At 43.5% G+C, this 121648-nt stretch overlaps 1 protein-coding gene and 1 long non-coding RNA gene across 2 annotated transcripts; one reads left to right on the plus strand and one right to left on the minus strand.

Annotated features, from left to right (window-relative positions):
* The first annotated feature begins 29464 nt into the window (after positions 1-29464).
* CASP6 (caspase 6) lies at positions 29465-98657 on the plus strand. The gene is made up of 9 exons (XM_089668518.1): positions 29465-29620; positions 74629-74667; positions 78001-78039; positions 83585-83621; positions 87349-87498; positions 89650-89726; positions 91049-91224; positions 94319-94478; positions 98091-98657. Exons 1-9 carry the CDS (start codon positions 29602-29604, stop codon positions 98321-98323), a joined length of 930 nt encoding a protein of 309 aa, XP_089524644.1. The 5' UTR covers positions 29465-29601; the 3' UTR covers positions 98324-98657.
* Positions 98658-102544: 3887 nt separating this feature from the next.
* LOC149469914 (uncharacterized) lies at positions 102545-112752 on the minus strand. The gene is made up of 2 exons (XR_016311483.1): positions 112685-112752; positions 102545-102896 (listed from the first exon to the last, which is right to left on the minus strand). It is a non-coding gene; the product is annotated as an uncharacterized LOC149469914 (long non-coding RNA).
* Positions 112753-121648: the final 8896 nt, after the last annotated feature.

Genomic DNA, 121648 nt, shown 5'->3' on the forward strand with positions numbered 1-121648 from the left:
CAACATTATTTTATATAAGAAACCAACAAATTATTATAGTTGTTGGAAACAAAACCATAAAAATTGCAGTGTTCCTTTTACTATATATATATATATATATATATATATATATATATATACCTTTTTGTGAAATATTACAATAAAATAAACTAAATTAAAACACAAAGTGTTCAAAAAATCACAAAAGTCCAAAAACCAAAAAATGTCCAAAAAAAAAGTCCAAACAATGTCCAAAAAATCCCAAATTTTCAAACTTTTTCATCAAATAAAAGGATTGACTCCTATTCCATCCAGTGAGAACCTCAAAATAAAAGATACAAAATCTAGTGCATTACCATAGTAAAATAAAGTAATCACCCAGTGCAACTCTCAATATCATGCAAAAATTATATAATAAATGAATTATTCAAATCAAAAACCCTTTCTTATAGTGCACTTAAACACAAATCAGCTGTGAACACTCAGTGATCACTACAACTCTGTGCACACCATCAACCAGCACACAATAGTACTAAATACTATTACCCTCTGTGAGTGTTGAAAAGCTTTGGCAATACTATGGATCAGAAATCCTCCATACTCTCTTCAAAGGCATTTTTCCAAAGTCCTCAGAAAGATAACAATGGTCTCAGGACTGATATTTCAAAGCATAGGGATAGATTTATTAATCACTTACATTTAAACATAGATATTTCAGCTCCAAACATGGCTCTAGGCGATTTCCACCAAACAATGTAAAAAAACCATATGTGGATAACCAACAAAATGGCCGCGGCGACACTTCCGGTCTGCGTGCGTGCGTCTTGACGGCACTCCCCTAACGCGTTTTGTCAGAAGTCCGGAAGTGACGAAACACGTTAGGGAGTGACGTCAAGACGCACGCAAGCACGCAGACCGGTAGTGTCACCGCGGCCATTTTGTTGGTTATCCACATATGGTTTTTTAAGCCATGTTTGGAGCTGAAATATCTATGTTTAAATGTAAGTGATTAATCTACCCCTATGCTTTGAAATATCAGTCCTGAGACCATTGTTATCTTTCTGAGGACTTTGGAAAAATGCCTTTGAAGAGAGTATGGAGGATTTCTGATCCATAGTATTGTCAAAGCTTTTCAATACTCACAGAGGGTAATAGTATTTAGTACTATTGTGTGCTGGTTGATGGTGTGCACAGAGTTGTAGTGATCACTGAGTGTTCACAGCTGATTTGTGTTTAAGTGCACTATAAGAAAGGGTTTTTGATTTGAATAATTCATTTATTATCTAATTTTTGCATGATATTGAGAGTTGCACTGGGTGATTACTTTATTTTACTATGGTAATGCACTAGATTTTGTATCTTTTATTTTGAGGTTCTCACTGGATGGAATAGGAGTCCATCCTTTTATTTGATGAAAAAGTTTGAAAATTTGGGATTTTTTGGACATTGTTTGGACTTTTTTTTTTTTTTTTGGACAATTTTTTGGACACTTTTTTTGGTTTTTGGACTTTTGTGATTTTTTTTGAACACTTTGTTTTAATTTTAGTTTATTTTATTGTAATATTTCACAAAAAGGTTTATATATAATATTGCACTTTCTAGGGAGAAAGTATGACTTTTTGAGGGGTGTAAAAGAGAAGGGTATACATTTATTCAGTTCCTTTTTCTTTAGTTCCCTGGTCTCCTCCCATGCCTGCCTCCAGGACTTCTCCAGGGTGTTACCCATCCTCTGGAACTCCCTGCCCCAACCCATCAGATTATCACCTACTCTCCTCTCCTTTAGGCGCACCCTGAAAACCCATCTCTTCAGGGAAGCCTACCTCACCCCCTGCTAACTTGCCGACCTTCTCCACTCTTCCTACCACTCCATCCCCCACAGCTATCTCCTCCTGTGCCACCATCCCCTCCCTCCTAGATTGTAAGCTCTAAAGAGCAGGGCCCTCAATCCCCTCATGTTTTGCATTGTATTGGTATTGTTCTGTCACATGTTCTGTCCCCCATTGTAATGTACAGCACTGAGCGAACTATTGGCGCTTTATAAATACTGTATAATAATAATACTTTGAGGGTTAGTGTAGAAGGGGCTCCTTATATTTGTGGTCAGAAGGACCACATTATATTGGTGGTAAGTGTGAAGAAGGCCGCCTTAAAGACAGCTAAAATGATCATTGGTGTCAGTGGTTATTTGCCTGAGACAAGTGGAAGCTGCACCACTCGTTTGAAGCCACTGGCTCTGTGTAGGTAGTAGAACTATGCAGACAGGATCAGGTGAGAAATCTGCCACTGCTCACTGATCGAAGAATCCCTAGAAACCTCAGAAGTAATCCTAGGGCTGCTCTATAATATGTAGAGGGTGAAGTAATGAAACCATAAAATAAAGTGTTGTGCAAAGTTATTTTCTGTTCAAGAGATTTTATTCTGATTTTGAAGTTGTACAGACATAAAATGGGATATATACACACAAAAAAAAAACCCGATACCATTGGCGGTGCTACACGTACATGAGCGACACGTGCAACATTATTTTCATGTTAAGAGTGCAGCATTTTCATGGCAATATTGGTTTCTATGCAGTTCTGCTTTAATGAAGGAAGTACATTTATGTAGGAAGGAAGCAGAATAGAATGGTTAATGGAAGTGATGTGTTCAGCAGAAGTTGCTACCACACTGCCCTCTAGTGCTAGATTTTCTAGTGACTCTTCCACTGTAGTGCTGCTAAAATTGAAAATAGATAGCTTTGAAAAAATGTTAGTCTATTTAATAGTGGTGGTTTAATAAAACATCTTGTATTCCTTTAGTGCCTTATGGTAAATTTAGCCCTGTAAAATCATTGACTTTCTCAAGCTGTTACTCTTGTATGACAGCTTAAAGCGGAACTTCCCCAACGGAAAGTTTCACTTTTCCACTGCCTTTCCCCCTCCTCTATCACTTTTGGATACTTTTTTTTTTGGGGGGGGGGGCAGGCACCTAGTTTTGACAGGTATCCTCTTGCACTTTGATCATGTAGGTGAACTGAAAGGAAGTTTGGCACCCCTTTCTTTTGCCCTCAGCCTTCTGAGGCATATCACAGGTCTCAGAAGGCTGTGGGACCATACACAGAGTTCGCAAAGTTCACAAAGCTCGCTCGTGCAGTGGGAAGCCAGTTTTAATGCTACTAGGAGTTACAGCTGGCTTCCTATAGTAAACTTGCTGGGGCCTCCAAGACCAGCGCAGATGAGGACAGTACTGGATCCCTGGACAGGTAATTTGTTTCTTTTATTAAAAGTCCGCAGCTGCAACATTTGTAGCTATAAAACAGAGGATCAGAGTGAGTGCACTAAAATCGAGTAAAAAAGCTGCTAGTATAAAGGAAAAACCCCTCAATCCTCAGAATAGATAACAAAACAAATATGCAGTGCTTATCATAAAAATTTAATACAAGGTATAACCTGTAAGTATAAAACTTAAAAATATGATGCATGAAATGATAAAGTGACAAGTAAATAGGGGAATGGATGAAAATATCTAAAAAGATAATATAGCCATTTATAACTAATTTATAATCCAAACATCATCAAAATAAAGGTATATACAAAAATCACTAATAAATGTAAGTCCGGTGAGATAGTAAATGAATGAAATCCATAAAATATTCAAGTAAGAATTCCGGTATTCACAGTGAAGGCAGGATACAGTGCAGGTGACTTGTGGAATATAAAGGAAGCGTGCTTGCACTTACCAGAAGCGCAAAACAAATGCGCATATAGTGAATATCACATCAGTAATCTGGACCCTGGTAGTTCTCAAGGATCTGGTCACAGGAAGGGGAGATGGGGGGCTCCATTTAGATTGTACACCCCTTGAGGGTTAGGGACTGATGTGAATGTACAATATATATGTAAAGCGCTGTGTAAATAGACAGCACTATATAAGTACCTGTAATAAATAAATGGCTCACACACATTGGACAGCACTCCAGACCACGCAGCAGACTGATCTCATACACAGGTAACCGTAAAGATGATTCCTTAGGCGATTTCAGCTACTTTGTATTGATTTGCACCAGAAGTACTACTCCAACCTTAAAATGGCTGACTGTGCGGAAGCTGGCTGGCAGGGGGCGGGAATAGAGCGGATCGCTGAAGAGACCTATTACATCATTTGTAGCTGCTGACTTATCCTTTTTTTTTTTTTTTTTTTGAGGGGGGGCTGAAGATCCTCTTTGAAGAATTCCAAATATGGATATTTTTACATTCAATTGCATTTGTCCTGCTTGGGCCAATACAACTATGCATATACCATACTTGTGGGATCCATCTAGATCAGTGATGGCGAACCTTTTTGAGCCCGAGTGCTCAATACTGCAACACAAAACCAACTTTTTTTATTTCAAAGTGCCAACACTGCAATTAACCACTTGCCTACCGAGCACTTCTACCCCCTTCCTGCCCAGACCAATTTTCAGCTTTCAGTGCTGTTGCACTTGACAATGACAATTGTGCGGTCATGCAACACTCATTTTTTCACACAAATAGAGCTTTTTTGGTGGTATTTAATCACCACTGGGTGTTTTATTTTTTGCACTATAAATGAAAAAAGAGCAAAAAATTTAAAACATAAAAGGTTTTCTTTGCTTCTATTATAAAATTTTGCAAACAGGTAATATTTCTTCTTTGATGTGCGTTGGTGAGGCTGCACTAATAGGCAGCACTGATGGGCATTGATGAGGCGGCACAGATAGGTAGCACTGATGAGGCGGCACTGGTGGGCATTGATGAGGCACTGATGATGCACTGATATGCAGCAATGATGGGCACTGATAAGCGGCACTGACTGATAGCACCAACTGGAGGCACTGACAGGCGGCACTGCTGGGCATCATTGATGGGTGGCACTGATGGGTGACACTGCTGGGCACTGACAGGTGGCACTGCTGGGCAGCACTGACAGGTGACACTGCTGGGCACTGATGGGTGACACTTCTGGGCACTGATGGATGACACTGCAAGCAGTTAATCTCACCTCTGGCAGTGTCGGTGTGGCTTCCAACCCAGCAGCTCATTCCCATCCACGCTGAACACATCGCCCCTGGCCCCGGAGCAGTGTGGAAGCCTCTTCCTCTCTTCCACGCCCATCCCCGGCTACATCACCCCTGGTGCCAGATCCGCATAGGAGCCGTTTCCTCTTGTCCACACCCACCCTGGCCCCAGAGACATGTGGGAGATGTAGTTTGATGGGGGTCCAGTGTGGACGAGATCTGGATGGCCGGTCAGTGTGCGTTCATCTTCCTCTTCTTCCTAGCGTGCCCACTGAGATGGCTCTGCGTGCCAGCTCTGGCATGCGTGCCATAGGTTCGCCATCACTGGCCTAGAATCTGAAAATCACTATTAGACATTGCTACTACAATGATTTCTTTTAACGTCTGAGTCCTGTGCCTAGGCGCACCATTCAGGGGAGGCTTTGCATTTTTTCAGTGAATGCAAATTAATCTCTGATTGCACAAGGTAATGTCACACTCTCCACCTTGTCCAATGCATGAGAAAATACAAAGCATTCACTGAATAGCACCCATGCAGATCAGATTGTTGGCACAGGACCCAGAAGCTAGTGAAGATCACATTATTAGCGAAGTTAACTGCAGTGTTTTCCAGGGGGATCCTACAGGTATGTTATTTGCATGGTTACATTGGTCCAAGCTGGACCAATGTAACTATGAAAGGAGAACTCTAGGAATGGTATATTTTTAAACAGACCAAGAAGGTTCAGTCCACCCAAAAGTTACATTTTATTTTCTAGGTGTCCTGAGATCTACACATTAGTAGATCTCTCTACTAATGTGAGATCATTTGACATAATTCCTCACTGTTCCTGTTCACCTAGGAGTTTTGCAATAACCTCTTGTTGCAGTCTTTTAATATAAAGTGATTAAAATCTTCCAGGCATAAATGAAATCCCCTCATAATTGCCGGAGCACACGTGCAGGCCTGTTCACCTTTTTTCAAAGAGATCATCGATAGAGTCCCTGAAAGACATAAGAAATACACAGATTAATAAATTATTAAGCATCCATCAAATCCCAAAATATCTTCTGTTTATTTTACAAGTCTGTATCCTCAGTATTCAATCATGGCATTTTTTTTTCTCAGATAGGCCCACATTAAAATCGTGTTTCTTATTTGTATATTAGGACACACGATGGGTCATGCATCTGGTTTTAAAAGACTGGATTGGCAAAGCTGTAAGGACAGCCCTATATAACCACTCCCACTCCCAACTCTCCTCAGCTTTTTGCTTAGGAGAACTGATGTCTTTGCACTGGGAAAAGCAAATCACTTTCCTTTTTCCTTTTGTTATTTTCTCAAGATTCTTCTAGCATGATTTTCAAATACTATTTTGCCACTGCAGTGTCCCTTTTTTTTTTTTAACAGTTTTCCACATTAGCTGTCTCTTTGCTTGAACCTTGACACCCTCACTATGATGGAGATGTGGGGGTCGGCCAGGAATGATACTTTAGGCATTGGATCCTGCATTAGGTGCAATGTGTTGAAATAGCCACGGGGTGCTGTTCAGAACTGTGGTCCATGTGCTAGTAGAGCCCTGTTCCTGAGGACCCCTTAAAGGGTATATCCACTGGGAGGGTAAAGATCTGGATGGGTCTTGGTCCCTAACACCCATCCTTGGCTTACTGGGAGGGCCATAAATGCTGTGGTAAGTCAGAGCTTTAGCCCTGTCTGAGAGCCTAGTGTGTTGCAGCTCCAGTCTCTTATGCATTACAGACACTGAATGAGTCCCAGTGACACAAGTAGTTTGGTCACTTCATATTTATTTTGAATTTGGTGCCCTTTTTCCATCGGTCACCAGGAATATCAGCATTTATATCCATATGGATGCAGTGCACGTGCCTTGCCTCAGAGCAGTCTGCATCAGCACACCAAAAGTCACCAGTCTACGCACCTTAAAAATGCCAAAGCCTACAAAAACCTTCCTTGTACACTCCATTCAACTGACCATCAAAGCCAGGCTTGCCTATGGATGTTGGATTTCCGACCCTGGCACTGGAATCGGGAAATCCTTTTTACCAATGACCTGGAAGGGCCTCAAAGGTGCAGGGGACTTGGTCTGTGGAGGAAGCTCAGCTTTCCGATTACTATCCTAAAACATAGGATAATTAAGCTGTTCCTTCTGGGCTGCAAGGTCACCTGACCAGGACTGAGTTGAACAATGCCACAGTAAAAGGAAGCAGGCCTCTCCCTAGCTTGGGCAGAATTCCATATTCTTGCTGTCACTGTTGTGTATATTCCAGGCATGAAAAATTGTCCGGTGAACTTCCTCAGCCATGTATGTCTGGATTCTTAAGAATGGTCTCTTCACCAAGGAGTGTTTAAAGCTTGATCCTCTGGTATTCCGGATTAACAAAGAGGTTCATTGAACTTATTCTACTCTTTTTTCCCTGTAAACTACTTTGCCTACTCTTCAGGATCATGAGAGAGTGCATTTCGATCATCCTTGTTCTGAACTTGCCCAGGAGGGCATGGTACTTGGACATAATCAGACTCCTAGCAGACTCTCCGTGAACTCTGGATCTTCTGTCACAGGGGCTGGTCCACCATTTTGCTGCTTGGCTGTTAAAGCCCAAGTCCTGAGGGACAGAGGCCAGATATCCCTATGCTCTTGAAAGCTAGGAAATTGTCTTCTTGCAAAGTTTACTTTCATACTTGGAAGGCGTACTTTGCATAGAGTGAAGCTAGGAAATTTCATTTCAGGAGTTAGTCTGTAGGACACATCCTGTTTTTTTCCAATCCCAGCAGGATCAGCAATTGACTGACCAGATGGGAATTCTCTACACTGTCAGGATTTGCTATACACTCTGCAAGTCTACTTTTCAGCTACAGCTTCTTTTAGACAGATTTACTGTTTGTCATTACTGAGGGTCCCTGTAGGGGGCATACTGCCTCTAGCTCCACTAATTCTAGGCAGATTGGACAAATATTATTTGTGCCTATAGTCTAAAGCAGGAGTCTCAAAACTTTCAGAAGAAAGGGCCAGTTTACAGTCCTTCAAACTTTAGGGGGGCCAGACTGTGCCCAGTGGGAATAAACAATGCTCACTTTTTTGACATTAGGGGGAAAAATAGTGCCCCATTTTTGTTGTCAGTGGAAGGAATTTTGCCCCATACTTGATGTCAGTGGAAGGAATTATTACCCATACTTGTGTGGATGGCAGGAATTATGCCCCATTGTTGGTGAAGGTGGCAGGAATTACACCTCAAGGGCCGGATAAAGGCAAACAAAGGGCCGCATCTGGCCCCAGGGCCACAGTTTGGAGACCGCTGGTCTAAAGGATAAGGTTCCACCTGTCCTTTTATAGGCATGCTCAACTGATATGCTAGTGCTGTATAGGCTTTTCAGCATCAGACATCTGTTTATGAGATTTGCAAGGCTACCTCCTGGTCTTTTGTTCACTTTTGCTACATTTTACCAAGTGGATGTTTGGGCTTCATTCAATGCAATTTACAGTGTTTCTTGCTGCTCTTTGTGTTCTATGAAGCTCTTCTCTAGATCTGTTTGTTGCATCGGCCTGTTAACATTTGTTTACTATGTTGCCAACTCCTCAGTTGGACCTCTTTTGGACATCCCATGATCTAAGACTAAGATTCTGTGTCTTGTAAAGTACAATTAAAAATAGTGCTTTTGTCTTACCGGTAACATACTTTTCTTACAGGTACATTATGGAATACAGGTCCCTCCCCTCTGATTCTTATGATCCACTCCTATAACTGCCTGCTAAGAACTGAGGATGGCTTGGAGTTGGTGGGCTTACGGAGGGCTGTCCTTACAGCTTTTCTTTGCCAGTGTGTCATCTCCTAAAGGAGCTATATTACCCATGGTCTTAAAGTGGTTGTAAAGGCTCAAGGTTGTTTATCTTTATGCATTCTAACCTTCTATGTGCAGCAGCCTTATCCTGCCTACTTATTTGAGCCCTATCTCAATCCAGCGATGTGCACGAGAGCCTCGGCTGTCCCGGGTCTCTGCCTCCTCACTGGCTGAGACAGCAGCAGGAGCCATTGAGCCAATGAGGAGATGGCGGGGGCAGGGCCAAGCCACGGTTGTGTGTGAATGGACACAGAGCAGCGGTTCAGAAGCGGCCCTGTTCGGGTGCCCTCATAGCAAGCTGTGAGGGCACTTGGCAGGAGGGAGGGAGTAGGAGCGCCGGCAGGAAACTCAAGAGGAGGATCGGAGCTGCTCTGTGCAAAACCATTGCACAGAGCAAGTAAGTTTAACATTTTTTTTACAGTCACTTTAAGATCCTGTAATGTACCCCAAGAAAACGATTTTACAAGTAAGACAATAATCCAATTTTTCAGTCTGTCAGAAACCTTTTATTCAAGCACTGCAAGATACTTTGTTTTCAGATGTACTTGAGAAGCACATACAGTATATACATAAAATCTGAAATGGAGTGTGATCAAATTAATGAGCTACCTAAAATGCTGGCTTTATTGCAGTTACATGGTCTGTTAGGCCCCTTACACACAGGGCTGACCGGTCAGTGGATCCACTTGCTCAGCGGGGGATCGGTCTGCTGATCCCTGCAGAGAAAGTGGATGAAAGAGGCTTTCCGCTTATGCAGAGCGAACACGGGCACAGCCCGCTCTCCTCTATGGGTGGTTGGATGGAAATGGACTGCCTGTATTTTCCATTCGACTGCCATCCGATCTGATCCGATAGACGGAAGTGGAACGGATCCCCATCCATCTCTTTTTGGTGGATCATATCGGATTGGATGTTGATGGGTGTAAATGGACACATATCCATATACACCCGCCATAGAGGAGAATGGAGGTTCTGATTGGGTCCTCCTGCCCGTTTATCATGTCAGTGTGAAAGGGGCCTTATGGCTTTAGTAATCTAATGGTAAATTAGACACTCAACAAAGCACATGGGAGGCTCCGACTGAACTCTCACTGTTGCAATAGGTTAGAAAGAATTTATCCATAGATGGTACATTCACAAATGAAGTCTGATTACTGTTCCATATCCTGTGAATGCACATACCAGCACTCCTGTTTTAAATGGTGCACGTCATCACGCTACACATGCAGCTGTTGGGGGACCTCTTCACAAAAACTGCTGGCTTGTCAATCCCTTTCTGTCCTGATTTTTGCAGGATGGGCTGGACATTTGAATTGTAAGCATAGCTAGAGAACTAGAGAGCGCAGTTTGAACAGCCCAAAGTGGCTACCACTGAGCTCAGGTGGAGCAGTTTGAATGGCCCAGAATGACTGCTAGGGGGCACACAATTCAAAGCTTCTCCTGCAAACGGCAGGATGCAGGAGGATCAAGGAGTCAGTAGGGTGGCAGCCCAATGTGAAGACACAAGATTAGTCAGACCAGCAGCAGGGAGATTACCATTAGCGGTTGCTGCTACTTCAAGAAGCGCCATGAAAGCAGATTGATGTACTTTTTTGCTTTTTTTTTATAGGATTTAAAAAATAAATATAATACAATTAACCTCTGCTCCTTTGGAAATAATGTGCAAAATAGAGTGTTGTAAGCTGCTGTACACTTCCTATTTCTAAATAGAATGTAATAAAGCAGTTCAAATATAGTTGGGTTGGTGCAGCGCTCTCAACAAAAACTCAACCGTACCAAAAATTAAAAAAAAAAAGTCTTAAGGTTGTTTCTGGTGGTTACCAGCTATTACCGTGTAAAATTGTGAAATATTAAAAATGTTACTAAACCCAGGCCCCTGCATTCACTATATCTGGTCTCCCACAGTACACATAACATGGAAAAGCAATTATTTTAGTAAATATAAACTGCTAAATACTTTTTCTCATCAGCAGTTAGAGCAGTCTTGTGACTTCTATCAGTGTCCAGCAGAGCACTGGTTAAAGCTTGTAGGAGGAGTTTTCTTTCTGTTCTAGAAGGATGTGAAACCTCTGACCCTCTGTCTGGACAGAGCTGATTGGCCCTGTGCTGATCACATGCACTCTCCAAACAGAAAAAAAAAAACCTCTAGCAATACACACCAAACTGAGCATGTACATGTGACTATGAATTCATTCTGTATCAGGTGGATATTTCAACAAGAGGAGGAGCAGAAAAGAAAGGATCAAACAGCCTTTTTACACAACACAGAAGATTAATCCCTTAGGTTCCACAGTGACTATAACAAGCATGCTTTACTGCATATACAGACTGATTTTACTGTTGTGGGTTTAGTAACACTTTAACTTAAGTGAAATGTGTGAAACAAAACCTAAAAAAAGTGCTATTAGCATACAATTAGTGATTTGTTGTTGGTACTGTTTGCATACAATTAGTGATCTGTTTTGCCAGCTAGTATCTTGTAAAAGTCAAGTTTCAACATTAACTCTAATGCAGGCCATAGATGGGTCGTTTATCGGCCGAATTTTTGTCAGAACGAAAAATCGTCCGATATTCACACCGTTAGTGGGGCAATGCCGTTGGCTGTTTTCCGCGAATCTTCTTGTTTCTTTTTATCGGTCATGCTGAAAAATCCACGAAAAATGGCCATTTTTTGTAAGCATTGGTGGCAGCATCCATGGCAGCAACGGCCGATTTTTCGTTTATCGGCCAACAATTCGGCTGATAAACGGCCTGTCTATGGCCAGCCTAAATGTATATTACCTTTAAATGACAATATACAGTATATATGAATCAATGCAGTGTTTATACCCCAACTACAAATCCTCTCTCACCAGTCCTTATTATAAAGTGCTTGTGTGGGTAAAACATCCAGTATAAAACCAGTCCATATAAAGTGCTTCAATAATAGTGCTCTTCCACCTTGCCAAAAAGTGCTCTCCATCTTTCCCTTTCAAAAAGCCACTCACCAGATCCTTATGACCTGTTATACTGTATAAACAGGTCCACAGCGCTTTATTAACACTCTTTATTTCTTCCAGATTGCCTCCATATGGCATCTTCTCCAGCTCTTCCCCACTCTGCGTCCAGATACAGTATCTCCCAGAAGTGAGTCCACCCCTCACATTTTTGTAAATATTTTATCTTTTCATGTGACAACAGTGAAGAAATGACACTTTGCTACAATGTAAAGTAGTGAGTGTACAGCTTGTATAACAGTGTAAATTTCCTGTCCCCTCAAAATAACTCAACACACAACCATTAATGTCTAAACCTCTGGCAACAAAAGGGAATACACCCCTAAGTGAAAATGTCCAAATTGGGCCCAATTAGCCATCTTCCCTCCCCGGTGTCATGTGACTCGTTAGTGTTACAAGGTCTCAGGTGTAAATGGGGAGCAGGTGTGTTAAATTTGGTGTTATCATTCTCATTCTCTCATACTGGTCACTGGAAGTTCAACATGGCACCTCATGGCAAAGAACTCTCTGAGGATCTGAAAAAAAAAATTGTTGCTCTATATAAAGATGGCCTAGGCTACAAGAAGATTGCCAAGACCCTGAAACTGAGCTGCAGCACGGTGGCCAAGACCATACAGCGGTTTAACAGGACAGGTTCCACTCAGAACAGTCCTCGCCATGGTCGACCAAAGCAGTTGAGTGCCCATGCTCAGCGTCATATCCAGAGGTTTCTTTGGGAAATAAACGTGTGATTGATGCCAGCATTGTTGCAGAGGTTGAAGGGGTGTGTGGGGGGGGGGGGGTCAGCCTGTCAGTGCTCAGACCATACGCTGCACACTGCATCAAATTGGTCTGCATGACTGTCGTCCCAGAAGGAAGCCTCTTCTAAAGATTATGTACAAGAAAGCCTGCAAACAGTTTGCTGAAGACAAGCAGACTAAGGACATGGATTACTGCAACCATGTCCTGTGGTATGATGACACCAAGATACACTTAGTTGCTTCAGATGGTGTCAAGCGTGTGTGGTGGCAACCAGCTGAGGGGTACAAAGACAAGTGTGTCTTGCCTACAGTTAAGCATGGTGGTGGGAGTGTCATGGTCTGGGGCTGCATGAGTGCTGATGGCACTGGGGAGCTACAATTCATTGAGGGAACCATGAATGCCAACATCTACTGTGACATACTGAAGCAGAGCATGATCCCCTCCCTTCGGAGACTGGGCCACAGGGCAGTATTCCAGCATGAAAACGACCCCAAACACACCTCCAAGATGACCACTGCCTTGCTAAAGAAGCTGAGGGTAAAGGTGATGGACTGGCCAAGCCTGTCTCCAGACCTAAACCCTATTGAGCATCTGTGGGGCATCCTCAAACGGAAGGTGGAGGAGCGCAAGGTCTCTAACATCCACCAGCTCCGTGATGTCGTCATGGAGGAGGGGAAGAGGACTCCAGTGGCAACCTGTGAAGCTCTGGTGAACTCCATGCCCAAGAGGGTTAAGCAAGTGCTGGAAAATAATGGTGGCCACACAAAATATTGACACTTTGGACTCAATTTGGACATTTTCACTTAGGGGTGTACTCACTTTTGTTGCCAGCGGTTTAGACATTAATGGCTGTGTGTTGAGTTATTTTAAGGGGACAGCAAATTTACACTGTTATACAAGCTGTACACTCACTACGTCATATTGTAGCAAAGTGTAATTTCTTCAGTGCTGTCACATGAAAAGATATAATAAAATATTTACAAAAATGTGAGGGGTGTACTCACTTCTGTGAGATACTGCATATGCAAAGGAATTACCAAGATAGACACCGCAATAGTGCAGTATGTTTTATTTAAAAAATCCCACACATTGAAATGCACTTACAGGCTGATATATTAGCAGTTAGTACTGAGAATCAATGGCACCTCCAGGTCCTAGGCAAAATGGCCGAGAAATCTAGTAGCTGGAATGATGTCTTCAGGGTACCCTGAGGACGTCATGCTGACAAAACTAGTTGGGCAGATCCACGATGACGTTACATCTGATTGCGTCATTTCCGGCTGCTGGAGAGCACAGCTACGTTTCCTGGCTGTAGTCTTATGACTGCCTCTTGCCACTCTGTCTGTCGCTGTCATTTATTCTGTTTTTGCCCCTCCTCATCGCTCATTAGGTAGGCCACTGATGTTGTAACTACTGCACAGCCTTGTGTCCCAGCAGACATGACTGGTCTGACTGAGTGCTCATTCACACACTGTGGTCTCAAAGAGGCCTTACGGATGCCAGGAATAGTTCAAAATGTACACCACAGTGTGAACGGCCATGGGTAGTGTAGACAGAATAAATTCCTAACAGCAAGAGGAAAGGGGTTTTTAGCAGAAGAGATATTCAAAGTGTATTTAGCTGAAAAACAGTATTATACAAGATTTATATGTCTCTAATAGTTTGAGTAAGATGAGAATTAAACATTCCTAGCAATATTTTTTAGAAGTAGAAATAAATACAAAACTTTTCTTTTGGCTTGAGAAAGGCCCCCCTTAAGCTGCAATGGTTCAGATGCTGCAGTCATGATGCTTCACTTGAGCCCGCAGCAAAAATTGCCCAACATGTTGCGATCAGCAGACTGCAAGCCTGCCAAACGTGACCCATGTCTAAACTTCACCTTAGGCCAGTCATACATGGGTCGATTTCCGAACAATTTTTCTTTCGAAAATCGGACCTAACAATAATCGGACGATTTTTGCTCTGTTAGTGGGGCAACAGCAACGGCTGATTTTTGTGGTTCCTCCCCATTTCGTTTATCGGGCATGTTGGAAAATTCATGAAAAACTACCGATTTTTGAAATCATTGGTGGTACCATCGAATTACAGAACAAACTTCAATCGAAAAATCGTTCAGAATTCGACCCATGTATGGCCTGCTTAAGAGGGGTTCTTGCCATCTGTGTCCCATTGCAGAAATTTCCCATCACTTCCTGTCTTATAGTCCAAAAAATAGGAAATAAAAAGAAGTACCCCCAAAGTGAGGGAATTCCTGTTGGTCACCAGAACTAGTGTCCCCGTTGGAAGATGTCTCCTGTCTCCTCTGTTCCTTTTCTTTCTGTTTTGTCCTTGCTGCACATTTCCCTGTGTGTAACTCGACATACAGCTAAACCCTCCTATTCTGCAATAAGCCACACTGAATGTAATCTTGAAGCTGTATTAACAAACCAGGGTGGGTGAAACTATTAGTAACAACAGAGGAGAAATACATACAATTAAAGTAAGAACATACAGAAAACACAATGAATAGTTTGGTTATAGATGGCAGAAAGTCCAAGCCTACCAGCGATGCTGCCTTTAGGGGATGCAAAGAGATGCAAGTTTCAGTCCAACAACTGCTCTGATGGCTGATTCCTTCTCTCCCAATCTCTAAGATGGAGTCTGAGCTCCCCAGATGCATCTCTTCCCTCTCAGAATTATGGTAATTTTTATTAACTCTTAGCTCTTGTCTAAACGGTTTCTAGTTTCTGTAAAACAATAAATTTATTACTGGCTCCATCTTGTGGTCAACTTTGATATTGCAGGCAGGACAGATGTAATACACTCACCAGCCACTTTATTAGGTACACCTTGCTAGTACCGGGTTGGACCCCCCTTTAGCCTCCAGAACTGCCTTAATTATTCATGGTATAGATTCAACAATGTGTTGAAAACATTCCTCAGAGATTTTGGTCCATATTGACGTGATAGCATCACGCAGTTGCTGCAGATTTGTCAGCTGCACATTCATGATGCAAATCTCCCGTTCCACATCCCAAAGGTGCTCTATTGGATTGAGATCTGGTGACTGGAGGCCATTGGAATACAGTGCAGTCATTGTCATGTTCAGGAAACCAGTTTGAGATGATTTGAGCTTTGTGACATGGTGGATTATCCTGCTGGAAGTAGCCATCAGAAGATGGAGACACTAGTCATAAAGGGGTGGACATGGTCAGCAACAATACTCAGGTAGGCCATGGCATTTAAATGATGCTCAGTTGGTACTAAGGGGCCCAAAGTATGCCAAGAAAATATCCCCAACACCATTATACCACCACCACCAGCCTGAATCGTAGATACATGGCAGGATGGATCCATGCTTTCATTTTGTTTACGCCAAATTTTGACCCTACCACCTGAATGTCGCAACTGAAATCGAGACTCATCAGACCAGGCAATGTCTTTCCAATCTTCTATGGTCCAATTATGGTGATCCTGTGCAAATTGGAGCCTCCATTTCTTGTTCTTAGCTGACAGGAGTGGCACCCGGTGTGGTTTTCTGCTGCTGTAGTCCATCTACTTCAAGCTTCAACGTGTTGTGTGTCAAAGATGGTATTATACATACCTTGGTTGTAACAAGTAGTTATTTGAGTTACTGCTGCCTTTCTATCATCTTGAACCAGTCTGCCCATTCTCCTCTGACTTCAACAATGCATTTTCATGCCACTCACTAAATATTTTCTCTTTTTCAGGCCATTCTCTGTAAACCCTAGAGATGGTTGTGCATGAAAATCCCAGTAGATCAGCAGTTTTTGAAATACTCAGATCAGCCTGTCTGGCACCAACAACCATGTCACTTTCAAAGTCCCTTAAATCCCCTTTCTTCCTCATTCTGATGCTCAGTTTGAACTTCAGCAAGTCATCTTCACCACTTCTAGATGTCTAAATGCATGTCTAAATGCATGCATGGACTTGCTGCCATGTGATTGGCTGATTAGCAATTTGTGTTACCAAACAATTGAACAGGTGTACCCAATAAAGTGGCTGGTGAGTTTATATTCCCCTGCTGGAGGTAGAACACTTTCACTCTCAGTGATAATGGTTAATGGAACGAATAGAGGAAGTGAATATCCCTTTATTGATGGCCATATACACTTCAATTTCATTATCCGATTAATGTGCAATTTGATTAAAACAATCGAATCAGTAGCCATTTTGTATCAATTGGCAGCACTGAGATACTTTTGCTCATGCATTTGACCATTTTGATTGACTGTACTAAGAAATTACATAGCGGAAATAGATATGCAATTGATAACTTAAAGTCATGATCGTATCTAATCTTGTTTGAAATCCACTTCCTCGTGTGGTATATTGATCACATGGGTAGTCAACTATATAATGACTATTCTTATAGGAAGAGATTGTTTGGTAAAGAAATTTTTCAAATGTGTTCAGACACAAGTCCAGCCAGAAAATTGTCACTATGGACAGCCAATCATAAGTGATGCAGGCATTCCTTGTCCTGCAGCTGCAGAGTGGGGAATTATGATTGGTTGTCTGCAGTGACAGCTTCCAGGCAGGACAGCTCAAACAGGTTCTGACTAATGTTTAAACATAGTTGAACTCAGGCCTGGTCTGGGACAAAAAAAAAGGCCCGGGCATTTTAGACTGAGCAGCCAATTTTCAGGGGGGTGCAAGGGCACTCGTGGGGGCAGTTGATGATAGAATATTTACGTCGGTCCTCCGCTCTGTAATATAAAGGTGACTGTCAGGACTCCAGGGTATGACCAGAGGTATGTGAATTGACACAGGGAAACACAGGCTTCAGATATGTTATAAACAATATAATTTATTAATACTAACAATACATAAACGCAGTGCAATACTAAAACATAACACAGTGCAAACGAACCAAACCAACCACAGATAACAATACATACAATGCAAGCGTCGTCAGGCAGGCCAGGTCAATAACAATCGGGCAGGTAGGAACAGGAGGAGCAGGCAGAGAGTAGTCAGGTCACAAGCCGGGTACAGCAACTAACGGGCAGGTAGGTACAGGGGGTCAGGCAGAGAATGGTCGGGTCACAAGCCAGGGATCAAACAGGAGAAGTCAGCAGAGGTCCGGATCAGGCAGGGTCAGCAACGAATCAGTCAGACAGGAACAAGAACAGGAATGCAGGTAACAAGATACAGGGGACCATAGAAAAACACACATCAAGGCACAGACTGCAGGTCTGGCCATCCCTTAAATACACCTGCAATCAGCCTCAGGTGTTTTGGCTGACTGCAGGGTTGAGTCTCTGATTGCTGAGAGCACCCGCTGGCCAGCCCTGGTACTGCAGCCCACAAGGCAGGTGAGTCCCACTATTACTGGCAAGTCCATTCCTGACAGTACCCCCCCCCCCCTCAAGGAGCGGCCTCAGGACGCTCCAAACAGTCCTAGCTGGGCAAAATGTTCCACCGCCCGGGTCTGGTAACTGGCGGGATATCAAAGACTGGCACATCGGGCTGGACTCCGGGCAGCGGCACATCGGGCTGGACTCCGGGCAGAGGCACATCGGGCTGGACTCCGGGCAGAGGCACATCGGGCTGGACTCCGGGCAGAGGCACATCGGGCTGGACTCCGGGCAGAGGCACAGGGCCCCCAGGCGGGGCGGCGGGCACAGGGCCCCCAGGCGGGGCGGCGGGCCCTCAGGCGGAGCGGCGGGCGCCGGGCCCTCAGGCGGAGTGGAAGGCATCGGGCCCCCAGGCGGAGCGGCGGGCCCTCAGGCGGAGCGGCGGGCGCCGGGCCCCCAGGCGGAGCGGCGGGCGCCGGGCCCCCAGGCGGAGCTGCGGGCGCCGGGCCCCCAGGCGGAGCTGCGGGCACCGGGCCCCCAGGCGGAGCGGCGGGCGCCCAGGAGGAGCTGCAGGCATCGGGCCCCCAGGCGGAGCGGCGGGCGCCGGGCCCCCAGGCGGAGCGGCGGGCGCCGGGCCCCCAGGCGGAGCGGCGGGCGCCGGGCCCCCAGGCGGAGCGGCGGGCATCGGGTCACCAGGCATCAGGTCATTTGGCTCGACAGCGGGCACCGCGTCATCTGGAAAGGCAGTGGGCACCGAGTCACCAGGCACGACAGTGGGCTCTGAGTCAATTGGCACGACAGCGGGCACCGGGTCATCAGGTACCGGATCGTCTGGCTCGACAGCAGGCACCGGGTCATCTGGCGCTGGATCGTCTGGCTCGACAGCGGGCATGGGGTCACCAGGCATGCAAGCGGGCACTGAGTCATCAGGCATTGGATCGTCTGGCTCGACAGTGGGCATCGGGTCACCAGGCATGACAGCGGGCACTGGGTCATCAGGCATTGGATTGTCTGGCTCGACAGCGGGCATCGGGTCACCAGGCATGACAGCGGGCACTGGGTCATCAGGCATTGGATTGTCTGGCTCGACAGCGGGCATCGAGTCACCAGGTATGACAGCGGGCATTGGGTCACCAGGCATCAGGTCATTTGGCTCGCCAGCGGGCACCGCGTCATCTGGCAAGGCAGTGGGCACCGAGTCACCAGGCACGACAGTGGGCTCTGAGTCAATTGGCACGACAGCAGGCACTGGGTCATCAGGTACCGGATCGCCTGGATCGACAGCGGGCACCGGGTCATCAGGCATTGGATCGTCTGGCTCGACAGCGGGCATCAGGTCACCAGGTATGACAGCGGGCATTGGGTCACCAGGCATCAGGTCATTTGGCTCGCCAGCGGGCACCGCGTCATCTGGCAAGGCAGTGGGCACCGAGTCACCAGGCACGACAGTGGGTTCCGAGTCAACTGGCATGACCGCGGGCACTGGGTCAGACATTGGATCGTCTGGCTCGACAGCGGGCATCGGGTCACCAGGCATCAGGTCATTTGGCTCGACAGCGGGCACCGCGTCATCTGGCAAGGCAGTGGGCACCGAGTCACCAGGCACGACAGTGGGCTCTGAGTCAATTGGCACGACAGCGGGCACCGGGTCATCAGGTACCGGATCGTCTGGCTCGACAGCAGGCACCGGGTCATCTGGCGCTGGATCGTCTGGCTCGACAGCGGGCATGGGGTCACCAGGCATGCAAGCGGGCACTGGGTCATCAGGCATTGGATCGTCTGGCTCGACAGCGGGCATCGGGTCACCAGGCATGACAGCAGGCACTGGGTCATCAGGCATTGGATTGTCTGGCTCGACAGCGGGCATCGGGTCACCAGGTATGACAGCGGGCACTGGGTCACCAGGCATCAGGTCATGTGGCTCGCCAGCGGGCACCACGTCATCTGGCAAGGCAGTGGGCACCGAGTCACCAGGCACGACAGTGGGCTCTGAGTCAATTGGCTCGACAGCGGGCATCGGGTCACCAGGCATGACAGCGAGCACCGGGTCATCAGGTACCGGATCGTCTGGATCGACAGCGGGCACCGGGTCATCTGGTGTTCGATCGTCTGGCTCGACAGCGGCATCGGGTCACCAGGCATCAGGTCATTTGGCTCGACAGCGGGCACCGCGTCATCTGGCAAGGCAGTGGGCAACGAGTCACCAGGCACGACAGTGGGCTCTGAGTCAATTGGCTCGACAGCGGGCACCGGGTCATCAGGTACCGGATCATCTGGCTCGACAGCAGGCACCGGGTCATCTGGCGCTGGATCGTCTGGCTCGACAGCGGGCATCGGGTCACCAGGCATGACAGCGGGCACTGGGTCATCAGGCATTGGATCGTCTGGCTCGACGGCGGGCATCGGGTCACCAGGTATGACAGCAGGCACCAGGTACCGGATCGTCTGGCTCGACAGGGGGCATCGGGTCACCAGGCATGACAGCGGGCACTGGGTCATCAGGCATTGGATCGTCTGGCTCGACAGCGGGCATGGGGTCACCAGGCATGACAGCGGCACTGGGTCATCAGGCATTGGATCGTCTGGCTCGACAGCGGGCATCGGGTCACCAGGTATGACAGCGGGCACTGGGTCATCAGGCGTGATAGGATCATCAGGCTGGATCAGTTCATCAGGCTGGGTAGGGACATCAGGCTGGGTAGGGACATCAGGCTGAAGTGCGGGTGCCGAGGCACCAGGCTGAACCAGGGAAGGCAGGTTCTCAGACAGCAGGCTCACCGGTTTGGATACTGGCAGGATGGTACTGGTTGGAAAGAATTTTTGCTTTTTTCTGGTTTTAACTACTGGAGCACTGCAAGTAAACGCAGGTCTGCAAACGAATGGAGCAGCTGAGGACAGAGAAGAGCTGGAAGATGGAACAGAGGAGGGAGCAGCCGCCACAGAGGACCTCTCCACAGGGCCAAAGAAAGGATAGGTGCAGCGAGTGGGAGCAGGGGACTGGTATGTGGTAGTTAGCAGAGTATACTGGGCCGTCACTGGGGGTGCTGTCGGGGATGCAGGAAGAGTGCCTCGAGCAGAGGAATGACGTTGCAAGCTGACTGAGGCTGGGTGCAACAAGTCTGACCATGTCTGCAGTATGGGTTGAACAAAGCTGAGCTTACACAAAGCCTGTCTGGTCAAAGACTGCACTGCATTTATACAATCCCTTAATACCTGTGGTGAACATGCAGCATAATGCTCCAAGAAGCAATCCACATCATCCTCTAATAACCATACCAGGGATTCTACCTGGTCTACACTAAATGGTGGCAAAAAGTCATTCCTGCTTTCAGGGGTACCCGATGAAGCCAACTCAGCACAAACCTGAATCAAAGGTTGCACCTCAGAGAACTCTGTGCCCTGATCTACTAGAACATGAGCGACCCGTATACATTCTAGCAGTTGATCCCGGGTATACTCCCTCAGAGTCTGATAAGCATATTCTCTGTCATCAAAAACCAGCAGCGACAAATACACAACCTCGTCAAGATCCATCCTTCCCAGCAACAAGCCAAGATGGCTTCCCTGTGCAGCCACTTCTGGTCAGGATTGGCCTTGGTGTAATGTCAGGGCTCCAGGGTATGACCAGACGTATGTGAACTGACGCAGGGAAACGCAGGCTTCAAATATGTTATAAACAATATAATTTATTAATACTAACAATACATAAACGCAGTGCAATACTAAAACATAACACAGTGCAAACAAACCAAACCACCCACAGATAGCAATACATACAATGCAAGCGTCGTCAGGCAGGCCAGGTCAATAACAATCGGGCAGGTAGGAACAGGAGGAGCAGGCAGAGAGTAGTCAGGTCACGAGCCGGGTACAGCAACTAACGGGCAGGTAGGTACAGGGGGTCAGGCAGAGAATGGTCGGGGTCACAAGCCAGGGATCAAACAGGAGAAGTCAGCAGAGGTCCGGATCAGGCAGGGTCAGCAACGAATCAGTCAGACAGGAACAGGAATGCAGGTAACAAGATACAGGAGCCCATAGAAAAACACACACCAAGGCACAGACTGAAGGTCTGGCCATCCCTTAAATACACCTGCAATCAGCCTCAGGTGTTTTGGCTGACTGCAGGGTTGAGTCTCTGATTGCTGAGAGCACCCGCTGGCCAGCCCTGGTACTGCAGCCCACAAGGCAGGTGAGTCCTACCATTACTGGCAAGTCCATTCCTGACAGGGACTGCACTGTAAAGAGGAACTGTTTGATTACAGTGCCTCTTTATAGCGCAGTCCCCTTTATATCTCAGTGCCCCTTTACATTACAGTGCCCCTAGAGATCTAATCACAGTGCCCCCTATATATTCAAAGAGATGGTCTAATCCAGCAACGAGACATCCCTATGTAGCAAAGACGGGATGTCCATTTGCTGGACAGGGATGTCTCTTTGCTGGATGGGGATGTCCCTTCTTGGAGTTGGCTGTCTCTTTGCTGGTTTGGGATGTCTCTTTGCTGGGTGGGGATGTCCCTTCTTGGACTGAGCTGTCTCTTTGCTGGATTGGGATGTCTCTTTGCTGGACCCAACTGGGCAGAGACAGCCCAGTCCAGCAAAGAGACAGACCGCCCAGCAAAGAGACAGCCCGTACAGCAAAGAGACAGCCCGTACAGCAAAGAGACAGCCCCATATAGCAAAGACGGGATGTCTTTTTGCTGGATGGGGATGTCCCTTCTTGGACTGAGCTGTCTCTTTGCTGGATTGGGATGTCTCTTTGCTGGACCCAACTGGGCAAAGAGACAGCCCAGTCCAGCAAAGAGACAGCCCATCCAGCAGAGACAGCCTATCCAGCAGAGACAGCCCATCCAGCAAAGAACCAGCCATCCAGCAAAGGGACAGCTCATCCAGCAAAGAGACAGCCCATCCAGCAAAGACACAGCTCATCCAGCAGAGACAGCTGTCCAGCAAAGAGACAGCCATCCAGCAAAGAGACAGCTCATCGAGCAAGAGACAGCCCCAGCAGCAAAGATACAGTCCATCCAGCAAATAGACAGCCCCTCCAGCAAAGAAACAGCCCCTCCAGCAAAGAGACAGCTCATCCAGCAAAGAGACAGCTCATCCAGCAAAGAGACAGCCCATCCAGCAAAGAGACAGCCCGTCCAACAAAGAGACAGCCCGTCCAGCAAAGAGACAGCCCCTCCAGCAAAGAGACAGCTCATCCAGCAAAGACACAGCCCCAGCAGCAAAGAGACAGCTCATCCAGCAAAGAGACAGCTCATCCAGCAAAGAGACAGCCCATCCAGCAAAGAGACAGCCCGTCCAACAAAGAGACAGCCTGTCCAGCAAAGAGACAGCCCCTCCAGCAAAGAGACAGCTCATCCAGCAAAGACACAGCCCCAGCAGCAAAGATACAGTCCGTCCAGCAAATAGACAGCCCCTACAGCAAAGAGACAGCCCCATCCAGCAAAGAGACAGCCCCGTCCAGCAAAGAGACAGCCTCTCCAGCAAAGCGACAGCTCATCCAGAAAAGAGACAGGCTGTCCAGCAAAGAGACAGCTCATCCAGCAAAGCGACAGCCAGCCCAGCAAAGAGACAGCCACTCAGCAAAGAGACAGCTCACCCAGTAAAGAGACAGCCCATCCAGCAGAGACAGCCCCATCTACCACCGCTACAGACCTGCCACAGTGTGCCGGTGGCCACAGATGAAGACGAGAGGCCGCCGTTCTCCCTTCAGTGCTAAATACCTTTTCTCATCAGCAGTTAGAGCAGTCTTGTGACTTCTATTAGTGTCCAGCTAAAGCTTGTAGGAGGGGTTTTCATTTTCTTCTTACTGTCCTATGAGACTGCAGGACCCCTGACCCTCTGTCTGAACAGTGCTGATTTGCTCTAATCACATGCACTCTCCCAAGATAAAAAAAAAAACCTGCTCTAGAAATACACACCAAACTGAGCATGTGCAGCTTGTCCCAAAGGCAAGAGATGAGTTGGGTACACTGGAAGAAGGGGAGGATCACAGAAGACAAGATCAAACATCCTTTTTACACAACCCAGAGAATTAACCCCTTAGGTTCCACAGTGAGTATAACAAGCATGCTTTACTGCATATACAGGCTGATTTTAGCGTTGTGGACTTAGTAACACTTTGGGGTTGATTTACTAAAAGGAAATAGGCTGTTCACTGCAAGCACAGTTGCTTTAGATCAGAGGGGAAGCTCTGAAATGAGGTGAAGCTCTGCTGATTTCTTTCATCCAATCAAGTGCAAGCAAAAAAGTTTTTATTATTTTCCTTGCATGTTCCCCTTAGATCTAGAGCAGTGGTTCTAATGCCGCGACCCCTTAATACAGTTCCTCATGTTGTGGTGACCCCCAACCATAAAATTATTTTCGTTGCTACTTCATAACTGTAATTTTGCAGTGGGAGGACTAGTGCCACATCATTGGTGTCAGTGGAAGGAGTAGTGCCCCATCACTGATGTCAGTGGGATGAATAGTGCCCCATCGTTGGTGTCGGTGGGATGAATAGTGCCCCATCGTTGGTGTCGGTGGGAGGAATAGTGCCCCATCGTTGGTGTCGGTGGGAGGAATAGTGCCCCATCGTTGGTGTCGGTGGGAGGAATAGTGCCCCATCGTTGGTGTCGGTGGGAGGAATAGTGCCCCATCGTTGGTGTCGGTGGGAGGAATAGTGCCCCATCGTTGGTGTCGGTGGGAGGAATAGTGCCCCATCGTTGGTGTCGGTGGGAGGAATAGTGCCCCATCGTTGGTGTCGGTGGGAGGAATAGTGCCCCATCGTTGGTGTCGGTGGGAGGAATAGTGCCCCATCGTTGGTGTCGGTGGGAGGAATAGTGCCCCATCGTTGGTGTCGGTGGGGGGAATAGTGCCCCATCGTTGGTGTCGGTGGGGGGAATAGTGCCCCATCGTTGGTGTCGGTGGGGGGAATAGTGCCCCATCGTTGGTGTCGGTGGGGGGAATAGTGCCCCATCGTTGGTGTCGGTGGGGGGAATAGTGCCCCATCGTTGGTGTCGGTGGGGGGAATAGTGCCCCATCGTTGGTGTCGGTGGGGGGAATAGTGCCCCATCGTTGGTGTCAGTGGGGGGAATAGTGCCCCATCGTTGGTGTCAGTGGGGGGAATAGTGCCCCATCGTTGGTGTCAGTGGGGGGAATAGTGCCCCATCGTTGGTGTCAGTGGGGGGAATAGTGCCCCATCGTTGGTGTCAGTGGGGGGAATAGTGCCCCATCGTTGGTGTCAGTGGGGGGAATAGTGCCCCATCGTTGGTGTCAGTGGGGGGAATAGTGCCCCATCGTTGGTGTCAGTGGGGGGAATAGTGCCCCATCGTTGGTGTCAGTGGGGGGAATAGTGCCCCATCGTTGGTGTCAGTGGGGGGAATAGTGCCCCATCGTTGGTGTCAGTGGGGGGAATAGTGCCCCATCGTTGGTGTCAGTGGGGGGAATAGTGCCCCATCGTTGGTGTCAGTGGGGGGAATAGTGCCCCATCGTTGGTGTCAGTGGGGGGAATAGTGCCCCATCGTTGGTGTCAGTGGGGGGAATAGTGCCCCATCGTTGGTGTCAGTGGGGGGAATAGTGCCCCATCGTTGGTGTCAGTGGGGGGAATAGTGCCCCATCGTTGGTGTCAGTGGGGGGAATAGTGCCCCATCGTTGGTGTCAGTGGGGGGAATAGTGCCCCATCGTTGGTGTCAGTGGGGGGAATAGTGCCCCATCGTTGGTGTCAGTGGAGGGAATAGTGCCCCATCGTTGGTGTCAGTGGGGGGAATAGTGCCCCATCGTTGGTGTCAGTGGGGGGAATAGTGCCCCATCGTTGGTGTCAGTGGGGGGAATAGTGCCCCATCGTTGGTGTCAGTGGGGGGAATAGTGCCCCATCGTTGGTGTCAGTGGGGGGAATAGTGCCCCATCGTTGGTGTCAGTGGGGGGAATAGTGCCCCATCGTTGGTGTCAGTGGGGGGAATAGTGCCCCATCGTTGGTGTCAGTGGGGGGAATAGTGCCCCATCGTTGGTGTCAGTGGGGGGAATAGTGCCCCATCGTTGGTGTCATTGGGAGGAATAGTGCCCCATCGTTGGTGTCATTGGGGGGAATAGTGCCCCATCGTTGGTGTCATTGGGGGGAATAGTGCCCCATCGTTGGTGTCAGTGGGGGGAATAGTGCCCCATCGTTGGTGTCAGTGGGAGGAATAGAGCCCCAACGTTGGTGTCAGTGGGGGGAATAGAGCCCCAACGTTGGTGTCAGTGGGGGGAATAGTGCCCCATCGTTGGTGTCAGTGGGGGAATAGTGCCCCATCGTTGGTGTCAGTGGGGGAATAGTGCCCCATCGTTGGTGTCAGTGGGGGGAATAGTGCCCCATCGTTGGTGTCAGTGGGAGGAATAGTGCCCCATCGTTGGTGTCAGTGGGAGGAATAGTGCCCCATCGTTGGTGTCAGTGGGAGGAATAGTGCCCCATCGTTGGTGTCAGTGGGAGGAATAGTGCCCCATCATTGGTGTCAGTGGGAGGAATAGTGCCCCATCATTGGTGTCAGTGGGGGGAATAGTGCCCCATCATTGGTGTCAGTGGGGGGAATAGTGCCCCATCATTGGTGTCAGTGGGAGGAATAGTGCCCCATCATTGGTGTCAGTGGGAGGAATAGTGCCCCATCATTGGTGTCAGTGGGAGGAATAGTGCCCCATCATTGGTGTCAGTGGGGGGAATAGTGCCCCATCATTGGTGTCAGTGGGGGGAATAGTGCCCCATCATTGGTGTCAGTGGGGGGAATAGTGCCCCATCATTGGTGTCAGTGGGAGGAATAGTGCCCCATCATTGGTGTCAGTGGGAGGAATAGTGCCCCATCATTGGTGTCAGTGGGAGGAATAGTGCCCCATCATTGGTGTCAGTGGGAGGAATAGTGCCCCATCATTGGTGTCAGTGGGGGGAATAGTGCCCCATCATTGGTGTCAGTGGGGGGAATAGTGCCCCATCATTGGTGTCAGTGGGGGGAATAGTGCCCCATCATTGGTGTCAGTGGGGGGAATAGTGCCCCATCATTGGTGTCAGTGGGGGGAATAGTGCCCCATCATTGGTGTCAGTGGGGGGAATAGTGCCCCATCATTGGTGTCAGTGGGGGGAATAGTGCCCCATCATTGGTGTCAGTGGGAGGAATAGTGCCCCATCATTGGTGTCAGTGGGGGGAATAGTGCCCCATCATTGGTGTCAGTGGGGGGAATAGTGCCCCATCATTGGTGTCAGTGGGGGGGAATAGTGCCCCATCATTGGTGTCAGTGGGGGGAATAGTGCCCCATCATTGGTGTCAGTGGGGGGAATAGTGCCCCATCATTGGTGTCAGTGGGGGGAATAGTGTCCCATCATTGGTGTCAGTGGGGGGAATAGTGCCCCATCATTGGTGTCAGTGGGGGGAATAGTGCCCCATCATTGGTGTCAGTGGGGGGAATAGTGCCCCATCATTGGTGTCAGTGGGGGGAATAGTGCCCCATCATTGGTGTCAGTGGGGGGAATAGTGCCCCATCATTGGTATCAGTGGGGGGAATAGTGCCCCATCATTGGTGTCAGTGGGGGGAATAGTGCCCCATCATTGGTGTCAGTGGGGGGAATAGTGCCCCATCATTGGTGTCAGTGGGAGGAATAGTGCCCCATCATTGGTGTCAGTGGGAGGAAGGGGAAATAGTGCCCCATCTTTGGGGTCAGGGGGGGGGATAGTGCCCCATCGTTGGTGTCGGTGGGGGGAGGAATAGTGCCCCATTCTTGGTGTCAGTGGGGGGAGGAATAGTGCCCCATCGTTGGTGTCTGTGGGGGGGAGGAATAGTGCCCCATCGTTGGTGTCTGTGGGGGGGAGGAATAGTGCCCCATCGTTGGTGTCTGTGGGGGGGAGGAATAGTGCCCCATCGTTGGTGTCAGTGCGGGGGGGGGAGGAAATAGTGCCCCATCATTGGTGTCAGTGGGAGAAATAGTGCCCCATTGTTGGTATTAGTCACACAAATGATGGGGCACTATTCCTCCCACTGACACCAATGATACTTACCTTGCTGACCCCTGCTCCAGCCTGGGCTCGCTCTCTCACTTACCTGTCAGCTGTCTTCCTTCTCTGGCCGCTCTCCTCTTCACTTACTCCGGCAGTTCCCTCGATCTTCTTAGATCTACGCGCGCTGCCGCTTTGCTCCTCCTCTCCAAGCTCCACCTCCTCGCCGGTGATTGGCCGCCTGTGTGCCTCTCCATAGCTACAGTTCCGGTGGCCAATCAGCGGCGAGGAGGCGGAGTTGTTGAGGGATCCCGGAGGTGTGGCCAGGTGACAGGGCAGCGTGTCATCCCGCCCACACATCGACTGAGTCAGAGGAGCGGTGTCTCGGTTCCTAAGACCATCGGAAATATGTGTTTTCCGATGGTCTTAGGCGACCCCTGGGAAATGGTCGTTCGACCCCCAAAGGGGTCGCGACCCCCAGGTTGAGAACCGCTGGTCTAGAGCAACTGCACTCTCAGTGCACATCCAAGTGCTCTTGGAGTGGATTTGTAGTGCACAGCCTATTTGCAGTACCTTTAGTAAATCAATCCCCTTAAGTCAGCAGCTATAGTATTTGTCTTTTCATTTTTTAAAAATGACTGGAGCTCCTCTATAGGTAACCTGAGTGTGCCCGCACTTCCTTCAGAAAATTATTTCATGAATGATTAGAAAAGAAGTGTTTACTCGATAAATATGCCTCGATGTTATTTATCTATTGTCAGTTTTCTAGAAAAGCCAGAATGATAGGTGAAGCCTTCCAGGCAAGTCACACTGTGAGGTTAGGTTCACACCTATGCAGTTTGCATTTGATCCATTTCTGCAGTGTGTTGCGTTTTTGCACTTTGCCACGTTTTTATGTGTTTTGCATTATTTTTTCTTGTTGCTAGGCAGATTCAAATCGCAAAACGCATCAAAATTGCACTACCTGCCTTTCTGCAGTGTTTCCATTGAAGACTATAGAAACAAAAATGCAACTTTTTGCGTACAAAAAAGTTCCTGACCCTTTCCAAAAAACACAGCGGGAGAAAATGCGGAGGTGTGAACCTATCCAATAGGAAATCACGTTAAATGGTCTGTAGTGCATTTCTGCAAAATGCTGCGGAAATCGCTTAGGTGTGAACCTAGGGTAAATCCAGACCTCTTTTATATAAAGTGAAAGTCAGATTACTTCTAGTGGTCATTTGCAACATAAAGGTCAAAGACCCTTTTATTTATATTTATTATATATATCAGGGGCGGACTGACCATTTGGAAACTCGGGCACTGTCCGAGGGCCCGGGGTGAGTAGGGGGCTCCATGAGATGCCCCTGGTACCTTTTTCATAGGCTTTTTTGGGTTTGGGCAAGGACACAGGGGCCCCATGATCCCCTATTGCCCGGGGGGCCCATGAGTTGTCAGTCCGCCCCTGATTATATATATATATATATATATATATATATATATATATATATATATATATAGACAGGGCTGTGTGAGTGGAAGGATGTCAGTTCAGGACAGCGGTGTCCAGTGCAAGCTGGCCGGGTGAGTACATGCATACATGGTGAAGACAGAACAGCCAGACTAGAAGGAGAGGGAGGAGAAAGCTGATCGGGGAGGAGAATGCTGTTTACAGGAAGTAACAAGAGACAAAGAAATGTTCAACCTGATACATATACATAGGAAGAATTGGACACAGACAGAAGACTGAGGCTGGGCTGTGACAAGACAGTGCAGCCACCTTCCTTCCGCAAGAAGGGTCTCATCACTGAGTGCTATGGCAAGCCAATCTACAGGTGGGTGACAGCTACTGCTACCTCTTTGTCTGCAAGCCTGAGGCTTCAGTCACGCTATCATCGCTAGGCTTGGAATATTTAAACACTGGAGAAAGTAACTGAGAAGTACAGGCTATATCCACACTAACCTCCTGTGCTCGGTTTATTTAACCACTTGCCCTCCTGAGGATTTACTCCCCTGCCTGACCAGACCATTGTTTGTGATACAGCGCTGCGTTACTTTAACTGACAATTGCGCGGTCATGCAATGCTGTACATAAATGAAATTTATATTCTTTTTTTCCCACAAATAGAGCTTCCTTTTACTGGTATTTGATCGCCTCTGCATTTTTTATTTTTTGTGCTATAAACAAAAAAAGACTGACAATTTTGAAAAAAAAAAACCTTTTTTACTTTTTGCTATAAAACATTTCCAATTAAAAAATGCAATAAATTTAGTCCAAAATGTATTCTGCTACGTGTCTGCTTAAAAAAAAAAATCCCAATAAGTGTATATTAATTAGTTTACATGAAAATTACAGCATCTACAAATAGCGGTATATATACTGGAATTTTTTTTTTTATACTAGTAATGGCGGTGATCAGCGACTTATAGCGGGACTGCGGAGGGCATTCTGACACTGGGTGGGTACTGACTAACTTCCACTGACATCCCAATGACACTAATACAGTGATCAGTGCTAATAAAAAGCACTGACACTGTACTAATGACACTGGGCAGGAAGGGGTTAACATCTGGGGCGATCAAAGGGTTACCTGTGTGCCGAGTGTGTGTGTGTTTTACTATGTGTGCTGCAGAGACATACTGCTTTGTATTTCTCTGCTGTCCTTGCTGGCAAGAGAGAGACTTGTGTTGTTTACACACAGGGCTCTCCCCTGTCAGCTTTACCCGATGATAGACGGGTGCCAGTGGGGAATCTCCAGCCAGGACCTGGTGATTGACATTTCTAGCTAGCAATGGTGGTGCAGGTAGGGCGGCACACGCACCCCCTACCTGGAAATGTGAATCAGGTATATATTTACGTGATTTTGCACAGTCCTGCTGTCCCGTAGCAGTACTTCTACTATAGGGTGGCAGGCAAGCGGTGAGAAATTATCTGGGAAGTATAAACCAGGGCTCATTCAAAGCTGTCCGGCATGCTGAGCTGCTGGCTGATGCCTGTGCATCCACCGCGGAGCTGCGTGCAGACAGCCCATAGAAGTAGATGCCCACACAGCAGCTACATGGACACAGTCACATGTCAAAGTTTGTTGCGATCGTGTCCGTGCAGCCATTGCATGTGCATCCATTTTATGGGCTGCCTGCACGCAGTTCCAGTGTGGATGCACAGGCATCTTCCAGCGGCTCTGCACAGAGAATGGGCTTAATCATCCATCTGAATGAGCCCTAAATGTATGTGCATTAAGCCCAGGTTCACACTGCAGGCATCACATCTCTTTCTACAACCACCGACAGCCGTATCATTCTGAATGTGCAATCTCAGCTCGCAGCATGGGTGCAGGCACTGCAGGGCAATCACATGATCAAAAAGACCATGCCATTTTCCTGCGGGTGTGTCTTTAAAAAGGTGTTTTTTTTGCAGAAAACGCAGGCATGGCAGTTCATTCAAATGAGTGGGCTTCCGTGCCCCCGCAAACGCAGGCCTCATGGTCCGCACCAGTGTGAACCAAGCCTTCTACTCCTTTGAGTCTAATCTACCTCTAGACACATAGGGGTTTATTTACTAAAGCTGGAGAGTCCAAAATCAGACTCCCTTCTGCATAGAAACCAATCAGCTTCTTACCTCAGCTTGTTCAATGAAGCTTTGGCAATGAAACCTGGAAGCTGATTGGTTTGTATGCAGAAGAGAGTCTGATTTTGGACTCTCCAGCTTTAGTAAATAAACCCCATAGAATTCTCTACAGGCAGCTAAACTGACCACACCTAAACACAAGTATGCTCCGTGTTAAAGCAGAATTAATCCAAAAGTAAACATTTACTAGTAAGTCTGTTGCTTTTCAACAGAATAAGATCTTCTGAAGATGTGTTTATTTTATTTATTTATTTCAGGAACTTATGCAGCACCAATTTATGCAGTGCTTTACATATAATGTACATTTACATCAGTTTCTAACCCTCAAGGAGCGTAAAATCTAAGGTTCCTAACTCACATTCATACATACACATACTGAACAGCACAGTGGCTAAATGGTTAGCACTTCCACCTGGCAGTACTAGAGTTCAAATCCCAATCACCTGCCTGGAGTTTGCATGTTCTCCCTGTGCCTGCATGGGTTTCCTCCCACACTCCGAAGACCTGCTGGTAGGTGAATTGGATCCTGTCTAAATTGTCCCTAGTAGGTGTATGTATGAATGTGAGTTAGGGACCTTAGATTGTGCACCCCTTGAGGGTTAGGGACTGATGTGAATGTACAATATATATATAAAGCGCTGCGTAAATTGACGGCACTATATAAGTACCTGAAAATAAAAAATATAAAATAAACACTAGGGCCAATTAACCTACCAGCATGTCTTTAGAGTGTGGGAGGAAACCCACGCACCACAGGGAGAACATGCAGACTCCAGGCAGGTAGCACTGTGGCTGGGATCAGTTAGAGTGTTTGTTGAGACAAACCAGTTATCACTGATATGGGTGCTCACAATGATCAGCTTTTATTCATGTAAAACCTTCCCCCCCCCCCAAAAAAAAAAAACTTGCTGTAACTGCAGTCTGAGCTGGAGTTTACCTTCAGTTTGTTAGTGTATCTAAATCTGCTAGTACATCTGACCCCCCCTCCCCATACTGACAATGCTGATGTCCAAAGGTGCCCCTTGTGCTCCTTCATCCAGAGTGGGGGACAACACTCTAATACAAGAGATGTGTTACTGGCCAGATCACCAGGTGAAAAAAAGAAGGAAAAAGCCAAAAAAATGAAAACAAATGCAGTCACCACAACTGATGATTGGTAGGCAGTAACATATTACAATTTTGTCCTTGGGTTTAATATCGCTTTGAAAACATCACATGCATTTACTGTAGATGTGTTTAGAAACGTCATATAAACGCTTGTATATGATTACCAGTGTAAATGAGGCATACACAGACTTTAGGCTTCCCATGTTATCCTGTGCACTTGGCTTTACCTGAGTATACTTCTATTGATGTGCATTTAGACACATTCAGGTGATCTATCTGCCCCTGGACCCACAGAGATCAATGTAAACGCAGCTCCACTGAACACACCTTACACATGCGTAATTATTACAAGCATTTATATGCATTTAGAAATGTCCTGTAAATGGATATAAATGCAGGTTTGTCAATGCCAGTGTGAATGAGACATCTGCTTATAATTTGCTTTGCAACTGCAGCCAGTGTGCAACCTTTGTGGCATAAAGTGGAACCTTCTTAACCTTGTTAACAGTGGAACCTTGTTAACAACACCCCGAAATCGGACCGCAAAATGCGGAGCGATGTGCAGAATCGGATCTCATAGGTGTGACTACTCATGCAATCCGATTCTAGTGCGGACCAAAAAAAGGGTCCTGTACGTTTTTGGTGCGGGTGCAGTGCGTCTAGAGCAGTGGTTCTCAACCTTTCTAATGCCGCGACCCCTTATTACAGTTCCTCATGTTGTGGTGACCCCCAACCATAAAATTATTTTCGTTGCTACTTCATAACTGTAATTTTGCAGTGGGAGGACTAGTGCCACATCATTGGTGTCAGTAGAAGGAGTAGTGCCCCATCACTGATGTCAGTGGGATGAATAGTGCCCCATCGTTGGTGTCAGTGGGAGGAATAGTACCCCATCGTTGGTGTCAGTGGGGGGAATAGTGCCCCATCGTTGGTGTCAGTGGGGGGAATAGTGCCCCATCGTTGGTGTCAGTGGGGGGAATAGTGCCCCATCGTTGGTGTCAGTGGGGGGAATAGTGCCCCATCGTTGGTGTCAGTGGGGGGAATAGTGCCCCATCGTTGGTGTCAGTGGGGGGAATAGTGCCCCATCGTTGGTGTCAGTGGGGGGAATAGTGCCCCATCGTTGGTGTCAGTGGGGGGAATAGTGCCCCATCCTTGGTGTCAGTGGGAGGAATAGTGCCCCATCATTGATGTCAGTGTGGTGGAGGAAGAAATAGTGCCCCATCTTTGGGGTCAGGGGGGGGAATAGTGCCCCATCATTGGTGTCAGTGGGGGGAATAGTGCCCCATCATTGGTGTCAGTGGGGGGAATAGTGCCCCATCATTGGTGTCAGTGGGGGGAATAGTGCCCCATCATTGGTGTCAGTGGGGGGAATAGTGCCCCATCATTGGTGTCACTGGGAGGAATAGTGCCCCATCATTGGTGTCAGTGGGAGGAATAGTGCCCCATCATTGATGTCAGTGTGGTGGAGGGGGAAATAGTGCCCCATCATTGGTGTCAGTGGGGGGAATAGTGCCCCATCATTGGTGTCAGTGGGAGGAATAGTGCCCCATCATTGGTATCAGTGGGAGGAATAGTGCCCCATCATTGATGTCAGTGTGGTGGAGGGGGAAATAGTGCCCCATCTTTGGGGTCAGGGGGGGGAATAGTGCCCCATCGTTGGTGTCGGTGGGGGGAGGAATAGTGCCCCATTCTTGGTGTCAGTGGAGGGAGGAATAGTGCCCCATCGTTGGTGTCAGTGGGGGGGAGGAATAGTGCCCCATCGTTGGTGTCAGCGGGGGGGAGGAATAGTGCCCCATCGTTGGTGTCAGTGGGGGGGAGGAATAGTGCCCCATCATTGGTGTCAGTGCGGGGGGGGGGAGGAAATAGTGCTCCATCATTGGTGTCAGTGGGAGAAATAGTGCCCCATTGTTGGTATTAGTCACACAAATGATGGGGCACTATTCCTCCCACTGACACCAATGATACTTACCTTGCTGACCCCTGCTCCAGCCTGGGCTCGCTCTCTCACTTACCTGTCAGCTGTCTTCCTTCTCTGGCCGCTCTCCTCTTCACTTACTCCGGCAGTTCCCTCGATCTTCTTAGATCTACGCGCGCTGCCGCTCGGCTCCTCCTCTCCAAGCTCCACCTCCTCGCCGGTGATTGGCCGCCTGTGTGCCTCTCCTGAGCTACAGTTCCGGTGGCCAATCAGCGGCGAGGAGGCGGAGTTGTTGAGGGATCCCGGAGGTGTGGCCAAGTGACAGGGCAGCGTGTCATCCCGCCCACACATCGACTGAGTCAGAGGAGCGGTGTCTCGGTTCCTAAGACCATCGGAAATATGTGTTTTCCGATGGTCTTAGGCGACCCCTGGGAAATGGTCGTTCGACCCCCAGGTTGAGAACCGCTGGTCTAGAGCCATACAAAATGTGTGGCTGTAATTGCACCGCACACAAATCGCATGTGATTTGTACAGGAATGTGATGCGGTTCCTGTGCGAATCACATGGGATTTACCACACCGCATATATGTGAACCCAGGCTAAAGGTTCCATGCACAATAGCATTTTTTTAAGCTCCTAGAAGCTGTTATTAGCATTTTTTCTGCTCCTAGAAGCTAAATTTAGTCTATTAGCATTTTATACGCTTCAGCGTCTAGGAGCAGAAAAAAAATTTTTTGGAGCGTTGTTCCAGCAAAAAAAAAAAATCTAAATACTAAAATGGTCCTAACAACTTTTTCTAGCTTTTTTTTTTTTTATTTCCTCTACATATACTGTAAAAATGCTACTGAAAAAAACCATTTTTTTATCCAGCGTTTTTTCCAGCATTTTTTTAATCTTAATAAAAACACTAGTGTGCATGGAACCAAAGGCTGAGTTTGTGTCATTTTTTTAGTCACCGGTTGCAATCGTGCGATTTGTGTGCAATTTTTTTCTGCTCCTAGAAGCTAAATTTAGTCTATTAGCATTTTTAAAGCTTCAGCGTTTAGGAGCAGAAAAAAAATGTTTTTGTTTTGAGTGTTTTGGAGCGTTGTTCCAGCAAAAAAAAACAAAATGCAATACGCTACTAAAATGCTCCTAACAACTTTTTCTAGCTTTTTTTTATTTCCTTTATATGCACTGTAAAAATTCTACTAAAAACTGTTTTTTTTCAGCATTTTTTTAGCTTAAAAACAAAAAGCATGTGCATGGAACCTAAGGCTGAGTTTGTGTATTTTGTTTAGTCACCGGTTACACCGCTGCGTTTTGTGTGCAATTTCTGAAGACTTTATTGTTGCTTGTGAAGATTTTCAACGATTTCTTGCAATTTGCAGTGCGATTTCCATTATATTCTGTGTATGTGAAATCGCAACAAAACTGCAGAAAAAGTAATGCAAGAACTATTTTAGAAATCGTGCTGCAGCAAATGACAAATGTTAAGACACTGACATTCACAATCATTAGATGTAACTTCAGGTGCGATTTCAATTCACAAATTGCAGCGGTATGACCGGGCACTTAGAGACATTACTTTGTAATAAAACTCAGGTTTAAACAGTTAATTACGCAATGAACCGAGCACAAAAAAAGAATATTGGGACGTGACATTTTTTTCTACATTGTACATGCCTTCAAGTCTGAGGAAGGCTAGCAACTCTTGTATGGACATGCTCTAACTAGCAGCTTTGTGTCCCTGCCCCTTCCCACTGAGCCTTCATAAAGGTGTCAATATCTTGCAGTTGGATCCTGAAAATACATATATTTTCAACACTGTGAAAAATACAGTTTCAAAACCTGTGAGTGCTTCTGAACCACTTTGAAACCGTATGAAGAGTGTCTTGATGAAGCACACCCGGACAATTGCTGTAAATTTTGAGTGGGGGGGGGGGTTTACCCTTGGGACTGCCACAGCTTTGAAGCATATCTAAACAAGAACAAAAATTGATAGTATTAGAGATTTCTGATCCCCACTGCATTCTGCATTAGTCTTCTTTTTTCACACTTTTTTTTCATTAATTGTTAATCTGGTAATCCTGCCATTAACATACTTCCTGTCCTACGATGACAACCATCCTGAGCAGTGTTGTCACCCTAGCACAGGGAGTGTGGGAGTGCGTTAGAGCTACAGGGGAGGTGTATTATAGTCCACAGAGATAACAGGGAACAATGCTAACTGATAACAGTCCAAAGGCTGAGAGTACAGAAAATTTTCAACTAACAAGATTTCTGACTTGATGCACTTTTACAGATATAATAAAAGGCTTTCAGTGGTATATTTAACAGACCAAAAGGGAGCAAATAAAAGAAATGTTTTGTAAGTGGTTACATATAGTTTAACCGCTTCTCCTCCACCATACAGCAGAAGTACTGCTACAGAGTGGCAGGGCTGTGCAAAATCAGGCATATATACGTGATTTGCATTTCCGAATAGGGGGCGCATGGTCGCTCCGCCCTACCTGTGCTGCCATTGGCGGCTACAGATGTCAATCACAGGGTCCCAACCGGAGATTCCCCGTAGGCACCCGACGATCGAGTAACACTGACAGGGGAGAGACTTGTGTGTAAACAACACAGGTCTCTCTCCTGCCAGAAAGAATATGCTGCTGTGTATTTCTCTATACAGCAGAGAAATACACAGCAGCACATTATGTAAAACAGCACCCAGTTAACATTTTGATCACCTCAGATGTTAACCCCTTCCTGCCCAGTGTCATTAGTACAGTGTCAGTGCTTTTTATTAGCACTGATCACTGTATTAGTGTCATTGGGATGTCAGTGGCAGTTACTCAGTTCCCACCCAGTGTCAGAATGCCCGCCCGTTGTACAGATATAATAAAAGGCTTTCAGTGGTATATTTAACAGACCAAAAGGGAGCAAATAAAAGAAATGTTTTGTAAGTGGTTACATACAGTTTAACCACTTCCCCTCCGCCCTATAGCAGAAGTACTGCTACAGAGCAGCAGGGCTGCGCAAAGTCACATGTATATATACGTGATTTGCATTTCCGGGTAGAGGGCGTTCCGCCCTACCAGCGCTACCATTGGCAGCTACAGATTTCAGTCACCGGGTCCCAGCTAGAGATTCCCCACCAGCACCCAGCGATCGCCGAGTAACAATGACAGGGGAGAGAACTATGTGTAAACAACACAGGTCTCTCTCCTGCCACCAGGGGCGGACTGACCACTGTGTCACTGGGGATGTCAGTTGCAGTTAGTCAGTTCCCCCCAGTGTCAGAATGCCTGCCGTAGTCCCGCTATAAGTCGCTGATCGCTACCATTACTAGTATAAAAAAAATGTAAATGCCATTTGTAGACGCTATAACGTTCATGTAAACCAATTAATTTACATGTATTGGGATTTGTTTTAGCAAAAACATGTAGCATAGTACATTTTGGCCTAAATTTGATTTTTTACTGTTTTATAGCAGAAAGTCAAAAATATTTTTTTTAACAAAATTGACGGTCTTTTATTGTTTAAAACGGAAAAAATAAAAACACACACAGGTAATCAAATGCCACTGAAAGAAAGCTCTATCTGTGGGGGAAAAAAAAGGACATAAATTTTATTTATGTACAGTGTTGCATGACCACGCAATTGTCAGTTAAAGTAACGCAGTGCCGTATCGTAACAAATGTCCTGGACTGGAAGGGGGGTAAATCCTCTGGAGGGCAAGTGGTTAAAGGAGAAGTATAGCCAAAGTTTTTTTGGCTGTACTCCTATGGATCACAGTGTAGTTCGTTCTGCACTCATGTGATCCATTTTCAGTTGGGAGCAGGCTGAAGCCTGCTGTCTGCCGATGTCACTCAGCCAATCCAGGCTCTGAAAAGATCCACCCAGAATCTTGAAGCAGAACCTGGCTCAGCCTCTCAGCGATCTGCCGAGAGCCTGAACCAACCTCTCCTGCCCCCTCCACAGCCCAGCACTCCAGTGAGCCAGAGACTGACAATCCCAGCTCTCTGCTCAGAACGGAAGGGGAGAGCTGAACGATTGTGGTCGATTGCTCATTTCTCTGTGCAGAGCTGGAAGGGGACAGATGCAGCATTGTATTGATACTGCACCCACCTAGTTGAATATAATTTTTTTTTTTTTTTTATATAGCCGTACTTCTCTTTTAGTCCTGATGCACACTAGACGTTTTGATAACGCCGGTAATGTTAGCTGTGTAAAGTCACGTTAAAACGTGAGTTTTTCAGCATTTTTTTGTGTTTTTGCATTAGCATTTAGTGGTGTTTTTTGCTGTGTTTAGCAGCGTTTTCCTACGTTTTTCCATGTTTGCTTTTTTAGCTCTTTTTTGATCCCCTCAAAAAAAGTCCAAAATGCCGGTTTGCATCGATTTACTGTGTTTTGCCATGTTTTTCAGCGTTAGAGCGTTTTTCCAGCTAAAAAGCTCCTCTAGAAACTCACTAGTCCTGGGGTTTTTTTCCAGCCAAAAAACGTTGATTACAATCTATGGTGTGCATGGATACATAGGATAACATGCTGGGGGGTTTACTGGCTGTAGAAAAAACCCTCAAAAGCCAAAACAGCAGCTGTAATAACGTCCAATGTGCATGAGGACTTAACAAGAAATACCCAAACAGTTGATATATTCAGAAACTCTTTTCTGTTGGTCACTCTCTGTGTGTTGCCTTTAGCAGAAAGAAAGTTATACCAATCTTGGACTAACTCATCAGACTGAAAATGAAAGCTTTTAAAAAAACGTTGAGATTCTTTGTCATGCCATACTAGAAACTTGCATTTTCAATTCCACAATTTTCACAACTCCTTTCCTGTTCCTGTAAAATCAACATCTACACATTCTATGACAGTTATATTAACCACTTCAGCTGCAGAAGAATTTACCCCTTCATGACCAGGCCATTTTTTGCTATTCAACTCTGTGCTACCTTAACTGGTAGTTGCACGGTCATGCAACTCTGTACCCGCATGAAATTTATACTTTTTTTTTTTTTTTTTACACAAGAGCTTTCTTTTGGTCGTATCTGATCACCACTAGGTTTTTTCCTTTTGTATTCTATAAACAAATACAGACCAAAAATTTTGAAAAAACAATATGTTTTACTTGCTGCTATAAAATATATCCAATAAAAAATTAAATTTCTTAACAAATTTAGGCCAAAATGTATTCTTCCACATGTCTTTGGCAAAACAAAATCCCAATAAGTGTATATTGATTGGTTTGTGCAAGAGTTATAGCATCTACAAATGATTGTGTGTGTATATGTTTGTGTCTGTATATATATGTGTATATATGTATGTATGTATATATATATATATATATATATATATATATATATATATATATATATATATAAATTTATATATATATGAATTTATTATTATTATTTTATTTACTAGTAATGGCGGCGATCAGCGACTTATATTGGTACTGTGATAGTGCAGTGGGCAATCTGACACTAACTGACGCTGGGTGGGGAACTCATTAAATGACACTGACATCTCCAGTGACACTACTACAGTGAGCAGTGCTAATACTATACACTGTCACTGTACTAATGACTCTGGCTGGGAAGGGGTTAACATCTAGGGCAATCAAAAGATTAACTGTGTGTCTAGCAATGTTTTCTGTGTATTCTGTGTGCTGGTTTACTAAGCAATGTGCTGGTTTTTACTGCAGGGAGAAAGAAACGGGCACATTGTTGCTGTCTGTAGAGAGCACTGTGTTGTTTACCAACACAAGGCGCTCTCCTGTTATTCACTCAACTGAATGACGGCACAGCCAGGGTGACGGCCTTGCATGCCCCCTACCCAGAAGAGCTGAATCACGTACATGTACTAAAGTCACCTATTCAAATGAATTCTCCATTCATTTTTTACGGAGAATCCATACTGGTGTAGCGCTACCCTCTTGAGAGCCACTGGTTTTGGGTCTCCTGTACTTCTTGTAGCCCATGGGCTTGTTTTTTTTTTTTTATTTTATTAGAGGATTAAACTTGGACAGGGTAAAGGGGTTATGGGATGCCCAATGTGATTGCAGAATAACAATTGGAGAACAACTTTGCTACAAAAATGGCAGATGAATGACTGTGATCCAGCTGGAATCCTGACAGTCTCTCTTTTAGCAAAATATAGTAACTTGCAGGACTCTGAGTTCCCTTGAATTGATTATAGCAACACCACAGCTTGTAGGAACTTCAAGTCACCTAAGTGTTCAAAAGACCAGCCCACCTCGGTAGGGTATATGATCCCAGGACAAAGGATTGGGTAAGCTATGGAGTCTCTCCTGAAGACTTGCCAGAACTTGCATCCAGCAGACTCCTCCCTTTTAGGCCCTGGGGGTGTAAATATACTCGCACTGTTCTTGCCCTGCAGCTGTGGATAGAACTGCTTTCAGGCCTTTGTTGCTGAGCTGGTTCCTTTCCAAGCTTGGCAAGCTGTCCTTCCCCAGTGGACTGCGGGCCAGTGCAGCTCCCGCTTTCAGCTTTCCAGCCTGGAAACAGAACCCCCTCCTCCGGGGCTCCCTCCAAGGCTACACTGCAGCACCTCTCAGTACACCATCTTCCACCCAACTACTATGCTGGCCAGGCTCTTTCATATTTATGGGCCAGTCTGCCACACTGCCAGACCTGCAGCGTGGGACTGGCCAGGCTCCCATACGTATGCAGATCAGCCCCTCCTCACCTCCACCTACTGACTTCTAGAGACCTCTCCAAGTTTTAGAGCAGGGGGAGATACCAGAGGACTGACCTGTAAAGCTCTCCAGCCCTGACCTGAAGAACCCTCTGAACCCAATCTTCTAGCAAGCCTCTGACTACTCTAAACAGCTATGTATACCCAAGGGTGCTACACTGGATTCTTCGTGAGAAATTCAAGGAGAATTCACTTCAACAGGTGACTTTAGGTGGATAGCTGAAGATCTCCCTCTCGATTATAATTGGATTCCATAGAACTCATTTGTGTGGTGGAGAAAACTAATTATCCACTTATAGACAGTTTTTGGTAGAGTTTCATATACATTGGGGAAAATAATTATTTGATCCCCTGCAGATTTTGTAAGTTTGCCCACTTACAAAGAAATGAAGGGTCTATAATTTTTTATCATAGGCGTGTTTTAAATGATACAGACAGAATATCAACCAAAAATCCAGAAAAAAAGTACATGATACAAATGTTTTAAGCTGAGTTGCAGTTCAGTGAGTAAAATAAATATTTGATCTCCAAGCAAAACATGACTTAGTACTTGGTGGAGAAATCCTTGTTGGCAAGCACAGAGGTAAGAGGTTTCTTGTAGTTGTTTAGCAGGTTTGAGCACATTTCAAGAGGGATCTCTTCTTTACAGATCTTTTCTAAATCCCTAAGGTTTCTTGGCTATCGCATGGCAACTCGAACTTTCAGCTCCCTCCATAAATTTTCTATAGGATTAAGGTCTGGAGATTGGCTAGGCCACTCCATTACCTAAATGTGCATCTTCCTGATCCACTCCTTTGTTACCTTGGCGGTATGTTTTGGGTCATTGCCATGCTGGAAGACCCATCCACGACCTATCTTCAGTGTTCTGGCTGAGGGAAGAAGGTTCTTATCCAAGATTTTACAATACATGGCCCTGTCCATTGGCCCCTCAATGCGGCAAAGTCTGCCTGTACCTCTAGCAGAGAAATAGTCCCAAAGCATATTGTTTCCATCACCATGCTTGACTGTAGGGATGGTGTTCTTAGGGTCATAGTCAGCATTTTTTTCCCTCAAAACATGGCAATTTGAGTTAATGCCAGATAGCTCAATTGTGATCTCATCTGACCACAACACTTTCTCCAAGTTTTTCTCTGAATCATTTAGATATTCATTGGAAAACTTCAGATGGGCCTGTACATGTGTGCCTTCTTGAGGAGAGGCACCTTGTGGGCGCTTCAAAATTTCAATCCATGGCAGCGTATTGTGTTACCAATAGTTTGTTTGGTGACTGTGGTCCCAGTTGCCTTGAAATCATTCACAAGCTCCTCCCTTGTAATTCTTGGCTGATCCCTCACTTTTCTCATGATCATCCTTACCCCATGAGGAGAAATCTTTCATGGAGCTCCCAACCTGAGGATGATTGATTGGTTATTTTGTATTTCTTCCATTTGTATATAATCGCTCCAACAGTTGTCTCCTTCTCACCAAGCTTCATGCTGATGGTCTTGTAGCACATTCCAGCTTTGTGAAGGTCTACAATAGTGTCCCTGATGCCCTTTGTCAGCTGTTTGGTTTTGCCCATGATGGTGAATGGAAGAGAGAGATACTGTGGACAGGTGTCTTTTATACACTTAACAAGTTGTCATTAGGAGCAGCTTCTTAAATTGAAAGGACTAATCTGTGTACCACATGATCACACAGCCAGTCTGTGGGAGCCAGAATTATTGTTGGTTGGTAGGGAATCAAATACTTATTTTACTCACTGAACTGCAACTCAATTTATAACATTTGTATCGTGTTTTTTGTGGGTTTTTGGTTGATATTCTGTCTCTATCATTTAACCCCTTCACGCTGACGCCTCCCAGAACTTTAAGGGGTTTCTGATGCCAGGAGGTGAGGTGGGGTTTAGGGTCATGTGATATTTGGTTGATATTCTGTCTCTATCATTTAAAACACGCCTATGATAAAAATTATAGACCCTTCATTTCTTTATAAGCAGGCAAACGTACAAAATCTGCAGGAGATCGAGTCATTATTTTCCGCACTGTAGAAAGCCCAACCCTGTTTCATTTTAGGCGGAATATGGGTAATGATATGCTGTTTTCTTATTTCTGTTAGGACTCCAAAATGCATATGCCTAGTTTATGCATAGGTCTACGAATCAGAAATCATTGAAACCACTGGAAAAGCATGATAGCCAGGCCAGAAGGAGATTTTAGAAATGGAAGCCTTCATACTTCCTCAATAGACGTTTTATTTTAATTACCCTTGTAACCCTAGCTTGATTCTGGGGCATCTACTGATAGCTCGGTTATCCATTTTGGAAGGACTGGCCCTTTTAAACATGCATGCCATTAGTGTGCAAATACCATGTTAGAGCAATACTGGAGCATAATTATACATTTTCCAGTAGGTGGTATTTGTGTTGCCTGGAGGGAAATAACTTTTTCAAGAGTATCCGGACAGTTGTAAACCGGAGTTACTGTTACAACACCTGAAATAATGCTGAGGTCACTGCTGAGTACTGTCTGTAAAGTTGCTTGAATTTCTGGTTTGTTCTGATTTTCAGGTGCTTGTATGCTTTCATTTGCATTATACTAATCACCGTTACAAACAAACCTACTTCTCTTTACATGTTAGTTCTTGTTACATGGTATTGCATAAAATATTTTGCTTCAGTTGTAAACTGTATTTCTTTTTAAATTCAATTCTCACCATACCTTGCACACCAGCTGGAATCAGAAGATTTGCTACAAAATCCTGTCCCAAACTCCCTTTTGCAGCTCTGACAGTGTCATATTTTAAGCAGTAGTGGTGGTAAGGCATGTGTAAACTGCATACAAATTGAATTGCAGATTTTAAGGCAAAGAAGCCCTATAGGTGGGGTTCACTGATTGAATGCTAGGGTGTTTAGTGGTATTTAGATCCTAAAGGGAACTGTAGTCTTTTCTAATTTTATTTTAATTCATCTTTTAATGTGTTAGATACTCATGTTTTGTTTTTCTTTTTTATGCGTTTTATTACAATTTAATGTGGTCCAAATACAATGGGTTGCATGACAGTATCCATTCAAAGTACATAGTTTGGAAGATGTGAAAGGGATATTCGTTGTGTATGTGTTCAATGTTTTCAAATTAAAGCTGAAATCGAGTCACAGTAAAACCAACCCTTCTCCCTATCTTTACTCTAGGCTGTAGTTGTAATCAACATTGCAAATGGGAAGAGGATCTCATTATACCTTGTTTTTAAAGCAAAGCTGAGATCCTTGCATTGGATTCCTATTCCCTTTATGTTTAAATTGGTGGAGGGATAAGCTCCTTTTCTTCTGACAAAATGCTCACTGCAATGGAGTAGTTGGGGTGAACCCTGGGGCAGAGGCTGGGTGGCACCTGCCATCAATTGGAATGAAATCTACAAGACTCTAGAGCGGGGGTGTCAAACTGGTGGTCCTCCAGTTGTTGCAAAACTATAAGTCCCATCATGCCTCTGCCTTTGGGAGTCATGCTTGTAACTGTCAATCTTGCAATGCCTCATGGGACTTGTAGTTTGGCAACAGCTGGAGGGCCGCCAGTTTGACAACTGTGCTCTAGAGCAGTGTTTCTCAATCCTTTTTTCAGTCAAGGCACGCTCTAAAATTATGGACAGCCCTGAGGCAACCCATTCTAAAATTTAAAAAACTATTCTAATAGTTTTATATAACGCAGCAACATCCACACATGTAGGACATCCAATGCTAGAGGTGATTTGTGCTTCCAAATCAAATATACTTTTGCACACTGGTCCTGACTAGTATTCTGGTGTTTCTCTTCTCCCTCAGTTTTTCTCCATCACTGAGTTAATGTGACCCTAGCAATAATAGAGAGGGGCAGGGAAGAGTCAAACAAGGATGCTGTGCAGGAAATTGATATCCTCCTTATCAACTGATGATGTCATTTGTTGTCATGACACCGGTAGCTAGCAGGTCATAATGGTGCACTGGTGCACTGTAACTGAAAGGCAGGCTTGTTCCACCCACTGGGTTGTATACAAGTTTTGGGCAACTTTTAGAAATTTTGCCAAGGCATCCTGAAGAGACCTCAAGGCACACCAGGGTGCCTGGGCATCCTGATTGAGAAAAGCTACTCTAGAGGGTATGTAGTTGTACATACTTTAGTGTTTCAGTGTCTGTCTTATATGCAGCCGTTTTAAACAGAATATATAGGGATTTCAGCAAAACAGTCTTCGAATCTCACCTCTACAGTAAAATATGTTTTACTAAGCTACTATCAGCCCACATGCCCTTCAATGTTGAGGAGGTCCCCCAAAAAACAGTGGACCCCCTCCCAACCCATTGGTACCTAGTGTGGACAGGCACCAGGAACTTCCATACCCCAGCAGAGATTACCCGTAAGATGGTGGCTTATGTACCACCTACCCCCCCTTCCTTTTCCTTTCCATGGGTACGGGTGGGGCAAGTAGGCGTGTTGAGTAGTTTTAGGTGTCCCTTGTGTGTTTGGTAAGAAAAGTAAACACCTACACCATGAAAAAATGTTAAATCTCCCTTTTCACTAATCATTATTATTTACTGTTCAGGTTTCAGAAAAGGTGTCCTACCCATAAGTGGAAGCTCACAGAAGGGAGGATCACAGGTCCCCCCTTCCTCACTGCTCAAACTCTGTTTGAGAATTGAATAAATTCCTCTTGCTGGCATAGTTTTAAGTGTCCAAGGCAGGCTGAGGAAGGAGTTCCCTGTGAGTTGGCTTGTCAAAATATGGGCAGTGATGTTACAGGGAACCCCTAGAAGTTAGGACCCCTGTTTTTATTGCCTTCTGTGCCCCTGTTGGGGAGTTTTTCCTATATTCCTGTCAGGACATGAAGTGATGTGAAATATGTCCAGGGGGACACAGACAAAAACAAACATGGAAAATTGATTACTATTGTTTACCCTAATTGTTCCTTCCTGAACTATCTCCATGGGGCAGAGTCAACCCAAGATGCCATCGAGATTTTTGGTAGAGTGGAGAAGGGTTGATTTCTTTGCATTCCTGGTCTAAACACACCCACAACTCCCACAGGGACAAAAAGTGAAGAGTCGTCTTCCTGGGAAGTGAAGTGTGAAGTGTAGAGTTATCGCTCACTGACTCTATCGAAAAAAGAAAGTTTTAGTTGGAGCTGGGCTTTATTGCTCAGTATCCATTTTAAATAAAAATTCCAAGCATGGATATTTTATACATAGTTACATTGGTCCAGCTGGGACCAATGTATATATGTATATACCATACCTAGGTGATACTCCTGGAAGCTAGACCCTGCTACTCCAGTGATATCCACTAGCTTCCAAGGCCCGTGCCAAGTGGCTGCACTTCTGCCTATTGAACACAGGAGGTTGGCTGCTTGGTGTGGACGCCATTCAGAGAATGCTTTGCATATTCTGAATGAATGCAAAGTATTCTCTGATTGGATGAGATGGAAAGGAGAGGTGGTGACGTCTCGCTCTCCACCTCATCCAATCAAAGAACGCTTTGCTGAATCTTTTGCTGATCATCCCTCTGGTGAATGGAGCTGGGAGCATCAAGCTTATCAAACTTCTGGTTTTAGCTCTGTCATTCCCCAGCAGTGCTGACCAGGGAGGAAGCTTACCATGTATGATATGTGCTTGATCAGCTTCAGTGGGGTACAGAAATGACAATTAGGGGTCTACTATTTCCCTGATGACTCTTAAAAGACGACCTGTCTCTCTCCTTTTAGGAGCCTTCTATGTGGCAAAAATAAAGTTAAGTAAAAAATAAAAAAGCTTTAGAAAATCATAGAAACAATCTAAGAAAAATTTTTAAGCCCCCTCATCTCCATGTATACGCCCATACATACCTAAACACATGCGTTGGGTGCACCTACTTACGAAAACAACAATTGCGCTACACATATTAGACATTGACCCGCACTTCGGAAAAACAACAGCAAAATTTCTAGGATGGATATCTCTAAACTGATGACCTGTAAAGGTGTCTAAAGTGTTGCCTATAGACAACTGAGATCTGCATGTTTTCAGGACTCTATCACCTCGAAGATGAATCATCTGCAAGCCAAAGTAGGCAGCAGCTTAGGGTGTGTGGGGGGGGGGGGGGGGGGGGGGGTTATGGGGCCAAACTACAAGATTCATGTTTCTACAGTAAACCAGGAAGATGATTTTGTGCAATTGGTCATCAAACCTGTGTGACTTTCTTTCTGTTCACAAGGGGTACTTGTAGGTAGTCCATGGCTAATGGTAAAGCACCATGTAAGCACAATGCAGATGAGATGGCTTTTCTGTGCCTATTGCAGTCCTTATCACTGACAGTCAAAGCAATTGGGCAGGGGGGCAAATCTGCTACCTTGCCTTGGGGCTCCATTCTGCCTTTATCTGTTTGTGACTGGCCTGCAGGGAAGAACAAGGAGTATAATATATTGAAATTCATAGCTGGTATCCGGCTTTCACACAAAACAACACAGTTTTATTTATTTCTTCTCATTTCCGCCACACCTTTTGTACATACTTTTATTTGGCATGTATTGTAGAAAAAGGATATTTTATAGCTTCTGGCATTGAATCAGTCAAGTATAAAGAGATTGTAAACTTTTTTTAACTACTCTAACTACTCTCCATCAAGATGAATAATATAACCATCAGTACCTCCCCTCATGCCAGGGTACTAGGTGTAATCCTGGACTCCCATCTGTCCTTTCATCCCCAAATCCAATCACTGTCCAAATCTTGTAGACTTCACCTCCGCAACATCTCCAAGATACGCCCGTTCCTAACCTCGGAAACCACTAAGCAACTTATTCACTCCCTGGTTATCTCTCGCCTTGACTACTGTAACTCCCTCCTCATTGGCCTACCTAATCGCAGGCTATCCCCTCTTCAGTCTGTCATAAATGCTGCTGCCAGACTCATCCACCTTACTAACCATTCCATATCTGCCATCCCTCTCTGCCAATCCCTCTACTGGCTTCCCATTGTCTAGTTAATAAAATTCAAAACAATAACATATAAAGCCATTTATAACTCTGCCCCAAATTACGTCACTAATCTTGTCTTCAAATAGCACCCAAACAGTCCTCTCTGCTCCTCACATGACCTCCTGCTTTCTAGCTCCCTTGTCTCCTCCTCCCATGCTCATCTCCAGGACTTCTCCAGAGCCTCTCCCATCCTCTGGAACTCTCTACCCCAATCTATCCGACTATCGCCTACTCTGCCCACTTTTAGGCTATCTCTGAAAACCTATCTCTTCGGGGAAGCCTATCCTGCCTTCAGCTAATAACGGAATCTTCTATTCCTCCTACCAGTCCATCCGCCACAGTTATTACCTTTTGTACCACCAGCCCCTCTCTTTTAGATTGTAAGCTCCAAGGAGCAGGGCCCTTCTAACCCTCTTGTATTGAACTGTATTGTTGCTGTATTGTCTCCCTTTATATTGTAGAGCTCAGAGCAAACTGTTGGCGCTATATAAATCCTGTATAATAAACTTTCCATCTAACTTTTACATTTATATATTTGTTATTTTGAAAAGCCAGTACTGGAATAGGAAAAGTAGAAGGGAAAAAGGACTTGCGGGTTTAACCGGTCATTTTTTAAATATTTTTATTGTGCTGTGTAACTGGAGAAGCGTGACGGGTGTGCTCTTTGCCTAGATTGCTATAAAGCTATTCTTTCTCAGAAACCTTGGAGGTATGACTTTTCAGATCACCTTCCCTGTATAAATTACCACATCTGGGTACAGAAATGCATGCAACATTCTCCTGTTAGGGGGGAAATTTCATCTTTTGCAAAAAAAAAATAATACATGCATTCATGTTGAAAAAAGGAAAAATATATTATTTGTTTACATTGGAGTCTGTAAAGTATTGCCACTGCAATCAGTGCATAACAGGTACAATGCACAGGCTCCTGCAGACTGTTGCTCCTGCCCCAGGTTCATACAAGGTACAGACCTTTTGGTTATGGATCAGGGGGAAGTAATGAATGAACTACCAGTATGGTGATGTCACCACATTTCTGCGCTCATTTGATCTGAGAGCCCCTCTTGCCATGGTGGTAAATGGGACTTGTATTCCATTCACAAATCCGTGAGAATAGATCTGTGAATGGATGAGGCTGCTGTGTGGATGTAGTTATACACAGCAGTATCAAATTAAAAAAATATAGGATGCTGTGGGAAGAGGAACCTTTTGATTCAAGTAAAGGAGGGGCAGTTTGAGGATAGCAGGGCTTTGGAATGTGACCATATTTCAGGTTACACTTGAAATATGGGTGTAACATGAATCCTGGTCATAAGTGGACTTATAATTTAACAGACTGTGTGCAAACCTGAACATGTAATGTACAGATTTCTGTTGAAATCCCATGATAATTGGCCAAGATTGGGCAGGATCTGTTTCCAAGTTACTTCTAAGTGGTTTTCATGATTAATACACATAGGAAAATAAAGTTTCCAGGAAAACAACAACTGCATGTAGCTGGTATTTTTGGAAACCCTTTTCAACTCCGAGTACAGAAAATTATTTATTATAGCTGCATTTGTTATGTCAATCAGCATTAAGTGGACCTAAACTCCAAACAATTGTTTTCAACGCTCCCTGTATACACCACATTGCTGGTGTAAAAAATGTCTGCATTTTTTCGCAGAACTGTGGATGGTACTGCATGCCACCGCGCAGCAGGAAATGCACTGCTCTTCAGTGCAAAGACATGGGAAACTTTAACCACTTCAAGTCCGAACAATTTCACCCCCTTCCTTTCCAGGCCATTTTTCAGCTTTCAGTGCTATCACACTTTGAATGACAATTGTGCGGTCATGCAACACTGTACCCATATGAATTTTTTAGCCACATAAAACGTTATTTTGGTAGTATTTATTCACCACTGGGATTTTTATATTTTTTTTGCTATATAAATGAAAAAGTCCAAAAAGTTTGAAAAAAATGTTTTTCTTATACAATTTTGCAAATAAATAATCTTTCTTCATAAATCTTGGCCAACATTTATTCAGTTATCTTTTTAGTTAAAGAAAAAACCCAAATTAGATTATAACCAACAATCATAATTTTTAAAAAAATGTTGTTTTACATTTTTATATTATTTGTTTTGTTTTTAAATATACTGTCACCCTAGCAGTACAGTGTCACCATAGTGACACTGTATTACTTGTGGGGGGTGAAGGTTTATTTTTTTGCTTTTACACCCATAAAGGCTGTAAAAACAATAATTTCTCCTTCTCTCTGGCTGAATTCTTGCAGCCATTGAGAATACTGTGAGAGTTGTGATTGGTCACAGCTTGTCACATGGTACAAGGCTGTTGTGAATAGCCTTGTACCATGTGACCTCTGTGGTCATTCACAGATTTCACACGTAGTAAGCAATGATGCAAGGAAGTGACATCTTGTTTACTACTATTCATGTGATCACTGATTGGCCAATCAGTGATCAAATGAATCGGGACCTCACACAGAGGTCCGTTACAGCGATCGGTGTTCCGCTGTGTCCTCCGCAGTTGTTCATCTGTAGTGTGAGATAATATTAGGCACTGCTGCCTGATTTGTCGCGTCACAAGATTTGGAGTGAGATGTAATGAGGTCATTGCAGTGTTGATTGAGAGGAATCTGCACTTCATTCATATCCCTGTTTCTGCTTCCTTCATTCTGTGGATTGGTGCTTTGTGGGAAAAAGTTTACTTATAGGGAGACACCTACAAGCAATAATGGGGAATAGTCCTTTACCCTCAGCTTGCCTTTTTTGGAGACCGTTTACAGATGTCCTCTTCAACTTCAGATCCTATTTAACTTGATACATTTTATTGACCAGTACATCATAACTTGGTATTTTAACAGAACATAAAACTGCAATGACAGTGGGCAGTACAGTGACTAAATGGTTAGCACTTCCGCCTGGCAGTACTAAGGTTGTTGGTTTGAATCCCAACCATGGCACCACCTGCCTGGAGTTTGCATGGTCTCTCTGTGCCTGCGTGGGTTTCCTCTGAGCATTCCGATTGCTATGGGGTCACTAAACAAGAATGGACCTCCTGCGCTGCCACTATATCCCAAACCAAAGAAATTAACAATCCCAGAACCAAAACTAGGAATGGCTGCTAACACCTGGCTATAATAACAGATAGTGAAAAGAAACAAAAAGGGAGAGTGGTGCAGTGCTAATCACTAAATACAAATGAAGCAAATAGAACTTGTGAGAAGGAAATAACAACTAATAAATAATCAAAAGAATACATAAACAAAAACACAATGTGCAAGGAATGTGAACTCCCTTATGGCAAGGTAGGGAACACTGAGGTGGACAGGGGTGCTACGTGTCTCCTGTATATGAAAAAAGTGAACAGGACCAACACTAGTGAACATATACGTGAAATCGTGACATCAAACACGTGATCATAGATCTAATACCATATAGAGGATATAATCCACAACATGATAGATAACAAGAGAATAAATCAAATGCATAAGTGAAAAAATGACATATATCATAAGGGTAAATGAAGCCAATGTGTCATAAAATGAGCAGAAAAAGTCAACAGTAACTCCATATATAATCAACCAATATGACTCCGTGCAAACAATGGTTGGTGACAGGTACAGTGATCCCCTTATCAAATGTATCCACCACCAGCTAGCATGCCCGCTCACCTTCACGCTGCGGCCCCTAGGGACACATCTCACATCAAGAGAGCTCAGCGAAGTTGTCAAGATCCCTTTAATGCCTATAGCTGTAATGCAGGAATAATCACAACAATAGTGGTATCCCCCTCCGATAATGAACCGGATCGCAAAAAAAATCACAGGGTCTGCAGACCCACAGGCATTAAAATCAGCATAGAACGCACAAAGTGTAATTGCATGGGTTTAGCAAGATAGTGGCTGCCGTTCCACGCCGGAAGTGACGTCGCCACTCCTCCGTCCTATGTGTTGCGCCACAGGTCACATGACTTCCTCAGGGCCCTGAGCCAGTAAGTCTGTTATTATTCAAAAGAACAAGCTCTGCAGGAGATGTATCAGTTACAGGGATGAGACAAATGATTTACGAACTGACTTGGGTGCTTACAAAGATCAGCTTTTATCAGCTCTTATTAAAAGAATGTTTGCTGTAACTTATTACTGTTAGCTGGAGTTTGGCTTCAAGTTGTTAATTTATTTTAATCTGCTAGTACATCTAACACTTCCCTCCTCCCTGACTGGCAATGCTGCTTTCCAAATGTGCCCCCTGTGCTCATTCATCCATAGTGGGGTCACTCTAATACAGGAGGTGTCTTACTGGTCAGAACATCAGGTGAAAACAGAGGGGAAAAATACTAAGAAAGGAAAAAGAATGCAGCCGCCACATCTGATTGGCAAGCTGAAATATACTGTATGGGATTTTTGGTTTAGGGTTTAATACCACTTTAAGGCAGACTGTTTAAGAATGAGCTGCCAAAGCTTGGAAACGGAAGGAAAACCAGATTTGCATGTGTGTTGTGGTTCACTGCAGTGAGGGTCCATCAAAACCTATTGTACTTGTTCATTGTGTTGCCATTATAAATGATTTGCACTGAACAGCATGCTGTTACAGTGTGTTACTGCAATGCATTGGTGTGAAGCCATCCTGAAGAAAAACATGAAAGAAAATGGCTCAAAGCCACTAGCGTTCCCCTTTTAACCGAGCATCTTTCTATAGCTTACAAATTGGCTTTTTGATAGAAAATAGATTAAAAGAATTAAATGTCTTGATTAAATGATGCTTCTTTTATAACTGCTTTATTGTCTGAACTCATTTGTAAATAGATACCTTGTTTCACTGATCTGCATCTGTGTGGACTCATCTTGTTTTAATTTCAGTTCTTTGATGTCTCCTGAACTTGTGCATTTACTGTAGTGTGTGATTGTTCAGTTATTTTCTTGATAAAGCTTTCTCCCATTCTCTAAAGCTTCCACTGAAAAATATATTCAGTTACACAACAAAATGTTTCTCTGCTTCTTGTTTCACTTTATTGTAACTAGCTTGTAAGTGGGTGCAGTGTGGAGCAGCAGCAGAAAACACTCCAGGTACGAGTAACAGAAATATACAGTTGTGTTCAAAATAATAGCCGTGTGTTGAAAAAAGTGAATAAAGCTCATAATCCTTCTAATAGCTTTTATTTCCATACACACAAATGCATTGGGAACACTACACATTCTATTCCAAATCAAAACATGAAGAAAAATAGATCAAATTTGTGTTGTTCCTCTAAAAAAAATTGAAGAAAAGTGAATATTAGACTGTTCAAAAAAATAGCAGTGTTTGTATTCTTCTTTACAAACTCAAACATTCACTATATAAACTGAAAAATGTTTGAAGATTTTGCTTTCCTTTGAATCACTTAATTAATATTTAGTTGTATAAGCACTGTTTCTGAGAACTGCTGTACATCTGTGTTGCATGGAGTCAACCAACTTCTGGCACCTGTGAACAGGTATTCCAGCCCAGGATGATTGGACTACATTCACAGTTCTTCTCTATTTCTTGGTTTTGCCTCAGAAACTGCATTTTTGATGTCACCCCACAAGTTTTCTATTGGATTAAGATCCGGGGATTGGGCTGGCCACTCCATAACGTCAATCTTGTTGCCTGGAACCAAGATGTTGCACGTTTACTGGTGTGTTTGGGGTCGTTGTCTTGTTGGAACACCCATTTCAAGGGCATTTCCTCTTCAGCATAAGGCAGCATGACCTCTTCAAGTATTCTGATGTATTCAAACTGATCCATGATCCCTGGTATGCGATAAATAGGCCCAAAACCGTAGTATGAGAAACATCCCCATATCATGATGCTTGCGCAACCATGCTTCACTGTCTTCACAGTGTACTGTGGCTTGAATTCAGTGTTTGGGGATCGTCTGACAAACTGTCTCCGGCCACTAGACCCAAAAAGAACAATCTTACTTTCATCAGTCCACAAAATGTTGCGCCATTTCTCTTTAGGCCAGTCAATGTGCTCTTTGGCAAATTGCAACCTCTTCAGCACATGTCTCTTTTTTCAACAGTGGGACTTTGCGGGGGCTTCTTGCAGATAGCTTGGCTTCACATAGGCATCTTCTAGTTGTAACAGTACTCACAGGTAACTTTACACCTTCTTTGATCTTCCTGGAGCTGATTGTTGGCTGAGTCCTTGCCATTTTGGCTATTCTATCCATTCGAATGGTAGTTTTTTGCTTTCTTCCATGTCTTTCAGGTTTTGGTTGCCATTTTAAAGCATTTGCAATCATTTTAGCTGAGCAGCCTATCATTTTCTGCACTTCTTTATATGTCTTCCCCTCTCCAATCAACTTTTTAATCAAGGTACGCTGTTCTTCTGAACAATGTCTGGAACGACCCATTTTCCTCAGAATTTCAGAGAGAAATGCACTGTAACCAGCATGTACAACATTTGCTGCCTTCCTTCCTTAAATAAGGGCAATAATTGCCACCTGTTTTTCAAAGAATGAATGACCTCACTAATAGAACTCCACACTGCTATTATTTTGAATATGCCCCTTTCAATTAGTGATTCAGTTACACAGAATCAGCAACATGCATGTCATGACTGTTGGGTCTGTTGGATTTCTATTACTCTACTACACCTGCTAGTAAATTATTTGCCATGTAGAAATATAATTTCTACCAAAAACAGTGATTGATCAGGTTAGTGATGTCTGACTGCTATTATTTTGAACACAACTGTATATTGCAACAAAGTTCAGCAGTACAACAAGTCCAGCAGAAAGGCACCCTGACCGGGAGCACTTGCAGTGTGTAACAGCGGAGTATCAGAGCAGTGGGTTTCAGTTGTGCCGACAGCGTCTGTCTCGAGTGGCGGAATGTGGCTTGGCTGGTCCATACCCAAGTGGGGAGGGTTCCAGGAAGGATGGTGTGTCCCTGCACTTCCCCTACTCCTCTGGAACATTTCCCTGATGCTAAGCACTACCCTGACAGATGGGAGCCCTGCCCTACTCTAGCCACACGCGAAATGCACACAAATCCTGGGAGTCAGGGTCCAAAGTAGACTCTGCTTGACCCAAGATGGCCACCAATACACATAGGGCACCAGCATCCTTTGTGGTCCTTGTGACCCTGGAATCCATAGAGAAGCTAGGTTTCTTTTGACTTCCTCTCCCTCTGTAGTGCCAATGCACTTAAGTGCCACCTGCAGTGGAAAAAATAGACTTCACCTACCTATACTCCCCCCGTTCTTTTAACAGAGGTCCTCGGCATCGTAGCACAGTAAATAACAATATGAAAACTGCAATAAACATAATTAAGACATACAGCAACAGGAAAAAATTCAAACCATGTAATCAGAATACTTTGCAGGGTGCTGACCATGGGTAGACCGCATGGGGTGGCGGATCTCAGTGTTTCCACTGGATGCATCTTTCAAGTAGTCATCTTCAGCATAAGGTTCTGGAGCCTTGGGCAAATGGCAGTCAACAGGGCCAGCCATACCCCTTTTTCCTGGGCTCAAGGCTGACTCTTCAGAACTGTTAAGACAGTCAACTGCCTATAGGGGTTGCTGGACTGTCGCTAAATGCTTTGCTGGGGCTTTCTCCTTTCACGTCTGTAGAAGCCAGAGGCTTTAGCATTTGAAGATTCAGGTATCATTTGTTGGGAGCCTTTTGTACTTGTGGAACACCCATATTCATGTTTCTCTCTATCCTTGTGCAGGTTTGAATCCTACACCAAGTGTGGGTGAGTGCGGCATGGTGCGATGGCAGAAAACACTCAGAGTACAGATATGAGTAACAGGAATATACTGTATGTTGCAATAAAGTTCGGCAATACAACAAGCCTGGCAGGAAGGCAACCCACTCTAGAGCATTCACAGGATGTGACAGCAGAGTATCAGAGCAGTGGGTCCCAGGTGTGCCGACAGCATCTGTCTCGAGGGATCGAATGTAGCCTGGCTTGTCCATCCCCAAGTGGGGAGGCTTCCAGGAAGAATGGTACTCTGTAAAGTCCAGGATGGAGGCTTCCTGAATTCCTTTCAGCTACAGCTATGCTGCTCTGTTAAAGTGGAAGTGAAGGCATTTTACAAAAACTTGTAACAGGCAGGTATTTATCACAGGAGAGACATGTCTCTTCTACAATAAAATACACCTACCTGCCTGCTCGTAGTCTTCTACGGCATGTAAACTGAGCTGTGCATGTGCAGCTCAGCTTACATTGCTGGCAGTGTCATTGTTTGCTGGGATGACTGACTCCTTCATGCCAGCCAATGAAAATGCCCCAAGACTGGCACCCTGGGAGAAGATGCCAGGTGAGGGACCCCTTTCCGACATCGGACCATTAAAGAGGAGATAAGTATATTTACTTTAGTTCTCATTTAAAAAGCAATCCACCCCAGATTGCTTTTCTCAGACCAGCAGAAATATAAAAAAGCCCTTGCAGTGCTGATATGGACAGTATAGAAGTTTAGTGATTTTCCATATTGGGGTTCAGTTCCCACCAGGAACATTATCTGCCTTTACTTGGAATGTTTATTCTGTGTTTGCATGGGTATCCATTGAGTGATCCAATTTCCCACAAGCCTTCAGCTTTTGCAAAACTACAAGTCCCATCATGCTTCTGGTTTGGAAGTCATGCTTGTAACTGTCAATCTTGCAATGCCTCATGGGACTTGTAGTTTGGCAACAGCTGGAGGGCCGCCAGTTTGATACTCATGGCCTAGGTGGTCAGGGCGGGAGTGGGAGCGGGTAATTGTCAAAGTCGGGTACACGTCCCCCCCACCCCCACCCCAAAAGCTCCATTTCACAGGGGAGCGGGGAAGAGGCCTTAAAGTGGAACTTCCCCTTTTGGGTGGAGCTCTGCTTTAAGCAACCCATAATGAGTCTTTTTTTTTTTTTTGATCAACTAGCAGGTTTTAAAAAAAAAAAATGACTCAGTTCCCCCACCCACACACTCAATGGGAATCTTCTCCACTGAGCCTTTGTATTCTGACAGTGGGTGACTTCCCTGCCGTCAGAATATGCTGATCAGCGCTGCTGGCTATTGGCACAGACAAGGCTGGAAAATACGACATGATGGTTGTACAGAAGTTGATTGATAGAACAGCTTTCCCATACCTGGATCAAAATTCAACCGGTCCCTGTTGAACCAGCTGAATTTTGACCCATGTATGTCCAGTTTTAGTTCCTGTCCCTTTGACAGTCTGTGGCAGTAGGACAAGAAATAAGGAATCAGATTTTACAGGACATTAAGATAAAGATAGTAATAAATTCCCTGATTGTTCTAACACTTTGCCATATTACTAAAAAAGAAGTGTTTTGTCGCAATCTGGGTTCTCAAAGGAGAGACTTCCCATCACTTCCTGCCCTGTCTGGAGGTGAGAGGAGATGTCTCCAGTGGGATAGCAGATGACCATGAAAAATTGACAAGGGTTCTATCCCTTGGCTGTATTTAGGCTGTAAAGGCACATATGCTATTGAATTTTAGGACACAATGTGCTTGCCTCAGTTGCACCCCCCCCCCCCCCCCCACTACCACACACACACACACATACAAACACACTACCTGGGCTCCGGCTGTCAGAATAAAATTGCCATCAGGGGAGATTCATATTCCTTGAAATGTGTCATAATGAATTTAAGGAACAATTCCCTGTCTCTTTTCCCTCTTTAGAGGTGACAAGGACAGATGTAGACAAGCAGACTGTGCCTCGTTCACCCCGCAAAAGACCCTTGGCCATGATAGATGTTACTGAGGCAGGTGGTCACAAGATGTCAGGTCTTGCAGATGAAGACTATAAAAGCACATCATCCAAGGAGGTACCAGGTGAGGCATACTCCACTCACTATTGGTTTCTGTTACCTGTCTAGTTTGGCCTCCGAAAAACATGATACTAAAGATAAAAGACTAACTTCCAGACCTTGGCGTTGTTTCATACAGGATGAATTAGTATACATTTGTATTGTTCTGTTAAATCTCTTCATCAAGCTTGGTCTAAAAACATAAGTAAAGTACAGACATTCAGTAGCTTATTATGTCTACTGTTCTGCCGTAGTACTTACCATTTCTATCTTTAAGTGTTCCTACTCCTCATCTGTGATTTCCATTAAAGATTCCACATGAAATATTAGTACACCCTTTTAAGGGCCGTGGCAGGTATGTACACCTGGGAACCTCCACCATTGAGTTTTCTGAATCCTCATTTGTGATCTCCATTAAAGATCCCACAGGAATATTTGGATCCCCTTTAAGGGCCATGACAGGTATGTAGACCTGGAACTTAAAGAAGAATTAAAATCTGCATTTTTTAAATGGGCCCCCCAAAGCTGTTAACACTAAAGTGCTAGTATGGACAGCATGGCGGATTTACCTGTCAAAATATCTTCCCAGTCTGCGCATCCACTAGTCATGGGAGCCTCCATCTTTTTACGGTCTTCCCTCTGGGGTCAGATTGTTCAGTCATTTGATTGCCCAGGCCGCACTCACATCACTTCTGTGCTTGCACTCAGAAGTCCCTCCATCACAGCATAGAGCTGCGCTGTAAATGTACTTTAATGGTGACAGGCAGGGAGAAGCACTTACAAAACCAATAGGGTCTCTTCTGTCATTAAAATCCTACCTGTCAGCATTTTTTCTGGTTCAGATCCACATTAGCACAGCAATTTCGCCAACACAGTTGATGGAAATAAAGGAAACTGTTAAATAGTTTAGGTTTCCACTATCCGTCATAAGCTGGAAAAACTGGACCTAATGTACCACCAATTAATTCCTGACAACTGGTCAAAGATCTAATCTAAGTATCTTTCCAGCTCCATAACTACACAGTACATCAATTATAATCCTTCCTGAAGAAATATATAAGACCAGCGTCCCAGTTATAATATTATGGGAATTTTTCAGAATAATAAAACCTTATTACAAAACAGCAAAATATAATTGAATTTGACGCCAGTGGAATCTATACCATTAAAACATCTCATGGATTACATCCACTAAAACTGCTATGTCATATTCACTAAAATCCTTTGTTATCTTATTGTTATAAATAATTTAACTGGGACCTTCCACTTAAATCTCATCTTGTGAGGAAGGCCATAGCAATCACTGAATATTCTGAATAATCTTATGTGTCATCTTGTAGACTTCACCTCCGCAACATCTCCAAGATACGCTCGTTCTTAACCTCTGAAACTACTAAGCAACTTATTCACTCCCTGGTTATCTCTCGCCTTGACCTCCTCATTGGCCTACCTCATCGCAGGCTATCCCCTCTTCAGTTTATCATGAATACTGCTGCCAGACTCATCCACCTTACTAAGCATTCCATATCTGCCATCCCTCTCTGACAATCCCTCCACTGTCTTCTGTGGGAACTCGCATCAAATGGTAGAGCTTTTTTAAAGCACACAGCAACTCGGTTTCTTTTTAAGGGCAGTTTTAGCCCACTTTATTTAAAGGAAAAGTTCCATAAAGCCAAAAAACAAACAATTTCCCTCACAGGGGTTTTCAGCATTTCATTCTTCCAAAAAACGACTTTTAGCCTCTTGGCTTATACATACAATCCTCCTCTGGCCTTCCACTTCAGGCTTACGTCTGTCTCCTGCAGACTCTTTTCTAAATGGCTGTTTTGCTCACAGCTAGCCACTAGCACACACCTACTCTGGCTTCCACCTCTCCTAGGTGAAGCCCTCCTGACTCCAAGGCAGTGACCTCCTGTCTGCTGGGGTGGAGCCCAGAATCATGGCTAGGCCTCTACGAAAAGGCCTGCACATACCTGTGCAATCAGTGTGCTGGGGGGGGTCTGAAAACACGGACCCCGGATTGGAGATTTCATCCCTCCCAGATCACTTAGAAATCTCCAGGCTCCAGATCCCAAAACGGTCTTTATGAATAAATGAGGAAACTGAAAAGCCAGTTTCCTCTGCATTAAATAAACCCTCTGGGGCCCCTCAACCTGCCTGGTTGAGAATCCAGGGTTATAAGCTTGATTTTGACCATGGCAGGATACCACGCTGCCACACTTCCCATTGCCCAACAAATAAAATTCAAAACATTATATATATATATATATATATATATATATATATATATATATATATATATATATATATAGCCATTTATAACTCTGCCACAAATTACATCACCAATCTTGTCTCCAAATATCACCCAAACCGTCCTCTCCACCCCTCCCATGACCTCCTGCTTTTTAGCTCCCTTGTCTCCTCCTCCCATGCTCGTCTCCAGGACTTCTCCAGAGCCAAAAAGCCGAAGTCTAAAGTTTAAGACCATCTTGAATAAATTAAAGGAGATCTATAGTCACAGCATACACTTTAATTTTATAATGTCAGTATTGTAATAGCAATATAAACCGTTATTGTTGACCATCCAGTATAAGCTTACTTGAAAAATCTTTCGTGTTGTGAATGATGCCTATCTTAGGGTGACAAAACATCCCTGATTCTGGGGACAGTTCCTCCATCTGTCTACCTGGGAGCTGCATGTATTCCCTGTACCTCCCAACTTTGTCCCTGTGTTCTGCACTCTCATCAACCTATGTGTGCATTATATACACACACAGCCTTCTACTGACTCACCCTCTATTACCCAGCACTGTGCAGTTGGGGGCAGGATTGTGCCTCCTTTAGGTGGCTGAGTTGAATCTCCTATTCTGAAGCCAGCACAAAGAGAAGAGATGGTAAGAAGATCTAAATAGATGGAGAGGGACAGTACAATGCTGTGTGTATGTGGGTGGGTGCAGCATGGTGCGGTGGCAATAAACACGCCGAGTACAGTTGCAGAAACAAAACTTGTATTAAAGATGTCAAGTTTAGTAAATCGCAACAAGCCCAGTCATAACAGGCCCAATGGGAAGGCACCCGACTGGGAACACTCACTCAATATGACAGCAATATGTAGTGGAGCAAGTCTCAGATGTACAGCGTCTGTTTTGAGGGGTGGAATGTGGCCTGGGCGGTCTGGACCCAAGCGGGGAGGCTTCCAGGAAGGATGGAGCATCCCTGTCCTTTTTATGTACTCATCTGGAACTTCTCCCTACAGCTGTTCACTGTCCCTGTCAAACAGATGACCTGTCCCTAAGTTGGCCTGACCTAAGTTGGTTGCCAGAGTCACATGGGCTGCCAGCATCCAACTGGATTGCTGCCCCAATGACCCAGGAAACCATAAAGGAACCGTGTTCTTCTCAACTTCCTCTCCCTCTGCAATGCCGCTGTGGATAAGCGCCACCTGCAATTGAGAAAGTAGACTGCAGCTACCTTCACGAGTATGAGTGCTCAAAGCATGCACTAACAGAGGATGACAGTAAAATGCAGTGTGTGTATATACAGGGTGTCAGGAATGGACTGGCCAGCAATAGTGGGACTCAGCTGCCTTATGAGCTGCAGTACCAGGGCTGGCCAGCGGGTGCTCCCAGCAATCAGAGACTCAACTTTGCAGCCAGCTAACACCTGGAACTGATTATGCTGGGGTATTTAAGGGATGGCCAGACCCACAGACTCTGCCTTGGTGTTGTGTTTGTCCTGGGCCCTGTATCTGTCCTGCATCCTGTTTCTGTTCCTTTGCTGACCCTGCCTGATCTGAACCGCTGCTGACTTCTCCTGCTCTGATCCCGGCTCGCTCCTGACCATCCCTCTGCCTGACCCTCTGTACCACGCTGCTTGCTACCTGTTCTGATCCCTGGCTTGTGACCCTGACCATCCCTCTGCCTGACCCTCTGTACTACGCTGCTAGCTACCTGCTGAACCTGGCCTCCGCTTGCTCCCCCTGTACCTACCTGCCCTATTGATATTGACCCGGCCTGCCTGACGACGCTTGCTTGTATGTACTGTTATCTGTGGGTGGTTGGTTTGGTTTGTTTGCACTGTATTATGTTTTAGTATTGCACTGCGTTTATGTTTGTATTGTTAGTGTTAATAAATTATATTGTTTATCACATATCTGAAGTCTGCGTTTCCCTGCGTCAGTCACACACCTCTGGTCACACCTGGGAGCCCTGACACAGGGATCCCATCAACATTACTACCTGTGTATCCAAGCTATTTACTACAAGAGTTTGGCACAACAGTGCTGTGTTCCCATCCACATTACTACCTATGTACCCAAACTATCCCCTATTGGAGGGGAACATTACAGTGATGGATGGATATACTCAAATGCCATCCACATTACTACCCATGTGCCAAACCATCTATTATAAGAGGGTAGCAGTACAGCACTGCGTATATACAAAGATCCCATCCACATTACTACCCATGTGCCAAACCATCTATTATAAGAGGGTAGCAGTACAGCACTGTGTATATACAAAGATCCCATCCACATTACTACCTGTGTACCCAAACCATCTACTTTAGGAGGGTGACCGTATAGTGCTTTGTGTATATACAAGGGTTCCATCTATATTACTACCTCTGTATCCAAACCATCTACTTTAGGAGGGTGACAGTATAGTGCTTTGTGTATATACAAGGGTTCCATCTATATTACTACCTCCTGTATTCAAACCATCTACTTTAGGAGGGTGACCTTATAGTGCTTTGTGTATATACAAGGGTTCCATCTATATTACTACCTCTGTGTCCAAACCATCTACTTTAGTAGGGTGACCGTATAGTGCTTTGTGTATATACAAGGGTTCCATCTATATTACTACCTCCTGTATTCAAACCATCTACTTTAGGAGGGTGACCTTATAGTGCTTTGTGTATATACAAGGGTTCCATCTTTATTACTACCTCTGTGTCCAAACCATCTACTGTAGGAGAGTGATAGAACAGTGCTGTGTGTTTATAAACAGGAATTCCATCCACATTATATTACTACATGTGTGACCAAACCATCGATACTCTATACATTGTGTTGTGTTCTACTTACTCCTGATTGCTGTTTGCTATAAACTGTTGTAGGTTACATAATCCTGACCAAAGTGTTCACTGTCTCACTGATTGCTGATTTTCATGAAGTTCTTCTTAAAAATAGGCATGTGTATGTTTTTGCGTTTATTCTTTGCTATGAGGTTTATGTGTGTCTGGGAGACTGTAACCTGTGGCAGAGTAATTATGAGTATTTTGTAAATTCAAGGGCTGCAGCATATATGTGCAGTGTATACAGTGAATAGGCACACGTTCTACTTATCTACTTCCCTACCAGACCAATTTTTTTTGCTAGAAAATTACTTGCAACTCCCAAACATTATATAATATTTTATGCAGAGGCCTTCAAGAATAAAATGGTGGGCGTTGCAATTTTATGTGACACGATATTTGCGCAGCGGGTTTCAAACACAAATTTCTGCAATAAATACACTTTAATGAATTTTATTGCACACAAACACAATATAATACCCTATTGTTCAGTAAAATATAAAAGATTATGTTACACCGAGTAAACAAAACACCTAACATGTCACACTTTAAAATTGCATACTCCCGTGGAATGGCGGCAAACTAAGGTACCTAAAAATCCCCATGGGGACCGGTTTAAAAACCTATACAGGTTACAGATACATAGGAGGTCTGGTGCTACAATTATTGCTCCCACTCTGATGTTTGTGGTGACACCTCACATGTGTGGTGCGGTCACCATTTACATATGCATGCAGGACTTTTGTATGCATTTGCATTTGTTCGTGAGCACAGGGGATTGGAGCACTTTAATTTAATTTATTTTTTATTTAAAACTTTTTTTCTATACTGTTTTTTTTTTTTCAACTTTATTGCTATCACAAGGGATAAACAACATCCCTTGAGATAACATGGGCTACAACAGGTCCTTTTTATGGAGAGATCTGGCATCTGTTAGAACTCAGATCTCTCCCTTTGGCTTCCAATGCAGCTGATCAGACACAGACTGGTCTGAGTGGCTGCTTTTCTGGCCAATAGCAGGCCAATAAAGAAAGAACTGAAACCAGAAATTACTAAATCCTCATTTCTTATGATTTCTGAAGTCACAGAGAGGGAGGAACAATGTCAGTTCCTCTCTCTCTCTGTGCAGTTCACTAGGAGCCACCGGTCAGAGTGATCCTGTGCTTCCCGATCAGATGGGAGAGCCCAGGAAAAAGTGGTGACTGCATGGGGTGGGGTGTTTAGACCCTGTTCCACTGCCTGTAGAAGTGATCGAGTAGCTGTATAGCCTCCCAAATCACTTTTACATGAAAGAGCATTGCCAGCTGCAAATTTTGATCCCAGTACAACCAGTTAAACCCAACGACATAATATAGTGTCCACCCAGCTCAAAGTGGTTACGCAATTCCCTCTGTAAGGCACAATCTGGCCATGTCTGCTATTTTCCATCTTGCTTCTTGATCCTTTCCTAGGGTACCCCAGGTCTATCACAATGCTAGTCATGCTCACATTTTATCACACTGGTTTGACTTTTTAACTGTAAAGCCAGGCAGACTACCCTTATGGGTATTGTTAATGTATGTTTATACTGTTCAAATATTGATAGAAACGGGGGGCATGATTTTCTGGGTGTGGTTAAAAGTCAGCGTGTTCAGTAGCAAGTCCCCGAATTTCATTTTCAAAATCTGGTTACCTTGCCCGCCTGCTAGTCATCGCTTTCCACAACTTCCTAGAGTTTCTGCATTGTTTGCAGCTTCTCCACTGCCTGTTTCTTTGGTTTACTTTCAGTTTGTAAGGACTACATATCCCTTGGTACCTCGCTACCTGTAAACAGTAATTCTTGTACTGACTCCACCTCCTGAAACTCCTTCTCTCAGCACCTCTGTAATTCAGAAGACAGGCTCTGTGAAATGTTTGACACAGCAATGCCTACTCACATAGTGAATATTTGTCAAAGAATTTAAGGTAGTAAGCGTATGGTGATCTTCACAAAGTAAGTTTCCAAACTTCGAGATCATTCAGATTAATTAAAGTAGGCTGGAAATAACTGAAATACAATGTGGAAATGAATATACGATGTAGTATTTTGACCATAGATACACGTTAATAGTTTTTTCTGTTTCTTCCTATGTCTCTGTTAACATCACTTCCTGCCCTGACAATAATTCAGAGGAACAATGACTAATAGAGGTTGTAATCCTTTCCCACTCTATCCTACAGAAGATTGAAGCTTTGATATAGCAATTTTTACATATACACGATACCTGTGGAATCCCCAGAAGCTGGAAATCACAGAAGTAGACACTGCTAATAAGTGATCAGCTGGGCCCCTTGCTGAATGGCTGCCACGCTGTTTAATGAACACCGGAGGTTGCTCGTTCAGTACAGGCACCGTTCAGAGGACACTTTGCATTTTGCATTTTCTCAGTGAATTTTCTCAGTTGTGACGCCACCGTTCTGCCTCTACACCTCGTTCGACCAGTGAATCCTTTGTATTCATTGAGAAAATGCAAAGTGCTCCTTGAATGGCGCCCATACCGATTGAGCGACCTCCTGTGCTTACAATGCAGCAAGGCAGCCGTCTGCACAAGACATGAAAGCTAGTGGAGATCACTGTAGAAACAGTCTCTAATTCAGTGATTTCCAGCTTCCAAGGTGATCCCACAGGTATGGCACATACATACTTCCTGTACATTGGTCCAAGCTGGATCAATGGAACTAAGGGAAAATTGCTATACTTCAACTTGAAATGTTTTGGCTGTGGTTGTGGTTTAAAGATTTCTGAAAAGTACAAGCTTATGTCATATACAAATTGCATTTTAGCTCATTTCAATCTCAGTGCAAGTTGTCATTGAGTATGTGTTTGATCACTTCTTCTGACCAAGTATATAATCTACGTGATCTGCATAGTTGGGAAGGTAAAAAACACGTGGATAAAAGCAGACATGTACCATCCCTACTGATTATAGGGCCTTCCTTACCTCACATGACTAGCTCTGAGTCAATTTATCATCTGATTTAGCATTTTGTAATCGGAAATCAGATTATATAACCATAAAACCCGTAAAACTGTCAGAATTCCAGTAATACTGTTACTTTGAAAAAGGCAATAAAAAATCTTTCCATCGTTTAATAGCAGAATGATTTAGATCTAACTATTGTCCTAATTTCTGAATCCATGATCCTGCTAATATGCAAATTAAATGAGAAGTATGGTCAAAGCTCTTTTGACCCTACATCTCCTGTAGGTCATTGGAGTGTAATCTACACTCCTGTGGCCCAGGTTCAGTCCGCTGTTGGCTGATGTCTCAGAGCCAGTCCAGGCTCTGCAAGGATCCCAACATTAATGTTGGGATTGACCCAGATTTTTGACCAACAGCTACCTCAGCCTCTCAATGTGCTGCTGAGAGCCTGGGCCAGCAGCTCCCACCCTACCCCCTCCACAGTCTGGAGGTGAAGAGCACAGAATGGTGAAAGTCGCCACTCTTTTCTCAGAGCAGAACCGTGAACTGATTGATTGGCAGTCTTTGAATGCTCCATTCTCTTTGTAGTATGAATGTTTGTTTTTCGTCTTTTCCAACACTTCTCTTATAGCGTATCTGCTAAACTATATTGTTCGTTCTCTATAATTCTTGTCAAAGAAGACCAGGGCTAGTGGCAGGGTTGGGGATGAAATTTGTTCCTTGGTCTAATACTAGTAAGCTACATATGGCTGGTGGATCTGAGTGGGGGTACCTCCCTATTCAGACCTCAATCAGAGTGGGACCTGTATTTAGTGACATATGTCATCACAGCATATAGCAAAATGAAGCTTTAGCATGGGCTATCTTTGCAGCTCTAAAATATGTGACTAAATGCCAAGAAGAGCTGCAAAGTTAGCTGTTGTTGAAAAATGTGAAATGGTGGTACACTAAATCCTGTGCTTTAGAAACACCCATATTTCACCATGTCCCCCAATCAACTGTCTAATGTTGAGGTGAATGAAAATCTGTGTTCTAGTGATCACCAATGTCTTTGGTTTTGTATTAAAATAAAAACTCATATACAAAAACAAAAGTTTTAGATTTCAAAAGGACACATTTTGCTGAAATGTGTGACTTTCTAAAAATGAGTTGAAAGGTTGGAGTAAAATGACAGGAGTAAGTAATCAGTGGGCACTGCTAAAGTCCACCATCCTGGAGGCAACTATGTTATATGTCAGGCAAGTTAGTAAGAATAAACGGAAGAAAAAAACAATATGGTTCACTGAAGAAATAAGTAGGATAGTAAAGGAAAAAAAATCAGCATATAGGAATTTCAAGGAAACAGGAGGTGTGGCTGACAGGGAAGAGTATAAGAATAGACAAAAGGAGGCCAAACACATTATCAGTGCTGCCAAAGCACAGAAAGAGGAGGAAATTGCAAAATATATTAAGAAAGAAGATAAAACCTTTTTTAGGTACATTAGTGATAGAAAAAATATGATGGGATCACTAAAATGAAAAGTGGGCACAACACTTATGTTAAGGGAAACCTGGATGTACTGAAAGAGTAGTTGATACTTGGAATACACTTCCAGCAGAGGTAGTGAGCCAGTCAACAGTAAATAGCTTCAAACATGCTTGGGACAAGCATATATCTACAGTCATGGCCGAAATTGTTGGCACCCTTGATATTTCTCCAGGAAATCATGTATTTCTCACGAAACGTATTGCATTAACACATGTTTTGCTATACACATGTTTATTCCCTTTGTGTGTATTGGGACAAAACAAAAAAAGGGAGGAAAGAAAGCAAATTCGACATAATGTCACACAAACCTCCAAAAATGGGCTGGACAAAAGTATTGGCACCCTTTCACAACTGCGGATAAATAAGAATGTTACAAGCATGTGATGCTCCTGTAAACTCACCTGGGGCAAGTAACAGGTGTGGGCAATATAGAAATCACACCTGAAAGCAGATAAAAAGGAGAGACGTTCACTTAACCTTTGCATTGTGTGTCTGTCTGTGCCACACTAAGCATGGACAACAGAAAGAGGAGACGAGAACTGTCTGAGGACCTGAGAACCAAAATTGTGGCAAAATATCAACAATCTCAAGGTTACAAGTCCATCTCCAGAGAACTAGATTTGCCTTTGTCCACAGTGCGCAACATTATCAAGAAGTTTGCAACCCATGGCACTGTAGCTAATCTCCCTGGTCGTGGACGGATGAGGAAAATTGATGAAAGATTGCAACGCAGAATAGTCCGGATGGTGGATAAGCAGCCCCAAACATGTTCCAAAGACATTCAAGCTGTCCTGCAGGCTCAGGGAGCATCAGTGTCAGCGCGAACTATCCGTCGACATTTAAATGAAATGAAACGCTATGGCAGGAGACCCAGGAGGACCCCACTGCTGACACAGAGACATAAAAAAGCAAGACTACAGTTTGCCAAAATGTACTTGAGTAAGCCAAAAGCCTTCTGGGAAAACGTCTTGTGGACAGATGAGACCAAGATAGAGCTTTTCGGTAAAGCACATCATTCTACTGTTTACCGAAAACGGAATGAGGCCTACAAAGAACAAAACACAGTACCTACGGTAAAATATGGTGGAGGTTCAATGATGTTTTGGGGTTGTTTTGCTGCCTCTGGCACTGGGTGCCTTGACTGTGTGCAAGGCATCATGAAATCTGAGGATTACCAAAGGATTTTGGGTCGCACTGTAGGGCCCAGTGTCAGAAAGCTGGGTTTGCGTCCAAGATCCTGGGTCTTCCAGCAGGACAATGACCCCAAACATACGTCAAAAAGCACTCAGAAATGGATGGCAAAGAAGCGCTGGAGAGTTCTGAAGTGGCCAGCAATGAGCCCAGATCTAAATCCCATTGAACACCTGTGGAGAGATCTTAAAATTGCTGTTGGGAAAAGGTGTCCTTCCAATAAGAGAGACCTGGAGCTGTTTGCAAAGGAAGAGTGGTCCAAAATTCCGGGTGAGAGGTGTCAGAAGCTTATTGATGGTTATAGGAAGCGACTGATTTCAGTTATGTTTTCCAAAGGGTGTGCAACCAAATATTAAGTTAAGGGTGCCAATACTTTTGTCCAGCCCATTTTTGGGGTTTTGTGTGACATTATGTCATATTTGCTTTTCTGCCTCTGTTTTATATTTGTTCCAATACATACAAAGGGAATAAACATGTGTATAGCAAAACATGTGTTAATGCAATACCTTTTTTGTGTGAAATACTTGATTTTCAGGAAAAATATCAAGGGTGCCAACAATTTCGGCCATGACTGTATATTCAGACAAAAAAAAACAACAAAAAAAGCATCCCCCCCTAAAAAGAAAAAAAAACACAAAAAAGAAAAAAAAAACGGGCAGACTCGATGGACCACTTAGTCTTTTTTTGCCGTCAGTTTTCTATGTTTCTAATCCTTGCAGCACAATTTGTGTGGTACATTTTTGCTTGCACACAGAAATCTGTACCTATAATTAAAGGGTTTCTTGGTTATAGTTGCCCCCTAGCAAAAGTTCCCCAATCCTCCTCTAATCTTTGGGTTTGTAGGAGCAGCACTATGTCCTTTACTCCTCCACACCAGGGCTGCCAGTACTTTAAATAGGCTGTGATATCGGAGGCTCGTAGGAGGGGCTCCTGATCATGCAGCACTGTGATTGGCAGCACAGTGCTGACTTCATCAGGAAACGTCCTATCAGCCCTCAATCATAGATGGTCTACCATAAGCATTAAGTGACAGCTCAGTCACAGTTCTGGGGGTGCCAATGGACAGTGCCCCAAAAAAAGACAAACAATGCATACCTGGGTTGGGTGTTACAGTCTACCTGCCCTGCTGCCGCATATTTTGCCTGTTGCTGTCGTAAAAGGTTTTATGCCCCTAGCACTGACGGCAGAGCAGAGGTTTTGGCTCTTTGGCTTTGGCTTTTTTATTTTGTTCACATAACATCATAATCCCATAAATAGTGTTTTTTTTCTTTTTGTTCACTTATAATTAGTTTATTGAGACCCTACCACCAGAGCATTCATGTCTACAACAATCTTCCCCTAAGATTAAATTGACATTTACTGTATTTCAGGACTGTTATTTACCTGTAAAAGCCTCCCCTCTGTAGACATTCAAATGTCCTGGGACTGTTATTGAGTGCCGCTATCTTGGTTGTGATGTCATCAGCTCAAACAGACTCAGAGCTGTCACTTAACCACTTGCCCTCCAGAGGATTTAATCCCTTCCTGATTTTAACTGACAATTGCATGGTCATGCAACTCTGTACCCAAATGAAACTTACGTCCTTTTTTCCCACAAATAGAGCTTTTTTTCTGTGGTATTTGATCACCTGTGCGGTTTTTATTTTTTACGCTATAAATAAAGAAGACCGGCGATTTTGAGAAAAAAAAACAATATTTTTGATTTTTTGCTATTAAACATGTCCAGTAAAAAAATTTTAAAAATCAAATTTCGTCATAAATTTAGGCCAAAATGTATTCTGCTACATGTCTAAAAAAAAATCCCAATACATGTAAATTAATTGGTTTACGTGAAAGTTATAGCATTTACAAATGGTGGTATATATTCTAGAATTTTTTTTTTTTTACTAGTAATGGCGCAATCAGCGGGACTGCGGTGGGCATTGTGACACTGGAGGGAACTGACTTGGTGTTACTGACATCCCCAGTGACACCAATACAGTGATCGGTACTAATAAAAAGCACTGACACTGTACAAATGGCACTGGGCAGGAAGGGGTTAACATCTGGGACGATTAAAGGGTTAACTGTGTGCTATTTCACTATGTTGGCTGTGTGTGTGCTTCGCTGTAAGCACACTGCTTTATATGGCTCTGCTACGCAGTGTGGCTCTGCTCAGCAGTGTGCAGGAGCTGACAGGGGAGAGATCCGTGTTGTTTATATACAGGTCTCTCCCCCGTCGGAGATACTCGGCGATCACTGGGTGCCCGGCGAGCAATCACTGGCTAGGACCCGGTGATTGACAGCCGAGGCCGCGAATGGTGGCGCGGGTAGTGCTCGCGTGTGCCCCCTACCCGGAACTGCAAAATCACATGTATATATACTGTACGTGATTTTGCGCAACTGTGCTTCCCTGTAGCAGTATTTTTGCTATAGGGTGAGGCAGAACCGGCTACAGAGTAACTCCACTTTTGTTGAGAAAAAAAACTCCCATCTGGGTGATCAATGCACATTGCAAGGATTTTAACAAAATGTGTTGCAGTTTCCTACCTTTTGTTATTCTGAAGAAATTGCAGTTTGTCTGTATTCATGTGCAGAATAAATCTGTATGGGAGTGATTTTATCATTATCAATCAGTTGCTGCACCTGCAGGGCTCTAATGAGGAAATTGGCAAAGTCTGCATCCCTTTTAGACGTGATTTACCCTTGGGAGTATTGCACCAAAATTGATATTTTTGTTGCAGTGGATGATCAAAATCTTTTTTGCATCTTAGTGCAGACTGCAATCACAATCACACAAGCAGGAAAAGATGTTTCTGAGGGGCGTTCTGTACACCATCTGTATATAGAACACCTCCAGGCAGCCATATTGCATTGCATTTTACAGAAACTTACAGGGCTGAAGATTGAAAGGGAAAGGTAATTTTGAATACTATTCAATTACAGTATGACTTCGTTGCAGGTGAATACCCTAAAATATTTTTTTTTGTTAGATTTTTTTTCCCACGAAAGTGAAGTTACCCTTTAAGTGACATTCTATAGTATTCTCATTTGCTCCTCGCTGCCAGCTACATAAAAGATTATGTAGGGGGGCGAAGAGGCACATCAGAGCTGGATCAAAAAAAAACCCAGTAACTTGACATTCCCAGAGGAGGAGAGGGCTATGACATGCAAGGAGGGAGGGGCTGTGCTATATAACCAGGCGAAAAATTGAAATGTTCAAAGACAAATTGCAAGTTAATAAACTGTTTAAAGAAAGCAAAAAAAACTAAAAGTAAGCTATTCAAATACCTGATATTCCTGTGCTTCTGCCTGCAGACAAGTTCTTCTTAACGACCTGTTCATAATATGTTGTTACAGTAATGCAATTCTTACCATAATGCGCGTTACAAACATTGGTGCAATGCGGTACCATTCATCTGAGTAGCACCCCAATGTACCTTGTCAACACAATATTGAGCACACACCATATTTCACAGTGGACTGCAATGCACTCCCCACAGGCCTATGGGAGAAGTGTGTTGCCTTGCTTTGTGCTGGTCTGCAGCACACATCTCTTGGTATGGTGCTTTGAGGTGCTATATAGAATTAATGGCATGGTACTGCACCAATGCTTCGTTTTATCCTGGACCTGAAGTTACAGTTTTTGAAGGATTGACTCATGCATTAGAAGAAAAATAAAATTTCTCCTGTACAGTCTATGTATCATTGGTTTTAGCTGACGATTCCTGCAGTTTGCAACCACAGTGGCATAAGGTACCCACAGCAGAAGGAAGGACTGAAGGTAAAATGATAACCTTGTCTTTACTACCACTAAAAGCCCCTGAGTTAAAGCTCTGATTGAGTCACAGAACTCTCTATGGCTCAGTGCTATCACAACTGTTGGGATAAAATATCAGCCACAAGGATTGCGTTGTTTGCACTAAGTGGAGAGACATATAGAATTGCATTGTGAGAGGGAGCAGTAAATTACAGATGTTGTTTAGCACTGCAAAGCTAAGAACAGGCCTGTATATGTAATCAACATACACTATATTGCCAAAAGTATTGGGACACTCCTCCAAATCATTGGATTCAGGTGTTCCAATCACCTCCATGACCACAGGTGTATACAATCAAGCACCTAGGCATGCAGACTGCTTCTACAAACAATTGTGAAAGAATGGGTCGCTCACAGAGGCTCAGTGAATTCAAGCGTGGTACCGTGATAGGTTGCCACCTGTGCAATAAGTCCATCCGTGAAATTTTCTTACAACAAAATATTCCACGGTCAATTGTTAGTGGCATTGTAACAAAGTGGAAGCAACTGGGAACAACAGCAACTCAACCACAACGTGGTAGGCTACATAAAATGACAGAGCGGCGTCAGCGCATGTTGAAGCGCACAGTGCACAGAAGTCGCCAACTGTCTACAGAGTCAATAGCTAAAGACCTCCAAACTTCAAGTGGCCTTCAGCTTAGCACAACAGTGCATGGGGAGAGCTTTATGGAATGGGTTTCCATGGCCAAGGAGCTGCAGCCAAGCCTTATGTGACCAAGTGCAATGCAAAGCGTCGCATGCAGTGGTGTAAAGCACGCCACCACTGGACTCTAGAGCAGTGGAGACATGTTCTCTGGAGTGACTAATCACGCTTCTCTGTCTGGCAATCCGATGGCCGTGTCTGGATTTGGCGGTTGCCAGGAGAACAGTACTTACCTGACTACATTGTGCCAAGTGTAAAGTTTGATGGAAGGGGGATTATGATGTGGGGTTGGTTTTCAGGGTTTGGGCTTGGCCTCATTTTGGACAATTTCATGCTCCCAACTTTGTGGGAACAGTTTGGGGATAGCCCCATCCTGTTCAAACATTACTGTGCACCAGTGCACAAAGTAAGGTCCATAGAGGCATGGATGTGGAGGAACTTGACTGGTCCTGACCTTGACCCGATAGAACACCTTTGGGATGAATTAGAGCGGAGACTGAGAGCCAGGCTTTTTCATCCAATATCAGTGCCTGACCTCACAAATGCGCTTCTGGAAGAATGGTCAAACAGTCCCATAAACACACTCCTAAACCTTGTTGACAGCCTTTCCAGAAGAGTTGAAGCTGTTATAGATGCAAAGGGTGGACCAACTCAATATTGAACCCTGACTAAGACTGGGGTGCCATTAAAGTTCATGTACATGTAAAGGCAGGCGTCCCAATACTTTTTGCCAATATAGTGTATATGGCTATCCCAATGAACATTACAAAATTGCATAAACAATTTTTTTTAAATATTAAGGCATACTGCTAAGATTTTCATAAGTGTGCTGTTTTTCAGATGTTTATATAGAAACATTGAAAACCTTTTACATTTTTTTTAAATCTATGCCTAAGAATGGCACCTTTTGGGCCAAACTAACTCTGCAATTTGCTAGAAGGTACCATATGGTGCCTGAAAATTGATATCAATAATATTAGAGTGGCACCAGTATGCACTGGAAGTCCTCAGGTTTTCACTATATGCCACAAACCACAGTGCAATTTTGGTGTTTTGCTGAACGGATGTTTGAAAATTTGAAACTTGCATAGGACTGACAGATTTGGTCTGTATGTATTAACAACTTCTACAATTGAAGGAATAATACCTTGGTACCTTGTTTGTAAAGATTTTACTGGCCATGAATGTCTGTGATTGTCTCTGTTGTTGAGACATCCATTCTTTAAGCTGGCTATACAGTGAGCAAATTTTGGTGAAATCGAAGGAGCCAAGCAGTAGAATATCAACCGAACAGTGACTGCATACAGTCAAATGCAGCTGCACTCTAGGTCCAGCTGTCAGAATACAATTGTTGGCACTGCAAATTTAGAGTGTTGATGCAGTAGTCTATTACAAAAAAAAGATCTATCATTATATGGACTGTGCTAATGTCTGTTATGCATATTGCCAATTGAAATTTGAGATGGTATATTCACTTTTAATATTTAATTTATTGTAGGATTATAAGAGGTGTGTGTGTAAATTAATTTATATGTTTTATAAGTTTGAGAAAAACCTCTTTGTATTTTATGGTCCATTGCAGATCAGCGGAAAGTTGGCAGCAAAATAGTGGAGAACAAAGGTAGAGTACTAAACATTATTTCTTTATACAAGACTATTAAATTGTGTGTAAACTGTCACAATAATCTATTTTTTTTTCTTTCTTCTATTTATTTATTTTTTCTTCTTCCTTTTTGTTTTGTTTTTCTGTAACATTATTTTTTCATATTTTTAGATTGTGCTATCCTTTGTTATGCATATTCCCATTTTAAATTTGAGGTGGTATATGGTTTATGATAGTTATGTAGATATACATACATACATACATACATATAAACACATGCGAAAAAAGTATTTGCCCCCTTCCTGATTTAATTTTTTGCATATTTGTTACACTTAAATGATTCAGATTAATATTATACAGGATTTATATAGCGCCAACAGTTTGCTCAGCGCTTTACAATATAACGGGAGACAATACAGCAACAATACAGTTCAATACAAGAGGGTTAGGAGGGCCCTGCTCCTTGGAGCTTACAATCTAAGAGGGAGGGGCTGGTGGTACAAAAGGTAATAACTGTGGGGATGGACTGGTAGGAAGAAGAGAAAATTCCATTATTAGCTGAAGGCAGGATAGGCTTCCCTGAAGAGATAGGTTTTCATAAATTGCATAAAAGTAGGCGATAGTCTGATAAATTGGGGTAGAGAGTTCCAGAGGATGGGGGAGGCTCTGGAGAAGTCCTGGAGATGAGCATGGGAGGAGGAGACAAGCGAGTGAGAGAGTAGGAGGTCGTGCGAGGAGCGGAGAGTACTGTTTGGGTGACATTTAGAGACAAGATTGGTGATGTAATTTGAGGCAGAGTTATAAATGGCTTTATATGTTATTGTTAATGTTTTGAATTTTATTCGTTGGGCAATGGGAAGTCACTGGAGGGCTTGGCAGAGAGGGATGGCAGATATGGAACGGTTAGTAAGGATCATCAAACAAATTCTAATTGTACATAAAGAGTAAACCAATTAAACACAAAATGCAGTTTTTAAATGATTATTTCATTTATTAAGGGAAAAAAGCTGTCTAAACCTGCCTGGCCCTATGTGAAAAAGTAATTGTCCCCTTGCTAAGTAACAAATGAACTGTGATTAACCACATTTTTTGGAAATCCATGTTAAATTTTACTTGCTACACCCAGGCCTGATTACTGCCAGACCTGCTGAATCAAGAAATGACTTAAATAAAAGCTGTCTGACAAAGCGAAGCACGCTGAAAGATCTCAAAAAGCAACACATCATGCTGTGATCTAAAGAAATGTAAGAAAGATGAGAAAAAAAGCATTTGACATGTATCAGTCTGGAAAGGGTTACAAAGCCATTTCTAAGGCTTTGGGACTCCAGAAAACCATGGTGAGAGCCATTATCCACAAATGGAGAACATTTGGAAAAGTAGTGAACCTTCCCAGGATTGGCCAGCCTACCAAAATGACTCCAAGAGCACAACAATGACTCATCCAGGAGGTCATAAAAGAACCCATAGCAATATCTAAAGAACTACAGACCTCACTTGCCTGAGTTAAGGTCAGTGTTCATGATTCAACAATAAGGAAGAGGTAAAAATGGCATCTATGGGAGAGTTCCCAGGTGAAAGCCACTGCTGACCAAAAAGAACACAAAGGCTCATCTCACATTTGCCAAAAATCAGCTTGATTATTTCCAAGACTCATGGGCAAATATTCTGTGGATTGATAAGACAAAGTTGAATTTTTTGGAATGTGTCCCGTAACATCTGGTGTAAAACTAACACAGCATTTCATAAAAAGGACATCACACCAACAGTCAAACATGGTGGTGGTAGTGTGATGGTCTGGGGCTGCTTTGGAGCTTCAGGACCTTGAGGACTTGCCATATTTGATGTAACCATGAATTCTGCACTCTACCAGAACATCCTGAAGGAAAATGTCCAGCTATCAGTCCGTGACCTAAAGCTCAAGCACACTTGGGTTATGCAGCTGGAAAATGATCTGAAACATACCAGCAAGTCCACCTCTGAATGGCTCAAAAAATACAACATTAAGGTTTTTGAGTGGCCTAGTCAAAGTCCGGACTTAAATCTGATTGAAATACTGTGGCATGACCTTAACCACTTGCCTACCAGGCACTTATACCCCCTTCCTGCCCAGGCAAGCTTTCAGCACTGTCGCACTTTGAGTGACAATTGCGTGGTCATGCAACACTGTACTCATATGAAATTTTTATAACTTTTTTCACATAAATTTTCTTTGTTTCTATTATAAAATCTTGCAAACAGGTAATTTTTCTCCTTCATTGATGTGCATTGATGAGGCTGCACTGATAGGCAGCACTGACGGGCACAGATAGGTGGCACTGATAGGCAGCACTGATGAGCTGGCACTGATATGCAACAATGATGGGCACTGATAGGCAGCACTGACGGGCACAGATAGGTGGCACTGATAGGCAGCACTGATATGCAACAATGATGGGTACTGATAGGTGGCACTGATGGGCACAGATAGGTGGCACTGATGAGCTGGCACTGATATGCAACAATGATGGGCACTGATGGGTGGCACTGACTGGCGACACTGATGGGTGGCACTGCTGGACACAGGTGGGTAGCACTGCTGGGCACTGATCATCAGGGCACTGATCAATGATCCCTCCTCTGACAATTGCCGGTTATCGGCAATACTTTCCTCATGCTGTGACAGTGTGAGGAAAGCGCAGCCGATAACCAGCAACTGCATTTACCGGTGATTTGCTGTATCATTGAACACGGCTGATCACATGGTAAAAGGCCATTGTGATTGGCCTTTTACCACATCACGTGATCAGCTGTGTCCATAGGAGGGCTTGTTCTGGGAGGACGTCATATGATGCCCTCCCAGAACTGGCCGGCCGCAATGAAGCCATCATTCGGCTATCTGCAGTCGGCAAGTGGCTAAACAGACAGTTCATGCTTGAAAACCCTCCAATGTGGCTAAATTAAAACAATTCTGCAAAGAGTGGGCCAAAATTTCTCCACAACGATGTAAAATACTCCTTGCCAGTTAACGCAAACGCTGGATTGCAGTTGTTGCCGCCAACGGTGGCACAATCAGTTATTCGGTTTAGGGGGCAATTATTTTTTTCACATAGGGCCAGGCAGGTTTAGACAGCTTTTTTTCCCCAAATAAATGAAATAATCATTTAAAAATGCATTTTGTATTTACTCGTGTGTAATATAAAAAATTGTTTGATGATCTGAATCATTAAATGTGACAAATATGAAAAAAAAAAATTAGGAAGGGGGCAAATACTTGTTCACAGCATTGTATATGTGTATATACACACAGAAGTATAACTAAGTGAATGTATTATTTTTTGTATTTTTTATGGTCTATTTTATGGTCTATTGCAGGTCAGCAGGAAGTTGACAGCAGAATAGTGAAGGATAACGGTAGAGTACTAAATATATTATTTTAAGTTTTTTTAATATTTGTTTAATAAGTACATACAATACCTTTTGATCTTGTGGCAAATTCAGAGCTGTCCTGTGTCCTCTGCATTCTTTCTGTGTGTTTAGGACTAAATAATTAGCTTTGATTTGATATAGATGTGAGTATGGTAGTGGTTGAGTAGCAGAAAACACATTAGGAGGGGTGACACCACTCGGTTGACAAAAAAAGTGTGTGTGGTCAGCTGATAATAGGGTATGAAACTGAACTCTACACAGGAATAAATGACAAAAAGTATTGCAAATCTGTAATCATTAAAACATCATTAAATTTTTTTTAATGCAAGCAGTGTACAGTACATACCTGATATTGACTTTGACTCCTGCACTCCCTGTACACCAGAGCTGGAGTGTGAGAGGAAACAGCAAGAGTCAGTCAGTTCTGACAATAAGCATGCTGATAGGAGGAGAGAGCAGAGTGACTGAGATATGAGCTCATCACTGTGCTGCTTCTCTTTTCACTGTCCAGTCACAGGCTAGGGTGGGTCCAGGGGGACCTGAGCTCAGAGGAAGTGAGTTAGATGATGTTGGACATCAGACTGAGGACATCTAGCTGCAGAAAAAGTACTGCAGGGGAAATATCTGGATTGAAGCTGAATATTGCAGCTAAAGTTGGTTTTGGTATTTTATCTTTTCTTGGGGTTATGCATTTTATCTTGATATTTTTGGTAGGAATTTTGTTTTAGGAGCTGAGTGCATTTTTGACAGATCACCTGGTATTTTTCCTGTACGAAAAGGGTCTTTAAGCCTTCGTTCACACTGATGCGGTGCACAATTTGCAACGTTTTCAGTGCAAATTCTGCACCGCATCACAATCGCATCCCGTTCACACGGACCGCTGCGGGTGTGTATGTTAAGTTAACGACAACCCCACATCGGTTCGCGGAACAAGGCGCGATGTGCAGAATTGGATCGCATAGGTGTGAATACCTAATGCGATCCGATTCTAGTGCGGACCAAAAAAGGGTCCTGCACCTTTTTGGTGCGTATGCAGTGTGATTAGAGCCATACAAAATGTATGGCTCCAATCGTACCTCATACAAATCGCATGTGATTGGTACAGGAATGCGGTGCGGTTCCTGTGCGAATCACATGGGATTTCCACAACCGCTGTAGTATGAACCTAGGTTAAATGGGGAAAAAAAGGGAAATGTGCAGGTATTGCAGAGATGCACTGCATAGTTTTTTGTTTTTCATTTTTCTTTCACATACACTTTAAAGTGTTACTGAACCGAGGACCCTACATTCACTATATCCGGTCTACCACAGTGCACAGAACAGGAGGAGTTTTCATTATCCTCTCACTGTCCAATGAGACTGCAGGACCCCTTACCCTCTGTCTGGACAATGCTATTTGGCCCTGTGCTGATCACATGCACTTTCCCAAGAAAAAAAATCAAATTCGCAATACACACCAAACTGAGCATGTGCAGCTTGCCCCCAAGGTTCTGTTCTATCAGGAGATGGACATAAGAAGAAGTGGGGGATCAGAGAAGACAGTATCAAACATCCATTTTTACAATGCTGAGGATTAACCCCTTAGGTTCCACAGTGAGTATAACAAGCATGCCTTACTGCATATAGAGACTGATTTTACTGTTGTGGGTTTAGTAACACTGTAACAGAACCACATTTCAGAGTGGTCTGAATGAACGGTGATTTACTTAAAGCCCAAATCCAGGCACAGTATTTTTGTTTTTTTTTTTTTACAGTTTTTAAAAATCTTTTAATCTCAGAGGGAGTAGTTGGAGGCACAACACAAGAAATGACGTCAATCATAGTCACTGTTCTGATGCCGTGGAGAGCTGGAAGCCTGGTTGCCTATACTTTCCAACACCACTCAGTGGAGCATGGAAACTTTTATTTAAATACAATATGGATTACGTGCCAGTTCACACTATTGCAGTGCGGGAAATGATATGAGGAATCGCACCGCCTATTCAAATCACATGTGATTCTTTGCAGTGTGATTTAAGCCATTCATTGTTTTATGGCTTAAATCACTCCGCACCAACAGGAAAGGTATGCACATTTTTTTTTCCGCACTGGAATCCAATTGCATGGGTGTAAACACTCATGTGATCCAACTCACCCAATCGAGTTCTGCAAACCTTTTTGGAGTGTCATTAACTTAGACACCTGCAGCAGTCCACATGAACGGAGTGCGATTCTGATGCAGTGCAGGAAATGCACAGAATTCGCTACACATCCCAAATCGCATCAGTGCCCGTTCACACTCTGCTCGCATCAGAATTGCACCGGAACGTTCTGTGCATTCATGAGCAATTCAAACTGATTGAAACACACTGCTTTTGCGATCTGCGGCGGGTGTCAATAAAAGGTTCACACCTCCCCAAACGCTGGTCGCAAATGCAATGCGTTTGCCCACACCTGCCCGCACCAGGTACTTTTGTACCATGCGATCTGGTTACAGTGTGTTTTAAAAAGTAGTGCATGCACTACTTTTGGTGCAGTGCGATTTTAGCCCATTCAAAATGCATGGGCTTGAAATCGCACCGCACAGAGCCGCATGTGAATTCTGATGCAGGCATTGTGTGAACTATCTCTAAATGTGAGTCAGCAGTTATTAAAAAGTTTCAAAAACAGTAAATTAAGAAAAAAAAGTGTTTCTGGAACTGAGTTGTAAAGTGACTTGCTCTCAAATTCTTTATCATACAACTGTGACACTATTGGATTGCTTTATCAGAAATAAACAAGAAATTGTTTCGCACATGCAAAAAATGTATACATGGCAGAACTTGTTTATACAGTAAAACTGGTGAGAAACGAAAAAAATGGCTGATTTTTAAAACTGAAGCAAACCATGAAAAATGGTCTCTATTTTATCCTGGGACTGAAAAATGAAAGCTGGAATCTTACTAGTTTTATAATTGTTTTACAACTGGTTTGATTTTATATTATCACAAAACAGACATTTTTTTCAAAGTTTGAATTTGCTATGCCACGATTAGAAACATTTCACATTTGTTAAAATGCTGTATTCTTGATGGAGAGATTTTCCTTTCATGTACCAAGTGGCACAAGAAGTCGTGAGTATAAATCATTTAAACAGGCTCAGCAATAGAACGTGACAAGAACTACAGTAGAGTATGACCCTTAACAACGAAAGGTTTTTGACTATAGTTCTTTTGATTTCATGTATAGGTGAAAAAAATAATAGGAGAGTTGGCATTGTTGTCCACATTCTGAATATGCTACTTGCCTGGCTGTCTGTCATTCTAACCAACAGGCTTCACAACGTTTGAGTCAAACAAGAAAGCAGATCAGGAAGGTGAGCTACAGGTGCAAGAAAAAGTATGTGAACCCCTTGGGATTACGTGGAGTTTTGCATGAATTGGGCATAAAATGTGCTCTGAACGTCATCTAAGGTTGGCTCACTCCTGGCTCCAATTAGCTCTGGGAGAAGTCATTAAGCTAGGGCTTCACATACTTTTTCCTCCCTGCACTGTGAATGTTTACATGTTATGTGCAATTAAACCATGGCAACATCTAATGTTTGTGTAGTATTATGTTCAGCAGACTGTGTTCTTCTATTGTTGTGACTTAGATGACGTTCAGAGCACATTTTATGCCCAATTCATGCAAAACTCCACGTAATCCCAAGGGGTTCACATACTTTTTCTTGCAACTGTATATGAACACTTTTACAACTAGTGTGTCAAACTATTAAGCAAGTTGGCCAACTTGGAAGTGAGAAAGGTAGCATTTTCAGAGGAAGAGACCTCAACTTCCTTGCTTCCCTCACAGTAGGTCTCCTTTAACAAATGGCTATATAAAGTGAACTTTCGTTTTTTTAAGGGACCTTAGGCATCCTGTAGTTACCTACTCCATGTCCCTTAAGCACCCCAATAAAAATGAAAATTGATTCCATCTCTCATGAGGTCCCAGCATAGCACACCAGGCAATACCAGCCTGACATGCCCATGAATGGCTGAAAGTGTTTGGGTGCCCCACTATGTTGACACCAGTCCATAAGCTTTTCAGCATTGGGTGAATTCTTTTAAAGTGGTTGTAAACCCCCACATATACCCAGTGAAGTGGCAAGCCCCAGGTTATACATAGAAATGAAACAAAGCCTCCTACATAAGTTGTACCTGTTTATCTGCATTTCTGTCATCTATATCATTTCAAAGACCAGAATTCACACAGCTTTTCTGAGCTTCCAAAAGGCAGGGGATGGGGATCTGATGTCACTCACTGCACAGCAGCGCCAAGGAGTAGGCAAAACCTTTCAGCAGTGAGTCATATAGACAGCAGGAGAACTAGACAGCAGGGAGAGATGACACTCCTCACTTTGAACTGAGGCAAGTACACATTTTTCATGTCAGAGGGTTGATCCAAAAAAAACTATCCCCAGTCCTCCATCCACACATTCAAGAAGGATGGTGGAATCCTCCCCACTGTGTCATTGTATTCTGACAAGGGGGAGACTCCCCAACTGTCAAAATAGACAGATCAGCGCTGCAGTCTATAGCCTGCTGTGCTGATGCAGTGGCTTTTTTCCAACAGGGTGGTTGAACATAAGCTCACTGTTAGATCGACTTCTGTTATATCACAGTGGCCATACATGGATCGAAATTTGGCCTGTCCCTGCTGAACTGGCCAAATTGCCAGCCATGTATGCCCAGCTTTAGAGACATCAATAAGAACTCTGGAAGGTGTGTACCCTTATGCCTAGTACTCACGATGAGAATATCAGGTGAATGATCGTCCATTTTTATTTATTATTTATTTTTGCATACTAGTCTCATATAAAAAATTAATAGGTTATTAAAGTTACAGAAATTCTCGTACGACAGAACACTTTAGAAGTGATGTAATGTATGCACGTTCTTGGTCATTCAATTTTTGGTTTCAGACAAATACTACAACTAATTACACGAAAATTGTTCGTTCTGTTATCTCACCAGAAAGATTTTTGTGCTTGTCCCTTCATATATTTTCGCATGAACTTTTGTGGTCGCTTCTCGAAAGCTGTGTACTAACAATCAGATTAACGGATGATCACTCTGAAAGTGTTTTTCTTCTTTTATCTGATTTTCTCATCGTGTGTATTAAGCATTAGCAGGACTTTTGTAGATGTCGCTGCGTGTAATGTTTTATTTAATTATTAAGGAGGAATTAAACCCTCCTATTCTTTACAGCTAAGAAAGCTGCCATCTTAGCCTCTGTTTCTGCAAATAGTTATAAGAATAACATGAAATGTGAAAATTCATGGATACTATCTAGTATGTAAGATCTGTGTGCTTAGAAAGCTAATAAGTAAATTCAGTGAATTTTGAAATATGTACTCTTCTTTTTTTTTTTTTGCATTGGTCCATGTGAAACACATGAAAAGTATGTCAGCTGGGGTAGAAATGTGATCAGGACCACAGCAGTAAAGGGGCTAAAGGCTGGTTTGCTTATAGTGTGTCTGCTAAAATGCAACCTAATGATTAAATAACACCTTTTTATTTCATTATGACAGATGGAGATTTCACAGAGACAGATGCGTGTGTGTCACGGTAAGTGAACATTTGGTAAATAAGGATATTTAGTTCATGGATGCTTATTGTTTGTTTTCTTTTTAAAGGTCGTCTGTCACTTAATCTATTGCCCCGGCGCTCTAAAGCTGGCAATACACTGATCGAAATTCAGACACTTCAGCAGGGATCAGGAGAGTTTCGATCAATGTGTGGCCATCCCAGCCCAACAGAAGTCAAACTTTTGATGGACGTTTGTTGGAGGGACATGCTGGAAAACTTTTGGCCATCAGTGGCTGCAGCCAATCCTTGATCACTGTATTCTGACAGTGAAGGGTCCTGCTGTCGATTACAATGTCCTGGCGTGGGGATTCCTCCATGCACCTTGATTGTGTGGATGGAGGAATCTGAACAAGAGAAAATCTAACGGTCTTTGGCCAGCTTAAGTTTAAAGAGGGATCTTTTTCACATCTTATGGAGATGCCCAAAAATGGTCTGATACTGGCAAGATGTGTGTGATATTTTATTAATGCATTAATCCTTCACAGTTCTCTTGAACCAAAGATAATTATCCTATGTACAGTTGTGCTCAAATATTTGCATACCCTGCCAGAAATTGTGAAATGTTGGCACTGATATTGAAAATATGATTGATCATGCCAAAAAGCCTGTATTTCTTTTGAGGTTACCTGTGGATTTTATTTTATATCCGGAACAATTCTTCTAGTAGTTGTGGCTGCAATCTTTTTTGGTCTACCTGACCTTGGCTTGGTATCAAGAGATCCCCAAATTTTCCACTTCTTAATAGGTGATTGAACAGTACTGACTGACATATTCAAGGCTTTGGATATCTTTTTATATCCTTTTCTATCTTTATAAAGTTCCATTAGCTTGTTACACAGGTCTTTTGACAGTTCTTTTCAGCTGTAAACTTTTGATCAGGGCCATTTGGGTGATTTCTGTTATTAAGATTTAAAAAGTAGCCAAACAACTATGTGATAATAAATGGCCTCATGTGATCATTACCCTAAACAAAAGACAGTTTTTTGGCATGATCAGTCATATTTTCAATATCAATGTCAAACTTTCACGACTTCTGCCAGAGTATGCAAACCTTTGAGCACAACTGTATATTCAAACTCCCTTTTGATTGAATGTCAAAAAAGAATTGGTGAATGTGGACACCACTTCAAAATTGTCAGCATAAGAACAGATAAATTTTAATGAATAAATAAATTATTCCATCAATGATCAGAGAAAAAAACATACCCTTCCCTTCCCATAAAAATACACACCAGAAAAGACTGGGGACTGCTTATAATATAAGCAACCCTTGTAAGAACAATATTATGTACGCAGAAACATACACTATATTGCCAAAAGTATTGGGACCCCCTCCAAATCATTGGATTCAGGTGTTCCAATCACCTCCATGGCCACAGGTGTATAAAATCAAGCACATAGGCATGCAGACTGCTTCTACAAACATTTATGAAAGAATGGATCGCTCTCAGGAGCTCAGTGAATTCAAGTGTGGTACTTAGGTTGTCACCTGTGCAATAAGTCCATTCGTGACATTTCCTTGTTACTAAATATTCCATGGTCAACTGTTAGTGGTATTATAACAAAGTGGAAGCAACTGGGAACAACAGCAACTCAGCCATAAAGTGGTAGGCCATGTAAAATGACAGAGCGGGGTCAGCGCATGCTGAAGCATACAGTGCGCAGAAGTCGCCAACTATCTGCACAGTCAATAGCTAAAGACCTCCAAACTTCATGTGGCCTTCAGATTAGCACAACAACAGTGTGCAGAGAGCTTCAAGGAATGAGTTTCCACGGCCGAGGAGCTGCATCCAAACCTTACATCACCAAGTGCAATGCAAAACGTCGGATGCAGTGGTGTAAAGCACAACACCACTGGACTTTAGAGCAGTGGAGATGTGTTCTCTGGAGTGACGAATCACACTTCTCTGTCTGGCAATTCGATGAACATACCTGGGTTTGGCGGTTGCCAAGAGAACGATACTTGCCTGACTGCATTGTGTAAAGTGTAAAGTTTGATGGAGGATTATGTTGTGGGGTTGTTTACCAGGGGTTGGGATTGGCCCCTTAGTTCCCGTGAAAGGAACACTTAAGACGTTGGCATACCAAGACATTTTGGACAATTTCATGCTCCCAACTTTGTGGGAACAGTTTGGGGATGGCCCCTTCCTGTTCCATCATGACCATGCACCCGTGCACAAAGCAAGGTTCATAAAGACCTGGATGCGCAAGTTTGGGGTGGAGGAACTTGACTGGCCTGCACCCGATAGAACACCTTTGGGATGAATTAGAGCAGAGACTGGGAGCCAGGCCTTCTCGTCGGACATCAGTGCCTGACCTCACAAATGCGCTTCTGGAAGAATGGTGAAACATTCCCATAGACACACTTCTAAACCTTGTGGACAGCCTTCCCAGAAGAGTTGAAGCTCTTATAGCTGAAAAGGGTGGGCCAACTCAATATTGAACCCTACAGACTAAGACTGGAATGCCATTAAAGTTCATGTACATGTAAAGGCAGTACATTTGGCAATATAGTGTATGCACTAGTTGCACTCAAATACGAGCAGAGAGAAGTTCAATTGTATCTTCATTTAAACTTTAGTAATATACACAATTGCAGATGACTGTCAGTTGTTCCACTTTCAATGGCATCAACCCCTTATGAATTCAAAGCTGATATACTAAGTTGGATTTATTAGGTTGTAAAGTGATAGCCAATAACGGAGAAGCTATGACTCATACACACTTTCCAGACCCTAGAGACTAAGCAAATGTTTCCTCCATCCTATAAGTGCACACATAGAGCCATATACGTATCCAGCTTTAAAGTGGTTATAAAGCCAAATCATGTTATTCCTTAATGCATTCAATGCATTAAGGTAAAAAATGACCCACTGCCTGTTTCTTCCCCCTCCCCCTAAATTTAGTACTTACCTGAGCCCTTTCTCGATCCAGCTCAGTGCCCATCTGCAGCAGCACTGGTTTCGGTTCGTCTTCTCACAGGACAGATTGAGAGCTGTGGGAGCCAAAGTCAAATCCTGTGAGAAGGAAGCAGGGCCTAGTTGCGCTGTGTTGTCTACAGTATGGACGCACACATCTCAACTCAAATTACGCACCCGCACCTTTGCCCCATACAGTGGCGTCTCTAGGCAGGTGCGGGGGGTGCGCACCGCACTGAGTGACACCTACCGCACGGCAGCAAAAATTAAGCAGCATTTAGTGTAAAGCAATATGCCAGCCATGCACAGCCAGCCCTTAGTGTTCCCAGCTACCTGAAGCTAGTAAGCAACACCATAGATGCAAGGGTTTTGCATTCTGTAACCACAATTGTGTGTGAGGTTGTACTTTGTAGCAGCACAGTTGTCACAGCCCTATTGCTAGGCATACTGTGTATTGGAAGTTGCTAAATATTGTAATGCACTTAGTTTTGTTCTGTCTAGGTTTGTAATTACTGTTCTTTCTTTTTTTTTTTTTTTTTTGTAACACAAATGTTGAAATTGTAAGGCCCTGTTCTTCTAAATAAAATTTTTTTTTGTAAAAACAACTAAGAGTTTGACTTTAAAAAATGCATTACTAGGCCGGAAAAACAACATAACAGTTAATATTTAATTTTGTCTGTAAGATACTTTATCAAACCCATGGATATAAAAAAGCATCTTGATAAACACACATAGAATTACATATTTATTCAGCCAAATTTTCAATTTGCTTTTGATTATTTTGTAAGGTCCCAAGCACTTGATCCAACCGCAGAATATAAAATGAAATATGGACGCCGTGGATTGGCTTTAATCTTCAACCATGAATGGTTTAACTATCAGTTAAGACTTCCCGAAAGAAGAGGTACCACAGCTGATCGAATTAACCTCGAGAGAAGGTAAGAGTAGAAACAGGAATAAGTTTCAATATACAGGGTCCAGCTGTCCTAATGTATTAACAGTCAGATTTCACCTTCTGAAAACTTAACGTGGATGCAGCTAGGATGCATAGTTTGCTCAGAGGTGTAAAAAAGTGTCTCTGCACTATCCTGGAAGGAGTTATAAACCCTTTTTGTTTTTTTTTTTGCATTTGTGCAGGAACTAATGACCTATATATGTCATCTCTTCAGAAAGATGGTATACCATGCATTACTTATGTCCATTATTTTCTCAGAAGTATGCTTTTCACAGACACATACACATTCACTGAGATGCTGAACTTAAAACATTTCCATAGTAATACACAATCTGTTTAAATAAACCCAATTCCCAGGCAAGTTCTTGTGCCAAAAGATGGAGGTACACCCCCTTCATTGTATATTGCACACCTCTGGAGTGTACCAGTGGTTATCCCACCTTCTTATGCAGGTGCCGACAGATTAGGACCCTAGCATCCTCCCAAATTGTAACTTCCTGCACTATTTTTTTTTCATTTGTCACTACTACTACCACTACTATGTACCACAGATCTGAATTTTTTTTACAAAAAATAACGTTAAAGGTCTACTCTTCCCAACATGATGTTGATTAACTAGTTGGTTAAAGTGGTTCTAATGTCTAAATGATTTTTAACCTTAAAGTAGTAGTAAAGCCACTTTGTAATTTTTTTACCTACAGGTAACCTTATAATAAAGCTTACTTGTAGGTAAAATAAATATCACCTAAATGTGCACCGTTTAGGAGCTATTTGGGTTCTTATAGCCGTAGCATAGCCGTGCCATTCCTTCAGAGCACTGTGCCATGTCCCGAGACTCGCATGCGCGGGAGTGATGTCATCACGGCTCAGCCAGTCAGATGACTGGAGCTCGCAAACCCGTAAGGAAGACCAGGTGAAGATGGAAGCCTCTACGGTGACAGCTCGCCACTGGAGGACTTCGTTTTAAGGTACGTTTTACATAATGTGCTAGTATGTGATGCAAACTAGCACTTTATGCCTTTACCTTGCAGGGGATTTTTCTTTTGGATGCAGTTTACTACCGCTTTATTGCATTCCCTGCATTAAGATATAAAAAAAACCCATATCTGTCCCCCTCCCCCACCCCTAAACACTTACCTGACTCCTCTCAACGATCCAGCGCTGTCCTGACTGCAGCACCACTCTCCTTTTTTTCCTGGATTCACAGGAAGAGGCGGTAGCTGGGACAAGGATTGCCAGAACTGTGTGTGTCTATGGACGCACACAGCCTGACTTGGGAGCTTGATGGCACGGGTGCCCCCTTAGCATCCAGCTTGCTAAAGGGGCACTCAGAGGAAGAAAGAGCAGACGTGCTGGTGGGGAACCACCAAAGAGAAACTGCTCAGGTAACATCTTTTTTAATTTTTAAAAAAATTACCTTCAGTACCACTTTAAATCACTATGTAACATAACTCCTAGTAAACTCTTTGTAAAAGAAATTGTCTTTGTGTAAGACAGGCATCTGAAATATCAGAAACAAGTGTGGGATGCATCTTGTTAGCAAAACTAGAGGCTTGCCATGCAAAATTGAAATAGAGTATCCAGTCTTACAAAGTTGTTAATTTGATTGTACATAAAAACTCATAAAACACATGCAGACTAGTAATGGCAATTCTTGCTAAGGCTTGTGAAACCAAATTTTAAGAATGCAAGCTTTACTAAAAATGTTCTTATAATCCAATCCAATGCAGTAAGTACAGTATACTGTATAGTACTAAAATAAAGTCCATACCTCTAACCCCCTTGGCGCTGAGGGGCCACATATTTACGTACCCAATGTAAACAAAAGATGTGCCAAGAGCGTGCATCCGGCACATTTACCGCCACCTCACGGAAAGGTTCTGATTGCTACTGGCGGTTGGGAGCTTTCCATTCATGCGACCGTCATGCCAGCCAATCAAGGCGGTCACATGACCCTTATCCCTGCCCAGCCCCACAGCGTCACAAACCCCTTAAAGGGCCAGGAGGCGCTGGCATCAAGGAGTTAAAGAACCAAAAAAAAAAGCCACAAAGCTGCATATAGTTACATGTTAGGTTGAAAAAATACACATGTCCATTGAGTTCAATGTATTAACTGGCTAACTTGTTTATTCAGCTTAACTCAGCTCGGGTTTGATGTAAAGCATTACTACAATTGCTATTCAGCCGAGGTCCATCAACGTATCCAAGAAGGTGAGTCAACCTAGCTTAAAAATCTTAATGATCAAAATAAATACCTATAACAGACTTTATATAGTTTCCTTGCTTAAAAGATAAGTTCACCCTTTAGTCAAAAATAATAAATGCACATTTTTATTGCAGGTAAAATAATGTGCATTTATTATTTTTTCCACAGGACCCTGGAAAGCATTGCACCAGCGATCAGTAGATTGCTGATGCCATGCAAGTCTCCTGCAGACCTGTCAGAATATCTGCTTGCCGTACAGAATATACAATCAAGCAGATATACTGACAGGAAGCTTCAATGAACTATCACGACTCTCCACAGTGCCGTGGTAGTTCATTGAAAACTACAAGCCCACAGCCACTAAGGCTGTAGGAACTTGCAGTTCATTCATTCATGGAAGGACATGAATGAATGATGCGTCCATGTGGGCGGAGGCCTGCACGGCCTCGCTGTTTTCAAATTTGACAGATAGTACAGGGAGAAGTCTCCCTGTACTATCTGTCAGAGGGAGGGCAGGGCAACAGACAGGCAGCTGCGGCTATGGGAGGGCAGGGCAGCAGACAGGTAGCTGCGGCTATGGGAACATGTTACATGTTCCACCCTAAAAATGGGTGAAACGTGACATGTTCCCAAAGGTGAACTGATCCTTTAACAGTAGAGGTTAAAGATAGGACATTTTGGTCTTAAAATTGGCTAAAACTAATAGTCCAACATTGGTAAATATTGGGTATATTGCTCATATATTAAAACTGTTTGCATTGTCCTTTTGTCTATGTGTTAAAGTGTTACTAAACCCACAACAGTAAAATCAGTCTGTATATGCAGTAAAGCATGCTTGTAATACTCACTGTGGAACCTAAGGGGTTAATCCTCTGCATTGTGTAAAAAAAAGGCTGTTAGATCCTTCCTTCTCTGCCCCTCCTCTTGTTGAAATGACCACCTGATACAGACTGAATCCGTAGTCACATACACATGCTCAGTTTGGTGTGTATTGCTAGAGAGGGTTTTTTTTTTTATCTTGGGAGGGTGCATGTGATCAGCACAGGGCCAATCAGCACTATCCAGACAGAGGGTCAGAGGTTTCACATCCTCCTAGAACAGAAAGAAAACTCCTACAAGCTTTAACCAGTGCTCTGCTGAACTCACAAAACCGCTGATCAGAAAAGGTATTTAGCAGTTTATATTTACTAAAGTAATTGCATTTCGATGTTCTGTGTACTGTAGGAGACCAGATATAGTGAATGCAGAGTCCTGGGTTTAGTATCACTTTAACATAATAATGGAAGTAATTATTAATTAAAATAATTGTCTAATTGTTTCGTTTTAGCTGCAGCAAGTGACCACAGTGATGCTGACTGCTTCCTTTGTGTCTTTCTGAGCCATGGAGAAAATGGTCATATATATGCCCATGACTGTGCAATTGAAATTAAGGAATTGACAAGCCCTTTCAAGGGTGACAAGTGCCCAAGTTTAGCGGGAAAGCCTAAAATTTTCATATTTCAGGTAACTGTAAGGTGAAGTTTATAATTTGCAATTCTCACTGCTGTAGTGTCAAACTTATAAAAGTATGTATAATGTATACTTAAACAATGGGGTCTTAGCGCGGTGGTGTGGCTTCCCATACTGTACATTTGCAAAATCATGCAACAAACATATCCAGTGAAAAAAAATCCCAATACATGTAAATTAATTGGTTTACATGAAAGTTATAGCGTCTACAAATGGTGGTATATATGCTGGAATTTAAAAAAAATTTCTTTATACTAGTAATTGCGGCGATCAGCGACTTATTGTGGGACTGTGGCAGGCATTCTGACACTGCGGGTGGAACTAACTGCCACTGACATCCCAATGACACTAATACAGTGATCAGTGCTAATGAAAATCACTGACACTGTACTAATGACACTGGGCAGGAAGGGGTTAACATTTGGGGCGATCAAAGGGTAACTGTGTGTTGTGTTGTATTTTACATTATGTGTTGTGTGTGTTTTACTAGGAAGACAAGCTGCTTTGTATTGCTCTGTTGTGCAGAGCAATACAAAGCAGCCTGTTCGTGCTGACAGGGGAGAGATCTGTGTTGTTTACAGTGAAACAGGAACAGTGAAAGGGGAGAGGTCTGCTTGTAAACAACACACATATCTCCCCTGTTAGCACGAACAGGCTGCTTTGTATTGCTCTGCACAGCAGTATTAGTGTCATTGGGATGTCAGTGGCAGTTAGTTCCACCCACAGTGTCAGAATGCCCGCCACAGTCCCGCAATAAGTCGTTGATCGCCGCCATTACTAGTATAAAAAACATTTCTTTTTAAATTCCAGTATATATACCGCCATGTGTAGACGCTATAACTTTCATGTAAACCAATTAATTTACCCGTATTGGGATTTGTTTTAGCAAAGACATGTAGCAGAATATATTTTGGTCTACATTTATGATAAAATCTGATTTTTAAAATTTTTTTTACTGGATATGTTTTATAGCAAAAAGTCAAAAATATTGGTTTTTTTTTCCAAATTGTCAGTCTTTTTTGTTTATAGTGCAAAAAATAAAAAACGCAGAGGCGATGAAATACCACCGAAAAAAAGTCATACATTTCATTTGGGTGTAGCGTTGCATGACTGCGCAATTGTCAGTTAAAGTAATGCAGCGCCGTATTGCAAAAAAGGCCTGGTCAGGAGAGGGGTAAATCCTCTGGAGGAAATGTGGTTAAAGCTAAAAAAAATGAAACATTTCTTTAAATATCATGCCTGGGGGGTTCCTTAAACTATCTGCAAAGTTGGACATCTGTACAATGTATAGCAGAACTTTTTTTTTATTACATTTTTATTTAAAAAAAAAAAAAAGAGCATGGGGGTCCCCCCCACAATCCATACCAGACCCTTTAGGTCGAGTAGGAACGTTAGGAGGGACCCCACAGTAAAAAAAGCAAAGAAAAAAGTGCATGGGTTCCCCTTAAAAGTAAGGCCTGGTAGGACTTTTAAGGGGAACCCCACCTCCAAAAAGCTTGGGGTCCCCTTCAAAATTCCTACAAGACCCTTGATCCGAGCACAGGCATAGCAGGGCAGGAAAGGGGGGGGGCGTTCAGGTGGCCCCCTCCCTCCCTGCAGCTTACCAAGCCACGTGCCCTCGGCATTGGGCCAGTGTCCCCCATAACAATGGGGACAAGGGCCTCTTCCCCACAACCCTGGTCCGGTAGTTGTGCGGGTCTGCAGGCAGGGGCTCATTAGCATCATAGCACCCCTTTAAATAAGTGGGCACCCTGATGCTGCCCCCTTGTGAATGAGTAAGGGGTACTTGTTCTCCTACCCTTTCACAAAAGGGTTTTATTTAGAAAAAATAAATTCACCAGGCTTTTGAAAAATTCCTTTAATTGAACAACAAAACAACAACCATTTTTGACAAGTACTTTAAAAAAAATAGCCAAAAAAAGTGGTTCCATTGCTGTAATCCATCATCAGTCATGGTGTTGTCCTGACAATACGGATTCACTGAAATTTAAAAAAAACACCCGCTGACCTGTCCACATTCGCCACAATATGACATGTCTGACAGTTGGTCAGATGTAAACAATTGGGTGGAGCTAGTGGTGATGTTGGTCACCAATCATGGCTCTCACAATGCACTGTGAGAGCCAGGGCAAACATACGAATGGCCAATGTTCAACTCGAACATCAAACCCATCCCTAGTTTTGAGATTTAAAGCAGAAATTGTGTAATTTTTAAGAAAGTGGGTGTGGGCACCTGTCACAAATACTTTAGGTACCTGCTCTCCCCCTCCAAAATTCCCAATGATGGCAGAGGGAGGGGGGTAAGGGTAGAAAGATGAGTGGAACTTCCTATTTAAGGTGGAGTTCAGCTTTAAATCCGGCCATACATGGATCAACTTTCGGCTGGTTCAGCAGGAACCAGTCCAAATTTCGGTCCATGCATGGGCAGGCTGGTTGTACACAAGTTGATCTATCAACTGACTTGTGTACAACCAGCCTGTGGGGTTTTCCTGAACAATCAGTGCTGCCGACTATAGCCTCCACTACTGACCATTGTATTCGATGGTGGGGAAGGCTCCCTGCTGTAAGCATACAATACCACTGTGGGAGGGATTCCCCCATTCACATCGAATCTGTGGATAGGGAAATCGAGGCATTTACTTTCATTTAACTCTGTGGCTCTGCCTAAGGATCTGAGCACATCTGACTGTATATCCATCATTACCTCTTTTATTCCGTTAATACCTCTTTTATTTGATATCCTTAATTGATCCCCAGTATCATACTGCCAGTGTATACTATGGGTGTTTTACAGCACTGCAGGGAGTCTAAAGTTTTTAACCAGACCAACCATGTCTGGTAGGCTTGTAGAGAAGGCAAAAAAACCCTGAAACCAGCACCTGGATAATTTGGTCAACCCTTTGTGCATATACTGACAAACTAGGCAATGTGTACTACACAGTCTTGGCAACCCATCACAAACACGTCCATGCTCTAGTTTGGGTCCCAACCCATAGTTTAGGAAACACTGCTCTTGGGTGTTCATCTTTTTGTATGCATCTTGTTTTTATTTCAGTTTTTAATCTAGAACTTTCTCTGTGTTGTATAGGCATGTCGGGGCACTCAACATGATGAGCCAGTCCGTGTTACAGACGCTACTGACAGTGCTGTGGACCAGCCGGAGGTTAATACAGTTGAAGTAGATGCAGCTTCCGTGTACACTCTGCCTGCTGGTGCCGATTTCATCATGTGCTATTCTGTTGCAGAAGGTATTAATTTTTAAAAAATAATTTTTTTCCATTATATCAAAAATATGCCATATCAAAATCTGTGGAGACCAAGAGTTCACTTCCTCTAAGCTGACCTTTATCTAAGAGCAGCAATTTCAAAGGTGAACTTCAGGCAAACAGTTAAGTACACAGCTGTAATACTGTATGATTTATAGTTGTAATAGTTGGCAAAGGATTTATATTCCTGTCCATCCAGTCCTGAAATTTACACAGCACAGCCTTGTCAGGCAGACTACTAGACCTGATTTTTTTTCAGTACCACTTAGGCTAGGTTCCCACCTATGCTGGTTGCAATTGAGCCATTTCTGCATTGCATTTTGTGTTGCATTTTTATGCGTTTTGCGGGAGAGGGGGTTCTTTTTTTTATTTTTCTTGTTGCTAGACAGATTTAAAATGTAAAACTCATCAAAAACGCGGCAAAAATGCACTACATGCATTTCCATTGAAGTCTATAGAACCAAAAACGCAACTTTTTGCGTTCAGAAAAGTCCATGACATTTTCAAAAAACCGCACTGGGTAAAAACACGGTGTGACGTGAGTCACTTTGGGTGGGAGGCCCATGGAACCCAGCTCACTTTGGAGAGGTGGGGAGACCCCTGATTCAGCTCCCCATATCCTTCTTATGTGTAAGTCACCCTGTGCCTGTTAAGGGTATAGGGTGATCTGTTCTCATATTGTGTAGACATGCCTAGGAGATAGGTGGGGTTTCTGGATTGTTTAATGCCATGTGGTTGTATCCCATTGTTCCGTTGTGTGTCTTGCTTTGGAGCAAACTATTATGGGATGTATGTGTGTATTGGCTTGGTGGGGGGTGTTTCCAGCAGCCCTCCCTCCTGATGGGACTGTCTGTTGGTGTCTCTCTCGTTCCTAAATGTAGATTGCCCCGCACTGTGTCAATATTGGGGGGGGGGGGGGGTTGTTCCCTTGAATGTATATATCTTGTATCTGTGTTAAAATAAGTAGTCTATTTCCTGATTTTACTTCAAGACTGGTGTCGTCTAGTCTTGTTTGGTCAGGTGTGGTGTCTGTGGTCGTTGTTCGGACGGGGAAGCGGGAGTCTAATGGAAATACCCAAGCGCAGTTGGGTCCGGTTCCGTTACAGGCGGAGATGTGAAAATCATGTTAAATGGACTGTACTGCCTTTCTGCAAAATGCTGCGGCAAACACTTAGGTGTGAACCTAGGGTTACTTGTTTTTTCTACTCCAGCCTGTGATTAGGAAGTAAGGGAAATGCATATGACTTATAAGCATATCTCTCTGTCACACTGCTGTCTCCTCCTATCAGCGTGTCCCTAGTTAGCACATGTACACTGATTGGAGCTTTGTGCTGCTTTTCCCTCCCTCAGTCTGATCCCTGCTCTGTTTTGATTGCAAAATACTAAAACCACATTCAAGTAGTTACCCTACTTGCTGTCTTTTACAGTATATCTAAATGGAGGTTTTGTTTTGAGCCATAGACTACCTTGTTACCTTTTACTATTGTAAGAACCACCTACTCAAAGTATACAGTATGTTCTGCCAAAACTTTTGTTTTTTCCAGTTTTTTGGATAGTAAGAGGAAGGTTTTACTGCTATAAGGAACTCCATTTGAAAGATTTTTCCTGCCTTTCTGTTCCACTGACAATGTTTTCATCAGACTGGAAAAGAGTAAAAATCTGGAACAGGGGCACAGACAGCAATAAATAGCTGACAGAGATTCTGTCCTTACCTTACTGTGCTAAAAAGCATTTCTATTTCTGAAGAAAGAGGAAATCTCTGTAGTGGAAGTCCAAAATAACAGGAAAACCCAACAGAGCTTTTAACCCTTTCCCACTCTGTCAGAAATGGGAAAAAACGTTTTAGTTGTTTATGCACTTTAAATTATTTTAAAGTGCAAATGTTTTTAACCACCTCAGACCCTGGTTCTATGTCTTCCCACAACAGTTAATTATTATATTGTAAATATTATATATAATATAAAGGAGGGCCGCATAAGCATTATGGCTGCCCTCAGAGGGGCGGTTGTATCTGTAAGACTAATATACATGTATCTACTCTTTTTTCATAATAAATAATTGTCTCTGAATTTGATTATTACTGGTTTTAGTAAGAACCTAAAGACTTAAAGGATAAGTTCACCTTTTAGACAAAAATAATAAATGCACATTTTTTTTGCAGGTAAAAAAAATGTGCATTTATTATTTTTGTCCACAGGAGCCTGGAAAGCATTGCACCTGTGCGTAGTAGATCACTGATGCCATGCAGGTCTCCTGCAGACCTGTCAGAATGTCTGCTTGCCGTACGGGATGTACGGTCAAGCAGATATTCTGATAGGAAGCTTCAGTGAACTACGACACTCCATAGTGCCATAGTAGTTCATTGGAAACTACAAGCTGACAGCCACTAAGGCTGTCGGGACTTGCAGTTCATTCATTTACGGAAGTCCGTGAATAAATGATGTGTTTGTGTGGGCGGAGCCCTGCACGGCCGTGCTGTTTTCAAATTTGACAGATAATATGGGGAGAGTCTCCCCGTACTGTCAGGGGGGGGGGGGTTAAGGTAAGAGAGGCATCAGCTGCAGCTATGGGAACATGTTACATGTTCCATCCTAATAATGGGTGGAACATGTAACATGTTCCCAAAGGTGAACTTATCCTTTAAGCTGTGGAGAGTTGGCTAAAGATCCCTATGGTTCAGGTTTTATTACAATTATAAATTGCAAGCAAATTTTATTTTTTTAATCTTCTAACTTCATAACTTACCAAAACCTCCCATCAAAGTCTGCATGTAGTTTGTTACTATCAGCTCTGCTCTGAAACAAAAGTACATAAAGAGCCCTGTGTGGCTACATGCCCTAGTTTAGATGTGTGGTCAGAGGCTGGTAAAACCATGCTTCAACTGCCTGTTTTTACCACTCCCTCCCATTCCATTGTGAACGAGCCCTTAAAAATGTGAAATGCTGCAGGGCTGAGATATAAAGCCTGCGTAAAAGGAAAATTGGCAATGTGCCACATATTACCTGGACAGCTGCTCCCAGGGGCGGACTGACAACTCATGAGGCCCCCAGGCAATAGGAGATCATGGGGCCCCTGTGTCCTTGCTCAAACTTTAAAAAACCCTATTAAAAAGGTACCAGGGGCATCTCATGGGGCCCCCTACTGACCCCAGGCCCTCGGGCAGTGCCCAAGTTTCCAAATGGTCAGTCCGCCCCTGGCTGCTCCTTTAGTGTTCATTCAGAAGGCTGATTACTGCTGTCCTCCTATGCAGAGCTGCTGATCCATGCACCCACTCCTGCCCACATGTCGGACTTGTGATTGTGTCCATGCTGGTACTGCATGTGCATTCACTTCAATGAGCTGTCTGCATGTAGCTCTGACTTGATTGTACATGTATCTGGCAGTGGCTCTACACAAAGGATGGCACTAATCTGCCATCTGAGTCCCTAAATTGCACTAGAAAAATGATAGCAACTAACTTTTTATAGATAGCAGTAATATTTTCCATTCTTAACCAAACCATACTGTAAGAATTCTGAATACTGATGAGGAAGCCGTAAACATTTGTGTTTATAATATACATTAATAGACATCCTGTTTCTGAATCCCTTTTAGGCTACTACTCTCACCGTGAAACCATAAATGGGTCTTGGTACATTCAGGATCTATGTGAAGTGCTGAGGATGTACGGCAAGGAGCTGGAATTCACAGAACTGCTAACACTGGTGAACAGGAAAGTGTCTCTGCGATCTGTTGAAGCCTGCCTAGATCTCAGTGCAATTGGGAAAAAACAAGTTCCTTGCTTTGCTTCCATGTTAACCAAAAAGCTCTATTTAAGACACAAATAAACCTGACATAATTCATGCTTTCACACACAGTGGGAAAAAAGGGGAGATCTTGTCATTTTATGCAACACAAAAAAAAAAATCTAGAGGTTTTGAGAAAATGACAAACGTTTACTATTTGTACTAAAGTCAGCACTTTAGCGTAAAAATACTTTTATATGAATTCTCAGGGAATTACTGTCAGGGATTGTTGCTTTATTTTATAGACAGTAACTTTGTACACAATTGTTTAAGCCACAAAATCCTGTTAACTATTGTCATTTTTAGAATGTGCCTTTTATAAGCTGACAATGTTTTGTAATGAGGTTAAAAAAGCCTAATGAATGTTTCCCATTTATACTGTATTGATTTGCATTATTTCTATTCTCATGCCAGTCCTGAAGAATTTAACATTATATTCTAGTTTTTTTAAGAATAAAGTTTGTTAAATGTTTTAAGCTTAAATACACATGAAAGAAGTAAGAAAAAGGGGTGCGTAGTGGCAGGTCCTCTTGTGGAGGTTACAGCAAATATCCATCAAAGGCCAATACAGTACAAAATACAAACAGTTATTAAATGGCAATGGGTTAGTCAAGCATATACAGTACATGTGGATCACATTACTTGTTGGGAATTGAGAGCCAACTGCCTCCGCTACAATGGAAACTTTATATTTTAGTTTTGACTAGACTAATACTATTTTTAAAACTGGCATTTACCTGAGTATTTAAGAATATAAGATACAACTATACAAACGATCAGCACAATGGAACTCACATTTCAGTTTGAATGTGAGACGAATTGTAGGAGTTGTCATGGATTACTGCCCTGTGCACCTTATTAAGTAAGTTTATCGGTGTCAGTGATTATTTTAAACAAAAAACAAACTACTTTTATTTGTATATTTTAAAAAGACCCATTAAAATCCTATAGGTACACAGCAGACGTATTTGGAAACAGCTTTTATGTCCCTTGTGGGCACTTTGCTTTGTTGGGTATTCAGACTTTGTGCACTGAAAGCAAATACAGTCAGCTTTCAGTGACAGGGTGCTGTATGCTTTCAGTAAGGCTGCATGCACACTGGGCTTAAAAAAAAAAAACACCAGTTCCCTTGGCAGAAAAAAAGCGGTGATATACAGTGTATTTGTACATCATTTAGGCAAGTTTAGTGGGTTTTTTTCTTCCAGAATGCTCCAATAAAAAACCAGAAGGGTTTTGGATTGAAGCATTCCACAGGTGTATAAAATCAAGCACCTAGGCATGCAGACTGCTTCTACAAACATTTGTGAAAGAATGGGTTGTTCTCAGGAGCTCAGTGAATTCAAGCATGGTACCGTGATAGGTTGCCACCTGTGCAATAAGTCTATCTGTGAAATTTCCTTGCTACTAAATATTCCACGGTCAACTGTTAGTAGCATTATAACAAAGTGGAAGCAACTGGAAACAGCAACTCAGCCATGAAGTGGTAGGCCACGTAAAATGACAGAGCGGGGTCAGTGCATGCTGAAGAGCACAGTGCGCAGAAGTCACCAATTGTCTGCAGAGTCAATAGCTAAAGACCTCCAACCTCATGTGGCCTTCAGATTAGCACAACAACAGTGCATAGAGAGCTTCATGGAATGGGTTTCCATGACCGAGCAGCTACATCCAAGATTTTACATCACCAAATGCAATGCAAAGTGCCAGATACAGTGGCGTAAAGAATGCCACCAATGGACTCTAGAGCAGTGGAGACGTGTTCTCTGGAGCGACAAATCATGCTTCTCTGTCTGGCAATCGAGATGGACATGTCTGGGTTCTGCGGTTGCCAGAACAGTACTTGCCTGACTGCATTGTTCCAAGTGTAAAAGTTTGGTGGGGGGATTATGGTGTGGGGTTGTTTTTCAGGGGTTGGGCTTGGCCCCTTAATTTCAGTGAAGGGAACTCTTTAAGGCGTCAGCATACCAAGTCATTTTGGACAATTTCATGCTCCCAACTTTGTGGGAACAGTTTGGGGATGGCCCCTTCCTGTAACAACATGACTCCGCACCAGTGCACAAAGCAAGGTTCATAAAGACATGGATGAGCGAGTTTGGGGTGGAGGAACTTGACTGTCCTGCACAGAGTCCTGACCTCAACCTGATAGAACACCTTTTGGATGAATTAGAGTGGAGACTGTGAGCCAGGCCTTCTCGTTCGACATCAGCGCCTGACCTCACAAATGTGCTTTTGGAAGAATGGTCAAACATTCCCATAGACACACTCCTAAACCTTGTGGACAGTCTTCCCAGAAGAGTTGAAGCTGTTCTAGCTGCAAAGGGTGGGCCAACTCATTATTGAGCCCTACGAACTAAGACGCCATTAAAATTCATGTGCATGTAAAGGCAGGAGTCCCAATACTTTTGGCAATATAGTGTATGTAAAATAATCATCAACCATACCACACTCCTCCCACCTCCCTCCAAAGAGAACTTTAAAACATATGCAGAAACCCATCGTTACAGGATCCCCCAACCATAATCTCTTGACATGTGACCTTATTTCTCACCTCACAAAACCGTATTTCAAAAAGACAAAATACCCAAAACTTAACCACTTGACCTCTAGAAGGTTTTACCCTCTTCTTGACCAAAGCTTTTTTTTGCTCTTCAGCACTGCACTAGTTTAAGTGGCAATTGCAACACTGTACGCAAATTCAATTTATATCATTGTTTCCACACAAATAGAGCTTTCTTTTGGTAGTATTTGATCACCATTGGGTTTTTATTTTTATTATATAAAAAAAAATTAAAAAATAAGAAAATCTACTCTCTGTTATAAAACATATCCAATTTAAAAAAATTACATTTCCTTTAAATGTAGGCCAAAATGTATTCTGCTACATGTCTTTGGTAAAAACAATCCCAATAAGTGTATATTAATTGGTTTGTATATGGTATGGTATATATACTGAAATTTAGGCAACTATGAAAGTATACTGGTAATGGCAGTGGTCAGTGACTTATGGGGGGGGGCAATCTGGCACTAGCTGACGCTTGCTGACAGGTACACTGACATCAAAAGTGACACTTATACAGTGATTAGTACTAATATTGTACAGTTACATCTAGGGGCAATCAAGGAATTAATTGCGTGCCTAACAATGTGTAATGTGTGTGATATGTGCTGCTTTTTCTTTACTATATGGCTGTTTTGTAAACACAGAAATCTATGTGTGATTGAACACAGCTGGTCATCTAATTTCAACCAAAATCAGCTGCCAAATTGTGTTGTGTCCAATCAAAGCATGAAGGCTGATCATGTACATATACATGGTTGTGCCTGCACCTGCTGCCCACTAGTATTATTTTTACTGTGAGCATTCGGCAGGTGGATAAAGTCATGCCACAAAACCTCCCTTCACTTACTACAACTTATATATTCCACCCACATTCAAACCTAACAACAATAATAATAATCATAGTATTGTCTACTCCACTCCCTCCAACTCCATTTCCAGATCTTTTGTGCTTCCTCAGATTCAGAATTTTTACAATCACAATGTGCATATAAATATGGCCTTCCACAGACCATGGATACAGATTTGATTCCTTCCTCCAATTATTACAAATGTCACACATTCTTTCATGCAATTTACCAACATCCACAAAACCATTTCTTCAGTCTTCCCAATCTTACACAACCCAAACATCATCATTTCACACCATATCCTGTCAACCCTTTCACGATTTGCATTAAACTCTTCCATACACCTTTTGCATACTCACACACCGAGACGTAATGTTCTACCTTCTCCTACTCCCCTCCCTTGGACATACCTTATTATCTACCAGCCTTCTCCTCTGAAACCCTCTCTCGTTGGCAAGCACCTATGGAAAGCCATCCACACAACATCCTTCTGCTTTTTCTTTACATACATTCTTCCATACTTTCTTACTCTGCATCTCACTCAATCGACGTACCATCTCCAACCCCTCTCTTCCCTCTAATGCACCCATCACTGTCTTGCTTTCACACCACACCTCTCTCATTACCTCATTCAATTTATATCTCCTCATACACCTCTCAATCCTCACATAAAACAATGGCACACTTCCACTTCCATATTTCAACATGCACCCCACCAAATTCTCTTTCTTGCTAATCCCGCACACGCATACTTATATACTTCACAACCACAATTTGCTCAATAATCACCACACCTTTTTCCTCCATTTGTTCTTTCATCTCTTTCTCTCTTCAATTTCTCCATCCTTGATGACCATACAAACATAAAACATTTGTTTATTAATTTCTTGACAACCTATCAGGAGTGGGAAAAAACCTTGAGGTATCGCTGGTTTCCGGGACTGGCAGGAGCCGCAGTCCACAGTCCTGACGTTGGGGCCGTTTTTTGACAGACCATGCCCAGTTCTTGGTGGTGGGGGATCACGTGAGAAGCTCGCAGTAGCAGCCGGAGTTGCTGAGTTAGGACAGGCGGTGACAGTCCGGGCTGTGTATAGAGCGGCTCACGCGGGATGACCATGACGGGGATCTTGCAGAGATGTGTGCTGCTCCTGATTGTGCTGGGGATGACAGCTGCTGCCGTTTTGGAGTGAATACAAGGAGGAATAGACCCCTGGAGGAGAGAAGGAGAAAAATCCATCCATTTATCCTCAGACCAACATAGGATAGTATAAAGAGGAGAGACACCAGGTGGATGATTAGAAAATCATAGCGTGGAACCATCCAAAGGAAGTTAAGAGCAACATTGTACTCATCTATCCTTTTAGGATAAACAGCTATATTAGCCTATATATTGGGCTAGAAAAGGAGGTGAGCGCACAAGAGAGCATTATTTATTCCGCAGCCATCCACGTGTTGGAACAAATCCATTTGTTTGTTTTTATAATATTTCATGAAAGGAGGACTTTTCTTTATTATATGTTTCTGGACACATGATGATGGGATATATTGCTTATGGATTGAGGGAATTTATTGGTTTTGGTCATTAATACATTTCATTTATTTTAGGAGGATGATATAAATAATTTTTGTTTTTTTGACACAATTGTATGGTAAAAAATTTTTTTCATAATTTTTTAGTATAATAATTAGCATGGGAGCGCAGCACTATTGTTTGATTATATTAAATTTTTTTACTTTTCAGTCTTTTTTAGTTTGTTTAGCAAAAAATAAAAAACCCAGTGGTGATTAAATACCACCAAAAGAAATCTCTATATATCTACAAAACAAAAAAAGAATTTTGTTTGGGTGCAGTGTTGCATGACCGCGCAATTGTCATTCAAAGTACGACAGCGCTGAAAGCTGAAAATTGGTCTGGGCAGGAAGGGAGTAAAAGTGCCCGGTAGGCAAGTGGCTAAAGAAAAAACTTATACCCCTATCTCCTTTAAGCACAATCTTAGCCTGCGATAATATATCCCACCCTCTCTGCTCCATATGTTTATTCAATCTCTCTCTTGCCTCTTCCATCTCACATCCTCTCCCAATTTTCTTAACTCATTTAAATATTCAAATTTTCTGTGTTATTCTTCATACTCCTCTCTGTCCCATTTTGCCCTTTCACAATCTTTTTTTTTTTACAAAGAAAATGTTCATTCTTACCTTCATCCACTCCCACCATTCAATTATATTTTTGAAATCATACATTTTTTAAGTTTATTAACCAAACATAAATATTTGTTTGTTATTACATCCTCAACCAAACTCACATTCAATTTCCATACTCCCTTCCCATGCAAACCATCCCCTTCTTTTCTACAACACATTCAATTCAAGTCTGTGAAAGGCTTCCTCCAAACCACAAACATTTCTACTATCCAACACCTAAAAAAGAAACAAAAATCAATTTAATTCATTAAACAAATCTGCCCTTTCTTGCTTATTAATGCTAGCATATACCACCACCACACACTATACCCCCCAACTCAAAAACACCAACACACACCTCCCCCTCACCACATGAACTGTTTTTTTAATGTATTTGTTTTTCCTTTAAATAAAATGAAAACCCGAAATTTATCTCTGTCCCAAGCTACCACATTGTGATGCCATGTGGCCATTCAGCAGCTTTGGACTCCTCTTGCAGGTTTCAATCCTGTAAACATAATGTCAGATTTTAACGTGTCTAATAATTTCAGGACTGTCATCCTCCTGTATAAGGAACAGATGCTTCTCATGTTCAGAGAAGAACACTATAGCCACAGCATCTAAAACAGACAGGTTAAGGAAAGCAGTTAATTCATCTACATCTTGATCTTGTTCCCTGGAAAGTCCTTGGGGCCTCATCTACCTTAATGCTCTTCATCTCTCTGACTTTTTGTCCAGGACTAACAAAAGGCTGAACAGAGATATCTGGCCTGCTCCGTGCCCATGACACTTATGTCACTGGAATACATCTCAATATGCTTAGAGGAGGAAGGAGACTTGGGACTCTTATGATTCCCTTAAACACTCTGCTTTATCTCCTCCTCCACCTCAGGGCCTTTCCCAACCTCTCTTTTCAACTACCAGGGACACAACCCTCCAAAAGTGAGTTAGCCCCCTCCACCCCAGCCGCATCACAGGGAGGAGCAACAGAGGAACTGGATACTGGAGGGCACAACATCTCACACTGCTTTGGCACAAGACTAGGGGGGGTTTAGGTGCAACACTGACCTTCTCACAAGTTTTGCAGCACCTGAGTCTGTCCTTTCATGAACCACCTCTGGACATTATCTTGTCAAATGCCTTTCACTTCCACAGATGTGACGTCTTCGGTCCCCCAGACACTGACATCATGTTGTCTTAAAACAGTTACGGCATACCTGTCCAGTGCTGTAGCTTTCTTTAGTGTGTCCAAATGAGAAACACTAACGGCAGAAGAGAGGCTGACAGGGGTACCACAAGTAAGTGTGGTTACTACAGATGGAGAATGCCTGTGGGAGATGCCAGACTCCCCCTACCCCTTCATCGTCGGCCTTGAATTGTGCCCAAAACTGCCTATGGCCAATTAATGTTTTAAAGACAGTAGTGAGCTTTGTTTCCACCAACACAGAGTCACAATACTACAGGAGAAGCGCTCACACCATGTCATCTTTCATGAAGGAGTTATACATGTGAACAGCCACAGGCACCCATTGCCAGGTCTCGCTACACAGAAAAGTTACACCCTCCAGCAGGAGATCATCTGCCTTCTCCACCTTCCTTGCCAAATAAGTACTCAGGAAAGAAAAAAGAATAGTGCAGCGTTAAATCATAAAATTACCTGATACATGAAAAAGCATCAATACATGATATATATGCAATGCAAATCATTCCCAATATCAATCCATACATCACATATGGACCGATACTACAAATATTGATTAAAAAGTGATAAAATGAAATGGAAAAGTTCAATCAATAAAGTGTATATCCAAATTCATATAGTGTCCAAAACAGTGCAAAAAGAAAGAGATGACAAAAATCTTCTTCCCCGTACCACCAGCAGTGTGCATTCCTCCACCCATATGCACTCACCAGAGGGCTAAAATACAAATGTATGTATCATAGCCAACAAAGTCATTCCAGTGTTCCAATCTCTGGTCACCTATTCGAAAGTCCTAAATGGAAAGGAGCAGCTATTAGAATCTGAGGTAATTTCTTTGCGTCCTCCAAATCTTATCTGGCACTGCTTACTGCATCCAATAAATGTTCCATGAGAAACTGTCTTTTTAGGTCACTGTTCTGTGGAACACACCATTTTCACCGGGGGTTTAGTCAGTGCAGTGCATACAAGTTTCCTGACAATGGCCACAGAAGAATGACTTAAAAAGACACGTATGGCTATGATACATGCATTTGTATTTTAGCCCTCTGGTAAGTGCATATGAGTGGATGTGGTATGGGGAAGAAGATTTTTAGTAGTCTCTTTCCTTTTTCACTGTTTTGGACACTATATGAATTTGGATATACACTATATTGGACAGTTTCATTTCATTTTGTTATCCCTTTTTGATCAATATTTGTAGCATCGGTCCATATGTGATGTATGGATTGATATTGGGAGTGATTTGCTATGCGCATACAGCCCTCGCCAAAAGTTTTGAGAATGACACAAATATTAATTTACATGCAAAGAAACACATGTAGTCATCATTGTAGCAATTGTACGTACAGAGATGGAGGCGGTCATCCATCTTGCTAAAGATCCCCCATCTTGTATCATCCTTTCTCGCTCCAATCCCCCCTCCCTCAGGAATGTGGTCTGTATGTATGCTGACATTACAGGCATCAGGCCCAGCGGGGTAGCTCCATGGTTATAAACCCCAATTAGCCTGGGCCCAGTATGTTTGTGAAACTCTTGCTCTGAAGCTAATCGTAAAGCCATAAACCAGTCCTTCACTGGACTTCAAACGCATTCCGAGATAGCCGTAAAACAGACATCACATTTTAAAAATCACTTTTCCATATAATTTCCTATCTGAAGCTAGGAAATAATTACAATGAAGCAACGCATATATTCGGATAGATCAGTTTAATGCGAGTCGCCTGATATCTTACACCCCTAGTTGAAGTCTACAGGAGAGCAGAGCGCCATATAGTTCTAGCTGAAATAGTGAAATATGGCATGTTTGATGTCGGGGGCGTTCAGGATATCATTCTGCATATTAATCTACTAGTGGCTAGGCAGCTACATGCACCTAGGGAAGGTTATTGACCATGATATAAACTGGGAGTGATTTGGCCATAGCCTGAGTTCCCCGCCTAAAACACCCCTCCCCAAATGAGGTGATTGGTTCTCTGCTGTAAGGAGACACCCTGCTGAGTTCCTAGAAAAAGGCTGTCAGGTTTGGAGAAGTATTTTGAAGAATTCTCCCCTTTTAACATCAGGAACCAACTTGGGAGACGGTACCCTTTTGTTCAGGAAACTTGACCTGCTTAAACCAAGGCTGACGGCAAGTATTCGACCTTTCTAAACTTTTCTGTTATCTCTCTGTTGTCGTATTGCTCTCTGTATTTATATACATATAGGCTACATCTTTTTCTGTAAATATTTTTATTGCACCATTTTGACCTTTTTAGTAATAAATCTTATTTCCTGAAAAGTATTGAACTGTTTCTAAAGCTCTTTAATGCAAACTAAGAATCCCTGTCTCTGAAGAGTGCTACTGTGTGTTTTTAAACCTCTATATACCTCTGTCTGCGGTGACATTGTGTATACAGACACTTATTCAAACATCATAGTGTTATTGCTAATATTGGCGAGTTTCCTCCTTTTCTCTACAAAAAGGCGGTGGTGGCAGTGTGAAGGGTTAATTGCGTAATTAACCTGACCCAGTAACAATCGCTCTCAGGCTGCAGGTACATAGATTGTGGTCCATTAGCTGGAAAATATTTGTGCAGGGTGCAGCTGAGCGTGGCATTGTTACGCACGTGACAGCGTGGTTTTATATTAGCTAGTCCTTCAGTCACGAGTTGGTGAGAAGGGCTGGGGGTCTGATGCCGTGACCGTCACAATCATTGCTTTGCACAAATAAGGATTCATAGGCAAGGATATTGGTGCTACTAAGACTGCACCTAAATCAACCATTTATCGGATCACCAAGAACTTCAAGGGGACAGGTTCAATTGTTGTGAAGAAGGATTCAGGGTACCCAAGAAAGTCCAGCAACTGCCAGGACCATCTTCTAAAGTTGATTCAGCTGCGGGATCGGGGCACCAGCAGTGCAGAGCTTCCTCAGGAATGGCAGCAGACAGGTGTGAGTGCATGAGTGGATGGCCTGGTGTCAAGAAGGGCCACTTCTCTCCAGGAAAAACATCAGGGACAGACTGATATCCTGCAAAAGGTACAGGAATTGGACAGGCGTTGGTGTTCCCCTCAGACGACGTGTGGGTGCACGAAACGCGCAAGGTGCCAATAACGCCGTGACGTAACGCCGCCGGAGCAATGTGGAGCTCCGGCGGCCATCTTTGACTGTGGACGGTTAGACCCATTTGCACACATTGTACACAGCTATTGCTCTGTTTTTACCTGCATTAACATACCTGGATGTCTGATCTTTTACCTGGATATTTTATCTTACCCAATTAAACAAGTTAATACTACACCAGTGGTGGGCAACCTTTTTTTTCAACTGAGCCAAATCTCGCCAAAACCACGATTGAAATTTATTTTGAGAGCCACATTTTTAAAACTGAAAATACATCCCCCATAGAAATTCATCCCCCATAGTAATTCATCCCCCATATAGTAATTCATCCCTCATAGTAATTCATCCCCCATATAGTAATTCCTTCCCCATATAGTAATTCATCCCCCATAGTAATTCATCCCCCATAGTAATTCATCCCCCATAGTAATTCATCCCCCCTATAGTAATTCATTCCCCATATTGTGTCTATTCACTTACCTTTCAGGGCGGACTGTGAGAGGAGAGGAGTTCGTCACGCTGCCCCGCCTACATCCTGACAGCCAATGTGCCGGGCGCCCGAGAAGAGGGAGGGGAGCGGGCGCCCGGCACACAGAAGAGCCGCATTAAATTGTGTCAAGAGCCGCATGTGGCTCGCGAGCCGCGGCTTGCCGACCACTGTACTACACTATGGGTATTTTCCTACTTTGACTACCTTGGGGAGTATTAATTTGCAGACAACCCAGCATCCAGAGAAGGAGCCTCCTGTATACCTGTTGAGCTGCACCCATCCATCCCTTAAAGGGGACTCTGGCACCTATTTGATCCACATCAGGAGCACCAGGACCTGTACACCTGGAGAGGGATCTCCACCCCCCATTTGGATGACCTCTGATGACATTAGGAGTTTACATATATTTATGCGCATTATATTATGCGTTCCGGTGAGTGTGCATTTTTTCTACACCTTATCGCACCGGTACCGAGTTAAGAGAAATCGTAGAACACCTTTGAATACAATATCTCCACGAACACTTTTAGTCACCTTATGAACATTGTTTAAATATTATATGTACCTGATTTTAATATATTGATTTTAGCGCTGCGCTTTTCGTTTATATTTTGGTTATTTGAGGTTTGTTGGTTACCTTTGGTGCTTAGCGCCTGACTTTTCTGATGTGCGCTCGCATTTGTCTTTTATCTTTTAGAGGGCAGCCTTGCCTGACCCCAGAAGGAACCAGGTAGGGGTCCATTTTCCAGCCATTCACCAACACCATACTGCAAATGTCATAGTACATCAGGTCAACACAGGAACAAAAAGTTTCCCCAAGCCCAAATCTGTGCCGGGTTCTGCACATGAATCTGTTGCAGACATGGTAAAAAGTCTTTTCCTGGTCAAGACTGTCCAGGGCTGCAAGCACATGGCAGTCTTTGATGAACTGGACCGTGTCCTGGACAAGTGCAAGACTGTTTACAATCCTATGACAAGAAATGCCACAAGTCTGATCCAGGTGGATGATCAGTTTGGTGATAGCCTTAGGCCAGTACCTTGAGGATATTGAGATCCACATACAGGACAGAGATGGGATGTCATATTTTTCTAAGTCACATTTCTCTTCTATTTATACAAAATCATGATCATAACACACTCCCTGAGTGAAGGAGGGAATCAGTCCTCAGACAGCTCGAGTAGGTCTGGACTAATGAGTTCCCACAGCATACCATAAAGCTCTGCTGGCAGACTGTCTCAGCCAGTGGTCCTACTCCACCTAAAGGATGTGATGGGAGAGTGGTGCCCCTCCAACATCATTTGAGAATCGGTGGCTGACAACATGTACTATCAACTTGGTGATACCTGACAAGAATCTGTCGGCCGTAGTCATGTCTGTCTCTTTCAGAGAGTTGAGGTTGCTGTAGTAGTCACTGACCACTTTCATCACAGCCTCTTTCCCTTTCCAGAATTTTTTTGTTCTGGTCTTGTTGTGCAGTTCAGGCAGGGATGTATGCGCTGAGTGGAGCTTCCTGAAAAATAGTGGAGTTGAACTTTTCAGATTTTCCACCCTGGAATGGAAGACAATGTGCCTGGATTCCTCTTCAAAGTGTCCCTTCAGGTACTTCTTGGTATCTTCCAGGTCCTGCCTTACACACCAGCCACATTGTTGAAGGTCCTGAAGTTCATCTGATGAACACGCTTTTAACTAGGGATGCACCGAAATTTTGGTGGCTGAAACGTTTCGGCCGAAAACACCCCTTTCGACCGTTGGCCGATATGAAAAAAAGCACCGATACAGGTGCCAAAAAAAACCCGCCACCCTCCAGTTCTCAGCCTTACCTGAGAAACTATCGAACGATCCATGCGCTGGGCATAGAGATGAGTGAAGGAAAGATGGCCTCCACTCATCTCTATGCCCTTGGAGGACCGGAGTGATGTCACTTTTGGTTCCAGCCATCTTTTTTTTTAAGGCACTAGATCAATGCTTTTTTTTTATCCAATGCTTTACATTGCAGAGGAGAGATGTGGGGTCTTATAGACCCCACATCTCTCCATAAAGAGGACCTGTCACTAAAAATTTCTATCACAGGGGATGCATGCATTTCTTGTGATAAGAATAAAAGTGATTAAAAAATTTTTTAAAGGGACAGTTCAAAAAAAAAAAAATTAAATAATTTTTTTTTTTAAAGTTTAAAGTGCTCCCGTCCTCGCATGTAGTTGTGAACGCATACGTAGGCCATGCCCACATATGTACACGGTGTTCAAACCACACATAAGGTGTCACCACGAACGTCAGAGCAAGAGCAAGAGCAAGAATTCCCACACTAGACCTCCTCTATAACTTTACACTGCTAACCTGTAGACATTTTTAAAGCATCACCCATGAAGATTTTTAAGTACCGCAGTTTCACGCCATTCCACGAACGTGTGCAATTTTAAAATGTGACATGTGTATCTATTTACTAGCTGTAACATCCTCCTTCATATTTTACAAAGAAATTGGGGTATATTTTTTTTTAATCAGTGTATTTTTTTTCCAAAAAATAAATATTAATTTTTAAAAACAGCGCATTTCGGTTTCGGCCAAGTGCACTTTGAATTTTTGTTTTCGGCACCAGAATTTTCATTTTGGTGCACCACTACTATTAACCATGCACTGCTCAGTGTAAATCCTCCAGATAATGGTGAACAGGCAGGTAAGTGTATTTTACTTCAGAAGGGGCATTGTATGTCTCATTTGCAATAAAGAGCCTTTCTGATCAGTTTTTTTTAACCGCCTCCCGCCCGCCATATAAGGAAATGACGGGCGCAAGGCGGTTCTCTCTTTCTGGGAGGACATCATATGACGTCCTCCCACTCTGACCGCGGCCATACAGCGCGGCGATCGGTGGTGCGCTGTGTCCCTTGGACACAGCAGATCACCAATCAATGGAAAGAGCCAAAGATGTCGGCTTTGTCATGTGATCAGCCATGTCCAATCACATGTAAATAGGGAAATGCCGGTTATCAGCATTTCTCTCCTCATGAGCTGTCATGCTGACAGCTCGACAGGAGAGCCAGTAATCGGCATTCCTCAGAGTGGACATTTACACTGATCATCAGGGCACTGATGATCAGTGTGCCCTGATGATCAGTGAGCCCCAGCAGTGCCACCTGTCAGTGTCCATCAATGCCAGCTGCCAGTGCTCATCAATGCCACATATCAGTGCCTACCAGTGGACATCAATGCCACATATCAGTGCCCATCTCAGCTGCCTTTCAATACAACGTATCAATGCCAGTCAGTGCTGCCTATCAGTGCCGCCTATCAGTGCCATATATGAGTGCTGCCTTTCAGTGCCCATCAGTGATGCCTGTCAATGCCCATCAGTGCTACCTACCAGTGCCTCATCAGTGCAGCCTATCAGTGCCCATCAGTGCAGCCTCACTAGCGTACATCAGTGAAGGAGAAAAATAACTTATATACAAAATTTTATAACAAAAACTAAGAAAAAAACGTTTTTAAAAAAATTAAATATCACCAAAAGAAAGCTGTCTCAAAAAAATGATAAACATTTCATATGGGTACAGTGTTGCATGACCGTGCAATTGTCAAAGTGTGACAGCGCTGAAAGCTGAAAATTGTCCTGAGCAGGAAGGGGGTATCAGTGCCCTGTAGGCAAGTGATTAAATTAAAAGTATGGACTTAAAAAAACAAAACTATCATTCTAACTCTGCAGTAAGAAGTGAACGATCAAACACCACTGATCCCTCAATTCTCCCCCACCACGTGAAACTGCCCCCACCCATGTGTCCAGTACTGCACCACCACAAAGCTCCCTCAGTCCCCCATATGAACCTAGAATAGGGAAGTTGTGCCTCCTGTTAGTGCCCCCCCAGCCATATACAGAGAATCTTTTACACCTTAAGCCCTGTACAGGGAAACTGCACCTCCTCCCCGCAAAAAAAAAAAAAAAAAAAAAAAAAAAAAAAAAAAAAAGAGTCCCTACAGGGAAGTTGTTCCCCCACCCCTGTACAGAGAAGGATCCTTCACACTCCCACCGAAGGCCCAGTACAGGCGTCTGCAGACTTCCCATAACCACACACGTATCCTTCTAGCTCCCCTGAGGTGACGCCCCGCCCATTCCCTATTCCACACACATCACTTCCCTCCGCCCCCACCATGAGTCTGGAGTGCCGGTGTACGGGGGCGCGCACACGGAAGGTCTCCTGTGAGGAGTAGAGCGCGCATAGGCGCGTCCCCGTGTTTGCTGTGTGCGCTCCCGGGCCAGTATGCCATGGGGATCTGCTGGACGCGGTGCTGCAGCCTCCTCCGTAGGAATAGCAGCCGGCTACAGAGAGCGGGAGGAGGGTGAGTGTGAGGACAGGTGTGCGGGCATACTGACAATGGGAGCTTGTTGCAGTGCCATGAGGAGCCGGGCTGCTGGTGTCCCCAGGTCGGTGTCCTGTCTATTGCGGGTGGAGGGCGGACAGGTAAAGTGCTGTCATTGTCCCCAGTGCAGGCTGACGAGGACACTACTTCCTAGAGGAGCTCAGTCATGTGACCTGGGGCTCATCTCCTAATACACATCGATATTGGGGTCAGGTCCAGCTGGAGACCTGTGTGGTGATTGTCAGCTCTTCAGTCCTTGCTGTATCAGGTCATATGATGTAGGTATGTATGACACCTGTGCTGCTCCTCCAGTCAGTGGGCCTTTCCTCCTGAATAGTGAAGGCATTTGTCTGTGGATACCATTGTCATCATCCCATGCCTAGTACATATGGGATTTGGAGGTCTTCTGATGTCGGGATGGCCTGGATTGTTGGGTTGGAACACCAGGTGTTTGTAGTCATCCTCCATACATCTCTTAGTAGATCCTGTTCTATATGGGTTTGTGATGGAATGGTCTGGTAAGGTGAAGCCATATTCTGTATTCCAGTTTATTTTGGAATATGTACTGTCCAGACCCGAGATATCCCCAATGATTTGCTGGTGGTCTAATGTTGATGAAATCAGGGATGGAATGATGTGAATGTCTCCTGATGTCCGATCTATTGCTCTGACTCTCCCATGGACATATGTGAGACACTCTTCTTTTAGGGCTCATGCACATGGGTGTAAGAACCACTGCATTCAGATCCATACAGCATATCGTTTTTTATAAACCTGAAGAATAAATTCTATGGTGCGTTCAGCTCCAAACATTCCTAAATTCATTTGTAGAATCAAAGATCTAGTGTTCACTTTTACCAGAAAAACTACCCATACAGACAAGGGGCCTTTGTAGATACAGTACCTTGAAAAAGTATTCATACCCTTTCCACATTTTGTCATGTTACAACCAAAAACGTAAATGTATTTTATTGGTATTGTATGTGATAGAGTAACACAAAGTGGCACATAATTGTGAAGTGGAAGGAAAATGATAAATGGTTTTTAATATTATTTTTTACAAATATCTGAAATGTGTGGTGTGCATTTGTATTCAGCCCCCTGAGTCAATACTTTGTAAAACCACCTTTCGCTGCAATTACAGCTGCAAGTCTTTTTGGGGATGTCTCTACCAGCTTTGCACATCTAGAGAGTGACATTTCTGCCCATTCTTCTTTGCAAAATAGCTCAAGCTCTGTCCGATTGGATGGAAGAGTGTCTGTGAACAGCACTTTTCAAGTCATGTCACAGATTCTCAATTGGATTTAGGTCTGGACCTTGACTGGCCATTCTAATACATGAATATGCTTTGATCTAAACCATTCCATTGTAGCTCTGGCTGTATGTTTAGGGCCGTTGTCCTGCTGGACGGTGAACCTCTGCCCCACTCAAGTCTTTTGCAGTCTCTTAACAGGTTATCTTCTAAGATTGCTCTGTATTTGGCTCCTTTCATTTTCCCATAAACTCTTCAGCTTCCCTGATAAAGAAGAGCATCCCTACAAAATGATGCTACCATCACCATGTTTCACAGTGGGGATGGTGTGTTCAGGGTGATGTGCAGTGTTAGTTTTCCGCCACACATAGTGTTTTGCTTTTAGGCCAAAAAGTTCAATTTTGGTCTCAACTGACCAGAGCACCTTCTTCCACATGTTTGCTGTGTCCCCCACATGGCTTCTCACAAACTGCAAACAGGACTTCTTATGGCTTTCTTTCAACAATGGCTTTCTTCTTGCCACTCTTCCATAAAGGCCAGATTTGTGGAGTACACGACTAATAGTTGTCCTGTGGACAGATTCTCCCACCTGAGCTGTGGATCTCTGCACCTCCTCCAGAGTTACCATGGGCCTCTTGGCTGCTTCTCTGATTAATGCTCTCCTTGCCTGGCCTGTCAGGTTAGGTGGGCGGCCATGTCTTGGTAGGTTTGTAGTTGTTCCATACTCTTTCCATTTTTGGATGATGGATTGAACAGTGCTCCGTGAGATGTTCAAAGCTTGGGATATTTTTTTATAACCTAACCCTGCTTTAAACTTCTCCACAACTTTATCCCTGACTTTTCTGGTGTGTTTCTTGGCCTTCATCATGCTGTTTGTTCCCTAATGTTTTCTAACAAACCTCTGAGGGCTTCACAGAACAGATGTATTTATACTGAGATTAAATTACAGACAGGTGGACTCTATTTACTAATTAGGTGACTTTTGAAGGCAATTTGTTTCACTAGATTTTAGTTAGGAGTATCATAGTAAAGAGGGCTGAATACAAATGCATGTTAAAACCATTTATCATTTTTCTTCCACTTCACAATTAGACCAACACAAAGTGGCACATATCACATAAAATCCCAATAAAATACATTTATGTTTTTGGTTGTAACATGACAAAATGTGGAAAATTTCAAGGGGTATGAATACTTTTTCAAGGTACTGTACTGTGTAGCTTTGACTAAAGTTGGATAATGCCCTTGCTATTGGTGTAGGCCATCTACGTATCTCCTGACGCTTGACTGGAAAGAGATGTGGTCCCCTCTATTGCCTTGTTTGTACACAAGTCTGCCAGAAAGCTGTCATTGCAGACATCAAATCATAAGCGGCAGAGGCATTCCCCACCCTGCAGCCACATATAAACCAGGGGTTTATTCAAACATGCCCAAGTTCATCCCTGCTGCCTTGTTGCTAAGATGCTCCTGGCCATTACTGCTCACATCCCATCACAGGAGCAAGCTCTTCCTCTGACACAAACCTCTTTGCATGTGTTGTCTGAACTTAGTGATGCTGTGAAGGAGGAGATGATGAACTGCGCATGTGTAGTGGTTTGGGAGCTCGATCCTGTAATGTTGCCGATGAGCAGTAACAGCTGGGAGTGTCTTGGCAACGTCCTTGTAACAAGGCAGTTCAGGTGGGTGCTGTCTCTGGGAGTTTTCAGCCAGGCTTCGAGAGGTATGTGGATGGCCTACACCTATAGCAAGGGCATTATCTAACTTTAGTCAAAGCTGCACAGTTTGGTTTTATCTCCTGGCTTCCCATGCCTGCATAGACATTTTTTTGTAACGGTGAACTTAGATCTTTTTTTTTTTTTTTTTTACTTCCCGGTTTTCTGTAGGCACTGGTGACTAGAGATGAGCTGTGCCCAGGGGCGGACTGACCATTTGGGAAATCGGGCACGGCCCGGGGTCAGTAGAGGGCCCCATGAGATGCCCCTGGTACCTTTCATAGGCTTTTTTGGGTGTGGTTTGAGTGTGGGCGAGGACACAGGGACCCCATGATCCCCTATTGCCCGGGGCCCCATGATTTGTCAGTCTGCCCCTGGCTGTGCCATGTTCTGATGCTCTTCCAAACCCACGTGACTGATCCTGGCAGAAAGCTGTCAGCTGCAATGGACCAATCTGTAAGGGAGCATTCACTGCTCCACAATTGCAGGTATACCTGTGGCTGTTAGGCGTAGAGTGCCTCTACTGTAGATGATTGGCCCATTGCAAGTGACAGCTTTCTGGTGAGCTTGGCCACGTGGGTTCGGAAGAGCATCCCAACATGCCCAAGCTCATGTCTACTGGGGACATAACCCCTGGGAAGGCTACGTTACCAGTGCTTTATAGGGGGATCTTGCCTGATCTGACGCATGTGCCATATGACATCCAGCTCGACTTGTTGAACAATAGCCTTGCCAGTTCCTGCTTGGCACATATCTTAAATGATCTGATGAGTGTGCTTTGCAAATTCTGGCATGGCTTGGTATTGAATTATAACAAGTCAGGCCAGGTCAGGAACAAATGTCATTGGTGGGCTGGCACAGAGAAAGATAGAGGCTGCACACTGATGATGATATATTTTTTAAATGGTGTGTGGAGCCCAGGCAGGAAAAATATGTGGGAAAGAGGCAATATAACAAAGATGGAAGCGTTCCTATTTGTACGTTTATTGGCTTCCATAAGTGCATTTATTTAGCATGGGCGACGTATTAAGGGGATGTTCACTTTAATTTTGCATTCAGTTTATCAAGGCGATTATGCACAAAGGACCATGAGACATGTGCATCAACTAGAGACTGTGTGCGTATCCCCCACCCAGATATTAGTGGTGGGTAGTGCAACTCAACATCATTGCTCTTTGCACTGCTACATTAACATAAGTCCTAGAGTCCATGTGTAGATCTGTATGAAAAACCATGTGTTTCACAGCAAAAAAAGGCCAGAAATTTACACCAAGGTCGGACAAATTCATGAGGAGCCAGAAGTTACTTTTAATGGAATGTACTTTCTTTGAAAACAGTGGGTATTGTTATTTTTTATGCGTTTTCATGCTGCAGTTTCTTTTTTTTTTTTGGTAGGCATTGGCGACTTGTTAAACACAAAACATGTACATGCATTTTTCATGCCTATGTCAATGGGAAAATCTAAATCAAGGGGCTGAGTAGCTTACTGCTGCCACATTATTGCATGCAGATGGTTTGATGTGAACCACAAAGCTCAGTATTCTCAAACCTGCCATTGAGGGTGCTTTTCAGAAGTCAGGGAACATTGGGGCAGACTTAAGGAGCCATCATTTCATGCCTGAAACCAATAAATGGATGGCTCCTTAAAGTGTATATCAGTTCTGACAATACATTTCTCTTATTTTGTTTCCTTTTGGTCTGTTAAGTAGATGACTGGAGGCATTTTACTATATCTGCGTGACAAGTGTAAAAAAAAAAAAAATCTTTTCATCCTGCCAGAAATCTTGTGAGCTGTTAACTTCCTGCTCTGTTCTCCCCTAGACAAAAATGAGTTAACCCATGCAGTGCTGGCATGGCCCCACTGCATGGGGGAAAAAAAAAAATCTGTATTCTTCTTTAATTCTGCATTGTTTTCACCCTTGCATTTTTGGGGATCCCTATGTCCCCATCAGTTTTGTATGGATGGTGTAAAAACAAGGAGCTGGGTATGGCCAGTAATGATATGTAAAGGTTTTTATACCCATAGTATGGTTGTTCTTGTCTTTCTCTGAATTAGCAACCTCTCTTCTTTCTGACCTTGTGCAGAGCATCATTACATAAGCATGTGACATTCATAGCTTCACAGTTTGAGAAAAAGCAATATGAACAAAGTAGAGCTAGGCACACAATGCTCCATAAATCTGTACAATTCTAAATGTTTTATAGCTGTGTTCTTGTGACTTCACAGATAAACAGTAGAACCTTGATCAAGAAAAACACCTGAATAAATCACCTAAATACAGATATTACACAGCCAGCAGCTGGATCTCTTTAGTAATCTGCCCACTTTATCTTTCAGTATAAGTATTCAGTATTATTTTTATTTAAAAAGATTAAAAAAGTTAATCCTTAAAGTGGTTTTACACTCTTACATATACCCAGTAAAGTGACTGGCCTTAGGTGATACACAAATCCTCCTATATAAATTGTACCTGTTTATCTGTAGCTATTACTTCTCTATAGACTTCTAAACACATATTTTGTACAGCAGCTCTCAGTAGCAGAAAGCAGGGGGTGGGGATCTGATGTTACACACACTGCAGAGCTAGAGCACAGAGCTCTGTGAAATCTAATAGCTGATTGAAGGGAACGGACCCCCCTCCTCCATACACAGGGTAATAATAACATACAGAGCTGAGCCTGAGTTGCCTGCTGTGTGCTGTGGGGGGCAGCAGGCTGTCTCCTGGTAGGCTGAGGTCTCGGCTTAGTCTTTTCAGAGACTCGTGCAGAGGGATCAGAGCAAGACTACACTCTGTGGTTTCAGGTGGGTACACACTATAAAGTGATATGCTTTGTTAATTTTTCATGTCTGAGGTTTACAACCACTTTAAAGCTATCCAAAAGGCTCAGTTTTTATTTTTTAAAATACCATACATCTTATATGTACCTGCTCTGTACAGTGGCTTTGAACAGAGCAGCCCTGATCCTCTTCTTGGGTCCCCCGCTGGTGCTCCTCGCTCTTTCTCCCTGCTTGTTCTGCCCTTTGCTCTCCCCCACTCCCTCCTCACTGGTTGTGCTAATGGCACCTTCTGCTGTGTCTCAGCCATTGAGGAGGGAGAGACCTGGGAGAGCTGCTGTTCTCGTGCACATCGCTGGATCGAGATGGGACTAGGGTTAGCACTGGGGGGGGGGGGGGAGACTGTGGCAGGAGCTGCACACTGAAGGTTTTTTACCTTCATGCATGAAGGTAGAAAAACCTTCAGCCTTTAGCCGACCTCTTTAACAACTATGAGACCACTTCACATATAGTTACCAGGTGTTCTGCATCTAAGGTACTATCCATTAAATAAGATTGTTTCAAAAACTGTAATATAACACTTGAATTTTTTTATACAAAATGTTGAGATTTCCCTGCATATTTGATACAGCAAAAATTAAACTGGATGGCTAAACACAGCATGATATGTGTGGTTTAGATGTGGTTGCATTTATAGTACAATCTTATCTTAGGACTGTTTGGTTTTATAACAAGCAACATCTGTCTATACTTACTGTGTGCAGTGGTTTTGCACAAAGCAGCCTGGATCCCCCTCTTCTCGGCCCTGCAGGCTCTCCTGGCCCCTCCCTCCTGTCAGGTGCCCCCACTGCAAGCAGCTTGCTGTTGGGGTACCCACTGTTCCGTATGTCCGTTCACACATGGAGCCGTGGCTCGGCCCCGCCCTTTCTCCACTCATTGGCTGACTGGCTGTGATTGACAGCAGTGGGAGCCAATAGCTCCCGCTTATTGTCTCAATGAGGAGGCAAAGCCCAAAACAGCCGAGGCTGTCATTCACATTGCTGGATCGCGATGAGGCTCGGGTTAGTATTAGGAGGGCTGGGGGAGCTGCTGCACACAAAAGGTTTTTTACCTTCATGCATAGAATGCATGAAGGTAAAAAACCTTCAGCCTTCACAACCACTTTAAGGCTGACATGTGCACAGCATCTCTCAGAATTTGCAATGACACAAATGCTGCTTAATTCTAAGGCCTCATGCACACTGGGCTATTTTACAGCTGCTGTTTTGGGCATCAGACTTTTTTTTAACTGCCTCTAAACTTCCCTGCATGTTATCCTATGTATTTATGCACACATAGGCTTTTAGCAGCATTTTCTAGCAGGAGAGTTTAGTGGCAGAAAAAAACCAGCTCTGCCAGCATGTTCTGGTGCAGCAGTGTTTTGGCAAGAAAAATGCTGACTGCTCCTAAACGCTGCTAAACTTTGCTACACGCCAATGCTCAGCGTTTACTAGAGGTTTTTGTTTTTTTTTGTCTTTTGCCTTAGGATGAGTTATCGGATGTCAACGGGGTTCCTCGCTGACAGCGGAATGTAAAAAAACAAAACTTTTGCCCGCAGTAAAAAATTTTGAAAACAAAAAAAAATGTGTGGGCCCCCCCCCATATCCATACCAGACCATTGGACCCCCAGATTCCAGCCCCCCATGTGAATTACTATGCTACTCATTCACCAAAAAAGTTAAAAAAAAAAAACAGGTTTTTGACAAGGTCCTTTTTATTAAATAAAAAAAAATAGTCCCCTGGTGTAGATCCATTGTCAGTCACGACGCCCGCCGCCACTGTCCCCTTCTGACATTACCCCCCAACTCGGCCAACTCAATTGATAATGGCACAAGGGGGTAGAACTGCCAGACAGCAGGAGCCTTCGTCAAGACCTGAGGGTTTTTTTTCTCTATTTTTGGGTCGGCAGTGGCAGCAGGCATCGTGATTGACAATGGATCTGCACCAGGAGACTGCTTTCTGCTACTGAAAGCTGCTGTACAAAATATGTGTTTAGAAGTCTATAGAGAAGTAATAGCTGCAGATAAACAGGTACAATTTATATAGGAGGATTTGTGTATCACCTAAGGCCAGTCACTTTACTGGGTATATGTAAGAGTGTACAACCACTTTAAGGATTTACTTTTTTAATCTTTTTAAATGAAAATAATATTGAATACTTATACTGAAAGATAAAGTGGGCAGATTACTAAAGAGATCCAGCTGCTGGCTGTGTAATATCTGTATTTAGGTGATTTATTCAGGTGTTTTTCTTGATCAAGGCTCTACTGTTTATCTGTGAAGTCACAAGAACAAAAAAAAAAAAAGGACTTGTCAAAAACGTGTGTTTACTTTTTACATGGGCGGGCTGGGATCCAGGGGCCCCCTTATTACAGGGGGCTTCCAGATTCTGATAAGCACCCGCCCCCCCGCACGCAGAACCCCACACCTACCGGCCAGGGTTGTGGGGAAGAGGCCCTCCCCATCTCGAAGCACCCTCCTCCCCATGTCGAAGGCATGGTTTGGGGGGGGGGGGGGGTTGGGGGAGCCCCATGCTGTTTTTTTTTTTATTGCCAGCTGGTCACTGATTAAGGATGCCGGCGGCCCCGCTCCTTAATGCTGAAGCTACTGAATGTAGCTTACACATTAGTTTAAATACTGGCAAAAAAACACTAAAACAGCGTTTCCAAAGCAGTTTTTAGCTTTTCTAGTGTGTATGAAGCCTAAATCAGAGGTCAGGTTATGAGCATACATGGGTTTTAATGCTTCAGGGTTGGTAATGTAGTCACTATGGGGGTTATTTACTAAAACTGGAGAGTGCAAAATCTGGTGCAGCTCTGTATAGAATTCAGTCAGCTTCCAGGTTTTTTTGCCC

This window comes from Staurois parvus, unplaced genomic scaffold, assembly GCF_062004578.1.
Source record: "Staurois parvus isolate SC_StPar_1 unplaced genomic scaffold, SC_StPar_1.0 ptg000058l, whole genome shotgun sequence".
Lineage (NCBI taxonomy): Eukaryota > Metazoa > Chordata > Amphibia > Anura > Ranidae > Staurois > Staurois parvus.

What these genes read in the sequence shown, in the direction of transcription:
- CASP6 (XM_089668518.1), top strand. An exon ending in CAGAATAGTGAAGGATAACG is followed by an intron (nt 78,040 to 83,584) that starts GTAGAGTACTAA and finishes TCATTATGACAG; the next exon opens with ATGGAGATTTCACAGAGACA. An exon ending in CCATCAACGTATCCAAGAAG is followed by an intron (nt 89,727 to 91,048) that starts GTGAGTCAACCT and finishes GTTTCGTTTTAG; the next exon opens with CTGCAGCAAGTGACCACAGT.